The sequence below is a fragment of the Castor canadensis genome, chromosome 16 (assembly GCF_047511655.1).
Source record: "Castor canadensis chromosome 16, mCasCan1.hap1v2, whole genome shotgun sequence".
Classification (NCBI taxonomy): Eukaryota; Metazoa; Chordata; class Mammalia; order Rodentia; family Castoridae; genus Castor; species Castor canadensis.
This window is the reverse complement of record NC_133401.1, coordinates 28,220,430-28,363,374: the sequence shown is the minus strand read 5'-3', so window position 1 is coordinate 28,363,374 and position 142,945 is coordinate 28,220,430. Positions and strand designations below refer to the sequence as shown.

Here is a 142,945-nt window from a genome sequence, read left to right as displayed (position 1 = left end):
TCTCTCTAATGTCTGTTCAGCTTACTGTCGATTAGTACACTAACACTACCTGTTTATACCTTTGAAACTCTCTTGTCTGATACCTTGTTCTGCTTTCTCCCTCTTGTCTGTATATTTGTTTTCCCCTTTTCTTTAACTTCGTGCTTTCCATCTCAGCTCACTCTTCCATTCTAAATATTACCATTGTTATTATTACAAGCTAGAAAATACTTAATTACACACAGTACAGGGACAGTAACAACACCAAGGACAATGACGGGAAGACAGAAAAAACAGGGAAACCAGTTTCCCCACAGCAAAAAATTAGTACAGGAACCAGAGGGGAATGAAGAGAACAGAAACTCAGATCCAGACTCCAACAAAATGAAGATAAACTATGCCAAAGGACCCATTGAAGCCCACAAGAATAATTTAAAAGAAGACATACTACAAGTACTCAATGAGAATTTTATAGAGATGATACTGGATAGGGTCAACCAAAATGTACAGGAGACACTCAAGAAATTCCAAGACAATAAAAATAGAGAATTTGAAAAAGCAAAAGAAGAAATAAAGGAAACCATAGAAGCACTGTATAAACACCAAAGTGAAAGAGAGAACACAATGAATAAATGGATAAATGAACTCAGGACAAAAATAGACAACAATAAAGAAGAAAACTGCCAGGATATGGAAAACCTCAGAAAAAAGAATGAAACAGAACTGCAAAACAAGATGGAAGGCCAATCCAGCAGAATAGAACAAACAGAAGACAGAATCTCAGAACTTGAAGATGAAATGGTAATTAAAGGAAAAACCGAAGAACTATTAATTAAACAACTCAAGACCTGTGAAAAGAAAATGCAAGAACTCACTGACTCCATCAAAAGACCAAACTTGAGAATCATGGGCATCGAAGAAGGAGAATAAGTGCAAGCAAAGGGAATGCATAATATATTCAACAAAATTATAACGGAAAATTTCCCAAATCTAGAGAAAGATATTCCCATGCAAATGCAAGAGGCCTCCAAGACACCAAACAGACCAGATCAAAATAGAACTACTCCACGACATATCATCATTAAAACAACAAGTTCAGAAACTAAGGAAAGAATATTGAAGGCTGCAAGAGAGAAAAAACAAGTAACATACAAAGGTAAACCCATCAAAATCACAGCAGACTTCTCAACAGAAACATTAAAAGCAAGAAGAGCATGGGGTGAGATCTTCCGGGCACTGAATGAAAATAACTTCAACCCCAGGATACTCTACCCAGCAAAAGGGATCCTGCACACAGAAAGTGACACCCAACTTAACCATGAAAAGGCAGGCAGCACCAAACCACAGGATAAGAAAAAACAAGACAGTAGAGAGCAATATCAAGTTAGGTACACACAATCGAACCTTCAAATAACTAAGACAACTAAATGGCAGGAATCACCACATACCTATCAGTACTAACACTTAATGTTAATGGACTTAATTCACCCATCAAAAGACACCGTTTGACAAAATGGATTAAAAAAGAAGATCCAACAATTTGTTGCTTACAGGAGACTCATCTCACCGACAGAAATAAGAATATGCTTAGGATGAAAGGCTGGAAGAAGATTTACCAAGCCAATGGCCCCCGAAAACAAGCAGGAGTAGCAATACTTATCTCTGACAAAGTAGACTTCAAACCTACATTGATCAAACGAGATAAAGAAGGACATTCCATACTAATAAAAGGGGAAATAGACCAAAAGGAAATAATAATCATCAATCTGTACGCACCCAATGTCAACGCACCCAATTTCATCAAACATACCCTGAAAGACCTAAAAGCATATATAAACGCCAACACAGTGGTTGTGGGAGACTTTAACACTCCATTATCATCAATAGATAGGTCATCCAAACAAAAACTCAATAAAGAAATCCAAGGTCTAAAATATGCAATAGATCAAGTGGATCTAGTAGATGTCTACAGAACATTTCATCCAACCTCTACACAATATACATTCTTCTCAGTAGCCCATGGAACCTTCTCCAAAATAGATCATATCCTAGGGCACAAAGCAAGCCTCAGCAAATATAAGAAAATAGAAATTATACCGTGCATACTATCTGACCACAATGCAGTAAAAGTAGAACTCAACAACAAAAGTAAAGACAAAAAACATGCAAACAGCTGGAAACTAAATAACTCATTACTTAATGAAGAGTGGATCATCGATGCAATAAAAGAGGAAATTAAAAAGTTCCTGGAAGTCAATGAAAATGAAAACACAAGCTACCGGAACCTATGGGACACAGCTAAGGCAGTCTTGAGAGGAATATTTATAGCCATGAGTGCATATATTAAAAAGATTGAAAGATCCCAAATCAATGACCTAATGATACATCTCAAACTCCTAGAAAAACAAGAACAAGCAAATCCCAAAACAAATAGAAGGAGAGAAATAATAAAAATAAGAGCTGAAATCAATGAAATAGAAACCAAAAAAACCATACAAAGAATTAATGAAACAAAAAGTTGGTTCTTTGAAAAAATAAACAAGATCGATAGACCCCTGGCAAACCTGACTAAAATGAGGAGAGAAAAAACTCAAATTAGTAGAATTAGGAATTCAAAAGGGGAGATAACAACAAACACCATGGAAGTCCAGGAAATCATCAGAGACTACTTTGAGAACCTATATTCAAATAAATTTGAAAATCTTAAAGAAATGGACAGATTTCTAGATACATATGATCATCCAAAACTGAACCAAGAGGAAATTAATCACCTGAAGAGACCTATAACACAAAATGAAATTGAAGCAGCAATCAAGAGTCTCCCCAAAAAGAAAAGTCCAGGACCTGATGGATTCTCTGCTGAATTCTATCAGACCTTTAAAGAAGAACTGATACCAACCCTCCTTAAACTGTTCCATGAAATAGAAAGGGAAGGAAAACTGCCAAACACATTTTATGAAGCCAGTATTACACTTATCCCAAAACCAGGCAAAGACACCTCCAAAAAGGAGAACTATAGGCCAATCTCCTTAACAAACATTGACGCAAAAATCCTAAACAAAATAATGGCAAACCGAATTCAGCAACACATCAAAAAGATTATTCACCACGACCAAGTAGGCTTCATCCCAGGGATGCAGGGTTGGTTCAACATATGAAAATCAATAAATGTAATAAACCACATTAACAGAAGCAAAGACAAAAACCACTTGATCATCTCAATAGATGCAGAAAAAGCCTTTGATAAGATCCAACATCATTTCATGATAAAAGCTCTAAGAAAACTAGGAATAGAAGGAAAGTTCCTCAACGTTATAAAAGCTATATATGACAAACCTACAGCCAGCATTATACTTAACGGAGAAAAATTAAAACCATTCCCTCTAAAAGCAGGAACCAGACAAGGATGCCCACTATCTCCACTCCTATTCAACATAGTACTGGAATTCCTAGCCAGAGCAATTAGGCAAGAAGAAGGAATAAAAGGAATACAAATAGTTAACAAAACTGTCAAAATATCCCTATTTGCAGACGACATGATCCTATACCTTAAAGACCCAAAAAACTCTACTCAGAAGCTTCTAGACATCATCAATAGCTATAGCAAGGTAGCAGGATATAAAATCAACATAGAAAAATCATTATCATTTCTATACACTAATAATGAACAAACTGAAAAAGAATATATGAAAACAATTCCATTTATAATAGCCTCAAACAAAATCAAATACCTAGGTGTAAACCTAACAAAAGATGTGAAAGACCTCTACAAGGAAAACTATACACTTCTGAAGAAAGAGATTGAGGAAGACTATAGAAAGTGGAGAGATCTCCCATGATCATGGATTGGTAGAATCAACATAGTAAAAATGTCGATACTCCCAAAAGTAATCTACATGTTTAATGCAATTCCCATCAAAATTCCAATGACATTCATTAGAGAGATTGAAAAATCTACCCTTAAATTTATATGGAAACACAAGAGGCCACGAATAGCCAAGGCAATACTCAGTCAAAAGAACAATGCAGGAGGTATCACAATATCTGACTTCAAACTATATTACAAAGCAATAACAATAAAAACAGCATGGTACTGGCACAAAAACAGACATGAAGACCAGTGGAACACAATAGAAGATCCAGATGTGAAGCCACACAACTATAAGCAACTTATCTTTGACAAAGGAGCTAAAAATATATAATGGAGAAAAGACAGCCTCTTCAACAAAAACTGCTGGGAAAACTGGTTAGCAGTCTGCAAAAAACTGAAACTAGATCCATGTATATCACCCTATACCAAGATTAACTCAAAATGGATCAAGGATCTTAATATCAGACCCCAAACTCTTAAGTTGATACAAGAAAGAGTAGGAAATACTCTGGAGTTAGTAGGTATAGGTAAGAACTTTCTCAATGAAACCCCAGCAGCACAGCAACTAAGAGATAGCATAGATAAATGGGACCTCATAAAACTAAAAAGCTTCTGTTCATCAAAAGAAACGGTCTCTAAACTGAGTGGGAATTTAAAAAACTAAATTCCCACTCTAAACTGAGTGGGAATTTAAAAAACTAAATTCTCCCAAAACTAATGAACCAATAAAGAAATGGGCATGTGAACTAAACAGAACTTTCTCAAAAGAAGAAATTCAAATGGCCAGAAAACACATGAAAAAATGCTCACCATCTCTAGCAATAAAGGAAATGCAAATTAAAACCACGCTAAGATTCTACCTCACCCCTGTTAGAATAGCCATCATCAGCAACACCACCAACAACAGGTGTTGGCGAGGATGCGGGGAAAAAGGAACCCTCTTACACTGTTGGTGGGAATGTAGACTAGTACAACCACTCTGGAAAAAAATTTGGAGGCTACTTAAAAAGCTGGACATCGATCTACCATTTGATCCAGCAATACCACTCTTGGGGATATACCCAAAAGACTGTTACTCCAGAGGCACCTGCACACCCATGTTTATTGCGGCACTATTCACAATAGCCAAGTTATGGAAACAGCCAAGATGTCCCACCACTGACGAATGGATTAAGAAAATGTGGTATCTATACACAATGGAATTTTATGCAGCCATGAAGAAGAACGAAATGTTATCATTCGCTGGTAAATGGATGGAATTGGAGAACATCATTCTGAGTGAGGTTAGCCTGGCTCAAAAAACCAAAAATCGTATGTTCTCCCTCATATGTGGACATTAGATCAAGGGCAAACACAACAAGGGGATTGGACTATGAGCACATGATAAAAGCGAGAGCACACAAGGGAGGGATGAGGATAGGTAAGACACCTAAAAAACTAGCTAGCATTTGTTGCCCTTAACGCAGAGAAACTAAAGCAGATACCTTAAAGCAACTGACGCCAATAGGAAAAGGGGAACAGGTACTAGAGAAAAGGTTAAATCAAAAAGAATTAACCTAGAAGGTAACACCCACGCACAGGAAATCAATGTGAGTCAATGCCCTGTATAGCTATCCTTATCTCAACCAGCAAAAACCCTTGTTCCTTCCTATTATTGCTGATATTCTCTCTACAACAAAATTAGAAATAAGGGCAAAATAGTTTCTGCTGGGTATTGAGGAGGGGGAGAGAGGGAGGGGGCGGAGTGGGTGGTAAGGGAGGGGGTGGGGTCAGTGGGGAGAAATGAACCAATCCTTGTATGCACATATGAATAATAAAAGAAAAATGAAACAAAAATTTAAAAAAAAATGGGGACCTGAAAGAACATTCTTCAGTTTGGACCCAGCTGGGGTCCCCTTTGGAGATGACCTGAATGAGAATCTCAATTGTCCAGTGTGTACATGGTAGTAATAAAACAGGGATTTTTATCAGGAACATTAACATTCTATAGAAAATGTGTCACCTATTGAGTGCTAAGTATTCTTTTTTAATATTTTAAAATTAAAGTGAAATTATTTTAACTGATATGTAAAAATTGTACATATTATTAATGGGACAACATGATATCAATGTATCCATGCATTCTTTGTGCACTATTTACTTCAGGGTAAACATAACTTCCATCTCAAACATTTATCAGGTTTTATGGTGATCATTTTCATTATACTTCCAGCTTTTTGAAACATGCTCTTCATTATTGTTATCTTCATGCATCATACCATATAATAACAAATGGAAATTCCTGCTCCTACTGAACTATAAATTAGTACCTATTGATCAATCTTTCCCCATCCCGCCCTTCTCTCCACTCTCCCCAGATTCTGGTAACCACCATTCTATTTTCAACTCCTATGAAATCAATAGTGTTAAATTACATGTATGAGTCATATCATGACATACTTGTCATTTTGTGCCTGGCTTATTTCACTTAACATACAAGGTCCGGTACTCTGTATGTTGTTACAAATGACAGTATTTCATTATTTTAATGGATGAACAGCATTCCATTGTATAGATGTTTTCTTGATCGTCAACTCATAACTTGATGGAGATTTTAACAGTTTCCTAATTTGGCCATTGTGAACAGTCACAGTGAATTTGGTAGTGCAAATGTCTTTTGAACACACTGACTTCGTTTCACTTGGGTATATTCCCAGGAGTGGGGCTCCTGAATCATAAGGTAGTTCTTTTTTAAACTTTTTGAGGGATATCTATTTGTTGTAGAGAGATTTTGTTATGTTGAAGTATAATGCTTCTATTCCTGGTTTCTTCAGGGTGTTTATGACAAAGGGATGTTGAAGTTTGTCAAAGGCTTTTTCTGCATCTCTTTAGATGATCATATGATTTTTCTTTGATTCTATATATGTGCTGTACTACATTTATTAATTTACATGTGTTAAAACATCTGAGGATCCCTGAAAGGAGCCAACTTGATCCTGGCATAGGATCTTCTTTAACGTGTTACTGAACTCGGTTTGCAAATTATTTATTCAAAATATTTTTGTCTGTGCTCATCATGGAACCTGATTTATAGTTTTCTCTGATTGTGTCCTTGACTGCTTTTGGTGTAATAATGCATGTGGAATGAGTTTGGGAGCATTTCTTCACTTTCTGCTTTGTTGAGTAGTTTGAGGAACATTGGTGCTAGTTCTTCTTTATGATCTGGTAGAATTCAGTGGGGAATCCATTCAGTCCTGGCTTTTTTTTCTAGGGAGCTTCTTTTTTTATTTTATTTTATTATTCATATGTGCATACAAGGCTTGGGTCATTTCTCCCCCCTGCCCCCACCCCCTCCCTTACCACCCACTCTGCCCCCACCCCCTCAATACCCAGCAGAAACTATTTGGCCCTTATTTCTAATTTTGTTGTACAGAGAGTATAAGCAGTAATAGGAAGGAACAAGGGTTTTTGCTGGTTGAGATAAGGATAGCTATACAGGGAGTTGACTCACATTAATTTCCTGTGCTTGTGTGTTACCCTCTAGGTTAATTCTTTTTGATCTAACCTTTTCTCTAGTTCCTGGTCCCCTTTTCCTATTGGCCTCAGTTGCTTTTAAGGTATCTGCTTTAGTTTCTCTGCGTTAAGGGCAACAAATGCTAGCTAATTTTTTAGGTGTCTTACCTATCCTAGGGAGCTTCTTTATTGCTGCTTTAATCTCTGCTTGTTATATCTCTTTTTATGTTGTCTATAGCCTCTGAATTCAATTTTGGTAGGTCATATGTATCCAGAAATTTATCCAATTCTTCTACATTTTTCAATTTATTGGAACATATGTCTTTAAAATATTCTGTAATGATCCACTGAATTTTGGTGCTTAGTAATAGCTGATTTTTCTTCACTATTTTACTAGTTTTTTAGCGGGACTGGAGTTTGAACTCAGGACTTCTCACTTGCAATGCAGGTGTGCTAATATTTGAATCATACCTCCAGCTCTTCAGTGTTTTTCTTTTTAGTTTCAGCCTTCTCTCTCTTCTATTGATTAGTTCGACTAAGGGTTTGCAAATATTCTTTATCTTTTCAAAGAACCAATCCTTGTTTCATTAATCCACTTTATTGTTTGTTTAGTCTCTCTGTAATTAATCCTCCCAGATCTTTATTTCTTTCCTTGGACTAATTTGAGTTTGGCTTGTTTTTATTTGTTTAAGACCTTGAGGTAAACATTAGGTAGTTTGAGATTGCTCTGATTTTCAGTGTAGACACTTGTAACTGTAAACTTCCCTCTTTGCGCTGCTTTAATCTATCACGAAGGATATTGTAAGTTACATTTCATTTTCATTTAATTCTAATTCTTAATTTCTCACTGATCTCTTCAACAATTCACTAATGGATCCATGGGTTTGCCTGATTTCTGCACTTTCTCTTGCTATTGATTTCTGATTTTACTCCGTTAATATCTGGTAAGAAACAAGAAATTTTCCCAATGCTTTTGTATTTGTTGAGATATATTTTATGGCCTTAAGTGTGATTTATTTTGGAGAGTATTCCATGGCTGCTGAGAAGAATGTGCATTTTGAAGCTATTAGTTGAAATATTTTGGAAATGACTATGAAATCCATTTGATCTATGGTGCATTTTACCTCTGAAGTCTCTTTCTTGATTTTTTGTCAAAAAGAGACTTGGATGATCTATCTGTCCCTTTATGTCCAGAGGTGTTTGTTTTATAAAATTTGGTCCACCAATAATCCATGCATACATGTTTATAATCATTATATCCTCTTGGTATATTTTCTCATTATTAATATGTAATGACTTTCTTTATATCTTCTAATTTTATGAATTGAGCTACTCCTACTTGTTTTGAATTCCATTTGCTTGAAATATCATTTTCCATCTTTTCACTCTCAATCCGTGTGTGCCTTTGCTAGTGAAGTTTCAAATAGACAGCAAACAGCTGAATCTTGGTTTTTTTAATCAATTCAGCCAGTCTTCATCTTTTAATTGGAGAAGTCAGACCATTTACATTTATGGTTATTACTGAGATGCATCATACTAACTTCTCCCTTCTTCATCTTAGAGGCTTGCTGAGTTAATAATGTTGGATTCTTTTCTACTTCTTATTTGTTCATATGTTCTCCCAGTGAGATTTATTTTTCCTGAGCTTCTGCTGAGAGCCTGTTTGGGCATGTCTTCCTTTCTCTTCTATGTGTAGTACTTCTTTAAGTATCTTGTGCAGTGTTGACATAGTGCTCATGAATTGCTTTACTTTGCGCTTATCATGGTAGGTCTTCATTTCTCCTTAGATTTTAGAAGATAACGTTGCTGGATCTAATAGTTTTAGTTGGCAGTCATTTCATTTCAGGGCATGAAACACATTGGTGCATGTGCTCAGGTCCTTTAGGCTTTCTGCTAGCATACTTGCTATTATTCTGATAGGTCTGCCTTTGCAGCAACCTGACACTTCTCTCTTCCAGCCCCCAGTAATTCTTTCTTTGTTCTCTACTCTGAGAATTTTAACTATAAAATGATGTGGAGAGGGCCTTTTCTGGCCATGTTTATTTGGGATTCTAAATGCCTTGTGTACTTGAACGTCCATTTGCTTCTCCAGATTTAGGGAAAATTCTCCTATAATCTTATAATCTTATTGAATATATCTTCTATGCCTTTAGCCTGAATCTTGCTTGCCTCTTCTACACAACAGATTCACAGATTTGGTCTCTTATTCATGGCTCAGTGGTTGTGGATTCCTTTTTTCATTTATTGCTATCTGAACATAATAATTTTTCAACTTTGTCTTCTATTCCTGATAGTCTTTTTTTCTTCCTGGCCTAGTCTACTGGTAATCCTCTTCACTGAGTTTTTATTTGATTTACTGAGCTTTCCCTTTCTAAGACTCATAGGCATTATTTCAGAATCTTTAGGTATTTTATTAATATCTCACCCAAATTATTGAATTTTTCTGCCAAGTTTTTTACTTTTTCATCCAGGCTTTGAACTGGTTGCTTCATTCGTTTATTTGAATCATCTTTATGGTCATTGATCATTTTTTTATTGTTTTATTATTCATAAGTGCATATAAGGCTTGGGTCATTTCTCCCCCATGCCCCCACACCCTCCCTTACCACCCACTCCGCCCCCTCCCTCTCCCCCCCACCCCCTCAATACCCAGCAGAAACTATTTGGCCCTTACCTCTAATTTTGTTGAAGAGAGAGTATAAGCAATAATAGGAAGGAACAAGGGTTTTTGCTGGTTGAGATAAAGATAGCTATACAGGGAGTTGACTCACATTAATTTCCTGTGCATGTGTGTTACCTTCTAGGTTAATTCTTTTTGATTTAACCTTTTCTCTAGTTCCTGGTCCCCTTTTCCTATTGGCCTCAGTTGCTTTTAAGGTATTGCTTCAGCTTCTCTGCATTAAGGGCAACAAATGCTAGCTAATTTTTTAGGTGTCTTACCTATCCTCACCCCTCCCTTGTGTGCTCTCACTTTTCTCATGTGCTCAAAGTCCAATCCCCTTGTTGTGTTTGCCCTTGATCTAATGTCCACATATGAGGGAGAACATACGATTTTTAGTCTTTTAGGCCAGGCTAACCTCACTCAGAATGATGTTCTCCAATTCCATCCATTTACTGGCGAATGATAACATTTCGTTCTTCTTCATGGCTACATAAAATTCCATTGTGTATAGATACTACATTTTCTTAATCCATTCGTCGGTTGTAGAGCATCTTGGCTGTTTCCATAACTTGGCTATTGTGAATAGTGCCGCAATAAACATGGGTGTGCAGGTGCCTCTGGAGTAACCTGTGTCACATTCTTTTGGGTATATCCCCAAGAGTGGTATTGCTGGATCAAATGGTAGATCAATGTCTAGCTTTTTAAGTAGCCTCCAAATATTTTTTCCAGAGTGGTTGAACTAGTTTACATTCCCACCAACAGTGTAAGAGGGTTCCTTTTTCCCCCGCATCCTCCCCAACACCTGTTGTTCATGGTGTTGCTAATGATGGCTATTCTAACAGGGGTGAGGTGGAATCTTAGTGTGGTTTTAATTTCCATTTCCTTTATTGCTAGAGATGGTAAGCATTTTTTCATGTGATTTTTGGCCATTTGAATTTCTTCTTTTGAGAAAGTTCTGTTTAGTTCACTTGCCCATTTCTTTATTGGTTCATTAGTTTTGGGAGAATTTAGTTTTTTAAGTTCCCTATCTATTCTGGTTATCAGTCCTTTGTCTGATGTGTAGCTGGCAAATATTTTCTCCCACTCTGTGGGTGTTCTCTTCAGTTTAGAGACCGTTTCTTTTGATGAACAGAAGCTTTTTAGTTTTATGAGGTCCCATTTATCTATGCTATCTCTTAGTTGCTGTGCTGCTGGGGTTTCATTGAGAAAGTTCTTACCTATACCTACTAATTCCAGAGTATTTCCTACTCTTTCCTGTATCAACTTTAGAGTTTGTGGTCTGATATTAAGATCCTTGATCCATTTTGAGTTTATCTTGGTATAGGGTGATATACATGGATCTAGTTTCAGTTTTTTGCAGACTGCTAACCAGTTTTCCCAGCAGTTTTTGTTGAAGAGGCTGTCTTTTCTCCATTATATATTTTTAGCTCCTTTGTCAAAGACAAGTTGGTTATAGTTGTGTGGCTTCATATCTGGGTCCTCTATTCTGTTCCACTGGTCTTCGTGTCTGTTTTTGTGCCAGTACCATGCTGTTTTTATTGTTATTGCTTTGTAATATAGTTTGAAGTCAGGTATCGTGATACCTCCAGCATTGTTCTTTTGACTGAGTATTGCCTTGGCTATTCGTGGCCTCTTGTGTTTCCATATAAATTTAAGGGTAGATTTTTCAATCTCTCTAATGAATGTCATTGGAATTTTGATGGGAATTGCATTAAACATGTAGATTACTTTTGGGAGTATCGACATTTTTACTATGTTGATTCTACCAATCCATGATCATGGGAGATCTCTCCACTTTCTATAGTCTTCCTCAATCTCTTTCTTCAGAAGTGTATAGTTTTCCTTGTAGAGGTCTTTCACATCTTTTGTTAGGTTTACACCTAGGTATTTGATTTTGTTTGAGGCTACTGTAAATGGAATTGTTTTCATACATTCTTTTTCACTTTGCTCATTGTTAGTGTGTAGAAATGCTAATGATTTTTCTATGTTGATTTTACATCCTGCTACCTTGTTGTAGCTATTGATGATGTCTAGAAGCTTCTGAGTAGAATTTTTTGGGTCTTTAAGGTATAGGATCATGTCATCTGCAAATAGGGATATTTTGACAGTTTTGTTAACTACTTGTATTCCTTTTATTCCTTCTTCTTGCCTAATTGCTCTGGCTAGGAATTCCAGTACTATGTTGAATAGGAGTGGAGATAGTGGGCATCCTTGTCTGGTTCCTGATTTTAGAGGTTATGGTTTCTGTTTTTCTCCGTTAAGTATAATGCTGGCTGTAGGTTTGTCATATATAGCTTTTATAATGTTGAGGTACTTTCCTTTTATTCCTAGTTTTCTTAGAGCTTTTATCATGAAATGGTGTTGGATCTTATCAAAGGCTTTTTCTGCATCTATTGAGATGATCAAGTGGTTTTTGTCTCATTGATCATTTGAAAAACTAGACTTTTAATTCTTTAGCATTTTTGAGCTTTATTAAGGTTATCTTTTTATTGTGACTCTGGCTCTCTGAATTTGCAAAGCAGAGATTCTAAGGTCTCAAAAGAAAAATATATCTTGATAATGTTCTAGCTGAAGACAATGAAGGGGTAAAGGGGAGGAAAGTTCACTATACTGTATACTTATTTTGCTTTGGTTAACAAAGGATTAGTAGCATACAGTTTTCTAGTGTTCTCCTGCCATTTGCCAGCTAATTGTGTATTTTTTAAAATAACTGGTATTGAGGCATATCACACACACACACAAGTGTGTACACACTGGTTCAAAACCTGAAAGTGATAAACAGTTCCCTTTCTGGTTGTCTTGCTCTTTACATATACAGTGTATCCATTTCTAAATATAATTGAAATGCAGAAACTGGAAATTGCCATGACAATATACAAATAATGCCCAGAGTATTTTTAATTTCATGCCTATTTCTTCTTGCCTTCTTCTTTTCCCTTTCTTGTGTTTTATCATTTTTACATTTATTCACATGTATATACACATTGTTTTGGGTACCTCCCCCCACTCCCACTCCTGGGCAGAACCTCTTCTGCCCTCTTGTTCTCTGATTTTGTTGAGGAGAAAACGTAAGAGATAATGAGAAAGACATAGCATTTTGCTAGTTTGAGATAGAGATAGCATTACAGGGAGATTCCTAGTGTTGCTTCAATGCGCTTGTGTATTGCAACCCAAATGGGTTCACTCTGTCAGACCTCTTCACTACTTCCTGGTCATCTTCCCATACTGGCCTCTGTCAGTTTAAGATTACTTTATTAGCTCCTCTACAGTGAGCACATCAACCACATTCAAGTTTTAGGTTTCCTTCCCTTTCCCTGTTCCTTCCATACGCATTCTCCCCTTAGTGTGTGACACATGTCCAACAATATTACTGCATTTGTTTTAGGTCTATAATCTGCATATGAGGGAGAACATGTGATTTTTGGCCTTATCTTGCATTTTTCACCATTTGTTATAGTTTTTCCTTCAGTAAAAACTGTTGCTTCTACAGAAGCATTATTGACAAACTATCTCCAGGATCATGTATTATGCCTGTGACCTCTAACACAACTAAACTGCTTCATAATCTGAGTCCATAATGACCTAGATGAGCGCACAAAGTGGTAAGGACCAGTCATGTAATGTTATGTGCTTCCTACTGGGACACCCTTATGTGTTGTTTCCTTTCTCTTTCTAGCCTTGAGAATCTTCTCATTATCTTTTACTTTTGAGAGCTTAATTAGAAGATGTAGGATACAAATGAGTAATAAAATCTTACTGGTGAGCTCTGACCTTCCTGTAACTGCACATTTGGGTCTCCCTCTGGGTTTGGAAAGTTTTCTGCTTTTACTTCTTTGAATAAGCTGTATGCCTCTTTGTTATCTTCAAGTCCCTCTTAAATCTCAATAATCTGAATAAGTGCCCTTCAAATACTATCCCAAAGATACAATAAGGTTTGTCTTTACTCTTCACACTTAGTTTTCATCTCCAATGGTGTGCTTTCTAAATGCCTATTTTAAATTCACTATTTTTTCTTTGGATTGATCTGTCCCACTACCATGCCTTTAATTTTTCTGTGTCCATTTTGCAGTTGCTGTCAGATCTTTATTACATTTCTCTATTATGATATTGAATGATTTTGTTTGTTTTTTCAAATTCATTCAGTTTTCTTAAAATAGCTGTTTAAAACTCTCCAGATAACAAGTTCTCCCATACTTAATCAGGTCTACTTAGTTTCTGGCACCTTCTTTTAATTGTTAGCTGCAGCAATGATTTCTCTAACAGTCTTTATGCTTGTTTGCAAGCGTTGTCATCTGGACACAGAAGGATTTAGTGGTTATTCAGGTCTTTATAATCTGGCTTTGTTTCTACCTTTCTTTCTCTCCATCCCCAGAAGCCTCTTCTGGGGCCTAGAATAGGTTCTGACACTTCATCAATAGTCACCAGACTGGAATGGGGATATAACACAGTCATTGAGTGCTTGCCTCTCCTGCACAAGGCTCTGAGTTCGATCCCCAGTACCACAAAAAATAGTCACCAGACTGTGGTCCAGAACTGTGAGATACTTCCTGACTCTCCCAGATATAAGGAACAAATATTGTTTCATTCTGTTTACACAAATGTCCAGAAAATACAAAATTATGGGGACAGAATGTAACTTAGTGGTTGCCTGGGGCTGGGGATATGAAAGGCACTTACTAAAAGTGGTCACAGGGTTCAATTTATCATGTTATAAATGTTCTAACATTACACTGTGGTGATGTCTGCACAGATTTCTATATATAATGAAACACACTGAGCTGTTAGTTCCAATGGCTGGATATTATGGCATAAAATTTTATTTCATTAGCAGTGTTCAAAAGAAAGCGATGGAATGGCTCAAGTGGTAAAGCACCTACCTAGCAATTGTGAGACCCTGAGTTCAAACCCCAGTACTGAAAAATAGAAAGAGAGCATATACTTGTATGAAACAGAACAAAGAAACTCTTGCAATAGATTTCAGTGGGATAGGGAGGGGCTGAGGGGGAGTGGTATGTGGGTGATGTAACAAATGTACAATATAAGCCTAATCAGAATTGTCACTATGAATCCCCCATATAACAAATATATCCTAATAAAAATTATAATAATAAAATAGAAACAGAAACTGTTGAACCTTGAAGGTTGGATCAATGTTACCAAAATCCCCAGTGTGAAAAACAATCATTTAAAAATTGATCCCTGAATGCTTGGTCTTTGGAAATTGATCTTTGAATGCTTGGCAGAATTATGTGAGCAACTAAAGAGAAGTCACTAATAAAAATGTGTAAAACAAGGCAGAAAAAAGAAAGAGAGCTCTAGTACTTGCCTTGAATCCTGTCAAATATAGGACAAATCACTGAGCCTCCCTATATTTCACTCTCTACTTTCATAAAGTTTATGTAACAATTACATTCAAAGTGTTCAATGAATATTAAGTAGTTGTGACATGCAGCCTGTAGAACAGGGCCTCATGCATTTTAAGTGCTAGATAATTGTCAGCTGATGTTATTATTTACTCCCAAAATTAATATCATCATCAGGAGGAGCAAAGCCTACAAGTTAGTAGAATAGGAAGCAGCTGACCTCCCCCCATCACCACAGAGACCCCAAGTCAACAACAGTGCATGAACCACTTCCCTTCTGAGAAATCCAGAAACCAGTTAAAAGGTTCCAATACCATGGGCAAGCACAAAACAAGCCACAACAATGTCAAGTAGGCCTGAATCAAACTAAAAACCTTCCATGAAGCAATGGAAACCACAGAGTCAAAACACAGCCTATAAAAATATTTGGAAAGGATACAAATTATTCTTACCAAGGGGTTATTATACAAAATTTGTAAGCAACTGTTACCCCTCACATCAACAAAGTAACCACAAAAGACTCTATTGAAATAGGAAAGGAGGCCAGGTGTGGTGACATGCTCCAAAATCCCAGCACGTGGGGGACTAAGGCTGGAGGACCATGAGTTTGAGGTCAGCCTGAACTACATAGCAAGACCTTGTATTAAAAGAAAAATGTACATAAGAACAGTCAAAGGCCTTGAAAAGCCAACGTGTGTGTGAAAAGGTGCTCTACATTACTAATCATCATGGAAATTCAAATTGAAATCACCTTGATATGGCACCTGGCACCTGTTAGGATGGCTGTTATAACAGTAATAATGAACACAAGTGTTGACAAGGATGTGGAAAATTGGAGTCCTGTGTCTTGCTAGTGGGAATACAAAGTGGTTCAGCTGCTATGAGAAACAGAATGCAGGTTTCTTTAAAATATAAGAACAACAGAACTATTGTGATGCAAAATCTCAATTCTGAATACTATCCAAAGGAGTAGAAAACAAGCTTTCAAAGAGATATCTGTAGTCCCACTTTCATTGCAGCATATCCACAATAACCAATAGGTGGAAACAACATGAATGCCCATCCACACAGGAACCAGTACAGAGAATGTGCTGTGTACACACAATGCAGTATTCTTTAGCCCTTGAAGAAACAAAGAAATCCTGTCATATGCTACAATGTGAAGAACTTTGAAGTCATGCCAATAAAAATGCCACCACCACATAGAAAATACTGCTTCATTCCACATATAGGAGGTATCTAACCTACTTACACCTGTCTAATACAAAAGTAGAATGGTGCTTCCAGCACTGGAGGGGGAGAGATTGGGTTGTCCTGCACAATGGGTCTTTAGTTTAAGACAAACAACATGAGCTGCAGTGCAACACTGCATATATCTAGGTCACACTGTGACACACACTTGATTCTTTTCATTAGAGTAGAATTCATGCGATGTGTTTTTTACCACAATAAAAAATTTTCACCATCATTACCACCTTCTTGGTTATTCAGCAAGACATTTTCCATGCATGTTTGCTATTAAGAACCTTCAACTTCCATGCAGCATTGGTGCCATAGTGGTGAGCACAGCTGCCTTCCAAGAATGTCCAACCTCAAGAACCACCTCAAGGACCACACATACACACATGTGCACATATATTCACACCTGCACACACATGCACAAGCATGTGCACATAAACACATACATACACATGTACACCCATGCTTGTGTGCACACTCATACACACATACATGCACACACACATACACACACCAAGGCACATAGCTACACACAAGCCCACACTCCTCCCACCTGATCTTGGGTAACCTACTATGATAACATCATCTCTTACCAAAAATTCATCACGACCAAAGGGCAAGGACTCCATGGTGGCAAATAGAGGGTTCATTTGTATCCCCTCAAACAAGATTAAATTAAAGGACATTCTGACAGAGACCTGTTTTTCATTGAGTCCCAGACTGCCAGATCCAGCCAGAGAAGAACGCTAAACAACCCAACTACTAATGCAGAGCAAAATATAATGCTCTAAGGCTCAGGGGGTCAGGTTTTATTTGAAAATGGGAGTTAAGCTGGGTGGAGCTTGGCCTCGAGTCTAGGACATGGACTTAGACTTGGCTAAACTTGGGAAAATTAGAAGAATGTAACATGTAGACCAGTAAACAGAAGTACAGAAAATGAGAACAAGAAGATCAGCTGAGGGAGAAGAGACAGCCACTCTTCCAATGGAATGAAATGAGGGTCCAAGGTGCAGGAGGACTCCCTGGGCACCTATGCAGGTTGTGGCCACTGCAAAGCCTCATTGATTATCTCTCCTTTACCTGTAAGGATCATTACTGCCTTGCTGTAGCCAAGCCCTCATGACAGGATGTTTCTGGTAAAATAAAAGGAAACCTTGTCTAAAATGATAGCCTGGGTCTCTTGCTTCAGCCCTGGGATACAAAGAGTTGAAAGAGAATTTGTTCCATACTTTCAATGAAAATGCCTGGACTAAATTCAAATTCTGATCTTTTAAGGAACCTATCAGAGGGCTAGAGATGTAGAGAAAACAACTGACCTAAAATTTAAGGAGACACAATGACTGCAGGAAAAGAGAGGATGTGAATATCCACTCATCTGGGTCAACTCAACCAGGCACCTATTAGCACAGAATAACTCCTAAAGTGTGAGAGTATATTAAAGGCTGGGGAGACAGTATGAAGTCACTAGAGGCTTCAAAAATCAGTGGTTTTTAGCTAGCATTTGTTGCCCTTAACACAGAGAAACTAAAGCAGATACCTTAAAGCAACTGAGGCCAATAGGAAAAGGGGAACAGGTACTACAGAAAAGGTTAGATCAAAAAGAATTAACCTAGAAGGTAACACCCACGCACAGGAAATCAATGTGAGTCAATGCCCTGTATAGCTATCCTTATCTCAACCAGCAAAAACCCTTGTTCCTTCCTATTATTGCTTATACTCTTTCTACAACAAAATTAGAAATAAGGGCAAAGTAGTTTCTGCTGGGTATTGAGGGGGGGAGAGGGAGGGGGCAGAGTGGGTGGTAAGGGAGGGGGTGGGGGCAGGGGGGAGAAATGAACCAAGCCTTGTATGCACATATGAATAATAAAAGAAAAATGAAAAAAAAATCAGTGGTTTTCACTCTACTTCAGTCTCATTCTAGATGAACTCTAAAGGCCACTCAGAAAATGTTTCACAGAACCCTAAAAGTGCTCACTGGGGCTTATCCTGTGGCAAGGCAAAGAAGCCACGGGGACATGCTCCTGGTTCAAGAGATTTAATCTTGGAAGGCTCAGGGCTGCAGACCCCTTTAGCTAGAGATCTATTCTTGGAAGAGCTCAATACACAGGTGCATTTGGAGAACTCAGAGCTGCTCCTCATTCAGAGTGAAGCACACCATCCCAGTTCCTCCTAAAGGGACAAGACCAACTACCTGAGGTTAATGAGAAGGCACTGGCTTCTGAAAGCATCATCTAAGGAACAGGTTTTCTAATTTTGCTCCCTGATCATGAACTAGTAGTTCCCACATACTGGGAAAAGAAACACAGGATGGAACCAGTGGGACATTTATGTTCTCTAATTGAACTTTGGGCTTTCTGATCAGACCATAAACCTCTCTCTTTTACACAGGGAAAAAATCCACTTCCATTCAGGAATGAGGCCTCCATCTTTAAGGAGAAGGGCAACAGTACTGGTCTTATGCTTTGGGTGACTATTCATTGTCCAGACAAACAAAAACTGAGGAAAATCGCTGCTAACAGAACTACTGTGGGGGAGGTGGGGGGAAGTGGCCCAAACAATGTATACACATGTGAGTAAATGTAAAAATGATAAAATTTAAAAAGGAACTACTGCATGAGGGGTCTTAACACAAATTTTAAAGAGTAAATGTATAATATCAGGCTAAAACATATGTAGTGGTGGCCTAGGATTAGGATTCCCTTAGGAAAATTCCATGCTGGGCATAAGGATGGACCACCCCAAAAAATCCTGTCTCCAGAAGAAAGACAATCTACAAATACATATTTCCTGCCTTTTGTTTAATCTTTTCTGTAAGTTGTGACACTGCTATGAGAGAGGCAGAGACAGATTGAGAAAACCTTTCTCCCAAGTTTTGACCAAAACTGTAAATAAGTTCATTTTTCCATTTCTCTATATATTATGTCATTTTTTTCTTAATGTGGTACTTATGGCCATGGCCTCCCATAACACATGGGTCTTCACAAAAGATGAAGGTCTTTAATAAAAGTAGGTTAACAGGAGATAAAATATTATTTCTAAATGCTCCATTAATACAAAATGGGGCAGAAAACAGCATCAAAGGGTTGATGGAGTGGCTTGAGTGATAGAGCACCTGCCTAGCAAACATGAGGCCCTGAGTTCAAACTCCAGTACCACCAAAGTAAAAGAAAGAAAGAAAACAGCATCAAAGACAATGGAAAGTAGTGAAAAATAGCAAGAATGTAGATTTTAATCCAACTACATCAATAATAAATTTAAATGTGAAAAGTCCAAACAAACTTGTTAAAAGACAGATATTGTTAGGTTTGGTTAAAAAGCAAGATTCAACTATATACAGCCTACAACAAATCCACATTGAAGACACAGATAGATTAAAAATGAAAGGACAGAAAGAGCATGCAACACTAATCAAAATGGACCTGGGAAATGAATTTTGACATTACCAAGATGGAAGAGGAGACCTCAACCTTCATGCCCCCATAAAAATCACCTAATCATCTAGGTGCAGTGGCTCAATCCTATAATCCTAGCTACTTAGGAGGTAGCAATCAGGAGATCCCATTCAGTCAACAAAAATGGGCTGTAGTGGTACACACCTGTCATCTCAGCTACATAGGAAATATAAATAGAAAAATGGCCCAGACATAAATCAAGACCCTATCTCAAAAATAACTAAAAAACAAAAAGAGTGGTGACATGGCTCAGTTGGTAGAGCACCTGCCTAGCAAATATAAGGCCCTGTGTTCAACCCCCAAGACCACAAAAAAATAATCACATATACCCACAAACCAAAATAACACTGGGAGGGCTGATGGAACAATTAAAGAATCAACAGCAGTACAAGAGAAAATAGTAATAACAAGAGTGAAAATAAAAAGAGAATATCCACTTAGAAAGCAGCACTGATGAGATCAGCATACCTGAGACACAGCTAGGAACAAAGAAAAGAGTCAGAAGCTATTGGTGTCCATCTCCTAGCAGGAACCACTGTAGTCTCAAGAGACCTGCTCCACAGAACACATTGGCCTCTTTCCCATTGGAGTAACCAATAGCCATTCTTGGCAGGGAATGCAAGAGAGAGAAATGTGACTGCCAAATATTCACACACACCCAAGAAGAAGGCACTGTGGAGCATCTTCAGGTGTGGAGCATCCATCCTGACTAACTTTGCACATGCCCTGAGTCCTAATCCATTACTGCCCATCCTACAGATGCAGGATCTGTAGCTGTACCTGCTGTAGCCATACAGTTAAGATCTGCAGGGCATAAGAATGGTAGAAGGAATGTCTTCAGTTCTTGATCACAACCTTAAAGGAGAGCAGGTTGCTCTCTGATTGCTCGACCTCACACAAAGATGGAACCTACAGGCTGGACCAGCTTCAGTGAAAACAATAGTGAAGAAACAGCAGCAAGGAACCAGGTACAATGAATGAACGCATACAGCAGAGATCAAGCACCTTCTTTGGAACAATCCACCTTGCTCTGCATTGTGATGTAGGGAAATACAGATGCGTACATTTATTTCATTTTCTATGTTATTTCATGCATTCTTTTCCAGGTCTGTATAGCTTAGATGCTAACTTATACAGTGGGTATTGTTACTTGACCCAATTTTCTGTCATAAAATGGCACAGAGATGAAGGATAGCTCAAGTGGTAGACTGCTTGCCTAGCAAGCACAAAACCTTGAATTCAATCCCCAGTACTGAAAAAAACAAAATGAAGGCATGGATGAATGGATTTGCAAATATCACATTGCCAGGAAATGGCAGAGACAGATTGAAACTAAATAGGCTGTTTAGTTTGTCTTATTGACAACAGGAAATGTGTTGACACCAAGCCCAGTAGACCCAAGTCAACCTCTCATGTGACCCCATTTTCATCATACTCATCATAGGATATGTCATATTGCTCTGTGACTTCCATAAGTACTGTGTCTTTCCTGTTTCCTCCTATATAGTCAGCTATAAATCCTCAACCTGTGGACTATATCAATGGCATCATTGTTTCCTTAAAACACAATGCTGAGGTCATTTGTCTATTTGTGTATATCCTTGTCTACCCTAAACTGTGAGCATTTCAAATACAGGGATCTGATTTTATTAACTTATGTTGTCAGAATCAAGTTCAAAGTCTGACACACAGCAATCTCAGCATATCTTTTCTGATAAACATGCCCATGAAGGTCACACATCACTTGGCCTACACCTCAGCACAGTAAGACCACATAAGATAAACACAAGCAAACATCACATTCAATGGACAAAAGGGTGGGGAAGTGTAGCAAAAGGGGACTATGTTGACTTATGCACAATATACTTACAGGTAAAATGCCAAGGCAAAAATCCCATTGAACAATGAACAGACACTTAAGCAATAAAGGACAAGAATGTAAAACAGGTCACGCTAGGGGGAAGGCATTAATAGAAGAGGGAGGGAATAAATGAAGAAAGTAAAGAGATAAATATGGGTGATGTACTTTCTATTCAACTATGAATATGGAACATTCAAACCTATTGAAATCACTGTAAGAAGGGGACTAATGTACAAAGGAGAATAATGAGATGAACACTTCAGGGTATAATACATATATACATGGAAATTTCACAATAAAATTCCCTGTATAACTATCATTTTAAAATGCCTTTATAAAAAAATTAAAGATAGGAAAGTAAAACAAAGTCATGTCTGAGGGTTGGTACCAGTGGGAGGTGGGAGGACATGAGGAAATGGTGAAGGGGAGAGATTCCAAGATGGCAGCTAGAGGGAGGAAGCAGAAAGCGTGCTTCCTAAAGTAAAATCTTGGAGAGACGCTGGAGATACACATTACAGGAAAAACCACCAAGAAGAGGCAAAATTCTGACACCTCCACACCTCCAGCCTGCACATAGCATCCCCAAACCACGTTAAGTGGAGAAACCAGGAGGGCTCCCATGCCGCTGCCAGACAGCAGTGTCCAGACTGCTTGGGAAGACGTGGACCACAAGGTGAGCGAAGTGGCACGCAGTACTCACACAGACAACCCTGGTCCAGATCAGCATAGCCCCCTGGACACACCAACCTCCACCCAGGGAAAACAGAAAAAAAACTGAATAATAAGCAATAACAACAAAAAGACACATAGCAAAGAGGGCAGGGCACCTTGAGTGCCAAAGGGGGGTGGAGGGGCAATCCCTCACAGAACTGTAAATAAACAAGCCAGCCGGAGAAGGCAGGAGTGGTGGCACCCTCCAGCAACCAGGAGCGGGAAAGCTTGTAAAAATGGCAGTGGGAGGAAAACTCCAATGGAGAGAGGGGAAGGGTCACTTCCCATGTGAACTGTAAATAAACACGCTGGCCTGAGAAAGCGGGTGCAGTGTCACCTCCCCCAGTGTGCTTGGAAAAGGGAAAGCTTGTAGCAGTGGCTCACGCACAGGAGAACTCTAAGTAAACAAAGCCTGAGGGGTCAGGTGAGTGTTAAGCTCACTCCTGAGATCTGCATAAATAAAGCCTCCAGCAACAGCAGGCTGACAGCAGCAGGCAGATGAGCCACAGCCTCAGATAGACATTCACAGAACTGTCTCCAGACTATTTTTTTTCTCCCTTCCTTTGATGAGACAACAACCAAACTACACCTGCATGCTAAAAAACTTACTGAAACTGTATTGCGTTTGAACTTGGGACACTTTGTGGGGTTTTTGTTTGTTTGTTTTGTGCAGTTTTGTTTTATTTTGTTATTTCTAGTTTTTTTCCCCTTTGATGAGAAAATCACAGAACTACTTCTGAGGCACCATCTCCAGGACTGGAGGCTGAGGGACTAACACCAAAATTATTAAGACTGAAACATTTCATTTGAACTTGGAGATTTTTTATTTTTTTATTTTTATTTTTATTTATTTTATTTTTTTCCTCACTCCTCTCTCTGTCTCTCTAATGCCAGTCCAGCTTACTGTTGATTAGTGATTAGTACACTCTCTCTCCCTAATTATATCTTTGGAACTTTTCTTTGTTTCTTTGGTTTGGTTTTTTTACAAATTCATTTGTTTTTCCCTCTTTCTTTAACTTCTTTGCTTTCCCTCTCCTCTCACCCTTCCATTCTAAGTATCACCATTGTTATTATTACAAGCTAGAAAATACTTAATTGCACACAGTACAGGAACAATAACAACACCAAGGGCAATGACGGGAAGACAGAAAAAACGGGGAAAACAGTTTCCCCACAGCAAAAATTAGTACAGGAACCAGAGGGGAATGAAGAAAACAGATACTCAGATCCAGACCCCAACAAAATAAAGATAAACTATGCCAAAGAACCCAATGAAGCCCACAAGAATAATCTAAAAGAAGAAATTCAATGAGAATTTTATAGAGATTATATTGGATATGGTCAACCAAAATGTACAGGAGACACTCAAGAAATTCCAAGACAACAAAAATAGAGATTTTGAGAAAGCACAAGCAGAAATAAAAGAAACCATAGAAGCACTGTATAAACACCAAAGTGAAACAAAGAACACAATTAATAAAGAGATAAATGACCTCAGGACGAAAATAGACAACATTAAAGAGGAAACCACCCAGGATATGGAAAACCTCAGAAAAAAAGAACGAAACAGAATTGCAAAACAAAATGGAAGGCCAATGCAGCAAAATAGAACAAACAGAAGACAGAATCTCAGGACATGAAGATGAAATAGTAATTAAAGGAAAAACCAAAGAACTATTAGTTAAACAACTCAAGACCTGTGAAAAGAGAATGCAAGAACTCACCAACTCCATCAAAAGACCAAACCTGAGAATCATGGGCATTGAAGAAGAAGAAGAGGTGCAAGCAAAGGGAATGCGTGATATATTCAACAAAATAATAACAGAAAATTTCCCAAATCTAGAGAAATCTATTCCCATAAAGATGCAAGAGACCTCCAGAGCACCAAACAGACCAGACCAAAATAGATCTACCCCATGGCATATTATCATTAAAACAACAAGTACAGAGACCCAAGAAAGAATACTGAAGGCTGTAAGAGAGAAAAAACAAGTAACATACAAAGCTGAACCCATCAAATCACAGCATACTTCTAACAGAAATATTAAAAGCAAGAAGAGCTTAGGGTGAGCTCTTCCAGGCACTGAATGAAAATAACTTCAAACTCAGGATACTCTACCCAGCAAAACTATCATTCAAAATAGATGAAGCAATAAAAGTCTTCCATGATAAGCAGAAACTAAAACAATATGTGACCACAAAGCCACCACTACAAAAGATTCTTCAAGGGATTCTGCACACAGAAGGTGAAACCCAACATAACCATGAAAGGACAGGCAGCACCAAACTACAGGAAAAGGAAAAGCAAGAAAGTAGAGAGTAACCTCAACTTAGGTACACACAATCAAACCTTCAAACAACTAAGACAACTAAATGATCACCACATACCTATCAGTACTAACACTTAATGTTAATGGAATTAATTCCCCCATCAAAAGGCACCATTTGATGAAATGGATTAAAAAGGAAGATCCAACAATTTGTTGCTTACAGGAGACCCATCTCACTGACAGAAATAAGCACAAGCTTAAGATGCAAGGCTGGAAGAAGATTTACCAAACCAATGGCCCCCAAAAACAGGCAGGAGTAGCAATACTTATCTCTGACAAAGTAGATTTCAAACCTACATTGATCAAACAATATAAAGTAGGACATTCCATACTAATAAAAGTGGAAATAGACCAAAAGGAAATAACAATTATCAACCTATATTCACCCAATGTCAATGCACACAATTTCATCAAACATACCCTGAAGGACCTAAAAGCATATATTAACACCAACACAGTGGTTGTGGGAGACTTAAACACCCCATTATCATCAATAGACAGGTCATCCAAACAAAAAATCAATAAAGAAGTCCAAGATCTAAAATATACCATAGATCAAATGGACCTAGTTGATGTCTACAGAACATTTCATCCAACTTCTACACAATATACATTCTTCTCAACAGCCCATGGAACCTTCTCTAAAATAGATCATATCCTAGGGCACAAAGCAAGCTTCAGCAAATATAAGAAAATAGAAATTATACCATGCATACTATCTGATCACAATGCAATAAAAGTAGAACTCAACAACAAAAGTAAAAACATGAAAACAGCTGGAAACTGAATAACTCACTATTTAATGAACAATGGGTTATTGATGAAATAGAAGAGGAAATTAAAAAGTTCCTGGAAGTCAATGAAAATGAAAACACAACCTACCAGAACCTATGGGACACAGCAAAGGCAGTCCTGAGAGGAAAGTTTATAGCCATGAGTGCATATATTAAAAAGACTGAAAGGTCCCAAATCAATGACCTAATGATACATCTTAAACTCCTAGAAAAACAAGAACAAGCAAATCCTAAAACAAATAGAAGGAGAAAAATAATAAAAATAAGAGCTGAAATCAACAAAATAGAAACCAAAAAAAAATACAAAGAATTAATGAAACAAAAAGTTTGTTCTTTGAAAAAATAAACAAGATCGACAGACCCCTGGCAAACCTAACTAAAATGAGGAGAGAAAAAACCCAAATTAGTAGAATCAGGAATGCAAAAGGGGAGATAACAACAAACACCTTGGAAGTCTAGGAAATCATCAGACTACTTAGAGAACCTATATTCAAATAAATTTGAAAATCTTAAAAAAATGGACAGATTTCTAGATACATATGACCACCCAAAACTGAACCAAGAGGAAATTAATCACCTGAATAGATCTATACATGCTCTTTAAAATGAAATTGAAGCAGCAATCAAGAGTCTCCCCAAAAAGAAAAGTACAGGACCTGATGGATTCTCTGCTGAATTCTATCAGACTTTTAAAGAAGAACTAATACCAACCCTTTTAAACTGTTCCATGAAATAGAAAGGGAAGGAAAACTACCTAACACATTTTATGAAGCCAGTATTACACTTATCCCAAAACCAAGCAAAGACAACTCCAAAAAGGAGAACTATAGGCCAATCTCCTTAATGAACATATATGCAAAAATCCTCAACAAAATAATGGCAAACCGAATTCAACAACACATCAAAAAGATTATTCACCACGACCAAGTAGCCTTCATCCCAGGAATGCAGGGGTGGTTCAACATATGAAAATCAATAAACGTAATAAACCACATTAACAGAAGCAAAGACAAAACCTCTTGATCATCTCAATAGATGCAGAAAAAGCCTTTGATAAGATCCAACACCATTTCATGATAAAAGCTCTAAGAAAACTAGGAATAGAAGGAAAGTACCTCAACATTATAAAAGCTATAAAAGACAAACCTACAGCCAGCATTATACTTAATGGAGAAAAACTGAAACCATAACCTCTAAAATCAGGAACTAGACAAGGATGCCCACTATCTCCACTCCTATTCAACATAGTACTGGAATTCCTAGCCAGAGCAATTAGGCAAGAAGAAGGAATAAAAGGAATAAAAATAGGTAAAGAAACTGTCAAAATATCTATTTGCAGATGACATGATCCTATACCTTAAAGACCCAAAAAACTCTACTCCGAAGCTCCAAGACACCATCAATAGCTACAGCAAGGTAGCAGGATATAAAATCAACATAGAAAAATCATTACCATTACTATACACTAATAATGAACAAACTGAAAAAGAATATATGAAAACAATTCCATTTACAATAGCCTCAAAAAAATCAAATACCTAGATGTAAACCTAACAAAAGATGTGATGACCTCTACAAGGAAAACTACAAACTTCTGAACAAAGAGATTGAGGAAAACTATAGAAAGTGGAGAGATCTCCCATGATCATGGATTGGTAGAATCAACATAGTAAAAATGACTATACTCCGAAAAGTAATCTACATGTTTAATGCAATTCCCATCAAAATTCCAATGACATTCATTAAAGAGATTGAAAAATCTACCCTTAAATTTATATGGAAACACAAGAGGACACGAATAGTCAAGGCAATACTCAGTCAAAAGAACAATGCTGGAGGTATCACGATACCTGACTTCAAACTATATTACAAAGCAATAACAATAAAACAGCATGGTCTGGCACAAAAACAGACCAGTGGAACAGAATAGAGGACCCAGATATGAAGCCACACAACTATAACCAACTTGTCTTTGACAAAGGAGCTAAAAACATATGATGGAGAAAAAACAGCCTCTTCAACAAAAACTGCTGGGAAAACTGGTTAGCAGTCTGCAAAAAACTGAAACTAGATCCATGTATATCACCCTATACCAAGATTAACTCAAAATGGATCAAGGATCTTAATATCAGACCACAAACTCTAAAGTTGATACAGGAAAGAGTAGGAAATACTCTGGAATTAGTAGGTATAGGTAAGAACTTTCTCAATGGAACCCCAGCAGCACAGCAAATAAGAGATAGCGTAGATTAATGGGACTTCATAAAATTAAAAAGCTTCTGTTCATCAAAAGAAACGGTCTCTAAACTGAAGAGAACACCCACAGAGTGGGAGAAAATATTTGCCAGCTACACATCAGACAAAGGACTGGTAACCAGAATAGATAGGGAACTTAAAAAACTAAATTCTCCCAAAACTAATGAACCAATAAAGAAATGGGCAAGTGAACTAAACAGAACTTTCTCAAAAGAAGAAATTCAAATGGCCAGAAAACACATGAAAAAATGCTCACCATCTCTAGCAATAAAGGAAATGCAAATTAAAACCACACTAAGATTCCACCTCACCCCTGTTAGAATAGCCATTATTAGCAACACCACCAACAATAGGTGTTGGTGAGGATGCAGGGAAAAAGGAACCCTCTTACACTGTTGGTGGGAATGTAAACTCGTACAACCACTCTGGAAAAAAATTTGGAGGCTACTTAAAAAGCTAAACATTGATCTACCATTTGATCCAGCAATACCACTCTTGGGGATATACCCAAAAGACTGTTACTCCAGAGGCACCTGCACACCCATGTTTATTGCGGCACTATTCACAATAGCCAAGTTATGGAAACAGCCAAGATGCCCCACTACTGACGAATGGATCAAGAAAATGTGGTATCTATACACTAAGGAATTTTATGCAGCCATGAAGAAGAACGAAATGTTATCATTCACTGGTAAATGGATGGAATTGGAGAACATCATTCTGAGTGAGGTTAGCCTAAGGGCAAACACAACAAGGTGATTGAACTTTGATCACAAGATAAAAACGAGAGCACACAAAGGAGATATGAGGATAGGTAAGACACCTAAAAAATTAGTTAGCATTTGTTACCCTCAATGCAGAGAAACTAAAGCAGATACCTTAAAAGCAACTGAGGCCAATAGGAGAAGGGGACCAGGAACTAGAGAAAAGGTTAGATCAAGAAGAATTAACCTAGAGGGTGGCACACATGCACGGGAGATTGGTGTGGGTCAGCAACCTGTGTAGCTGTCCTTGTCTCAGCTAGCGGAAACCCTTGTTCCTTCCTATTGTTGCTTGTGCTCTCTCTTCAACAAAGTTAGAGATGGGGGCAGGGTGGTTTCTTCCGGGTATCGAGGGGGTAGAGGGGAGAGTAAGGGGGTGGGGTGGGTTGTAAGGGAGGGGGTGAAGGCAGGGGGGAGAGATGGCCCAGGCATTGTATGCACATAAGAATAATAAAAAAATAAAAAGAATCAACATAAGAAATAAAAATGAGGAAAAAAAGAAAAAGCATAAAAGAAGAAAAGTTGCTGAGTACACTAAAATACTATCAGATCAACAAGAAAATTAGTAGTCACTTTCGTCAGGAGTACACTTCTGATGAATACAGAGCTGGAGTTTTTGTGCTGAGCTCTTTTAAAGACATTATTATTGTAAGTTTCCCCTGACTTACTCCATCAATAAACCAGACTATGAGTTTTTGCGTATGAATTAAAAGGAGATAGATGCAAAATTTTTTTTTAAAAAAGTAGTTGGAATGAGGAGGCTTGAAATAATCAGGAAATGACTCATTGTTAGGTTTGGATACAAAGGGTCCTCAAAAAGTCTCACGTGTTGAAAACTTCATATTTGATATAAGAAGTGTTCAGTGGCAGAGCTTTGGGAAGGCTGTGGATCATGGAGGCTCTGCATCAATGATTAATCCATTGACGACTGATGGATTCAAATTTGAAGACTATTGAGAGGTGGTGGAACTATGGAAGATGTGGCCTGGCTGGAGAAAGTAGGTCATTGGAGCATATCTTTAAAAGGTCTCTTGACCTGGCCCCTTCCTGTAAGTCACTCTTTTTGCTTCCCATTGCAAAGAGGTGAGCAGCCCATTGCCACATGCTCCCACTATGGCATTCTCTTCTGTGACTCAGGACTAAAGCAATGGATACAGCACACCACACAGTTATGGAAAGCTAACTAACATACTCAGTTCAATCAAAAGCCACAGTAGATGGGTTGGAGTCATGACTCAAGTGGTAGAGTGGCTGCCTAGCAAGCACAAGGCCCTGAGTTCAAACTCTAATACCACAAAACGTCATTATAGAATGATTACTGTGAATCTCTCCCCAACCATATGAAAGCGTTATGTTAACTGCTACATAGTGTTTTGTTCTATAAGTGCATTCTAATGGAATTTATTAAAGATGTGCTAGAAATTGAGATACAGCTTATATTGAATGTAATGTGCTCAAGGTTGTAATGAAAATCCTTTAGCATTGTTCCTGAGGATTCCTGATTACTTTCTAAAGGGAATGTATGTCAAATAACTTTCAGTAGTGATCCCATAGATCCACAATCAAAAGCAATAAATCATTGGTATAAATGTATTGTATATCCTCAAAGGCAGGCAAGAAGAACCCATAATAAAATGAAGAGCTGGAGCTCTCTATACTTGATGTCATCATGAGATATTGGCTCTGTTCTTTCATATTGCCTCTGGCAAACTTATGCTAACAAAAAGTTGTGGGAGAGTCTGCTAACATCACCATATGTATTTTTGTCTTTGTTGTTAGATTTCCCTTTAATTATTCCCAACTTAAATTGAATCAATAGCCATAAAATGTAAAATATAGGTTGCTTACCCTTCCTTTCAGCTGGGTGTGCCACTGAGATTAAATCATGTCTCACACTACATCAGCAGAAATGCTGTGTTCAAAGACTGATCTTATCCTTAAAAAGAGGAATGAACACTTCTCTTTCTATGTACTCCTCAGTCCTATGATATAGTGACAGGAGATTCCAACAATGATTGCTGTGCAGGTACCTTCTTCATCCTTAAAGGAGCAGAGTTTCCTGAGTTGTTTGAGGGCACCAGGCAGCCAAGTTAGAAAGGGCATCACGTAATCAAACGTGCTGCTATGTGTACACAAATATCTAAGCTCTGCACAGCATAATGAGAATGGCAGTGACATGTCCAACTCCTTGGTGGCAATCTCACAGGAAAGCTGCTTGATCTCCTTCCTGTCTACCTCACACAGGGCTGGATATAGAACCCATGAGCTTTGCATGGTTCAGTGAAGGAATGGTGGAGTGACAAGGGACATGGAGCCTGGTACCCTGGATGACTGCATGGAGCAGAGTTCAAGCATGCCCTCACGTACAATCCACCTCATTGTGATAGGCTTCTATAGCTTTTCATCTTCCATATTATTTTACCTGTTCTTTTGCCGTTCATTTTAGCTCACATACTTATATACTGGGTATCATTATTATCCTAAAGAGAAAATGAAGGCACAGATGAAGGAAGGGATTTGATTCAGGGCATGCTGCCAGGAACTGGCAGAGATGGATTGAAACCAAGCAGTGCTCAAAGTCTTGTTGACAACAGAAAATATATCAATGCCCACCCAGCCCAGTGCCTCATACTTGGGAAGCCTTGAGTCAACCTACCATGTGATCCCATTGAGGCTAAGAACACTCACTCTTTGAACAGGTACAGAGAGAGAAATTTAAGGGACGTCTGGCACACCTACAGTTCCTGTTTTTTGCTTAAGTCTAGACAACACCTCCATGTTTTAGAATAACAAGACTCATACTGGCCATGTTTTGGCAATAAACCCACCCAGAACCCATTGTCTGTAATGATCAGGTGTTCCTAGGTAATGTGACCAGATATCTAGATAGAAATTCAACATGAAATTCCCCAGACAAATGCCAAGAGATAAGAACCACTATTTGAAGTCTACTTCACTCTTCATTCCCTGCATGTGAAGTACAGGAAGTGGCTCTCCCTCTCTTTTGTATTTCTCCAAATTTATCTTGTCTTACTAAAATAAATCCTTGCCAAATTGCTACACTGTGAGACTCTCCTTTCTGTGAAGCCACTCAAAATGCTTTTTCACATGAATGTCAAGTTCCTGTGAATTATGTGGGAATTGGGAAGGTAGCTGGAAGAATTCTCCCCTTTCTCTCTTACTGGCTTTTTCTCTTCTCTAGTAATATTCAAAGGAATAAAACTCCATCAACATTCTAGCACTGCCTTTTATGAACTTTGGCCTTATGAATTGCAATGAAGTCTATCTACACATGCACAGATGACCCATTGCTTCACCTTTCTTTACCTTCAATTATCTTTCTGAACACCTCTGACCACCTTATTTCTTTCATCTCATAAATATTCCTAAATCCAATCTTTGGGAAAACAGATTTGGATTCAGGCATTTCTCCCTACTCACATTTTATGTATTAAACTGTTTATATTTTGCAAAATTCCATTGCCCCAGAGATAGACTTTCTGTGAAGCAGGCAAAAGTGATCCTGGTTTGATAGCATAAGCATCTGTTGTACCACTGATTGCTTGATATATGGTCGAAAACCCACCCCCACCTGGTGTGCTGTTGAGTGACAGTATAAGAGAAAATAAGTGAAAGTTTGTTTATCCTATATAATTGTTACCAGCAATTTGGGAATTTCTACAACAGCCATCGCTCACTGAAACAGATAGTTTGGGAAGAGAAGAAATGAAAGGATGAGGGGGATGAGGAACCTGTCATTCCAGGTGGTCTCAAATCACTCATGGATGAAGCAGAGTCTGTCCTGAGAGCAGGTAAATGTAACCACAAAGGTAAATGTGACCACAAAAGTAGACATGATTACATTGGTAGACTTAACCACAAAGCTAAACAAAACAAGCAGAATTTAGTGATGCATGCAGACCCCGGGAGATGACTGGATGAATGCACAAGGAAAAGCAAACTAATTAAAAAAAAAAAGGACCACTTCTGGTGTGCCCTACAGCTTGGCCACCACTGCTGCCACTGGGGAGCCCCTGTGCCCCTAACAAATTGCTTCAGAAAGGTGACAGCTAGAAGACTGAGAAGGAGCTGGAAGAGGATGACAACCAGGATGTAAATAAGATCCTGCTGGAGAGACTGTGAGGGTCTGATGGAGATGCTCCTGGAGAGGGTCAGGTCCATAACCAGAGCCACTTTTGATCTCTTTCTCTTCATGACACAAAAAATGCTCATATTTTTCCAGGTCAGCCTGTGGATTGGGACCAATTCCTTTATGATCTTGGTTCTTCCTGTTGTCTTCAATACAGAAAACTTGCAAATGGACAACAATAGCAGAGGCGGATACTTCTAGGGCCTAACACAGGGCTGTCAGAAGGAATGCCAGAAGCTCTGTCTCACATTCTAGAAAGATCTAGACTGGTACTGCTGTATTTGAGCATTTGAGCATCTTGCTGGGAGAACTTTGAAACAGAGGTGCATTTGAACTGCTGATTATTTGAATTCTTTTCTTTTCAACTTTGGCACATTGATCCATCCAAACCTTGTGAAGAAGACTCTCCAGACCTCATTGTCTCAAGGAGACTCCCAACTTGCAACTATGCCCTCCACACAGTCTTCACTTCCTCTTCTGTCCTTACTCTGACACCAGAGTTCAGCCATGCAGATAGTTTTTCCTGCTATAGACACCCTACTCCTTTCAGTAAATTGCTCCTAACCCAAAGGAAGATCTCGCTATCTCATTGTGGAGTCAGTTTCAGGGGCAAAATCCTTGGGATTTTGAATGCTGCAGAGTGGAAGAGACAATTTAGGATCATGAAAGATCCATAGCTCACTATGGAGCAATCACAGAAAGCTATTAATGACCCAGCAGGAGGTCATTCCCTCAGGAAGAGCTAGCTGCCTGTGATAAAGATAGATCTGAAGGCAAGCTCCCTCCTCCAACCAGGCTCCGGTTTCACAGATGTGCTCCCTCCCCCAGCCAGGCCCCGGTTTCACAGATGTGTTTAGTGTGGTATGCTGTAACCTTATGCTAGTGTGATAAGTTGTAACCTTGTGCTAGTATGATATGTTGTAACCTCCCAGCGAGAGGCTAACTGCCACGTCTGCTTTTGTTATCCCGCTTGTTTGCTTCCACATTCTGAGGCATAAAAATCCCTCAGCCCTGAGCTATGGGGCCGGTGCCATTTTTGGAGAGATTACGTTGGCCCACTAGCGTAATAAATCTTCCTTTCCTCCAACTATCTGGTTTTGAGTCTTGTTCTCACTGGTCCAACATTCTTCCCACAATATTTCTGGAGGCCCCAGCGAGATCAGACCACTGAGCCCCATTGGGTAACAGGTCCCTGCTCCCTGGCTCTGCAGCCTACGGGGGTCCCTGGAACCAGGAAGTGTGCACCCCCAGTGTGATTCTGGGGTCTCCATCTCTTCAGATGACTGAAGGAGGCTGCAGAGCCGCAGACTGGGCCCTCAGACTGGTGGAGTGAAACAGAGATCCATGACTGACATCTGGACCAAGTAAGAAGCCCCAGGGTAGTAAGTGTAAGGAGCTGGCATGGATTGATCCTCCACAGGGGACCAGCTGAACCCTGAAGAGTACCAGGGTGATGCATCCCCTTCCTCTGTGACCAATGTGATTCCAGTCAACTGGGACTAGAGCAGGCTAGAATTTTAGGGGAAAATAAATAGGAACTGATTGTTTTAAACTCTGAGTGAATGGTGTGTGAGTGGCTTGACTCGCTTGTGTTTCAAGCTCGAATTTGTGGCTCCATGGCTAGGCACCTCTAAGGTCCCTTAAAGGCTATGGAGTCTGAGTGGGTTCAATCTGTGACTTCACGGTGATTGGCATACAGTGTATGGTGAGATTAGACTAGCATCTGATCGTAAATCACCCTGTCTGGCTTAACCCACTGTGACCAAGCCACACCTAACCCCATTGCCTGGGGTGTGGCTAGATGAGCACCTGTGTGGCCTCTCACTGAGAGGCACCCCCTTCTCTTTGTCCTGTGACACTGATAATCACCAGGCACATACAAAATGGGTTCCTCTGGGTCAAAGTGCCCGATGGTGCTCCAGACCACGCTTGCTAACTTTAGGGATGGCTTCTTGGGTGACTACGGAGTCCAGATGAAGCTGGCAAAGCTCCGAACCTTTTGTGAGGTAGAATGGCCCAGCTTCAATGTAGGATGGCCCATAGAGGGCAAACTGGACCTAGCCACTATTGCTCCTGTGAGAGCCATAGTCGTTGGGGATCCAGGTCATCCAGACCAGTTTCCTTACATTGACTCCTGATACATCCTGGCCACCTGCCCATCTGACTGGCTATGTTTTCATGCACCCTGGAGACACACAGCTGTTCTGGTTAATGGAAAAGTAAAAGAAAAGAAATTTGAGGTCCACCACATCTCGGAACCTGAGATGCCAGACCCACCACCATATGTTCCTCCAGTGCACCCCACTGCCCCAGCCTCCCAGAGCCCTGAGTCTGACTCAGAGGACCCCAATGGAAAGGAGGAGGCATCGGAGCCAAATCCCCACCCATGTCAGCCAATGGCTCCCTCGTTATATCCCCCTTTGCCTTCTATGGCCCCGGAGAAAGATGCGAGTCATTGGGGAAGGTCGCCGAACTCTGGGAGGCTAACAAGCAAGGAGGCAGGAGCCCTGGTTGCAGTGCTATGCCCCCTGCACCAGGCTCTGGGGCCACCATTACCCCAGGCAGATGGGTCATATGCAGCCAGACCCATGCAATATCTGTACCAGCCCTTCACTACCACAGACCTCCTAAACTGGTGGCAGCACACCCCAGCATACTTAGAGGAACCACAGGCTGTAATAGAGCCCTTGACCAACATCATACACAGCCACCAACCCAGTTGGGATCATGTCTACTCTCTTCACTTCTGATGAGTGCTGGTGAGTATACCAAGCAGCCAGAGCATGGTTAGTTACCCAAGCTCCACCATAGACTGCAAATATGGAGAGATGGGCAGATGAGAGGATCCCGGACACCACACCGGAATGAGATCCAAACACTCCCGCTGGGTTCCAATCCATCCAGTGCATGAGACAAGCCATCCTGGAGGGAGCCCACCAGGGGGAATGAGGAGCAACCAACCTCATCAGGGTCAGTGAAGTCACACAGAAGCCTGATGAGCTGCCTAGCCAGTTCTATGACTGGTTATGCCCCATTTGACCCTGAAGCCCCCAAGAACTGGTCTATCATCAACACCGCCTTCGTCCAACAGTCTGCCTCCGATGTTTGCTGAAAGCTACAAAAGATGGACGACTTCATGGGTGCCAATATTGACCAACTCATTAGTATAGAGGCCAAGGTAGTAGCAAACTGAGAGGAGATGGCCAAAAGAGAGAAAGAAAAATATCTGGAAAAAAAGGCAAAGATCTTGGCTATGGCCCTCAAGGAGGGAGACGGGAAGACTGGAGGCCAGAGGGGAGGCCCCAACAGGAGAGAATGGAGAAACCCTCTGGGAAAAAAACAGTGTGCCTACTGTGAGGAGGAGGGACATTGAAAAATGAGTGCCCTAACAAGAAAAAAGGAAAAAGAGAGTGACAGTGGCTGCCGCCAAATCCAGGGAAGCCTGCAACCTAGAGACTCACAGCCTGGGGAGACGAGTCTGACTGAGGGTGATCGGGCTCCCTTTTGATTGGCCCTCAGGAGCCCATGGTCAAGATTGACATTGAGGGCCACCAAATAAGACTTCATTCTGGACACTGGGGCAGCCATTTCTACCGTGACCACACAAACCAGTCAGCTCACCAAGGACTCAATCACAATTATAGGGGCCACAGGAAACACCAAGACATACTGATTCTATAAACCCCGAGAATGCATGGTCAGTGGACACTGGGTCAGGCACTGGTTTCTGTATGTGCCAGAAGCTCTAGGCTCCCTTCTGGGAAGAGACTTACTTTCTAAATTAGGCACCACAGTATCTATGGATCCGGGATCACCTGATGTGACTGCCTTGCCAGTGCTAACCTTGGAGATCAGTCTTCAAGAAGAATGGCGCATACATACCCCCAGGGACAATAAACCCATCAGTCCTCAACCATTCCTAGATACCTCATGAAACAGTTCCCAGGTGTTTGGGACCAGGACATCCCCCAATATTGGTCACTATCAAACCAGGAGCTAACCCAGTGTCAAAGACAATATCCAATACCAAAATAGGCCCAGAAGGGAATTGTGTCATACATTCAATGCCTATGAGACAAGAAAATCCTGAGGGAAGTGCAATTGACCTGGAACACCCCTTTACTCCCTGTCAAAAAGCCAGGGTCCAATGATTATCAACCAATTCAAGACCTGCCCTGGGTAAACAAATCAACAGAGACTATTCATCCTGTCGTCCCCACCCATACACTCTGCTGAATTTCATTCCTCCCATAGCTGGGGTGTTCACATGTCTGGACCTTAAGGATGCCTTCTTCTGCCTGCGACTGGTGGAAGCTATCCAGCCCCTGTTCACATTCAAATGGGAGGACCCTGACACTGGAGCAAAGGGACAATTAACCTGGACTATACTTCCACAGGGCTTAAAAAATTCCCTCACCACTATTCACAATAGCCAAGTTATGGAAACAGCCAAGATGCCCCACCACTGACAAATGGATTAAGAAAATGTGGTATCTATACACAATGGAATTTTATGCAGCCATGAAGAAGAACAAAATGTTATCATTCTCAGGTAAATGGATAGAATTGAAGAACATCATTCTGAGTGAGGTTAGCCTGGCCCAAAAGACCAAAAATCGTATGTTCTCCCTCATATGTGGACATTAGATCAAGGGCAAACACAGCAATGGGATTGGACTTTGAGCACATGATAAAAGCGAGAGCACACAAGGGAGGGGTGAGGATAGGTAAGACACCTAAAAAATTAGCTAGCGTTTGTTGCCCTTAACGCAGAGAAACTAAAGCAGATACCTTTAAAGCAACTGAGGCTAATAGGAAAAGGGGAACAAGTACTAGAGAAAAGGTTAGATCAAAAAGAATTAACCTAGAAGGTAACACACACGCACAGGAAATTAATGTGAGTCAACTCCCTGTATAGCTATCCTTATCTCAAACAGCAAAAACCCTTGTTCCTTCCTATTATTCCTTATACTCTTTCTACAACAAAATTAGAAATAAGGGCAAAATAGTTTCTGCTGGGTATTGAGGGGTTGGGGGGGAGAGGGAGGGGGCAGAGTGGGTGGTAAGGGAGGGGGTGGGGGCAGGGGGGAGAAATGACCCAAGCCTTGTATGCACATATGAATAATAAAAGAAAATAAAATGAAATAAAAATCTCCCTCACTATCTTTGGGGAGGCCTTAGCTAGAGACCTTGAAAACTGCTGACTGAAAGACTGCACTATCCTCCAGTATGTAGATGACATACTCTTAGCGGCCCCCACCCTGGGGACCTGCAAAAATGAAACAGAAGAACTACTGCAATTCCTACGGGAAGCAGGATACAAAGTCTCACAAAAGAAAGCACAAATCTGTCTAGAGGAGGTCATGTACTTGGGATATCACCTGAGCCAAGGGAAAAGAAGGCTGGGAACTGGGAAAAATGAAGTTATCCTCCGGTACCCATGCCCAGAGTCCCGAAGACAGATCCAGGAGTTTCTGGGCACCACAGGCTTCTGCCACCTATGGATCCCTGGATTCTCAGTCACTGCTGGGCCACTCTATGCGGCACTAAAGGGGAACCCCATAGGAACCCCATAGGGCACTGGGGCCCTGACCAAGAGGATGCGTTCCAAAAATTTAAATGACACCTGGGTGAGGCACCGGCTCTGGCTCTCCTGGACATCACTCGCCCTTTCCACCTCTACATCCATGAGAAGGGAAGTGTAGGATTAGGCGTCCTGACCCAGCCACTGGGGCATGGAACCGGCCAGTAGCCTATCCAAGAAATTAGACCCTGGGCCTCAGGTTGGCCCCCATGCCGCTGGGCATTAGCAGCGATGGTCCTCTTAATACAAGAAGCAGATAAACTGACTCTGGAACAACACATCATGCTCCGGTCCCCCACCAAGTAACTTCTCTGCTCAACAGCACTGCCAGTCGATGGATGACCGGGGAATGAGTGGCCAGATATCAGGCTTTTTTGGGTGAGAAACCCAGGTGTGGGTTGAAGCAGTGAGGACTCAATCCCACCACTTATTTGCCAGAAGAGGAGGGAGAACCTCTCCACTTCTGTGAGGAGATTCTAGATGAAGTCTTTTCTTCCTGGCCTGACCTCACAGACACCGCCATTCCCAATGCTGACCTGGAGCTCTTCACTGATGGAAGCCGGAGCCTATCCGAGGGAGGATACCAGACTGGGTATGCAGTGACTACCGGTCACACAAGTATTGGAACATGGAGAGTTGCTAGACCATTGGTCAGCCCAACGGGAAGAGTTATATGCTCTCACCAGGGCCCTCACCCTAACAGATGGAAAGAGAGCCAACATTTACACTGACTCATGTTACACCTTTTCAACCTTGCATATCCATGAGGCCATTTATAAAGAGAGAGGCCTATTGACATCTGGAGGTAAAGAAATCAAAAACAGTCAACAAATCTTACAATTGTTAGAGGCAGTGTGGAAACCCCGAGCCATTGCCATCATCCACTGTCATCATCAACTGACCAGACCAGCCAAGGAAACAGATTGGCAGACAGGATTCAAAAGAAGCGGCTCTCTCAAAAGAAGTACAGAAGGAAAACGCTATTCCAACCAAAGTATGCTTTGCCCTCCCTGTCCTCCCGGACTGATCAGAGTATAGCCCACGAGAGAGAGAACAGGCCTATGAAACAGGACTAAAGAGAACTCAGAAGGCTGGTTCATAACCCTGGAGGGAAGGATCCTAATACCAGAAAAGACATCCCCAGGCCTGGTAAGGTTGGCACATGACATCACCTATTTGGGCAAAACCTCCCTACAAAGACTATTACACAAATACCTGGTCATTCCCTGATTTGCAACTTTAACTCAGTCAGCCAGCAAGGCTTGCCTGTGCTGCACCCAACATAACTCAGGACAGGGACCAAAGCCCCTGCTGCTCTCTCAGAAGAATAGGGTCTACCCATTCCAACACTTAGAGATGAACTTCACTGAGATCCAACCTAGTAAAACTTATCAGTACCTCCTGGTGGTGGTCTGCGCTTTCACAGGCTGGTTATAGGGATATCCTACCCACACAGAAAAGGCCACAGAAGTGTCAGGAGTGCTAGCCAAGGAGATTATTCCTTGGTTTGGGGTACCTAGCAGCATCGGGTCAAACAACGGGTCTGCCTTCATCAGCCAGGTGGTCAAAGGCATATCTCCTGTAGTCAGGCTGACCTGGGATTTGCACACCTGGTATCACCCCCAATCATCAGGCCAAGTGGAAAGGATGAACAGGACTATCAAGACAGCACTGGCAAAACAATGTCAAGAGACAAGGCTACCCTGGCCAGATGTATTACCCTTGGCACTGTTCAAAATTAGGTGTACACCTAGAAAATATGGTCTCTTTCCCTTTGAAGTCCTGTATGGATGGCCACCACCACTAATACCTGGACAGGTTGAAGACCTTTGGGAGTATGGACAGATCAGCCTCCACAAGTTCCTAAAAGGCTTGGTGCATGCTTCCAGGGAGATTGCCTGGCACCCAGGACACCCGGAGCTGGCCCCTGTGGCCCTTGGGCCTTTGCACCCATGGAGCCCAGGGAACTGGGTTTGGGTCAAAACCCAAATTAGAGGGAGTCTAGATCCCCAATGGGAGGGACCTTACAAAGTTATTCTAACCACTCCTTCAGCCCTTAAAGTTGCAGGACTGAAACTATGGATTCACGCATGCCAAGAAAGTGGAGGATCCAGGCCAAGAGCGGAAATCCCAAGCCAACCCGGACCAGCCATTGAAACTGACTTTGACCTGAGGGAGTGCTGATGAGGCCCCAGACAGACCTACTGGTTCTATTGACAGCTGTAATAATAATAAATAACTCACAAACAAACCCTCCAGACCCAGCTGGGATCTCTCATAAACTCATATGGAAGGTCAAACTCTCAGAAGGACAAGAGGGAACTGTATTAATTAACTGCACTATCTATGCTTTGTCAGGCCCTTGTCCTGTCTCCTTTAGGTATTGCCCAGGCCTGGAGGCCAGCAGATGGGCCCAACTAGGGCCCTCTACCCTGACTTGCTCTGGCCCATCCAGAGATCATCTATCCAATGTGTATGGCTGAGTACCATGGAACTGGGACAACTGTAAGGGGCTTTCATGGTCCTTTCTACGATGCTGGTCATGTATAGATTTTTCCTCTTCAGGGGCTTGGAAAGGGCCTCCCTGCAAAGGCCAGGGTGTCAGTATTTAGAGGCTATCTTCAAATCTATTCACCATGAATGAGCAGTCTAAGGCATAGGGAGCAGGAAAGGGAGACCTTCCAGTTAACAATAGATGAACCACAATGATGGGGAACTAGGATCTTTGGGCTGGGAGGATTTCTTGAAAATCATTGGGGAGATCCTGCAGTCTTAAAGATCCTTAGGCTTGAGATAAAAGCAGCAAATGTCTCTCTCCTAGTTAGTAAAGTTAACTCCTTCAACCCCTGGGCACAGGGGCAAATCCTCCCTCCCTCCTTGGATGGGACTGATAGGCCCCCATTACACCCCAACACCCCTCTCATTTAAATGATAGCTTTGGCAAACAACAGCCACCAGCTAGTACAATGAGCAGACCCTGAACTAGGCAGAGACTGTTGGATTTGCCTGAGGGCCAGCCAAGTGTCATATGCCAGGGTGGGCCTGACTAACATATCTGAGATACATGAGCTGGCCCTGGACAACTCAACCCAAAATGACAATACCTGTCTCACAGGCCCAGCTACCCAAATAATTGGAGAAACTAAATGCTTTGGTGACAAAAAGAATTGTACCAATCTGGTAAAAGGTGCCAAAGAACCTAATGGGACTTACTATGCCTGTCAAGACAGGATTCACACCTGTTACCTTGGTGGGGGGGTGCCCTGGTTTTCTTAGTCCCGGACCTGGACATACTTCCAGGGACTGAAGTTGTTCGATCCCTAAACCAACAAGCTGATGGTCAGATCCATTTCCGATGGGACCCCATCCTCCTCCTGGTACTTCTGGGAGTACTCCTGGCACAAACAATGGCCACAGGAGCTACCACTATTGGCCTCCAACAAGTCCAACACAGCCAGTTGTCTGAACAAATCCATAAGGATTTGGGATTAATAGAAAAGAACATCGTCACCCTACAGAATCAGTTGAACTCACTAGCGGCTGTAGTCTTACAGAACCGCAGTGGCTTAGAACTCATTACTTCGGAAAAAGGAGGAATTTGTGTGTTTTTAGGGGAAGAATATTGCTTCATGCAAACCAGTCAGGGACAGTGGGAGAAATGCACACCAATTACTAGAGAGAATTAAGGCAAGGTAAAGAAACAAGGAAACATTTTGGAATACAGAATGGAAGAGCTGGGCCCCATGGGTAGCCCCCCTGGTGGGCCCACTTACTGTGCTCCTTATGCTATTACTCTTAGGGCCTTGTGTGATAAACCTCCTCACCAGGTTCATTTGTAACTGGATGAATGCTGTTAGATTGCAATTAGTGAGGCAATATCAAAGACTGCCTCTAGATGACTCCCCCGAAATGTTCCTAAGGGATTATGAAGAGTAAGAGGGGGGAATGATAAAGAAACCCAGGGAAAAGATCTGAAGGCAAGCTTCCCCCAGCCGGGCCCCAATTTCACAGATGTGCTCCCTCCCCCAGCAAGGCCAGTTTCACAGGTGTGTTAGTATGGTGTGCTAGAAGGATATGTTGTAACCTCCCAGCAAGAGGCTAACTGCCACGTCTGCTTTTGTTATTCCCGCTTGCTTGCTTCCGCATTCTGAGGCATAAAAACCCCACAGCCTTGAGCTATGGGACTGGTGCCATTTTTGGAGAGATCCAGGTGCTGGCCCAATAGTGTAATAAATCTTCCTTTCCTCCAACCATCTGGGTTTGAGTCTTGTTCTCGCTGGTCCAACATTCTTCCTGCAACACCTGGTACACTGGAAAAGGACAGCCTGAGGTCTGTTTATCCAGAAAAGGACAAATACCAAGTGTGAAAACATACCTAAAGCAGCAAATAAGCTTTGTGGTGACCAGAATATTCATCCACAGAACATGCCAATTCCCCCAGGTTATGGTACACGCTGTAATTTGGGGAGCTCCATTACATGGGCACCCCAAGTGACATTGTACCCACATAACATTACAATTGTTCAGGAAGACTTACACACTTGCTTTCTCCACTTTCCCCCAATGGTTTTACAGAGCAAGTAAGAACATTGTGGTAGTTAACAAGAGAATGATGGTGACAGGGAGAGAAGAGAGTCACAGGAGTCATCCCTAAAAAAAAGGTGAATGAAGAAAATAGGAAATGAAAAAAAGAGGTACAAAACTCTTCCCACCACATTAGAAATTTTTAGTTGGTTTTTGGGAAATAGAATGAAAAAATGAAATTGATAAGAGTTAAAACAATGATCTTAATACCATGCTGTCAAGGGTGGTGTGGTCCAATGGAAGCCTCCACTGGTACCCCAAAAGTGAAGGATTCAAAACCAAGGGAATTCATTTACCCCCAATTTCCACTTATTACAAGAGTTTAAAGGCCAAAGTCACATTAAAGAAAGCTGACCTTAACTTGTCTGGGACAATATTCAGGCAGATAATTCAAGATAATGATTGACAAAAAAGTCCAGGTCCCCTTGGTGCAAACCCCAGGTGAGGGCCCAAGGTCATATGTACACAAGCAGTTAAAATGGTCAAGGGTGATGAAGAGACAATCCTCAAATGCCTTTGCAACCATGAAAAGTCAATAGCAGAGTGAAGGAGAAGAAAGAGCTTAGGGTAACAAGCCAGCAAATTGGAAGATGAACAGCTTTCACCATAATACTGCATATTGCTCAAAAGTCACAGGTGCAAAGCTTATGTAAGGATCTGAGGGAAGCATTTTTTAGCCATAGCCAGGTGGGCACCAGGGTAGTCATTGATTCTGCAGCAATCAGTTCCACTGAGGCACAATTTCTGTTATCTTAAAGACACCATATGTCCTTAGTTCATATAAATCTAAAGAAGATGACTGATTAAGAGGTGTTAGGACTAAAGTTTTTCTTGTTCCCCTTTTCCAGACAAAGCTTACCCTTGCAGTTAATTATTTAAAGAGTGAAATACAGAGAAAGCAAAGTGAAAAATACATTTCTAGGAGCAATTTGACCTATTCAGTGGCCTCATGGTAACCCATGCACTGTAGTACTAACCTGCATTTCTGAAGCACTGACACGGGGTACAATCAAACTCAGAGACATAAAAATATAAGGACCCAAAGGATTATGAAACTTGGAATGTTTCAATTTATGTGAAGAGTTTGTGTTTCCTTTACCTAAATTTTTTATGGGAATGGATGTGATCCTGGCCAGGAAACACTTTCCTTACAGTTAAGTCCTATGGAAGGTACAGTGAGGAAAGTGGGGGTTGTTGAAATTAAGGTAAAGGTTTCCATTTCAACATGCTTCATGTGAAGTGCTGGATCTCTTTACCTAAAGTACTGTGGAGATGGGCATCTTATCTGGCTGGAGAATGCTTCCCCTGCCTAATATTGTAAAACAAAAGGAATAACAAATAATGTGCTATACATTTCAGAAAGCCAGAGGATGTTGAATGTTGTCAGTTTAAAGAAATGATAAATATTTGGGGCGACAGATATCTTTTACCTGACTTGTACATTAAACAATGTACACATGGATCAAAACATCACATGGTACCCCAGTAATATGTGCATTCTTTATGTTGTTATGTATCAGTTAAAAATAAATTTAAAGGAGATCCAGGAAGATGGCTGATTGTAGACACCCAGCATGTTTCTGTATCTCCATGAGATTGAAGCAAAACAACCAGTGTGTGGCTCCAGATAGAGGTGAGTAATGTGGGAAGGCCCTGGAGTGTGACAGCAGATAGTCAGTGACTTGGTGACAACCCAGAAATATTGGAATTTAGAATTATAAGAAAGAGAACCCTCACTTCAAGTGCATAGTAGTACAGAAGAGAAGGGAAAATCAGATCATACATAAGAAAAAGAGAGAAAAAAGTCTTAGTGAGCTCCACTGAAACAGAATCTCACAAAAACAAAGCCTAAGAGTAGAACTGAGAATACTTCAGCAAGTTGACACAGGAGAGGGGTCTTCTGCACTTCCCAGCTTAGTCATAGGTACCACAATGAGGAATCATCATGAGAGAGATCCTACCATCTGACTGTTGGGTCTGGGAACCTAAAGGACAGATGAGTGAGTCAGTATCCCATCCCCATGGAGAGCACTATGAGCTCTGTACCCTGAAAAGGAGATACATGGTCTCATAAATCTGCCACAGGGCTGATAGATAGGATGCTCTCAAGGTTGTTTCCACTCATAAGGGGCAAACAGACCAGCTCATTGAAGAGAGCCCACACATGCAAATCCACCACCAACGGAAAGAACTCACCTAATCCTTACCCTAACCCAGACTTAAAGCATCCATAAAAAACCCCAGCCTTCACCTCAGCAGGGAGCCACCAGTTTCCAGGCTCTGCTGCACTGCTCTAGCTGCAGCCTTTTCTTTTTCTAATAAATCTACCTGTGTGTGCTTATTCCTAAGCCTAGCAAATACAAATACCCCTGGAGTGACCCCCCTGTGCCCCACAACATGACAGTAGGGGATTCCAACATATCAGGTCTAGCAACTTACCCCAAAGACAAGTAATGGTAAAAAGGAGAAAAAGATTTTAATCAAAATGGCCATTTGGGTAATTGCCACACTTCATGGAAACCCAACTGCAACCACAATCATTCCTGAGTTCTGAGAAAAACATCAATGCAACAGATCACTACTAGGAAGCATCAGCATTTTGGTTAACTCAGAAAAAGTAGCTCTCAGGTGGGGCCCCAAATACTTGATCTTGCAATCACTTTCTCCAGGTGGCAATCATACTTGAGGCTGTTCTGAGCTATCACAGGACTTAAAGGACCCAAACGACTGTCTCTTCCCCCAACCCCGTGGGTTCCTTATACAGTGAATGGATCCTATACAGTGAATGTAGCAACACACATTTTCCATCTCAACTATACAGGTTTCCCAAGAAAGGACACTCAGCCATGACATCTGCTTGTGTCAGTGTTCATCCTGAATTTCCTGAACTTTCTATGTCGTGTATGGTCAGTTTTGCCCTCTTCAGCAATCTTTATCATTTCAGATGAGCCCAAAGGACCAGGAGACCCTATAGGAAGGCTGATAGTTTACAAGAAAATGTGGAAGAAAGCAGGCTGATGAGTACTAAGTTAAATCGTACTTATTTACTCTCTTCTGTGTACCAGCTGCTCATTGCAGTTCAGTCCACAATCTAGTCACACTGTCAACTTTCATGTAAGGTAGTCTTATTGCGGTGTCCTGAGGAGCACACAAACCTCAGTGAAAATCATCGCTGTGTGTTTCCACATTGTCATGGGGGAAAAGATGGAGACATGACCTGTTATGGGATATCAGGAGAGGTTCCTGTAGGAATAAAGAATCAAGGAGAGCCTTGGATATGGTGGAATTTCTCCAGGTCAGTTGGACTTCATGGGATCCAGGCACAAGGAAGGGCTTGACATTTAACTGAGTTTAAACTGCTGTAATTTTATATAACCTGCTGAGGAGCAGGGAGTCTGGTGCCCTTAGATACCAAGAGTCATAAATGTTTACTGAACTGAGTGGTAACAGGAATGAATCCTGGCTCTTTTGTGGTGTTTCAGAAAACAGAATTGGAGGCTGGAAACCTGAGACAGAGGATCCTCCATGTATGTCAACATAGCACCACCTGGAGGCTCCCGTGAGATGATAAAAACTACAATTCATTACTGTAATACTTCAGTAACCATTTAAGAGACTGAAACCTGTATAAACCTGTGTGGATAAGGGCAAAAACAAATTGGAAAGTATTTAACAAAAAAAGCTGATTTTTTTGTGGGTTCAGTAATACAGATAGCTATTTCAAACATGTACAGTATGTGAAGTCATTATGACCTACTGTAAGAATCACCTAAAGTCAGGTCTTTTCTGCAGAGGAGTTAATGTATAACTCTCATTATTCAGTGCCAGCTAACCTTCCCAAATTCTGCCTGCGTGCTTTGTGAAATGTTGCTTGACCTTGCAAGGTTCTTGTGGTCAAAGAAAGAGCTGTTTATCACCAGATGTCCTAATCTCAAACTGCCTGCTTACCAGCTTACAGTTTCATTCCTTTGAGTAAAATGTCAGCACCCACACACACAGCCCTTTTTTTTTGCAGAGGACCTTGAGAAATCACTCTCTCACTGAGCTGTAAACCATAAGTAATCACTCTCTCATTGAATTGTAAAATGTCACTGAGTCAAAAACCTTACTCTTATCCCAAACAATAGCCAATTCAGGAATATTGTGAACCCAAACCTGTCCATCAGGGTGAGGCGCAGACTTACATGAGGGATTAAAACTGAGCAGACTTCCTGCTCAGGGTGTTCTGCTATCAGGCTATGGTCTGTGGCTGCACCCTTCTGCAGAAGTAAAACTTTTTGTCTTGCTGAACAACTCCAGAGTGTTTCTTTATCACCGTTTGTGAACAGCACTTCTAAATCCTTCCAATTGTGGAATCTCAAAATGTTAAATCTAAGTTCTATGATTCATTTTATATATATATATATATATATATATATATATATATATATATATGTTTTCTTCCATGTTTATGTTCAGAGGAGCAACAACAAGACAACCATACTATTTCCTCTGCTAAAGAAGCATCAGGCTACTTAGTAATTGGTAAAAACAAAAGTTGGTATCTCTCTCAAAGATGGGGACCCATAAATCCAAACTCCATCTGACCTAACTTTAGACCAAGAAACATTATTAATTAGTGAATGTATTGTTCACTTAACAGATAATATCATACATCATGAATTAGTGGAGAATGATAATAACATTGAAAAATTTTAAATCCTAAAGAATTGATCACAGTTAAATAAAAATGAGAGTTTTTACACATCTTTCCATGGATTAAAGCTTAGGCATAATGGTACATGAATATACAAATAAACTAATATTCATGAGATAGAATGTCCAGATTCAATTGGGGAGACAGTACTAGGGGTTGAACTTAGGGTCTTATGCTTGCTAGACCAGAATTTCACTACTTGAGCCTACCTCTATCCTTTTTGCTCTAATTTTGGGGTACGGTCTTGTGTTTATATCCAGACCAGCTTGGACCACAGTCCTCCTATTTATGTTTCCCCTACCCTACGATATAAGAATTCCCCTTCATATATAACATGATTGGTTATATAGATAATGCTAACAACAGTATTTTGTTTCATTAAATATCTGATTTGCTACTGAATTGGTGAGTTTGTTGTTGCTGAGTTATACCTCTAAGCTAGTGATAAAAAAAAGGGGGGGGCATATCAACCATTCCACTAACCAGTACTGCCAGAACATAGAAAATAATTTATGGGAAAGACTTCAGGTGATCAAAACCCCAACCAACTAGTTGACTACAGATGAGAAAATCTCAAAATAAAAGTACAGGAAATGAAAAAAGCAAATGAACATGACACCTTGAAGGCTGATAATCACACAATAAAGGATCTGATTGATAATGAATGGAACAAAAGCTCACTTTTTTGAGACATTAAAAATATGGAATACTTCATAAATTTGTATTTTATCCTTGTGCAGGGGCCATGCTAATCTTCTCTGTATTGTTCCAATTTTAGTGTATGTACTGCTGAAGTGAGCACAAAAATCTCAATTTTTGAGCTCAAAAAAATTGATGTGTAATGTTAACCCTCAATATTAGAAGTCTACTGTAAACAAATGGTTTTCATGAGCTGGGGGAGTGCCTCAAGTGGTAGAGTGCCTACCTACAAGAAAGAGTTCAAACCCCAGTATGACCCAAGAAAAGGTTTTCCTTATTAAGTACTTTTTTTTTTTGCAGCACTGGGTTTTGAACTCGGGGTCTCATGCTGGCTAGGCAGGTACTCTATCACTAGAGCCACTCCACCAGCCTTGTGTGTGTGTGTGTGTGTGTGTGTGTGTGTGTGTGTGTGTGTGTAAGAGAGAGAGTTATTTTCAAGATAGGGTCCTTGCCTATCAAGATAGGGTTGGCCTCAAATTGTGATCATCCTGATCTCTGCCTCCTGAGTGGCTACGATTATAGGCATGAGACACCAGTGCCAAACTGTAGGTTTTTCTTCTTGTTCCTTACCTCTGTTCTTATCAAAGGTTCTTTTGTATCCCCACATGATTCAATGAACCACATTATGACACAGCCATTATCTATTTCCATATTCGGGTTATCCAAGATTTGATCAGTGAATGACCCATAAAGTTCCCATAATTTTAACCAAGAAAGTTTAGGCTCTGCTTACATTGTCCCAAATACAAGACTGGTGTTGGCCATTTCACCAAAGAATGCTGCCATCAGCTATGCTCACAGCTACCAGTATTTATTGCTTTGGCCTCTCTCATTATCCAGAACCTGTGTTAGATTTCTTACATGCATAACACACAAGTGCTTATATCATTTTGTATTTACTATGTATAAACATAAATATATGTGATAAGATATTCATAATCTCTCCAATTCAAGTCAGACTCTAAGATTCATTCCAGACTTTCCCTATTTCATATTAGTACTTCCTCCAACTGTGGGAAACCAAGGTTTACTCACAGCAATATATTTACTTGTTTGCTCAGACCATTTACTTACCTCTGGGGGATCTCACTCCCATAACCACTGCCTCCATTCCACATCTCTTCAATGCACTACACACTGACACTCATAGCCTTCTTGCTACTGTTCCTTCCTATGATTCCCTACCTCCTCACTACCAGCTTCCTTGTGTTCTTGCTAAAACATGGCTAACACACATCTGCTTTACCTATCCCATGCTCTCCTTTCCTGCCCAAAATTCTTGGCACTCAATTCCAGTACCAGCGTGCCTCTGCAGCACCTTGGCCAAGACTGCCAAGGTTGGAGAAAGGGAAGTGAAAAACAAGAAAGGCGGGAAGAAGAGAGAATGAGAGAAGGAGTTACACTAAATAACAGGGTCTTTTTCACTGGATACAAATATAGGAGCTGACCTTTTGTTTCTTTCCTATGATTTCTTCAAGTTCATACAGCCAAGAGGGCAAAGCCAGGTTTCAAAAAAAGAGATAGATCTGATTGCAATTAGTAAATGTGGAAGGACTGATTCTATGAAGGCTGTCAGAATCCAAATTGACTCATATCAAAATGTAAGAAAAAATAAATAAAGCCAGGAGGTTAGGAAGGAGAGGTCTCAGGTACATGTACTCAATAACAAGAATTATCACAGGAGACTATGGAAACCACAACTTTGTACAAAAAAATGACATCAAAGGATATCTGCTTATCCACTGCCAGGTAAAACTTGAGCCAATGCCACCCTTGAAATCGACCCCTGGTGGTGATTCAAGATGGCGACTAGGGTACAGAAGCAGAAAGCCTAACCTCCGTGACTCCAAAACCTCCCTGAGACATTGGAGCCACTCTTGGGTAATTCTGACTGCTTCTAGCCAAAATAACAACTGCTGTCACACTAGGTGCAGGAAAAAATTCAAAGACTAACCCATAAATCAGCCTTTAATTGCACCTAACAGCTGCAAACCCCTAGCCCATGGAAAGCCTCCCCAAGCCACATTACACTGAGAAAATTTGGAGCCATTTCTCGCCACTGCTGCCACTGCCACCACCACTGCTGCCTCTGGCTCCAAACCTGCATGCTCGTTATTTGACAGAACAAACAGGTGAACACCATGCATCATGAAGAACTCCCCCAGCCACCACCCCCCCCCCAGAACACAAGCCAGCACAGCCCCTGGGCAGACTGATCCCCACCCCCAACAAAACTGAATAACAAACAGCAAACTGTATGTAATCTAGCAGGACAGCAGAATGGGTGGATGGAATGCTGAAAGTGGGGGAGGGGCAAGGAGCTAATCTCACCTCAACCTATCAGTAAACAAACACTGGAAAAGCAGTGAAGACTGAAAGTGGGAGGCAATAAGCCACTCCCCCAAAGTAGGGCATGTAGTGGATCACAGAGCTCATCTCTTAAGCCAGTGAGCAGCATCCACAACTGAACTGCCCCCACCTCACTGGGGGAGGAGCTGACCAAACAGTTGCAGCTGAAGGGTAACACAGCTATCAGATGGGGAAATCAATAGCTCTGACCACCCTGCATGATCTGGCAACCTATCTCACCTCACAATTTCAATTAAACTGGTAGACAAAAGAACAAAACACTACTCACAAGCCAATCACCTGATGAGACCACATCAGAGCTTCTGTTTATATGCCAATACCAGGACTGGATGCTGGAAGAGTAACTCCAAAACTTAAACTAAGACTGAAATTCTATTGTTCCTGAACCTGGTGTTTTTCATTTGGTTGTTTGGTGTTTTTTTTTTTTCCTGTTGTTTGTTTGCTTTGTTATTGTGGGTTTTCTACTTTTATTTCTATTCCTATTATCTTTTTTTCTTTCCATACTATCAACTTTACTATAATCTTCTCATCCCTATTCTCACCCCTACTCTCACCCCCTTCACTTTCCCTCCTTCTCCTGTGTTAAAATCCATTGCTCTCCATCCCAACAACTCATTCTGCCCCTTCTCACCCACTCTTTTCCCCTGCCCTCACCATCCCCTCCTATTCTCCCCCATCCTGTCACCAGACTACCCCCTCCCTCCTACACACTCATCACCTGCTGACCAACCTACTATACCAGCTTTACACAACCCCAATCCCCTGCAATCCCTGACATAAGCACCCTACACTACAACAGAAATACACCCAAACACACACAAGGACCACAAAAACCAGCAGCCCCCACACTGCTTCCCACCTCCCCTTTTAGTGCCACCCTATCCAATTTCCCAAACTTCTACAGGTAGCCTAACAAACGTTAACTTCCCCAACTCCTACTGCTTATAGATATTAACACCAAGAGGTCTTCTATATAATATATTAACTACTGGTCAGGTATTGAACCTGTGAATTAGTTATTGCTAAATTACACCCACACCACAGACAGAAATAGCACACCAAGACAGCCACAAAACAAAAATTAAATCAAGGGAAAGAAAACAGGTGACTAAAACCACCAACTAACCTATCAAGAACACAGTTGCATAAGCAACTTATCTTTGACAAAGGAGCTAAAAATATATGATGGAGAAATAGCAGCCTCTTCAAGAAAAACTGGTTAGCAGTCTGCAAAAAACTGAAACTAGATCCATGTATATCACCCTATACCAAGATTAACTCAAAATGGATCAAGGATCTTAATATCAGACCCCAAACTCTTAAGTTGATACAAGAAAGAGTAGGAAATACTCTGGAGTTAGTAGGTATAGGTAAGAACTTTCTCAATGAAACCCCAGCAGCACAGCAACTAAGAGATAGCATAGATAAATGGGACCTCATAAAACTAAAAAGCTTCTGTTCATCAAAAGAAATGGTCTCTAAACTGAAGAGAACACCCACAGAGTGGGAGAAAATATTTTCCAACTATACATCAGACAAAGGACTGATAACCAGAATATACAGGGAACTTAAAAAACTAAATTCTCCCAAAACTAATGAACCAATAAAGAAATGGGCATGTGAACTAAACAGAACTTTCTCAAAAGAAGAAATTCAAATGGCCAGAAAACACATGAAAAAATGCTCACCATCTCTAGCAATAAAGGAAATGCAAATTAAAACCATGCTAAGATTCCACCTCACCCCTGTTAGAATAGCCATCATCAGCAACACCACCACCAACAGGTGTTGGCGAGGATGCGGGGAAAAAGGAACCCTCTTACACTGTTGGTGGGAGTGTAAACTAGTACAACCACTCTGGAAAAAAATTTGGAGGCTACTTAAAAAGCTGGACATCGATCTACCATTTGATCCAGCAATACCACTCTTGGGGATATACCCAAAAGACTGTTACTCCAGAGGCACCTGCACATCCATGTTTATTGCGGCACTATTCACAATAGCCAAGTTATGGAAACAGCCAAGATGCCCCACCACTGACGAATGGATTAAGAAAATGTGGTATCTATACACAATGGAATTTTATGCAACCATGAAGAAGAACGAAATGTTATCATTCGCTGGTAAATGGATGGAATTGGAGAACATCATTCTGAGTGAGGTTAGCCTGGCCCAAAAGACCAAAAATTGTATGTTCTCCCTCATATGTGGACATTAGATCAAGGGCAAACACAACAAGGGGATTGGACTATGAGCACATGATAAAAGCGAGAGCACACAAGGGAGGGATGAGGATAGGTAAGACACCTAAAAAACTAGCTAGCATTTGTTGCCCTTAACGCAGAGAAACTAAAGCAGATACCTTAAAGCAACTGAGGCTAATAGGAAAAGGGGAACAGGTACTAGAGAAAAGGTTAGATCAAAAAGAATTAACCTAGAAGGTAACACCCACGCACAGGAAATCAATGTGAGTCAATGCCCTGTATAGCTATCCTTATCTCAACCAGCAAAAACCCTTGTTCCTTCCTATTATTGCTTATACTCTCTCTACAACAAAATTAGAAATAAGTGCAAAATAGTTTCTGCTGGGTATTGAGGGTGGGGAGAGGGAGGGGGCGGAGTGGGTGGTAAGGGAGGGGGTGGGGGCAGGGGGGAGAAATGAACCAATCCTTGTATGCACATATGAATAATAAAAGAAAAATGAAAAAAAAAAGAACACAGTTGCACAGCACCAACTGAAGTAATGGGAAGAAGGGATGGAACCACTCTCCTCAAAAAAAATTTTTTTAATATAGGATTTGGAGGGAAATGAAGAAAATGAACACCCAGTTCCTGACTCCAACAAAACACATATAAATGACACCAAGGAACCCAGCAATGCCCACAAAAACACTCTCAAAGAAGAAATCTTGCAAATAATCACTGAGAATTTCACGGAGAAGATACTAGACATGATTAACCAAAATGTACAAGATGAACACAAGAAATTTCAAGACACCAAAAATAAGGAATATGAGAAGACACAGGTACAAATAAATGAACTCAGAAGAGTCCTAAATAAACAACAAAGTAAAACAGAGAACACTACAAATAAAGAGATAAATGAATTAAGGATGAAAATAGAAAATATTAAGGAAGAAGTGACCCATGATATGGAAAACCTCAGAAAAAAGAATAAAACAGAAACACAAAACACAGTGGAAGGCTACTCCAGCAGACTAGAACCTGTGGAAGACAGAATCTCAGAACTAAAAGATAACTGTGGGAGAACTGTGGGAGACCAGTAACTAAATAGACTGAGAGAAAACTTTGATAGGACCAAGGCCATGTCAAAGTCCTTTGTGCTGAGAAGGCAAGGACCCAGCACAAAGGAGGTGAGCAAGGTTCAGGAAGGCTGTCTTGCAACAGGGGAGACTGAAGCAGTGGAAGTAGCCTTGGCATGAGCATGGCTCTGTCAAAGGGCCTCTTGGCTGATAGGCACTGACCCAGCCAAGAGGAGGCAAGGTTCAGCAAAGCTGCCTTGCAAGAAAAACAGGACATGCTGACCTAGTTGGATAGTATGTAGTAAATAACAACATACCATAGCTGTGATGTTCCTGCTGCCTACATGACTGAACCCATGAGAACTCAACCTGCATTTCACCCTGCTTTCCCATACATGCTGTATAAATAAATGCACTTGGAGGTGGAGGGTGTCGCCAGCATCTCTCATCAGGGGTGCTGGACCCACCCAGCCCCAGCTTTTCTATATGTCTGTTTTTGTGTCCTTTTTCTCAATCCCCAGTTGCTCCCAGTCAAGGCAAGGGACATGCTCACGCTGGCCATGAGAAAGAACAGTTATTCAAACAACTCAAGACCTGTGAAAGGACTATGTAAGAACTCACTGACTCCATCAAAAGATCAAACCTAAGAATCATGGGCATTGAAGAAGGAGAAGAGGTCCAAGCAAAAGGGACTTGTAATATATTCAATAAAATAATAACAGAAATTTCCCAAATCTTGAGAAAGTTTTGCCCATTCAGGTACAGGAAGCCTCCAGGACACCAAACAGACCTGACCAAAATAGAACATCCCATGACATATTATCATTAAACAACAAGCACAGAGAATAGAGAAAGAATATTGAAGGCTGTAAGAGAGAAAAAAATAACATACAAAGATAAACCCATCAAAATCACAGATTTCTCAACAGAAGCCTTAAAAGCAACCAAGGCATGGAGTGAAGTATTCAGGGCACTGAATGAAAATAGCTTCAACCCTAGGATACTCTATCCAGCAAAACTATCCTTCAAAATAGATGGAGCAATAAAAAATCGTCCACAACAAACAGAAACTAAAACAATATATGACCTCCAAGCCACCACTACAAAAGATTCTGCAAGGAATTCTACACATAGAAGATGAAAGCAAACAAAACCACAAGAGGACACGAAGTATCAAACCACAGGAGAAAAAAAGACAAGGAATCAGAAAGTAGCACTATTCAGCTGCACATAATCAAATCCTTAAACAACAAAAAGAACTAAATAGCAGGAATCACCACATACCTATCAATATTAACACTGAATGTCAACAGACTCAACTCCCCCATCAAAAGACACCGTTTGACAAACTGGATTAAAAAGGAAGATCCAACAATCTGTTGTTTACAGGAACCTATCTCATTAACAGAAACAAACATTGGCTTAGGGTGAAAGGCTGGAAGAAGATTTACCAAGACAATGGCCCCAAAAAACAGGCAACAGTAGAAATACTTATCCCAGACAAAGTAGACTTCAAACTTACATTGATCAAATGAGATAAAGAAGTACACTTCATACTGATAAAAGGGGAAATACACCAAAAGGAAACAACAATTATCAACCTATATGCACCCAATGTCAGTGCACCCAATTTCATCAAACATACACTAAAGGACTTAAAAGCACATATAGACTCCAACACAATTGTAGTGGGAGACTTTAATATCCCCCATCACCAAAAGATAGGTTATCCAAACAAAAAATCAATAAATTCTAGAACTAAACCACACCTTAGATCAAATGGACGTACTGATGACTACAGAATATTTCATCCAACATCCACACAATATACATTCTTCTCAGCAGCCCATGGAACATTCTCCAAAATTGATCATATCTTAGGGGACAAAGCAAGCCTCAGCAAATATAAGAAAATAGAAGTAATCCTCTGCATTCTATCTGATAACAATGCTTTAAAACTAGACTCAATAACAAAACAACAGCAGCAAATATGCAAACATTTGGAAGCTCAATGATCAGTGGATTATTGATGAAGTAAAAGAGGAAATTAAAAGGTTCCTGGAAGTTAATGAAAATGAAAACACAACCTACCAGAATGGGAGGTGAGGCAGTCCTAAGAGGAAAGTTTATAGCCATGAGTGCATATATTAAAAGGACAGAAAGACCTCAAATAGATGACCTAATGCTACATCTCAAACTCCTAGAAAAACAAATAAGCAAATAAGAATAAGCAAAGCCCATATCAAGCAGAAAGAGAGAAATAATAAAAATAAGGGCCAAAATTAATGAAATAGAGACCAAAAAACCATACAAAGAATCAGTGAAACAAAAATGATGGTTCTTTGAAAAAATAAACAAGATGGACAGACCCCTGGCAAATCTGACTAAAATGAGGATGGGAAAAAACTCAAATCAGTAAAATCAGAAACACAAAAGGGGAGAGAAAACAAACACCAAGGAAATCCAGGGACTCATCAGAGACTACTTTGAAAGCCTACATGCTAACAGATTTGAAAATCTTGAAGACACCGACAAATTTCTAGATTCTTAGGACCATCCAAAACTGAACCAAGAGTATATTAACCACTTAAACAGATCAATATCACAAAATGAAATTGAAGCAGCAATAGTCTCCCAAAAAAGAAAAGTCCTGGACCTGACGGATTCTCAGCGGAATTCTATCAGACCTTTAAAGAAGAGCTAATACCAACTCTCCTTAAACTTTTCCATGAAATAGGAAGGAAGGAACACTGCCTAACACATTCTCTGAAGCCAGTATTACACTCATCCCAAAACCAGACAAAGACACATCCAAAAAGTAGAACTACAGGCCAATCTCCTTAATGAACATCGATGCAAAAATTCTCAATAAAATAATGGCAAACTGAATCCAACAACATATCAGAAAGATCATTCACCATGACCAAGTCAGCTTCATCCCAGGGATGCAGGGGTGGTTCAACATATGCAAATCTATAAATGTTATACTGCACATTAATAGAAGCAAATACAAAAACCACTTGATCATCTCAATAGATACAGAAAAAGCCTTTGATAAGATTCAACACAACTTCATGATAAAAGCTCTATGAAAACTAGGAATAAAAGGAATGTACCTCAACATCATAAAGGCTATATATGACAAACCTATAGCCAACATTATAGTTAATGGAGAAAAACTGAAACCATTTCCCCTAAAACCAGGAATGAGACAAGGGTACCCACTCTCCCCACTCCTATTCAATATAGTCCTGGAATTCCTAGCCAGAGCAATAAGACAAGAAGAAGAAATAAAAGGAACACAAATAGGTAAAGAAACTGTCAAAGTATCCCTATTTGCAGACGACATGATTCTATAACTCAGAGATCCAAAAAAAACTCTACCCCAAAACTCCTAGATGCCATAAACAGCTTCAGCAAGGTGGCATGATACAAAATCTATTTACAAAAATCATTAGCTTTTCTATACACCAACAATGAACAAATTGACAAGGAATATATGAAAACAATTCCATTTACAATAGCCTCAAAAAAAATCAAATACCTAGGAGCAAACTTAGCAAACGATGTGAATGACCTCTACAAGGAGAATTACAAACCTCTGAAGAAAGAAATTGAGGAAGACTACAGAAGGTGGCAAGATCTCCCATGCTCATGGATTGGTAGAATCAACATCATAAAAAGGGATATACTACCAAAAGCAATCTACATGTTTAATGCAATTCCCATCAAAATCACAATGACTTTCATCACAGAGATTGAAAAAAAATCTACCTTAAGTTCATTTGGAAACACAAGAGACTGCGAATAGCCAAGGCAATACTCAGCAAAAAGAGCAATGCTGGAGGTATCACAATACCCGACTTCAAACTATATTACAAAGCAATAGCAATAAAAACAGCATGGTACTGGCACAAAAACAGATATGAAGACCAGTGGAACAGAACAGAGAAGCTGGATATGAATCCACACAGCTATGCCCACCTTGTTTTTGACAAAGGCGCCAAAAACATACAATGGAGAAAAGACATCCTCTTCAAATGTTGCTGGGAAAAGTGGTTATCTGTCTGCAGAAAACTGAAACTAGATCCATGTGTATCACCCTGTACTAGTATCAACTCAAAATGGATCAAGGACTTAGTATCAGACCTGAAACTCTGAAGCTAGTACAGAAAAAAGCAGGGAATACTCTGGAAGCAATAGGTATAGGCAAGGACTTCCTCAATAGAACCCCAGCAGCTCAGCAGCTAACAGAAATGATGGACAAATGGGACTACATGAAATTAAAAATCTCCTACACAACAAAAGAAATGGTCTCTAAACTGAGGAGACCACCCACAGAGTGGGAGTAAATATTTGCTAGCTATACATCAAACAAAGGACTGATAACCAGAACATACAGCTCAAAAAACTAAACTCCCCCAAAATCAATGAGCCAACTAAAAAATGGGTACCTGAACTAAATAGAACTTTTTCAAAAGAAGAAATTCAAATGGCCAAAAACCACATGAAAAAATGCTCACCATCTCTAACCATAAAGGAAATGCAAATCAAAACCATACTAAGATTCCACCTCACCCTTGTCAGAATAGCCATAATCAAAAACACCACCAACAAAGGTGTTGGCGAGGATGTGGGGGAAAAGGAACCCTCATACACTGCTGGTGGCAATGCAAGCTAGTGCAACCACTCTGGAAAAACAATATGGAGGCTTCTTAAAAATCTAAACATAGATCTGCCAAGATCCAGCAATCCCACTTCTGGGGATATACCCAGAGGAATGCAACACAGGTTACTCCAGAGGCACCTGCACACCCATGTTTATTGCAGTGCTATTCACAATAGCCAAGTTAAGGAAACAGCCAAGATGCCCCACTACTAATGAATAGATTAAGAAAATGTGGTATTTATACACAATGGAATTTTACTCAGCCATGAGTACTTCTCTTCTTTTACTTTGCTTCTTTTCTCTATTCTTTAAAACCTTACTTCTTTTCTATTCTTTAAAGTTCCAGTCCTCAGACTTGCACTATCCCATGTTTCCTCTAATCTCTAGCATAATTCCTTAGGTGTCAGTCCTCAGACTCCCAGACACACAGCAGCCACTAGCAGCATCAGCAGTAGCTGCAGCAGCGTCATCAGCAGCAGCCAACCTTGCAAGCAGCTTACCAACCTACATACTTCAGCAAGTCTTTTATATACAGTGGCAAACAAGGAGGTGGAGTCACAGTCCTTGGAGAGGGGTATGACATTGTAACAGGAGAAACCTGTGATCACTACTTTCTGAACGTAAACATCTTAGGAAATGCAGCTGTGCTGCATTTTGCCCTTGCCCTCCTCTGTGGCTGGGGCCATGCCAAACTCAGCCTGCAGATTCTTGAGCCTAACTGCGCTTTTGTCAAGTTCTCATAGGCTTCTCATAATCTGCTCCCCACAAAGCACACACTCTACCACTGAACTACTCCCCAGCTTCACAGGATTACTTTGAGGCTATGGACACAGTGTTCAATTTGCAGAAGGGAGGCTTCACAGAACTGAACCTCAATAGAGGCCAAAGAACACAAGGATGAGATTCAGCATAGGAAGGAGAGGCAGGGTTTCCAACTCTGCCAACAGCCTTCAGGTATAGCCACTTTTTGGTACCATTACCCATGACCTGCCATCAAGACCCACTGTTTTGGGAAATTATGAGCTAAGATAGGAGTCTCTGAGGCAGATTAGCAGGAAGCAACATTTATTGTACCAGCACAGACTGAGCAGACTCATGTCCAAATGCTGAGCCCTGAGAACAAAGGGGTCTCTCCTTATATATCTTTGCAAGCAGGTTACAGAAGCAAAAAGCAAAATTCAACCCACATATGGCTGCATGGGACTTCATTGGCTATTTCATTGCCCTAGTGCTATGTGACCTTCATGTTTCAATTCTTTAAGTTTTATCTCTCTGCTTCGCCATCCCCTCCCCCTTGTCTCATTGTCAGAACACCAGCCTGTCTGTTTCTTTTCTGGCCTCCCCTTTCATGCTACATTATTCCCCTCTTTGATGCTTGGACCCACTCAGGGTCAAAGAGCAACACCTTGATCTAGGGGTTTGTATTTCCATAGTATCATTACATGTGTGGCTGTTTTTCTTTCTATAATGGCCTCTATAATAGTCTTGATAGACCACAGCAACAGGGGAGCCAGACAGGGCAATATTAAGCATGCTCCTAGTTAGGCCTATTGCCCTTATCAGAGTTTTGAATCCACCTAAGGCAGAAAAACATCCTCTAAACAGGTCATTGGGATCCCATCCTCTCCAAGTCTGGATGGGACATGGGCAAGCTTTCTCATTTTGTCTGTGATCTCTTTTGTGACTTTTTTTTCAATCATCAATCTGTAAGCAGCAGTTGCTCTGGTTAAATTTTCTACAAACTCCTCCCTCAGAGGTCAACAAATAGTCTAAAGCTAAGCAATTCTGATAGATGGCATTGTGCATCTTAGTGTTTTGTTTTGCCAACAAATTGAGAGCTCTCATAGTTTTATTAGTTATAATTTCAACAACAGCCTATAGCCTGATGATGTGGTTGAGCATATATATAGGGGTGCAATAGCCCCAGGACCTGTCTTCTCCCCAGGTGGCAGAACAATAGTATTGGATAATTCATTCAGGAGGCCATTTGCTACCTTTTTAACTGCCAATTTGTAAAGCACCCCGGTTTTGTCTACTTAATCTTTTTTATATATGGGGACTACCAGTTTTTTTATTTTGTCTGAGGGGAAGCAAGAAGAAAGATGGTCTTATTGAGCCTAGCATACAAGATTTAAGTCAGCTGCTAGGTAGCACCAAATAAGCTTGCTTCCCACAGATCCAATACAGTCCCCTGAGCGCCTGTCAATCTATGTTTGTGGTTAAGATTGTTCCATGCTCTCTGGAGATTAGAAAAGTTGGCCAGTGGTGGAGCTGGGGTTTTGTGTGGTTTGGAGTTCCCCAACATTGGGTCTCTTGGGCAGTGTCATTGTAAAACTTCTGTGACATTTCCTGCCCAAATAGGTCACAGGAGGAGGGCTCTGAGGCCATAAAGGGAAACCACATCAGTAACAATAAACAGCAACTATGCATCATTCCCAAAAGAGATAGAAGAGAACAAATAAAAACCTTTCACTGTGAGTCCAATCAGCAGAGGCGGTTTCTGCCTGACCTATGGCAAAGATTATGGTGAGAATTACAGCAACAGATACAAACAAGGGGTGACAATGCATCACAGTGAGATAACTGGTGTAAAAACAGTCCAGTTGTCCCATTGGAGAGTCAATTCCTCAAGCTTCTGTCATGCGTAGACTATCAACTTCCAAGGTGTGATTAGAGCAGAGCTGTTGTCCTGCCATTCTTGGTCCCATTTTTTCCTGGGAAGTGGAGTCCTGCTGGGGGAGGGTGCTCAAGTTCCAGAGGGTGATCCTACATGGTGAAGCTGGATCAGGAATGCACTCCCATTCAAGAGAAGCTGGTTTGACTCAGCTGTGGTGGATCCAAGGAGCAATCTCTGTTACTTTAACAGAGTAGACAAGATAACAACAAAAGGGCATCTCCAATGGGGTTTTAATGTGTGGACATTTTATATATTTTTTCATCTAGACAATGTCTTTTTTTTTAACTGAGTAGAAGTACCATGGCAACAATGTATTATCAGTATATATGTCCAAGAAAATGCATTGTTTTAAAAAAGTTAAAACCACCATCTTTAAGTATCAAAGAACATGTTTAGAGCCAGTAAAAATAGTTATTTTATCTCTATTTAAGTAGAAGACCCTGTCTAAAAATATGAGTTTGTGTCTAGAAGGGCTTTAATGCCAGATAGCCACACATGCGTAAGAGCCATTTCTGTAATCCTCTCAGTTTTGTTTATTTTTGAGAGGTCTGGCAGCAGTGACTCCATTGGAACTTTGACGGCATTCCCCCCTTGTCTCCAAACTGCTTGTCTCTGAGCAGTCTCTTTTGAAGATCTGCCTTTTATCCAAGTACTAACCAGGCCTGACCCTGCTTAGCTTCCAAGACCAGAGAGATAGGGCACATTCAGGGTGGTAGGGCTGTAGACTGAAGCTCTTTCTTGATTGGTCATTCTTTCCTGGATTTTGGTTGGCTCGTTGTGGGGGGGAATAACAAACAGATTAGGCGGGAGTCAGTACCAGTTAGACCCTTTTGGCCAAATTTAAGTAACAAAGAGGAAGCAGGCTTCTAGATAAGGACAATACAAAACAAAATCTAACAAAAGCAGACATCTGAAAAGCTAACCTGGTTGACACATAAGTAGTTATTAGAGTCATTTTTTATGGACTTCATTGTAAGTGCCCCAGAAGGATCAGAACTGTAATGACAAAAACTTAAAAGTCATGGTTAAAATTTTGATGGACAATTTAGCAACTAACAGAACAGTATATCAGTACCACTAACTTTTTTTTACCATGTTTATCTAAAGTTTGTATTTTAGAAGGCTTGAAAAACATAAATATAGGAACCAGCAACAGCATTACAACTTTATAGAGGTTATATATACATATTAGTTTAGTTGTTTTTGAAGTAAAACCTTCGATTTTTATCAGTTGGGGGAGGAGAACAGGGTCAGTGACCGCAAATAGCCCAGTCACAGACACATATAGGATACCAACTGTATTAGAATCACCCAAGACAACAATTGTTTAACCATGAGGTCATCTAGAAAGTTTTATATAAACTGTTAGAAAATAAGAGGCATGGAAGAGGCAAAGAGACAGCTCAAACACTAGTTCAGGGTTTATTGTTTAGGCAGAAGCCCTATGGAGGGAGACCCCAGTAAGAGAGCTACAGCCCATTGCCATACACAGGCTTGGGCTAGATATAGGGGGCTAGTGGAAAAGTACCAGGAAGGTTACTAAGGGATAATATTGCTGGGCAAGAAAGATAAGTTGTAGTTAGGTCACTGTCTGCCCAACTGTCCTTGGCATCTATCCAGGGAGATAAAGGTAAGCCATCTGCAAGGGGAAGGGGTCTAGTCCTAACATGGTTGTCCTTATTGTTAACATAAACTGACTCTTAAATGAACATGACTCAGTTATCTTTGTAGTTAAAACCCTGACAAAAATCAGGTAAATATTTATGGGGACTAAGTGTGGAGTTAGGAAACATAGTGGCCAAGAATCATTCTCAGATGTTGATAAGGGATCACATCCCAGATTGTTGACATTTACATATGGCTCATGACATACAGCAGGATCCCATCAACCTGTAGTCAGTGGAGCCCCTCTAAAATAATAGGCCCAATCTGGCTATCTCAGGGCAAAAATTTCCTCCATACAACATGTGGAAGGATTAGGACTAACACCTCCATTCTGTTGTGTCCAATAAAAATTGGGAGGTCTTGACTTTCAGTGTAGTGCTCCTTTTTGAGTTTTATTTATTTATTTATTTATTTATTATCCTATCTGGAGGGTGTACTTTGGCTTTGTTTTACATAAGTAAATCTGTCTCAATCTTTATATAAGTGCAGCAGCACTCCCTGTGCTCAGCTGCCTCTTGTCTTTTTTGTGTTTTAATAAAATCTTGTTGTCTTGACAAATTTGTGGACTAACCTCTAGCACCAAAAAATTTTGACAGTTATCTTGACAAAACAAAAACCATTTTTGAGACAATTTTTTTGTAAATGTTATTAACAATACAATATTTTTAAAATAGCCTTGTTGTTATGAGCTTAGAGAATTAAGTTTTAGTTTAACATCAGTACCTTAAATTTTGACCTTATAAAACCTTTAATGTAACTCTTAGATTTTAGTTAACTTAATCACTTACATAAGCACCTATATCTTTGTGACAACTAAATATGTTTCCTCTGGGGGAGCTTGTCATTATCTTTTTTTTATCTAAAAGTATTTTTTTTACTTTTTTTTTAAACCATATCTTTAATACCTTTTATATATTTTTGTTGTTTGTTGAAAATAACTCATAAAACCTTTTAAGTTAGAGCCTTACATTTGCATGAAAAAACAAGAAAGCAACCTTGAAATTATTTTTGTATAAAAGCAATTTATAGAAAGCTCATTTGTTAATAGACCCATGTATTATAAAGGAGAATTTAATTCCAGATTGTATTTATGGCAGAATGAAACATACAAAGGTCATTTCTTTAACTATCCAAATTCCAAGATTTTTTTCTCTCTCTCCTCTGGTCTGAGCTGGAATGTTAACCCCTGAATGCCTGCATCTTAATGAGACCTGACTGAAAGAAGTTTAATAACCTGTTTTCTTAAAAGTAGTAGTAGAACAGAGTAATAATTTTTACGTTGACTGTATAATAGTATAATAAGAACTGTTTTCAAGATGTTTTTATACATACACACACTGTGAGCATACCATTAGATGGATGCATAATCTGACCAGCCATTAGCAAGGGAAACAAGCATCTCATAACTGTCTCAATAACAGACCAAGCTTACTGCACCAACCTTTTGAAACAATCTTTTCTTAACTAGCAACAGTCAAAGTTGCTATTTTTTTAACCCTTTTAGTTAGGTTCTCCCTGTTTATGCTCTGTAGAAGTAAAGGGGTCAGCAAGTTCAGTATTTCTGTCATATTTTAATAATCCTAAATTGTTTTCTACTTGCTTTTTGTTTTTAAGACATAAAAACTCAACTGAAGTTTTTTTTTTTTGCTTCCAAACATTTTATGATATTTCATTTTTTTCCTCTTTCTCTTACTTTATCCATGAAGACCTTATCCCAATTTTGTTTCCATTCCTCCATTTTCCCTTCTCTACATTCACAACCCTTCTGCAACATTCCTTTTCTTTTAAGTCAGACCAGATCTTATGCATCAGTGCAAGTCCATCCTTCATGTGTTAATTTTTGTAAGAGCTCAGTTAGTGCTGAGCCTCAGTCTCCTTCAGGATCCCCATTTTGGGTGAAGATGTACAAACTGGGGCACCAAAGCTATCCATCAAGACTGAAAGACTCTGATTTTTCCCTAGTCTGCCCAATAAATTGGTACCTGAATTTAAATAAACAACAGAGTCTGGTTTTTGAAGACCAGTTTTAGCCTCTTGGCTTTTCTCATTCTCCTGGGTTTTAGGGTTTTGTTTGTTTATTGTTGTTATTAGTATTATTATTATTATGTAAACTTTATTAATCACAGTTTTATCTAGTGACCCTTCCAGGGGCCATCCTACACCAAAAGCAGGCCAATCTACTTTACAAAGGATGTTTAGCTTGTTAGGAGTTAACTTAACTCCATAGTCTCCATTAAATTTCTTTTTAAAGTTATTAATCATACACTCCAAGGGAGGGTTTTTACTCTGATTTCCACCCATCTCCTTCTGTTACCAGATGGCAAGACAGACACAGAGGGGGAGGGGTTTTGAAAAAGCACTTGCTTCTTCTGTCTCCTGCCGCTTCCCTTGCTGGGACTTAAGTGACTCTTTGGCCCTAGTGAGACCAGAGGTCCTGCTGGGGCTCACCCTTGACCTTACGAGTTCACCACGGAACCAAGGACAGGACTCCTCACTCACTTCACAACTGGTCTTCATCTCAGGCTCGCACTTTTATACACTCTCACACAGCACAATATTTCCACCCTGCTCCCTAAACAGAGAGATGCGGTTTCACCCCAACAGGCAGTTACTAGCAGCCTCTGGAAGGTGATCAGACTCCTCTTCTGTCTCTTGAGGCAGGCCTGAATTCGAACCCGGGTTCTTACCAGTATGACGAGCGGTGCTCCTAAATTGGTTCCTGCACCTCAGTGAGTTCCTTTGTGCATCCAAGGCCCTTACCACGATTCAGTGGGAGGATGAATACCCCCTCCAGATCAAGCTGTCCATTGGCGCCTGGTGGGATCTCCTACCAGTCATCCGGGGGATGCACTCTGGTGACAAGGGAGGTGATAACTCACCATCTCCTGTAATCCCAACAAGCCCCTAAATAATGTTGTGGGAAATTATGAGCTGAGATAGGAGTCACTGAGGCAGATAAGCAGGAAGCAACATTTATTGTACCAGCACAGACTGAGCAGACTCATGTCCAAACGCTGAGCCCTGAGAACAAAGGGGTCTCTCCTTATATATCCTTGCAAGCAGGTTACAGAAGCAAAAAGCAAAGTTCAACCCACATATGGCTGCATGGGACTTCATTGACTATTTCATTGCCCTAGTGCTATGTGACCTTCATATTTCAATTCTTTAAGTTTTATCTCTCTGCTTTGCCATCTCTTCCCTCTGTCTTGTTGTCAGAACACCAGCCTGTTTATTTTCTGGCCTCCCCTTTCTTGCTACACCACAACTTACCACACAATCTTATTTAGCAAAAACTTGCCAGCTGGTGAAAAGTGCATAGTGTCTAAAAGATAGCTTGAATCCAGATGAGAGAAAACAATTCTAACAGTGTTTAGAAACAGTTAAGGATATGTGCATACCTCAAAACACATTAGGTATCAGTCAGTGTAGGAGATCATTACTGAGGTGCCATGGATCAAAACAAGTAATGTATGGAGACCAAAAAGGAAAAAATCAGCCAGGACCTGGAGGCACATGTGATAAGACAAGTCAGAAAGTGTCAAGTATGGGGATGAGAAGGCAGAAATGGGGTGTGTCAAGTGGCATTTGCACTGCAAACACTAAGGATACAGGACAGTTTTTCTGATATGATATGAAAAGAGCACAGATGTCATGATCTCTCCCAGATGCCCCTAAATTGAACCAGGCATTTCTAAGATTATCTTGGAATGTCTAAGTAGCAACAGGATTACTCCTATATCCCTGTTGTACATTTTGAAAGGAACGCAAACAAATCCCAAGAGAAAGACAGGGCTGGCAGAGTGGCTCAAGCAGTAAGAGTACCTGCCTAACAACCATGAAGGCCCTGAGTTCAAACCCCAGTGCTTAAAAAAAAAAAAGAATACCAAAAGAAAGACAGGGCAAGTAAGTCCTTAGCAGTGGACCTGAACAACTCAGGTTGTTTCCCTTCCTCTTTTACAGAGGAAAGAAAAATAGTATTACGAAGAAAACTGGAAGAAAAGTCTTCCAAGTACAGCCCCTAGTCCATGTGGATAGCAATCACAACAATGCTTGGAGTTCCCGAAACATGCAGCTATGAGGAAATGTCAGTGAGAAGGGGGCAAAACTGTCATGGATCTAGTCAGTCACCCAGTCAGGAAGCAGGTAAGCACAGAGAGAGTCATTAAGCTGACTTCCAGACATCTTCTTCCCAAATTCCTGCCTGCAATCATTTGAGCGGGAGCCATTAGGGTTGTTGCTAGGGCAGTGCACACAGCTCAGCTTTAGTACCCACAGCACATGTGCCCCCAAAGTGGAAAAGTTAGCAGCACCAAGAGACTAGCAGTGAAAGAGGCAAAGCTGCCTCCTCTGAGGTAAAGTGGGTAAACAGACATGTCACACCCTGTGACATCCTTATCCAGGGAGGTAATAAATGTAAAGTTCTCCAGCATCACATTGAGGTACAGGAGCCTTTGAGCCACATTAAGTAACTCCCACCAGAATGATGCCAGAAGTTCTACTTGGCACCAGCTGTTCAATCATAGAAATTACCCTTTTCTGAACACTCACTGTTGTAGGCACTTTACCACAGGGTCCAAGATACTCTGGGTGCCACAAATCTGATGCATGGCTTGGACAGGAATCCTGGGGCACCAAAAATGGCACCATGACCCTGAAGGAGGGGCTTGGCACTTTTAAAGAGACTACAACAAATTCCTGGAGAATTTTTGTCTACAGCTGAGCACCCAACAGTTTGGCGGCATATCATTCTATACTCTGTAAGACTGGATGCTCTGGGAAGCTGAAGATATCATTTCAGCTGCTCCTAAAGTCTATCAATCCAAACGGACACATCTTTCAGACAGTGTGTGTGTGCCTCCTACCTGGAAGGCAAATGAACACTACCTATTGGTCTTCATGCTCTTGGAGTAAAGAGCTGGAATAACACTGGGGAATTTCAGTGAGTTCTTTTGGGATAGAAGATTCCACGCCAAGTCAAGGTAATGCCCTCCAGGCTGGTCCTAAGGTGTCACAATTGGTTACATTTTCAGGGTCTTCAACAGTCCTAAAGGGACGGGTTCATACAAGCAGCTCCACCCTCCCACTGAGGCTCCTCCACTTCCAAGGAGTGAAAATGTCATCACTGGTGACTAGGGAAGCCATGTAAAGGCACAGGCCTGGTGATGCACAGGGTCTGGGAGCCAAAGGGCTTCTGCTAAATGTTCTGAGTCTCCTCTACTTGTTGGCAGGGCCATGTCATGTCTGCTTTGTCTGACCTAGTCATGGCCACTTGGCAGGGTTGAGTTTATGGACTTTGTGGAGAAAAGTCAAGATCCTACCTCAGATTCAGCATGTGAGGTATCTGTGCAGGGAGGTTCTGGACTTGGTCTCTAGAGTGAAAGAAGGACATCACTTGTGTGTCTGAAATACAGTCACCACAGGACTAAATACATACTCATGCTTTCTTTATTCTTGATACATTGGCACTCTGGCCTCCCTGACTGGGGGCACACTGCCCCTTCCAGGGCCAGCCAATTCTTAGAGATACCAAAGCACTAGCTAACCTAGGAATATATCTTTTATATGCAAAATAATAAAACCCACATCCCCAGCCAACTCCTTATCATCTGTCACACAGGAAACTAAGATCCATCTTATCCTAAAGCACCCTAACACTTCATACTGGGAAACTGGAAAATACCAGGCAAGGCCACAGAAATTATTTAAGCTTTCCACTCCTGACCCTGATCATTGAACCTACCTTGCATTTCCCATTCCTTCTAGTAAAAACCCAAATAACTGCTGTTAGCCATGATCTTCCCTCTATCCTATACTTCCTGACGCACTGACACCATGGCAATTCCCCTTATGGCCTTACCAGGCATGACATGCTTTCTGCATGCACAGCTCATTCCTGCACATGTGTCAAGACAGTGAGGAAGTTAGCAGAGTCTGTGAGATGGCTCTGGAAAGGGCAGAGCAGACTTGTTAAGAGAGAATTACCAAGGGAGGTTACAAGTTCACAGTTCTCCAGCATCACGCTAAAGTACAGCAGCCTCTGAGCCTCATCAAAAAGCCCCAACTTCCCCTGGGAGACATAAATAAACAGGTCCTTAAAAGTCACACAGTGCCAGGCACCAGTGGCTCACAGCTATTAATTCTAGCTACTCAGGAGGTAGAGATCAGGAGGATCATGGTTCAAAGCCAACCTGGGCAAATAATTCACAAGACCCCATCTCTAAAATACTCAACACAAAAAAAGGGCTGGTGGAGTAACTCAAGAAGTAGAGAGCCTACAAAACAAGCATGAGGCCCTAAGATTAAACCCCACTACCACAAAAACAAGTCACACAGCCCTGCCATGATGAGGAAAATTCAATCTAGGACCAGCTTGTCTCCTAGGACCCCAAGTTCACTGCCTTACTCATCCATCTCCTGCTCTCCCTCATTCCCATCTTTCCACATTACAGAGCACAAAAGGCTCCAGAGCCCCTGAACCTCCGGTCTCTACTAATAGTATCACTGATCCCTGTGTGGTTCCCAAGCAACAGGGAGATGAGAAGGATACCAACTAAACTTAGTGCCTGGCATCTAAACAGAGGGGTCTTGCTGGCAGAGTGGCTCAAGGGATAAGAGCACCTGCCTAGTAAGCATGAGGTCCTGAGTTCAAATCCCAGTGTCACAAAAAAAATTGGGTTTAAACAGAGGGGTCTCAGACCTGTTCCTCAGGACCCCGGGGCATATCCTCACACACACACCTCCCTTCATCTTCACATCCTAAGGTTAATAAGCCTTGGGAACATGATTTCATGATTCCACTACATGCCTATCAGTCCTTGTATCAGCCCTCTCTCATACCACCCACATCCACAGCCAGTTTCACCCCTGCTCACCTCATATGTACCTCCCTGATCTTCCTAGACATAATTCAGCAAAAGCATCCAGAGTACATGGAAATTTGAAATATGCTCCTACATAACTCCAGACCACTGCCAGACCCCACTGTCACAGGCATCCCTACCCTGCTCTAGAGGGCTCCCTGCCTGACTCTATCCTTGCTTCCACCTCAGCCTCCAAGAACCACTTATGGATCTCAGACACTTAGCCCAATTCCACATATGGTACACTTGATGACCCCCCACTAGTCACAGACTTTCTGTCTTCTCTAATCCTCATTCCAAGATCAGAATGAGTTGTCCTCTTCCTCAGGTCCATTCATAATCCCTTATGACTACTCAAGCCCTAAACTAATCTACCCACCTTATTGAAAGGCCTCAGATACACCAAGGCTCCCAAAAAAATTAGGCAGTGAAGTGTAGCGAAAAAGCACAAGTCCTAGCATCAGCATCATCTTGCTCAGTTACACCCAGGCAACAGCCTCCATGTTGTGCCTCATCCATTAGTACCAGGGCCACCAACCAGATCATCCACCCCATGATCTGGGTGGATCTTCCCATGGCCACACTTCTACACCATCTTTGTGATGCCCACTACCCACTCTAAGGTACTCAAGCTTTTTAAGACCCAGTTGATCTCATTTTCCTGGGCCTTACCACAGTAACCAGGATTCTTCCTCCTAGCTGTAACTCAACTGTTACCACCATAGTGCACACCCTTGCCACCAGTGTTGCATGTCTACATCTTGAAGTGTCACACAGAGGCTTCACACCTCTGTAGTTAGCTGTCTACTTGATGTCTCTGTTAATTATTCTTTGAGACATCTCAAACTCTTAAGATCTTAAGATGACCAAAAGCAAAATTCCTGACATCTCCAATGACAATTACTGTGAATTTTACCCAGTTAATAGAACTTCCATCCTTCTATTGCTAAGCCCAAAAACCTTGTACTCACATATATTCCAACTTTTGTCTCTCACCCTTAAAATCTAAAACCCAGGCAGCCCTATTTAAAAACTAATTCTGAATACCACCATTTTCCACTTCCAAGGCCACTACAATGGTACACCAACATCAACACTCAACTGAACAACTGCTACAATTCTTCATTGGTCTTCCTATTGCCTCCCCTACACAATCTGGTTTCTGTGCTACAGCCATATGGTGCCTGATGAATTCTGGGCTATATCACCTTATCCTCTCCTCCGAACCCCTCGGTGTTCTCACCACCTCCACAATAGATATCAGCATCTAAGAGACAGTCCATTTCTGACTCCTGCACCTCCGCTCTCAGTTCCCAAAAGGAAGGAAGGCAAACTCTGGTTCACTAAAACAGCTAAGCTTCACACACTTGCCTAATAGTACCTATGCCTGGAACAACCTTTCATATTTCATTCCATTGGCAGCAAGCAATAGAAAACTCTCCAGATAAGCCCAAGCCTTGACTGTCAACTGTGAGACTTTATTTTAGAGTTCTCAGGGGGACTGGTGGAGTGGCTCAAGTTGTAAGAGCGCCTGCCCAGCAAGCGTGAGGCCCTGAGTTCAAACTCCAGTACTTCCAAGAAAAAAGAGAGAGATTTGCTGGGTAGCGGTGACTTATGCCTGTAATCTTAGCTACTCAGGAGGCAGAGAGCAGGAGGATCAGCCTGAGCAAACAGTTTATGAGATCCTATCTCAAAAAATATATATATCACAGTTTAACTCCATCTTCATGGTAGCAGCAGCTAAGCTCTCTGTTCAGTTGCCAACATGCAGCTCTTTGTCCACGCCCAGGAGCTACACACCCTCAAGGTGACCACCCAGGAGATGGTCGCCCAGATCAAGGCTCATGTGGCCTCACTGAAGGGCATCGTCCCAGAAAATCAAGTCATGCTCCTGGCCAGCACACCACTGGAGGATGAGGCCACCCTCGGCCAGTAGGTAGGGTGGAGGCTCTGACCACTCTAGAGGTGGCATGCTTGGAGGCAAAGTCCATGGGCCCTGGCCCATGCTGGAAAAGTGAAAGGTCAGATTCCCAAGGTGGCCAAACAGAGAATGAGGAAGAAGGGAAGGAGGAGGGGGGAGGAAGAAGGAGAAGAAGAAGGAGAAAAGGAGAAGGAGGGAGGGAGAGAAGGAGAGAAGGAAGGAAAGAAAGAGGGAGGGAAGGAGGGAGGGAAGGAGGGAAGGAGGGAGGGAAGGAGGGAGGGAAGAAAAGGAGGAAGAAGATGACGACAACTGGCTGGGCCAAGCAGCACATGCAGTATAACCAATGCTTGGTCCATGCTGTGACAACCTTTGGCAAGAAGAAGGACCCCAATGCCAACTCTGAAGTCCTATGTAATCCTGGCTTTCTCTAATAACGCCACTTCACCCAAGGGTGGGGGAGAACCATCACAAAAAAGGGTTAGTGGAGTGGCTCAAGTTGTAGGCCCTGAGTTCAAACCCCAGTACTGGAAAAAAAAAGAAGAAAGAAAGAGTTCTCAGGCTCAAGAACTGGAAGCAAAGTAGAAGAAGGGTCCTAGAATCTAATCACAGAGTCAAAGGGTGTGGTGACCTAAACTCCAGGAACATCTTCCACTCACTTGTGCAGTGTCTACCAGCACTTCCATCGTCATGGGAATCTGTGGGAAGAGCGAGGTCATGAGAGGTAGGCTCCAGGGGCTCAGGCTTCCCTGTTCCCCTACCCAACGTAGCAGACAGGACACAGAATGAGTACATTGTCTCCAAGCCTCATCCTTGGTACTGATTTACCTGTGCAAACTTGTAAAAGGATACACTTGTACGAGGATGTGTCATCAACTTTCTCTGAAACTAAGCAGCTTTTGGAAACCCTGAAAAGCCAAACTCAGGCCATGTCCCTCTTCCTTTCAGTATCCTCCATGGTTCCTAACACCTGAAAATGAAGATAAAACTTGATTCTACAATGAAAGATGCAAGTGCACCTGGCTCAATGGCCCCTTCAACACTTTATAAAACCAGCACTGGGCCTTTAACACTCCCCCAACCTCATCGTAGTAGCTTAGGAAATTAAGACACCACTCACGACCTCGCCCAATAACCTGGACACAAAGATATAAACTATAGTGGCTTAATCAGGAGCCCAAAGCTGGGTTCTAGCACTCAGGGTGACTAAGGACACTTACCTGAGCCGGCCGCCATTGGAGTCGGTGGGCAGGGTGGGAACCCGGGCATGGAGGGGACCCTGGCATGGCTGCCACCGCCAGGCCTTCAGACCAGCTGGGGTCGACCCAACCTCCATGACGCCTGCGCATTCCCACTCGCATCACTTTCACACTCATTCCCCACTCCTCAAGCGAGAATAGCCGCACAGAGCTAAAGTCAAACAAAAAGAGCGCCCACGGGACAGGGCCAGAAGTCCCACCCTAAACTGTCACGCTAAAGCCGGAAATCACTCTATTCTGAACGCTGATTGGTTTTACGTCTTTCCATTGCAACAGAGCATTCTGGGTAATGTAGCTCCCATAATTCCATAGTGGAACCCAGGTTTGTAGACAAGCATCACTAGGAACAAAAAATAAGTGGCCCCATGTGTTGTACTGGGAAGTGGTCTCTCCACTTTTCACTCCAAGGGTTTGTTCGTGTGTCAACTGGACACCGAAAGCCCCTTTTTCCTCTTCTAAATCCATTCTTAGTCTTAATTTTGGACCACACCAGCATTTTCCATCCTGGAAGGCAACAGGGTCCAGAGACAAGAGATGCCAGGGATGTCGTCCCATGGGAGAAGGACTGGTTGACATCCATGGCCCTACTTGAAGGCATCAGTCATCCCCAGCGCTCTGGTTCTCTCTCTCTCTCTCTCTCTGTCTATCTATCTATCTATCTCTTTCAAGCAGGGTTTCGCTTAGTCGTTAGGTCTGGCCTCAAACTCATTATGTAGCCCACACTGGTCTCAAACTCCTGATCCTCTGCCTCAGCCTCCAAGTAGCTGGCATTATAGCCATGCACAGCCATGCCTGGCCCACAACATTTTATACTTCATTTTTGACACAAAACTTAACCATACTTTAAAAAAAAAAAAGGGACCTTCATTGGCTGACTGTCAGGGAACAGTTTTGGGGTTTCTTTACCAAACTTCTGAAGGAATGTCTTCACATTTTTAAGAGAATATCCTCAGGAAGGAGTGATTATGTGGTCTAGTGAGTGTGAGTTTAGCAAAGATTTTTAAGAAGGTGGAACTAATTTCCTTGATTGAAATGTGACAAGATTTTACATTCATTAACCAAAACTGAAACCAGCACTATTCATTTTAGAAGGATTAACAATGTTGCTGAATTTATAAAAATCACAATCAATCCTAATTCCAAATCTTATCAACAGGTCTAATATTTCAGATTGCTGTGAATTGCAGAGCCACAGATTGGTAAAAGAATTTACCCAGATGGGAGAATAGGAGAAAGCAAAGATTTATTGGGATTCCGTTTAAAAGGAAAGAAAATGGCAGGCAATTAGACAAAGGACCACAGTGCTACAGCTGCATTTTATAGTTTATTTGGGATTGCTCCTGATTGGTTCTTTCTTTTTCCATAGGCAAAGATCAGCCCTTCCTTCCTCATTTCTCTTGGTATTTTATTCCCACTGTGCCTCCATAATGAGGGAGGGAGATGACCTCCACAAGAGTAATCATATGGAAACATGTTGTCCGTATTAATGACAATTGGCAGATAACATCATCTCCTTTGTAGTAAAAACCCTATGCCACAGTAAATAATCTCATTTATGCCAGAATTTATATCAACATTTGATTGGATTAAGGGAGCATGATAGGTGTCAGGTGGGAGGGTGGACCTCTCCAATAAAAGCCTCTTGTAGGAAGATTCACTTCAGAGCTGAGCTGTCTGTGGAAGCAGTTGTATGCCCGGAGACTCTAGTGGATTGGATAAGTGTAGTCTTATGAGATTTATTTTTACTTGTGGAATTCTACAAAGGGCAGATATGAGAGTGAGTTCTGGGAGGTATAATTTCTTCTTTCAGCAAGTGTCTGAGGCCAGCTTCTTGCCACACATGTAATTGGGTCCCTGGGCTCTCTGCTCTGGCCATAGTAAGTAGTGGTAACAGTGGTCTCAGATGACCCTGGTCAAGAATATCTCATATCTTTGCATTTTGGAATAAGTATTGGACACAGATTGCAAGCAGAAAGAAAAAGAAAAGTATAAACAGGACAAGACAGAGTGGTGGGCTCTAGCCAGGGGGCACAGGAGCCCCAATCTTTGTTCAAAGGACAATTTATAGGTTGTAAGGGCAAATGGGGGGGAAATCTGGGCAATCTTTGCAGGAGGGTTTAGGGTGATTGACATGTTTGATTGACAGGAGGATGTTATGTTATTTTTTTACTGTTCATGTCCCTACCCACAATGTGTTCTGTTATAATTACATACATGAGATACAGTCCATATGAATGAAGTTTTAAGTTGGGGGGGGGGTGTCTCAATAGGTCACCTGAGGACAGGTTTCCCAGTCCTCAGTGAATACACTAGCTCCAGGACTTTCCTTTCTACACAAACAACTTCTTTTATCGTAACGTTGTAGCTATTGAATTAAGCACAAAAAGGGGGTTTCAAGGACGTACCCAACCAACTGTCTCCTGAAAGGGGCATATCTTAGACAGAACTTGGGGCATATCCCAGGTGGGACTTTTATGACATTTTTATCTGGTCAGTCTCCATCCCCTCTTAGCCAAACTGTACTTCCTTATTCCTCTGCCTCTGTAGGACTCAAATTTTCAATATCCAGGCTAGTGAAATGACTTTCTTTTTCTTTTTCCTAGGTTTAAATTATTTATTTATAATACATTCTTTCTAGCATATATTAATTGTACAAAATAAGGATTTTCATTATGACATTTCCATACATGCACAAAATGCTCATTGATCACATTCACCCCCTATATTTTTTTTGGTGGTACTGGGGTTTGAACTCAGACACACAGAGATACAGATTGCTGTGAGATTGCTAGGCAGGAGCTCTACTGCTAGAAGAGAATGCTGTTTGTCATGGGATGGGGGAGAAGAGATGGGGATTTGCTGAACAATTGGGAATAGAGTTTCAGCCACGCAAGATCAGAAACTTCTATGAGATCTGCGGTGGAACATTACACATCCTGTGATAAACACTTACAGATTTCCTATTACAGTCAATCCCATGTGATATGATTCTTACCACAATGAACTCTTACCATCATAATTACCACCTTCATAGTTATGCAGAAAGACAGGTTCCATGCAAGCTGGCTATTAATAGTCTCACCTCAGGAACCACCTCATGAATCATGCTTACAAACACACACACACACAACACACTTCTCTTACTTGATCTTAGGTAATTCACTATGATCATATCATCATTTCTTACCAAAAAGTTGTTATGAGCAAAGCACAAAGACTCCATGCTTAAAGGATTCCTTTAAGAAGATATCAGCAGTCATTGCCAATAGGGCTCCCAGTGCTGCCAGATCCATGTTCCGATACCAGATGTAATGGCCCCTTAATTCAGCCAGAGAAAAGGGCTAAATAGCCAAAGTACGGAAGCAGGAGAAAGTAGAGCCCTCTAAAGCTCAGGAAGTGTAGGTCTTACTCAGTCTTGGAAGGTAGGGTGTCTGAGAGTTAAGGACTTGTACTTATATTTTCATAGGTCCTGAAAAACTAGAAGTTGACATCCAGACCAGTAAACAAGAGGATGAAGAATGAGAACAAAGACAAGGAAGAGCAGTTGAGCTGAAGAGACAGTATTTTCCAGTGGGAAGAAAAGGAAGGTCAAGGGTCAGAAGGACTCCATAGCGTACATAATGCAGGTCAGTAGACATGTAACAGCTTCATTAATTCCCTCTCATTTCACAGTATCCTTACTGGCCCCTGTAATAATATGTTTCTCATGCAATAAGAGCAGACCTATATTTAAGTAGCTTACTGTTTTCCCATGTAGATATCCTGGGACTTGTAGCTTCAGTCCTTGGATGCAGACAGCTAAAAAAAAGCATTGCTCTCACTCTTATGAAAACCAGCTAAACTAACTTCAATTTCTGGTATTTTTTTAGAACCCATTAGAGAGTTGGGGTTGCAGGAAAAAACAACTAGAGTAAAATCTAAGGAGAGACATTCCAGGGAAAGTGGGGTGTAAATATCCACACACCTGGGTCAAAACCACCAGGCACCTGTTAGAATTCATCGAAATGAGTTCCCAACTTTAAAGGCAGATTTCAGAATGGCAGAACAATGTTTAAACATGGGGGTCTGCAGAAATTAGTGGTCTTTGCCGTACAACAAGTTCATTCTGCATGAACCTCAACAGACACAGAAAATGTTTTAAAAAGCCCTAAAAATTCTCATGATGAATGACCCTAGGGGCTAGGAACAGCAAGCAAAAAATGCTAAAATTGATTGTTTAGGCAATGGAAATGACACGAACAAAGTCTATCCAGGTGGTGGAGGGGAGGAGGTAGAGGAGAATGGATCCCAACCCTCACAGAACAAACCAAGTAACCCACGTACTGTTACTACTCATCAGGGAAATTCAACTCAAAACCAAAATGACATAGTACCTCATTCAACCCAGAATGACTATTACCAAAAAGAATAAAGACAAGTGCAGCAAGAATGCGGAGTAGTGACAGCCCTTACACACGGTTGATGGGAATGTAAATTAGTAAGGCCATTATGGGAAACAGTAAGGAGATTCCTCAAAAAGTAAAAAATTAGAAGTACCATACAGACTTCTTGGTATATACCCAAACAATATCATATCACTATGTCAAAGAACATCTGCTTTCTTATGTCTCTTGAAGCACTATTCCCTATAGACAAGACATGGAATCATCCTTGTGTGTTCATCAAGGGGTGAATGACTAAAGAAATTGTGATATATCTATATACTGTTCATGCATATATACTATTCATATATATATATATATATATATATATAAACTGTTCATGCATAAAAAGCATTGAAAATCTTATCTGTGACAATATGGATGAACCTGGAGAACATCATGCTATCTGAAATAACCCCAGCACAGACAGACAAATACTGCCCTATCTTACTCATATGTAGAATCTAAGAAAAGATGGTTTTGAGCCAGATGCAGTGGGTCACTCCTATAATCTAGCTCCTCGGAAGGTTGAGATTTGCTGGGGCAAAAAGTTAGTGTATATCCCAGCTGGGGATATAGTTCAGTGGTTAAATGTTCACCTAGCATGTGTAAGGCCCTGAGTTTGATCCCAGTACTGCCAAGAAAAAGTTAGTGAGACCTTATCTCAACAATAAAAGCTGGGTGTGGAAGCATGCACCTGTCATCCCATCCAAGCAGGAAGTATAAATAGGATTGCAGTCCAGGCCAGCCCTAGCAAAGTGCAAGATCCTATCTGGCAAATGATTAAAGTGAAAGAGTACTGGGGGGTGTGGCTCAAGTAGATAAGCACTTGCCTAGCAAGCATGAGGCTGAGATCGAATACCAGTACCCACCCCCAAAAAAAGAAAATCAGATCTCAAATAAATAAATCATGATGAAACTCAAGGTCATAGAAAAACAAAGATAAGGCAAACCCAAACTTAGTACAAGGAAAGAAATAATAAAAATCCAAGCTGAAATTAACAAAATGCAAAGTAAAAAAAAAAAGCATCAATGAAACAAATTGGTTCTTTGAAAGGATAAACAAACTGAAAAACCCTTAGCCAAATGAACCAAAAGAAAGAGAAGATATAAATGAATATAGCTAGAGATGAAAAACTTAACATTACAACAGATACCACTGAGCTCCACAGAGTCACTGGTATTTTTGAAAACTTGTACTCCAATAAATTAGAAAACGTAGTCAAAGTACATAAATTTCTATACACATCTGAACTACTATACTTGAACCAAGAAGGTACAAAAAACCCTAAATAGATCAAAAAGCAATGAGAATGAAACAATTTTGGGAGAGGGGAGAGGGAACCGGACTGGGGTTTAAATTCAGGGCTTTGCACTTACAAAGCAGACACTCTACTGCTTGAGCCACACCTCTAGTCCATTTTGCTCTGGTTGTTTTGGAGATGGGGTCTCTGGAACTATTTTCCTGGTCTGGCTTCAAACTTTGGTCATATCGATCTCAGCCTCCCAAGTAGCTAGGATCACAGGCATTAGCCACTAGTGCCCAGACAGTAATCAACTCATTAATCTAAGCACCTTATACTTCCTCCTCCATTCCCCGCCACATCCCCATTTTGTGTTCTCACCCTCAAACCCTGATGCTCTCAGTCATCTAAAACTGCAAGAAACATTTGAACAGATTTTTTTTGTGATGCTGGGGCTTGAACTCAGGGCCTTCACATTGAGCCATTCCACCAGCCCTTTTTGTGATGGGTTTATTCGAAATAAGGTCTTGGGAACTATTTGCCCAAGGTGGCTTCAAATCACCATCCTCCTGATCAGCTAGGATTATAGACGTGAGTCATCAGCAGCCGGCTACATTTGAACATTTTTAACGTTGCATTTTATAAAAATCCCACTTGTGCCACGGATGGCAACCCACACCTATAATTCCAGCACTCCTGAGGCTGAGGCAGAAAGATGGCAAGTTCAAGGTCAGCCTGGGCTACATAACAAGACCCTGTCTCAAAAGAAAAAAGGAAGTCTCACCTGTGCAGAATTTAATCTATATCTAATTGGATTAAGGAGTGGGCGGGAAGGGCAGCCTCTCCACTTAAAGCTCCTGGAGGTAGCTCTCCTCCAGAACTCAGCAGGCAACAGAAGCAGCTGGAGGCCAAGTGAGAGCCACGTGGAAGAGAGGTGAATGCAGTCTTGCAGACTTTTTTTCCTCTTCCCAGATCTCTACCTAGGGCAGAGCAAGGTCTGGGGAGTGAAGTCATTTGTTATCTATTTAGCAAGTGGGCACTCTTAGGGACACTAAACTCCACTCAGGCAGAGAAAGGACATAAGTTTTTGTTATGGTACTGGGTTTGAACTCGGGGCCCCACACTTGCTAGGCATGTCCTGTACCACTTGATTGGTGCTCTACCCCCCCCACACACACACACCCCAGTCCTTTTTGGCTTTAGTTATTTTTCAGATAGAATCTCAAATTTTTACCTGGGGCTCACCTCAGACCATGACCCTCTTACCTGTACCTTCTGAAGAGCTAGGTTTATAGGTGAGACCCACCACACTTAGGGTTGAGATGGGAGTCTCGATAATGTTTTTGCCCAGGTTAACCTCAAACCTCAATCCCCCTGATCTTAACCTCCCAAGTAGCGGGGTTTGCAGGCATGAACCACTGTGCCCACCAAGACATACATTTTCAAGACTCAGGCTGGGGAAGTGACTTTATTTTCCTGAGTTAAATCAGAGTTTGACCCACTCTACATGGTGGTGGGATATTTCCCCACTGACTTGTTCAACCTCTTGGTTTCTAGTAGGGCTTTCGCTCAGGTTAGCCTGAGGAAGTTGAAAAGTTTCTGCGACTGCAGCAGAAACTGTTTCTATTTTTTCTTCAAAATAGAAATATACAGGCACAACCTACAATTGTAATGACATTCTAGTTTGCTTTGATAAAGAAAGTAAAAGAGGAGCCAGTTACAGTGACTCATACATGTAATCCTAGCTATGTGGGCGGCTGAGATCAGGAGGATGGCAGTTTGAGGACAGCCCAGGCTAACAGATCCAGAGATTTCAGCTCCAAATAAAGAGAGCAAAATGGACTGGAGGTATGGCTCAAGTGATAGAGTGCCTGTTTTGTAAGCATGAAACCCTGAGTTCAAAACCCCAGTCCCACAAATAAAAAAGTAAAAGAAGAATGATTTAAGTTATTTCAGTATTCAAAACACAGTACTCCAACATGTAATCAGTTGGCTTTCTTTTCCTCATCAAGTCTTCCAGAGACTCACAGCATGTCTGTTTAGTTCAGGTGCTCCATAACCTCATATGGCAGATGGCTATCATACTGGACAGCCCAGGTACAGACCCTCAAACCTCCTCAACTTAAACCTCGATGTCTTTCCTTCCAAGTAACATTTCAGGTGTCAGAAGTTCAGGGTCATGGGTCATTTTTGTGTTTTCATTGTGTCTTCATAATCTAGTACTGGTGACTGCAGACAGGCACGTGCTATGTCACTGCATGTGAATATAAAAGTGCCCTATGAAGACTGGTAGTCATTCAACTCATGGAAATTCTAAGATTGTATGCATTTTTCCCCAGACACCGGTCATGGCTAAACACTTTAAAGATGTATGTACCTGTGGTATCTGCTTAAAGTATTTTGAAAACCCCATGTACCTGAAATGTGGCTATGTCTGCTGCCTCCTGTGCATTGGATCACTACAGAAGGATCCCCATGGGGAGGGAATACTGTGCCCCTCTTGCTCTGTGGCCTCTAAGAAGAAAGACATCAAAACTGCTTTCTTGCTGGGGAGGGTGGCTTCCAAGGTCAAGGAACTAGAGCCCCAGCTGCAAGATGTTCTACAGATGAACCCAAGGATGAAGAAGTTCCAAGGTAAACAGCTGTTAAAAATTTCCCAAACCCCGGGCCTCAAGGTCTCACACTTGTAATCCTAGCTCCTTGGAGACTGAGATCCAGAAGATGGCAGTTCCAGGTCAGCCCAGGCAGGTAGTTCTTGAGAGCCCCATCTCAACCAATAGCTGGGTATGATGTAATGGTGTGTACCTGTCACCCCAGCTACAGCCAGAAGTGTAAAATAGGAAGGTGATGATCCTGACTGGCCTGGGTGAAAAAAGAGACCCTATCTCCAAAATAAAGTGAAAAGGACTGGAGGCATGGCTTAAGTGGTAGAGCACCAGCCTTGCAAGTGAAGGCCCTGAGCTCAAACCCCAGTACTGCCCAAAAAAAGGAAGGAGGGAGGAAGAGAAAAGGAAGGAGGAAGAGTTGAAATGGATGATGGGAGCTCAGCTATGTCAGGAAGCTAGTCCAGACACCAGACTCCTGTACCCAGGCTCACTGGAATATGCATGGTCCTCTCCCACTTTCTATTCCTCTTGCCTGGTATAATGAATCTTATTGTCAATGGTGGCTGTTGGGTGTTTGTCCAATTAGTGTGTTTTTCACATATCTCCATCTATGACATGAACTATAAAAAAAATGTTTTCTAATGGTTTACTTCTTCCTCCTTGAAAACTTGAATTTAGGATGCTGAACTCTGTCCCAGAAATGTTTTTCATCCTTGTCAACATCTTCAATTGTTCTAACTTGTTCCACTCAGCCAAATCATTAGGAAGTCAAGTGAGATAATTGGGTTCTGGTCTCAACGGTTCCTTCTGGGGTCTACACTGGCTCATCTTGGGATCTCTTTAGGATAAGCAGGTCTTCTCCTACATCCTAATATTAAGGGCTACTTGGACATGTTGGCAGTATACCATGCAAGACCTTTCCAAGTTTATCTGTCCTCTGAGCCCATCTCTGCTTTCCTTGGTGGACATACTGAAACAACATCCAGACTATGGCACCCCACAAGTCCTGAATCTCAACTGCTATCAGGACCCCAACTAGGGTCCTTGAGAAATCCCTTCCAGGATTTTGACTTGCCCAGAGTTAACCCTTCTCCTCTCAGAGCTCCAAGTGTTATCTGTTCATTGTTTATAATTCCAGAAAAGCAAACACTTCGCATGCAATTGGCTAGTCAACCAGACTAAATGGATACAGTGACTGCAGAGGAAAACTTCAATTTTCTTCCTACTTTTATTAGTACATATTAAGCAAATGCTTAATCTCAAAATTGAAATTTAAACTGGCACAGCAAAGACCGCCTATAAGAAGCATGTCTTTGCTGAGCCACTGGTTTTTCTTTCCACAGTGGATATGACCTTTGACATGGACACAGCTAACAACTACCTCGTCATTTCTAATGACCTGAGGAGTGTCCATTGTGGGCACGTCAAGCAGGATCGGAAGGAGTGTGCTGAGAGATTCAACCAATCAATTTGCATCCTGGGCTCCCCAAGATTCACTTCTGGCCGTCATTACTGGGAGGTGGATGTGGGAAGAAGCAAAGAGTGGGATGTGGGTGTTTGCAGAGAGTCCGCTAACCGACAAGGGGCAATTGTGCTGGCTGCGGACAATGGCTTCTGGACTGTGGGATTGAGAGACGGGGAACTCTTTGCGGCCAGCACCACACCTATGACTCCTCTCTGCGTGAATCCCGGGCTTCGAAGACTGGGGGTCTTTCTGGATGTGGAGGTGGGGAACATTTCCTTCTGTGACATTAGAGATGGGACCCATATCTTCACATTCACTGACATTTCTTCAGAGGAATCACTGCGACCATTCTTTACTCCTGCAAATGCGACCCAGGAGAAACAAGACCCCCTGACCATCTGTCCTGTGATGAATCCAGGCATTTTCCATCCTCCAGCTTCTCCTGGGCCACACAAATAAACCTTCAAACAGAAACACACCTGTAGGAAATTGCCCTGTGCTCACAGCCACAGCTAAGAATGTCTGTCTGCTCAATACACCCGTGGTGCAAAGGCATTACACAAAGATGGAGCATTTCATGAATACTAATTTTATTAGGTAGGGGAAATGTTTTACATATAAAGTGTTGGCACGGTTGTTTCCTTTGGGATTTATGCTTTTATTGCTGTTCCCATTAAGACTCAGAGCTTTTAGATATACTTGCAGATGTCTTATTATTGTCTATAATAACAGCGTATTGGGTGGTGAAGTTTATAAACTAAATAAAAATTTGGTTATGTCCAGTCATTGGTTTTCTAAATGATAAGGAAACAAGATTTATATAAACAGTAAAAACGTACGTGTGTGTATTCAGTTCCACCCAGTAACTTTGCAAACTACAATTTTATCTCAAGTGCACATTGAGTATCCACCAACGGTGGACATATGTACTCATAAGAAAGATCATTAATTTTATTTTGAGGTCCTGGGGTTTGAACTCAGGGCCTACACCTTGAGCCACTCCACCAGCCCTTTTTTGGAACCTCGATTCTCCTGAGTAGCTACGATTACAGGTGTGAACCACCAGCCCAACCCCACAACCCCCCCTGTTAATTTAGATCATTAATTTAAAATTTTTTAATTATATGTGCTCTGTTCCCTAATCCCAACAAATTAGCAATCAGAAACAGGAGAAAGAACCCTGGGAAATCCCTAGAACTATGTGAAAACAAAATAATAAACTTCTAGATAAACTGTAATCAAAAGTGAAATTACCAGCCAGACACCGGTGGCTCACACCTGTAATCCTAGCTACTCAGGAAGCAGAGATCAGGAGAGTTGAGGTTCGAAGCCAGCCAGGAGAAATCGTTCACAAGACCCTATCTGGAAAATACTTAACACAAAAAAGGGCTGGCAAAAGCCCTGAGTTCAAACCCCAGTACAACCGAAAAAAAAAAAAAAAGGACATCACAAAAGACCCTACAAATATTGAAGAGAAAAAACAAGAGAGTAGAGCCCAAAGATGTTGCTGAATATCCTGAAAGGCATAAAAAATATTCCAGGCCAAACTAGGCACCAGTGGCTCATGCCTGTAATCCTAGCTACTCAGGAGGCAGCGATCAGGAGGATCAAGGTTCAAAGCCAGCCCCAGACAAATAGTTTGCAAGACCCTATCTCGAAAAAAAACCTTCACAAAAAAAGGGGGCTGGTGGAGTGGTTCAAGGTGTAGACCCTGAGTTCAAATTCCAGTACTGGAAAAATATTCCAGGACAAAATGTGAATATTATGAGTTGGAAAACTGAACCTTATGACATTTCTGTTGCTACTTTCAAGATTTTCTCTTACCCTTTGGCCTTTATAGTTTGACTCTAATGATATCTGGGTATAATTTTTCATTTAATCTTAGATTTTGTTAAGCTTCTTGGATGAAAAGATTGATGTTTTTCACCCAAATTTGGAAGTTTTCAACACATTTCTTCAATTAATTTCTCTGTTCTTTTTCCTCTCTTTGTTCAACAGCAATTACACGTTTGTTCTGATGATTGATATCGTCCCACAGGCCACTCTTAATTTTTTAGGTTTGGCAGTGTTGGGAGTTGAACCCAGGCAAGCCTTGAGATCATTCTTAACTTTTACTGTCTTTTCAAACTGATTTTCAATTGGACAATACTTTATTTTCTGCCATATAAAGATGAGGGTCTGGGACATGGCTCAAGTGCTAGAGCACCTGTGGAGCAAGCACAAGGTCCTGAGTCCAAACCCTGGAACTGCCAAAAAAATTAAAATCGTGATAACGAGCTGGGGGTATACTTAGTGCAATGCCCAAGGTTCCATCCCACGCACTATTAAAAAAATTATAATAGTCCCACCTACTAAAGTTTTTGGTGGCAGTGATATTTGAACTCAAGGCTTCATGCTTGCTAGGCATGTTATTTTGGAAATTGGGTCTCACTTTTTGTCCAAGATTGCCTGAACTGCAATCTTCCTATTTTATGCTTCCTACTGTCACAGGGATGACCACCACACTCACCAATTGGTTTTGAGACCAATTGGTCTCAAACTTCTTGCCCAAGCTGGCTTCAAACTGTGATCCTCCCAATTTTAGACTCCTATGAAGCTGGGATTACTAGCATAAGCCACTGGTGCCCAGTTCCATCTGCTAAATTTTTCATTCAGTTTTTCTAATTTTTTAGCCCTACAATTTCCACTCAGCTTTTTTATCATTTCCATTTTGCTCTTGAGATTTCCCCATTTGCTCAGTTATTCTTAGTATACTTTCCTTGATTCCTTGAACATGTTTATTTCATCTTTTTTGTATGGATAAGAGCTGCTTTGAAATTTGGGTCTGTTAAACCCACATCTGGGCCCAAGAGGACTCAGTTTCTACTGATCGTTTTGTTGTTTTTGTTGGACAATGATCCTTTTTTTTTCTTCTGTCTAGTGATTAGGAGGGAAATAGGACTTGGTAGGAAATGTGTTATGTAGTAAGTCTACATTTTATTTTCTTCTGAGTGGTCTGGGGTTTGGGTTTTTTTTTCTTTTGTTCTGGTAGGGAAAAAAAACTTGCCAATTAAGTTTTTGGGTTTTGTTTTGTTGTTTATTTTTTGGTTGGGGTTTGGTCTGGGGTTTGGACTCAGGGCCTCACACTTGCTAGGCAGTTTCTCTATCACTTCAGCCACACCTTCAGCTCATTTTTGTTGTGTATTGGGTATTTTTTAAATAGGCTTGCTTTGAACTGCAGTTCTCCTGAATTCTGCCTCCCCAGTAGCTAGGATTACAGGCGTGAGCCATCTGGGCCCAACACCTACCAAGTTTTGTGGACAAGTCCACAAACAGACCTCCCAGTAATAAGTAACTATGTCTATGCTAATTTCTTTGGAAGACTGGTTCCTTAAGTGTTTGCATGCACCTGAGAAGTTCAATATTTGGTCAATGAGGTTACACTCAAGTCAGCAAGGCTTCCAACCACAGCTTCCCACATGCGGCAGTACTGGGGTTAGAACTCAGGGCCTTGCACTTGCTTGGCAGGTGCTCTACTGCTTGAGTCATGCCCCAGCCCTATGCATGTGGCTTGAAGAACACAAAGGGCAACCCATCTGCAAGTCTTCCCATACTTTCCATTGTTTCTGGGTTCCCTAGTCTCCCACATGGACGTGTAGTATCATAGCTAGGCTGTTGCTGGAAAGTTTATTATGCCAGCCCATCTTTGGAGCACCTGTAATGCTTATCTCCCAGGGGCAGAAATGGGAGGCTGGGCCAGGACAAGTCTCCCTGTATGCTATGTTTTAGGAGAAAGGGTTAGCACTGGGACTGGGGGAATTCAGGACCCCCACTGAGGAGAGATAGGTTGATGACATTGCAGGGACTTGAGAGGGACAAATTTGATCTTGTGCAACAGAGGTGGGGGTAGAGCAAGAGTGTTGTGTGTGAGTGTGTGAGTGGATGCATTCCTACACACAGTGGGAACTATTCATTTGCTAGGGCTCCATCACAAAGTCCCACAGATTGGGTGGGTTACATGACATAAATTTATTTTCTCACATTTCTGGAGGCGGAAAATCCAAAATCAAGGAGTTTGCCATATTGGTGTCTCCTGAAGCCTCTCTCTTTAGTGTACAGATAGCCATCTTCTTTTTGGAGGGGAGGGAAAAGGTGGCAATGAGGTTGAACTCAGGCCTTGCACTTGCTAGGCTGTAATGCTTTAACACTTGAGCCATGCCCCCAGCCCTTTTTGCTTTAGTTGTTTTTCGGGTAGGGTCTCACACTTTTTGCCCCAGCAGCCTGGACCATGATCCTTCTCATCTCTACCTACCTAGTAACTGGGATTACAGGTGTGAGTCACTGAAGCCAGCCTGCTGATAGCCATCTTAACCTGTGTTCTCACATGGTCTTCCCTCTGTGCATGTCTGTGTCTTAATCTCTGCCCCCCACACCCCGGGGGGACCTAGAGCCTCACACATGCTAAGCAAGTACTCTACCACTTCGGCTACCCCCACAGTCCCTTTGTTTTTATTTTGGTTTTTAAGACAAACCAAACCTGGGCTACCTTTTTGCCCAGGCTGGCCTCAAAGGCATAATTTTCCTACCTGAACCTCCTCAGTAGCTGGGATTACAGGCATATGACACCTCACCTAGCCCTAAATCTCTTTATTTTTTGGTGGAACTGGGGGTTCTAACTGCTTGAGCCACACCCTCAGTACATTTTGCTCTGGTTGTTTTGGAGATGGCAGGGAGCAGGGGGGTCTCGAGAACTATTTGCCCGGGCTGGCCCTTGAACCTTGATTCTCCCTATCTCATTCTCCCAAGTAGCTAGGATTATAGGCATGAGCCACTGGCACCCAACCCTAACCATTTTTAATAAGGATGCCTGGTGAACTGAATTAGGGTCCACCATAACAGCCTCATCATAATTTAATCACCTCTTTAGAGGCCCTATCTCCAAATACAGTCACATTCTGAAGGACTGGAGGTTAGACCTTCAACATATGTATTTGGGAAGACACAATTCAGCATGTGTATATTAAGAGAATGTTCCAGCTCACCTGTCCATCTGGGATGAGAAAGGGGCCCGGGAGAAGAGTGTATGTGTGAGCACAATGTTGGCACATTGGGCTGCAGGGGCAGAGCAGGCTGAAGGGCTGAGGCCATGAGTGAGTGAGAGTGTAGACACATGGATACTTCTTAAGAGGGTGTGTGGAGAAGTGTGTCTGTGAGGGAAAAGGAGGTTGGAGGCAGAGGATCAGGGTTTCTAGGAAGTGAGTTTCTGTACTCACCAGTCTGCGGGCTACCTAGGAGGAGCACTTGCTCCTAAAGGGATTCCCCACTTGTTTCCCCAAGAACCCTGCACTGCTCGGGCTGCAAGCTCAGGTCAGTCTCTGGTGCCCTCTGCTGGACCAGACTCAAAACTCCACCCAATACTTTACCCAGAAGTAGCAGAATAAAAAAATCTCACTTATGGTCATGCATGGCAGTGCATACCTGTAATTCCAGAGACCTGGGAGGGAACCAGAGATCAGGAGGATTAAGGTACAGGGCAGCCAGGATCCTACCTAAAAAAATAACTAAGGATTCCTGGCTACCTCCTTCTTCCCCCCAAAACGAGCTTGAACACTTCCAGCATGCACTCCAGGGTGAGGTACTTCCCACCTTGCAGCAATGCTGTGCTGGGCAGACACACACAGACCAAGGCACACACATGCTCTCCCTCCTCAGAGTCTGCCTCAGACATGACCACTTCAGCATGTGAGGGGAGAACCACAGGAAATATTTTCTACTGAAACAGTGAAAGAATGGAATAAATATGGCTTGGACATATGAAAAACTGAATACATTCATTCATCCTATGTGAAATCAATGTCTGATTACAAGCCAGGTAGGGCCTTGAAAGCTCAGGTGTTTTGTTGTCGTTCTTTGTTTAGTCATTCTGTTTTTGGTTTTGGTGGTACTGGGGTTTGAACCTAGGGCCTTGTACTTGCTAGGCAAGCTACCACTTAAGCCCATTCATTTCATTTAAGACAGGGTCTCACTGATGCAGCATAAATACCATTTATAGTCCCTTCTTTATGTGGGTTACTATTCCAGGTGGTTTTCTCATATTGTCTCCTTTTTTACAAATGGGGAAAAAAACAGTATCTCTAAGTCACTCCACCAGATTCAAGAGACATTTTATTAATTTCTTCCACTTCTTTCAAAGAAAATGGAGTAAAGCCAGAGATATAAAATGGTTATGTGAGTGAGAGAGAGGAGGGCCTTAGACATAAGTGGCCCAAGTTGGTGGAGTGTCTCAAGTGGTAGCATGCCTGCCTAGCAAGCATGAGGGGCCCTGAGTTCAAACCACAGTACTGCCAAGAAAAAATAAAAATTTTTTAAAAGAGTGTCCCAAAGGACTTACACTCTACAGCACCAACTCCTGTGTTCCAAGTAAGGTAGGAACCCAGGATGTCCCTCTGGACCCCTGTGCCACCCCTCCACTGCAAACCCATAACCTGGACACCTCAAGCTCCCTACCCCACACACACACTGCCCCCATGACACCACTTCCTGTGACAACTGGATTCCTCTTCCCCCAGTCATGGATGGAGCTGATGCCTAATTAGGGATAGGCTAGACATGGAGAAGGGAGAACTGACACAGAGGATTAGAACATTCCCCAAGACAACACAGAGGCCATACTGCAAGTCACTTCACCAGCCTCCTCTCTGCCACTCTTTCTCCTTTGAACACATTGGGTTCACTGAGGCCAGGGGCTTCCCCACGAGTGTGCCATGGCTGTAGCTCTTAATAGTAAGCTCTTTTAAAGAAGAGCTATCTTCTTTAAAAAAAAAAAAAAGTTCCAGGGAGGGTTGGCTCAATATGAATGATGGGAGAAACTGGGGAGTCTATCACTAGGCTTGGGGGGGAGGGGTGTGAAGTATCAAGTATTTGTCTACCTTTGTGCTCCTGCAAACACTCATAGGCCTGTGGATATACTTCAGTTGTAGACTGCTTGCCTAGCATGCACCAGGCCCTGAATTGGATCCCCAGCAGTGCAAAAAATCTATTTAAAAATTTGTATTTAAGGTGACTCATGTCTGCAAGCCCAGCTACTCAGAAGGCAGTAGATTAAAAAATTTTCAAGACCCCATCTCAATCAATAAGCCAGGCATGGTGGTATGCTGATCATCCCAACTAGAAGGAAAGTATTAGTACAGAGATGGCAGTCTGAGGTCAGCCCCTGGCAAAGACCCTATCTGAAAAGCAACTTTAAAATTAAGTGAGCTGGGGATGTGGCTTAAGTGGTAAAGCACCAGGCCCTAAATTCAAACCCCCAGTAAGTTTGTACTTAAGGAAAACCTTTAAATAGTGCTCTTTGAAATTACAAATATCTAAACTAACAGACAAAACAAATAATTATCCCTAAAATTAGAACTGTGAAGACACCTCCAGTCAGAAACAAAAGGAATGACTTCTCCATGTACAGTATATTGGAACTCTATGGGTGTGAAGGGCTGTGATCTTTGGGATGGGAAGGCACAAAGTATAAGTTGTTGCAGGGAGTTGGCTGGGCATCAGGCCACCAGTCTCTTGCACACATGTGCAGAGCCACCTCAGCCAGGTGCCAGCAAAACCATTTGCCAAAACAGACACTCTGAGTGCAGGAAACGTGCATCCTACTGTGTGGGATGTGAGGCAGAAGATAGAGGCTGGTCTGTGGTCTGCGGATATTAGGAAGAAGTTTCTGGGTGAGAAGCTGTGGCAAAGGGAGACCTGCAGCAACTCCCATCCTCCCAGCCCCAGCAATCACCTGTGCCACCCACAGCACCATGCACAGGCCAGGCCAGACCCACCCCTTCCATATCCCAGAAGAGCTCTGAGGAGGTGTCTGTCCACTTGAGCCCCTCTGCACAGATGCCAGATCAGGACACTGCTCTGTCCTCCCCAACACACAGCTCGGGCCCCCGAGCCTGACATATTCTTCACTTGACCAGACTTTGCTCCCACCTTCTCCTAGGCCTCTCTGCACCCTCCACATGAAACTCTGCTGTATAGCAACAACTCACTCCACACATCTTTCAGCATCCAGGTGATGTCTGATCACCCTAGCCTGCTATCAAAGAGAATCCAATGAGTAGAGTCCCCCTCACCCCTGATGCTTCCCTCACTTTCCCTGCACCTTGGCTATAAATCCCCACTTGTCACACTGCATTCAGAGTTGAGCCAAACCTCCACCCTGGAGCAGAACCCTATTGCAGAGGTCCCCCATACCAATGCAATGATCCTGGATAGTCTTCCTTCCTGTCTCCAACAAGCAGCACTAACCTGTTCTTTAACAAGCAGACTTCTCGCATGAGGAGATGCATCAGCCAGAGGCATGAAATCACGAAACACCCTTTTTCAGGAGAGTCTGACTTGAGTAGCTACCCAGCTGAGCTGTGGAAGATGCTCTGCAGAAGAAAGAGCCCCACCTGCCCCACTTGACCCACCCTGGGAACCCCCAGCAGGGGGCTCAGGAAGCCCAGGCATATAACAGAAGTGGCACCTTTCATTTCTTCTTCCTAGGGAGCAACTCATCCCAAACACACAGTGCACTCATGCAAGAAGCAGCTACCATTCACCAGCTGAGCTAAGACATTCAATCTTGAACCCTAGACAGGGTGACAGTGCCCCTGCACCTGTCCTCTATGGGGGGTGAGTGACCACCTCCTCCATCTCTCCCAAGACTTCCAACACCCCCAATCTGCAGGAGGAAGCAGGAACCAGTTTCTGAGCTCTGGGGACCAGAGGGTACCCCCAGTGCCAACAGACAGCAAGCCATAACCCTAACCAGTGTCAGCACACCTTTACTCCACATTGCCAAGGCTCAGGAGTCGCACACGCTCCTTCCTGCAGGCTCCATTATGGAGGTATGCAAGGGAGACCACCAAGGAGCAGGAGTGTGCGGATCTTTCTGGAGTGTGCGGATCTTTCTGGAGGCTCCAGTCTCATCCTCCCTGGGTGGCCTCCTTGGGTGCCCTGGCTTGCCTGTGGCATGTCCTGCCCCTGGACTCCCACACTGTAGCAAGTACCACTGTTATATGCCGCCTGTCCCCTAAACTCAGGCCATTTTTATCAAGAGTCAAGAAGGAAGTCTGATGATCTCCAGGCCTGGCTCCCACCAAGCCTCCAACCAATGGAATTGTTAGGGCCACCAAAATGACGAGCACAACAGTGAGAACCTGGAGACCCCAAGGAGAGCCATGGCAGAGCCCCTTGAGGCCCATGGACCACAGATGGTGGACAACCAAGTGTACATGGAGATGAGATGACAGCAGCATCCACTGGACATTCTTGTCAGATGCAGTCCAGCACACAACAGGGACACTCAGACGGCAACTGGTGGTCCACTTGGCTCAGTCAGTAGAAGGCTGGGATGGATCAGTGATGCCTGGGATGGGCACAGGCAAGGACAATGGTGTGTGGCACGTATGAGCCATTTTAGTAAGAATTCTTAGTATCCCCACCACCACCTCCTCCCTCAACCACCCTCTGACCTCAATCTGGTGTCCAAACACCAGCTACAGCATCTCTCCTGAAGCCTCCCACCCAAGCACTTGAGCAGCTCCTGAGTGGGGCCTCCCGTGAGTGTCTGTGGACTGCCTGGCCCATGGAGAGTGAATGTTACCTACACAGCTGTAGCTCAGCCAGGCCTCAGGTCCTTCCCTCCCTCACCAACCCACCCCAGACCTGGGTCAGGAAAATCAGTGCTTCTGAGAAAGGGTGTGTGATCCAAGCCCTGGGTCCTCCAGGGGAAGGGGCTTCTGAGGGACACGTGAACCATGGATGAGAACTTGGGGGGAGCCACACCCATGAGAATTGCCATTTATTCCCGAAGTTGCCAAAATCATCACTAGGGATTCACCAAGGGGTCCAAAGGGCACAGGGAGGCTCCAACACTGATTTGGGAGAGTGAGGAGTTTGGAGAAAGGGGAAATGGATTGGGGGGGGGACCCCAGCTGTCCCTCCCCCTTCTAATGCCACGGAAAAGGGTCCTCCTCCGGCTGACCCCCTCCCTTCCCATCCCCCATGTCCAGTTTCTCTTGGGGGAGGTGAGCTGGGGACATGGAAAGAGGACGTAGTGTGAGTGGGCCCCAGGAGGGGGAGGCACTGGGGGTAGGGTCCCCATTTCACATGCACTCACAACACTGATCTCCCAGGGAGCAGGAATGGTGGAAGCCAGGGGCCCCAGCCTCCATCCCATCCTGGATTATAGGAGGAAGGGGTTAGTGTTGGGCGCTGGGGGACCTGGGGGCATCATGGGGGGCAAGCCAGGGCCCCCACCAAGGGGAGAGATGTAGGTGGGTGGCGCTCCAGGGACTGGGGGCACAGGGCTGAGACGGAGCTGGTTCAGGGTGAGCGTTGCAGGGGGTGTTGGCTGGAAGGGATTGGTGATGGAGGGGCCAGTGGCTGGAGCTCCTGCAGGGAAAGAAAATGAGAGATATGGGGAAAGATCAGTGCACTGGCTCACCTGGCGTCTGTCTGCCTGCCTTGGATGTGCACACAGCCAGACGCTTGCTTAGGAGGGCTGCAGGGAGAACTGCACCAGAGAACACACTCACCACTTGGAAGGAAGGGGTTGGAGGCCTTGGCTCCTGGCGGTGTGGGGCCCGGCCGGCTCACCAGTGAGTCCAGATCGACAAGGGCTGCATTGGGCCCCAAGAATGACTCTGGCGTCTTCCGTGTGGGAGGTGTGGGGGTAGGGGTGGTGGCAGGTGGGGGGCTCCCCACAGCCTCAGCCAGAGACCCCCCAACTCCACTCATGTCGAATGCACCAGGGCTACGGGCAGGCACCTCTCCTGCAAGCAGCTCCAGCTCCCCTAGAAGGAGCCAGGATGGGGCTCAGAGTGCTTGGCCACTAGAGAGCGCACCCAGAAGCAGCAGGGGTTGAAGGGAGGCAAGCAGACTGAGGCTGGTGCCCAGGTCCTCAGGAAGAAACAGGACATAGACAGGCATTGCCCACCAAAGGCTGACAGTTCAAAGAGAGCCCAGATTCAAAGCTATGTGAGTCTGATTTCAGTGAACAAGCACAGAGCAAATGACAGAACCAGAATGAACCAGAGGGAATGACATAAAACTAGGGCAGTGACAATTTCAGGGAAGTCATCAAAAGAAGGACCAGGTGCTGAAAGCAGGACAGGACTGTGTATGGGATACTTCCAGTCTAAAGGAGCTTCCCCAGAAGAAATCCACTATTTACACATTCCCAGAATTTTTTTTTTTTTTTTTTGTGGTACTGGGGTTTGAACTCAAGGCCTATACCTTGAACCACTCCACCAGCCCCCCTTTTTTTTTAATAGATTTTCTCGAGATAGTGTCTCACAAACTGTTTGCTCAAGCTGTCTTTGAACCAATCCCCAGGAGGAATTTTATGAGAAACCACAGCAGTCACCAGCAATCCTGGTACAGTTGACATTTGTTGACTTGAAGTCTAACTTTTTCTAATAGACCTAAGAATTCTAAAATGTTGAAAAACTTTTCAAGTTTGTATGGAGGAGGAAAAAAGCCAAGAAGAATGAAAATTAGAATCCAATAGTCAATCTAAACTAACCCAAGCATGAGGAAAGAGGGAAATGATGGGAATACTCTCTCCATCCAGAACTATATCAATGGAAACAAGTTAGTGCTTCAATAGTAGTTTGCCTGGCTCAAGAAAATAAAAAGTCAAGCCAGGTGCCGGTGGCTCACGTATGTAGTACTAACTACTCAGGAGGCAGAGATCAGGGGAATCACGACACAAAGTCAGCCTGGATAAATAGTTCACAAGACCCTATCTCAAAAAAAACCATCACAAAAAAAAGGGCTGGTGGAATAGCTCAAGGTGTAGACCCTGAGTTCAAACCCCAGTACCGCCAAAAAAAAAAAAAGAAAGAAAAAAGAAAATGTCTGGGTTCACACCTATAATCCTAGCTACTCAGGGGGCTGAAGCAGGAAAATCACAAGTTCAAGGCCAACCTAAGCAACTTAGTAAGACTTCGTCTCAAGAAATGAAGTTTGCCTGGCGCCAGTAGCTCACACCTGTAATCCTAGCTATTCAGGAAGCAGAAATCAGGAGGATCAGGGTTTGAAGCCAGCACGGGCAACTAGTTCGTGAGATCCTATCTCGAAAATACCCAATACAAATAAGGACAGTGGAGTGGCTCAAGTGGGAGCGCGCCTGTCTAGCAAGCGTGACACCCTGAGTTCAACCCTGGTGAAAGGAAAGGGAAGGGGAAGGGAAAAAGGAAGAGGAAGGGAAAAGGAAGGGAAGGAAAGAAGAAAATTTTTAAAAGTCACCGAAGTTGACATTGGTTCCTATGAGCAAATGTGGCTGCTAAGACACTGATAAGGAGACCCAGGCCCACCCCCTGTTGTGTCCCTGCAAAGAGGCAGAGCAGACCTGGATCCTCTGCTGTCAGGAGACAGGTGTAGGCCGGCTCCAGGCTGACCTGAGTTGGGCAGCCAAACATGGAAGCGAGGAGCAAGCTCAGGGGCAGCGTGCTGATGCTGTTCCCCCAATTCCTGATGTCCATCCCCACCCAGGACACGATCCACAGGCAGAGAGGGGTAGGAGGTAGGCGTATGGGTGAGGATCTCCACAGGAAATTCTTTGTACTATCTTGGCAATTTTTCTGAGTCTGAAATTAGTCTACAACAGTTAACACATCCCTTTGGGAAGAGGGGTGACTGGATCTGGCTCATTCTGTACCACTGCCCTCACCATGAAGCATAGCTAGCCCTGCCTGGAGTGACAGAGAGATAATGGAGAATGGGCTGGGGGTCCTGGTGCACCAAGCAGACTGCCAAGTGGGGGCAACTCACCTGTACTACTGCCAGAGGTTGGCAGGGCCATGCGGAGTCGGTCAAAGTCTGAGAATTCATCAGGCTCCGTATCAAAGCCGCCAACTGTTGTGGGGGCCAGATGTTTTGCTCAGCAGCCACCAAGCCTTGCTGCTCTCCCTCCTCCCCAGGACCCAGGAGATGAGCTGCTCACACTCAGCGTTCATATACCCAGGACACCGCTCCCATCTGCCAGAGATACCCAGTACCTGCAGTGCCATTGGTGCTGGGCTTGGCAGGTGAACCCCCCCAGGGGTCTGAGAAAGCTGGTGCTGGTGCCCAGGGATCAGAAGCTTGAGGTCCACTGACTGGGGCCCCACCTAGGTGAGCAAGGAGGCCTGTGAGGGGCTGGTGGCCTCTCCCACTGGGGCAGCTGGGGGGTGTTGCCTCTAAATCTGTGGTTGTTCACACATCTACCTGCTGGCCCTGTTTCTAGGCCCCCACCTCCACACGCTGAGCTCCAGACAACAGGTGGGGCCCTGCTCCAAGCCCTCTCCCCAGCATACTCTTCCCCATTCCATCTCCTCATAGGCAGCCTCCCCAGATGCCTGACTCCCTCTTGGACTGCCCTGGCCAGCTCATCTGGCCCCACAGTGTCTGGGGCACCAGTTCTAGAGGCACAGCCAGCTGAAGGAGAGTCACAGAGCCAAGAAGGCTGCAGCAGAGTGGGTGGTGGCGCTCACCATCAGAGCTTCCCCATGGGTCAGACGTAGGCCCCTCTCCAGCCGCAGGGGCTGGGGTCCCACCCCAAGGGTCAACTGAGGACCCCGCAGGGGCCGCAGGCCTCCAGGGGTCCCCAGAGGCTGGAGTGGGGGCTGGACCACCCCAGGGATCAGCAGCTGGAGGGACAGAAGGTCCCCCCCAGGGGTCTGAGGCAGGGGCAGCAGCAGTGACAGCAGTGGCCATGGATGCTGGCCCTCCCCAGGGGTCGGAGGCTGGTGGAGGGGCTGGGGCCGTGAAGACATCAGCAAGATCCATAAGGGATGACTGTGGGAGAGAGAGAAGAGAGAAAACTGGAGACAGGGATGGGACAAGAGATGAAGACAGAGGCAGAGCCACCAGGCGCCTGTACCTCCTCTCCCTCAGCCCAGATATCCCCACCTCCCCCACCCCTGGCCCAGGTCACCAAAGGGCTCCACCACAGCCCCACTCCCTCCCAAGCCCTAGTCCATTCCCTGTACAGCAGTCTGGTAGCCCTTCAGAGCCAACTGGCCCAGGTCCTCAGACTAGACTCTGAGCAGGACGGAGGCCAAGCCCTCCTTTGAGCATCAACACCTCAATGCTTCCTCTCACCTACAGTACCCAGCTGGTTTTTCAGCTGACTTTGCCCACCCCTGCCCACTGCCTTGCCCTGGGAAGCCCCTGCCAAGTCATCTTGACCATACCTTTCCTGCTCGTCACATAGCAGGCTTCCCAGCGCTGCGCAAACACATGCACAATGCTCTGGTGTTCTCAGAGTGGGCACACACTCTCATCTCTAAAAGCGGAAGTGCCCTACATACATTCACCTCCCCGCAATGAGGCAGAGTCCCAGGGAGAGAAAAGCAAGGTCTTCCCCAGGCAGTCACTCTCATCTCCCCGGCCCTATGCTAACAGTGGAAGCAGCACAGGTGGGGTGGGCTGCGTCCAGACAAGACACCCTCTGGGCTAAGGCCATCTTGAGCAAGCACTGCTGTCCATCAAGAAAGCCTCCCTGGCCAATCACTCATGGCCACAAGCCGTCTGCTCTCTGTGTCACCACACCTCAAAGCAGTCTGGCCTCAGAACCTGACAGCAAAGTTTACAGAGCCATGAAGACACTTGGAGAGGAGCAGTGATTGGGGAGGCCATAGGTGGAGATGAAGGAAGAGACCAATGTGGCCCTACAGCCCAGTTTAGCTCTGACACAAAGAAGAGAAGGAATGTCCAGTCAAACCCATGCACCACAGAGCCATGAGAAGGAAAGCAGCATGAACTGAAGCCAGGAGGTTCTGGTGATTCCAACCTGTACCTTCAAGTTCCAGGTTTGCAATAACAGCTATGGAGCACAGACTGTGCATGCCCCTCCTCGGCCAGGGAGGAGGCCCAGAGCATGTACCACAGGCCAGTGTCCAGTGTAGGCATGGCCCTTGGAAGGCACCTGAGAAAACCGGACAGATGGAGGAGCTCCATGTCCCCCTGCAGCCTGTCAGGCTCTTGCAACCATCTGGGTCCTTTCCTTTCAGCCGCCATCAACAGAGGGCAGCAGTGCTACTCCAGCCTAGCATTCACTGTGCACAGCAATCACCTCCTACCACAAGTGGCAGGGCAGGAGACGGTGAGCCAGTGAACAAATGGAGCCTGGCCACTCACCTCCTCCTTGCCCCCAGTCTCCCTCTTGCTCTCCTCTATCGCCATCTGCAGCCTCAGGTCGTCCCCTCGACGGATCCGCTCTTCCTACAGGACGCAGAAGCAGCCAGCAGGGTCAGGGTCAGACATAAGCCATAGGCAGACGGTGCCACCCCAACCTGGAAGGCCCTGCTCACCTCTCCCACTCTGACAACAGTGACTGAAAACTTAAGATGGGATGTAGACGATGTATGGAATGGGGAAGGGATACCAGGGGCAAAGGTAGGGTGGGCGGCAGAGAAGCATGTGTGGTCTGGGGAAGGGAGGACGAGGGGGACCCAGGAAGTAAAGCAGCTCCTCATCCTGGCCTTTTGTTGGGGCACATGACTCAGTAGTGCTCTCTGCACTGGAGGTCTGTACCCCCAGAGAGCCCTACCAGGTCTCACACCCCAGGCATCTACCCCATTTGTTTGTCTGAGGTCCTACAACTGAAGGTGCTGAGGGCTGGAAGAACACAAGCCTGTGGCAGAGTAAGCACTTTAGGAAGGACAGCAGGGACAAGGACCTGAGCAGAGGGTGTGGGGAGCCCTGGGAGGGGCAGGGAGGCTGCTCTGACCTTATCGTGCTCCTCTCGGCTCAAACTAAGGGCCAGCTGGAGCTGGACGTCATCCTCGGGGCCGCAGGACGGGGGCTGAGAGAGAGAGAGTGTGAGGGATGGGGCAGGGGCAGCAAGAACCAGAGTCATAGGCAGAGGCAGGCCAAAAAAGGGATGGGGCAGGTGGATGAACAGGTGCACAAAGAGCCAGGGCTGGACAAGGCTAAGAAAGAGAGCAGTACAGGTTCCCCAGTAAGGAACTGGAAAAGAGAGAAACAGAGCACCAGATGGCCAAGAGCAGAGCCACCTCCAGAAAAAAGGGTGGGAACAGGGTCGGAAGACCAGGAAGAGCCAGAAAGAACAGAGAGTGAGTGAGGGCCACAGAGACGAGGAGGGCTGTGGGAGTGAGAAGCAAGTGAGACATGGAGACAGGATGGCAGAACAAAAGTCAATCCCTCTCCCACAGCGTCACCCTATACCTGGTCAGCTTCCTCCTTGCTCATGGCCAGGGCCAGCTGGAGTTGCAGCTCCTCTTCCCCGCTGCTCTGTGGCCAGGCCTGCTCTGCCTCAGGCGGGGGCCCTGAGCCCACTGCTGCTGAGGAGGCTGTCAGGAAGCATGTGAGAAACAGGTGGCCCCGGGGAGCAGATAGGGGCTTCTGCTGCCAGACCCCCAGCATCCCTGCCCCTCCCCTAAGGCCTCCGAAGGCCAACCATAGGGAGGGTAGGGCAGGAAGCCCAGGTAGCAGGGAGGGCAAAGGGTGGCCCCACCCACGGGAGGGGTTAGCACCAGGGAAGCACAGGAAGCACGCATCCTGTGTGCTAAGGACAAGGAGGAGCCAGGGCTGCTGCAAGAGCCTCCGATCCACCCCAGGGCCAGGATGCCAGGTCCATTCCCTAGTCTCCCAGCCCTGCAAGCTCCCAGCACAGCCCAGGAGGGAGGCACGGGCCATAGTCTCCAGGGCTCCTATGGGATCCAAGGTTCAATGAGCAGAAGACCGTGGGTAGACAAACAGTGCTTGTCCAGAAGGAGGAGAGAGCCACATGAAGGCCAGGCTGTCTCCAGGGCTAGCAGAAGGTAGGAGAGGGCCGTGGTGGGCTTCCCAGAAGGGGCTGAGACCCCAGCCTCTGCAGTCAGCATCTTCTCACCCCTCCAACCCAGCACCAGTCTGACTTCTCCAGAACTGAGATACCTCTCCCCACAAAGTGAGAGGGCAGGCTCTGCTCACAGTCCTAGCCTCAGCACCACCCAGAGCACACCCTGCCCCTCACTCCATCCTCTCCACCACATCTGCTCTAGCACAGAGACACCAGACCCTGGATCCAAGGCTCCTTGTTCCCAACCACCAACCTGAGGTCCAGGCCTCTCACCAATGTTAGAGATCTGGCTTTTCCTAGAATCTGTCCCCAGGCCCCAGCTGTACAGTTAAATCAGCCCTGGGCTAGACTCAGTGTGGGGGTCCCCAAGCACGGGGATACTGGGAACCCACCCCATTGTGAAACATCTGCCTGACAAACATCCTATGGCCTCAGTCAAGGTTGGTTGTACAGATCTAAAGGCCCCACCTTGTCCTTCAGAGGTAAAGAAAGACATCAAGCCATCCACCTGGTCAGGTATTGGAGCCTGCTGTGGCCAACAGTCCTTCCCACTTATTCCTCTGGAAGTCTCAGGGACAAACTCTCATGGCTGCCCTCCTCCTCTCTCACCTTACTCCAAGACAGAGTCTAGTCAATTGTCTGTGGCCAAAACCCATGCTTTATTTTTTGGGTTTTTTGTTGTTGTTTTTGTTGGTACTAGGGTTTGAACTCAGGCACTCTACCACTTAAGCCACACCCTCAGCATTTTTCTTTTTTTTTTTTTGCTTTAGTTATTTTTCAGATAGGGCTCCCACTTTTTGCCCAGGTCAGCCTCCTACCTATGCCTCCCATGTAACTGGGACCATCAGCATATCCCACCACACCCAGCCTGTTGGATGACATAGGGTCTCATTAACTTTTTGCCCAGGGCCAGACTGATATCCTCCCAAGTAGCTGGGTTTATAGGCATGAACCACTGCACCTGTCCTCTCTACCCCCCTCTTTACATTTTAAGTGGTTGGAGGAAACACGAAAGAATTTGTCAAGCCACATGAAAACTACACCAAATTCAAATTTCTGACTCCATGACAAGTTTTCAAGCATGTGACCAGGCAAGAACCAGGAAGAAAAGGAGAGCACAAAGAGAGAGGAGTGGGTGGTAGGCAGTGCAGATGAGGTTCAGGTGTGGACCAAGTGACATACATGCCACAGGATCCTGGGTCAACAAAGGGAAGCTCCTTCACAGATGTTTGACCATCTCCAACTGCTAAAAAGTGGTCTAGCTCAGAAGAAGACCACTTGCCTAGCATGCACAAGGCCCTGGGCTTGATCCCCAGCACCAAAAAAAAAAAATATCCACTTAATTCTGTTAGGCATGGTGATGCATGTCTACAATACCAACACTCAGGAGGCCAGCCTGGGCTACATATTGAGACCCTGTATCAAAAAAACAAGAGAGGGCTGCTAGAGTGACTCAAGTGCTAGAGCACTTGCCTAGCAAGCATGAGGCTGAGTTCAAGCCCTAGTGCCACCAAAAAGAGAGAGAAAAGACCTCCATCCTAAAGCCCACCAGGCACCAGCCTAGCTGCAGCCCACAGCCCTCCAGGGCCACCACCCTTTCCACCTCCCATGCTCTCTCAGGTGCCCTTGGCCCCCAGTCACCCTGAGGTCTCCCCACTTCCTTCTCTCCACTGCCCTCCATGGTTTAAACTCTGTCTTCATATGCCCCACTGTCCCCACCTCTACCTGTGGGGGCCAAGAGTGCCAAACATGAAGCACCCAGACAGAAGGCCTCCAATCACAGCAAGCTCACAGCTCTCTCTCCTGTGCCTCCTGCCCTGGCAGGTCCAGCCGACTCACCTACAGGGCAACACTCTGCTCCATCTCCCCGCCCCAACAGCCACTCACTCATTCAGGCACTGCCACCCACACCTCACACCCCCCCTCCCCGCCAAAAGTCTCTCCATCACTCTCCCTGCTTTCCCTGCCCTGGTCCCTGACACTGGCTAATGGCCTTGCCCACAGCACTGGCTCTCCTTCTCCACCTCACTCAGGCCACCTCAGGGCCTTTGCACTACCCTTTGCCTACTAATGACATAACTCATCTAGGCTTGCATAAATGGACAGAACAGCTCCCTCAGGCATTAGCATTCATGTCCCCCTCAGAGGGCCATCCTAACCCACACCTGGGGAGCCCCAACCCCAGCACCAACCTCTCTAACAGGGTCATGGGTACACCTTGTGGATACTCCAGGGCCAAAGCTGCAGCTCTACAAGGTCAGATACTCCACTGGCCACCCTTAGGGTTTGGACACACCTGGTCCTAAGGAGCCTCCAGCAAGTATCAAAGGCAAGCCCAATGAAATTTCTTGACTCTAGTGGTGGGAGGCAGGGAGGGCCAGGGGCCTGTTGCACAGGGCTGCCTGAGAAGAGGAAAGGAAGGCCCTGACAGAAGGCCAGGCAGCTGGCCCAGACCCACAGGTAGGGAGCAGGACCTCACCAGTGGCAGTCTGTGCCAGCTTCTCCTTGGTCTTGAGCGCGTGGGCTCGCTCCTCCCGCAACCGGTCCTCATCACGAAGCAGGGCTACAAGCTGCTTGGCCTTCTCCCGCACATTCACACCCTGGTCCTTGCCGTCACGGTCCACATACTGGAAATCCTTCAGTGTCTGCACAGCATACATGTTCTCCTTACACTGCTGGGACACTCGCTCTGAGCCAGTCTTGATGAGGTACTCCATCAGCGTCATGGCCTGTGGGATGGGGACACACCTGTCACTCATCCTGGGTACCACAGAAGCAGGGCTGGAGAACATGAGGTAGTGCTTGGACCCTGGGGCAGAGGCCAGATTCAAGCCTCACAACTTTCATTACCATCAGAGGGTAGAAACCCACCCATAGTCACTGCAAAGCGCAGCTTGGCAGGGAAAGGGGAGAAGCACTGACAGAGGTTGCAATGAGCTCAGTGAGAGAAGTCAGGCACCAAAGGCCACACATGTGTGGTCCACAGACATGAGATGTCCAGAAAAGGTAAATCCATAGAGACAGGGAAGACACCATGGGTTGTAAGAGGTTGCAGGGAGGGCAAGTGGGAAAGAACTACTCAATGGGTACAATGAAAAAGTCCATCCACCAGAGGGAGGTATGGCTACCCAACACTGAGTGCACACATGCTGCTGCTGTGGTCTGGGGCCACAGGCTACTGAGCAGGGTAAGGGACCATGGCCCCTTTAATGCTTTGAGGAGGCCCTGGCCACTGTCCTCAGACAAAGGCACCCTGTAGGTTTCTGCAGGTGATTTCCCGGGCTTCATGGAAACCATCCAGGATCCCGGATGCAGCTTGGGCAGGGAGGCCCAAGTAAAATGTGTCAGGAAACACTGTTGTGGTAGCTGAATCTAGATTCCAAAAGGTTTTTGTTTTGTTTTGCTTTGGAGACAGGACTGCCTATGTAGCCCAGGCTGGCCTCGAACTCCCCATCCTTCTGTCAGCCTCCTGAGAATTACAAGCTTGCTTGCCACCTCCCTCCCCTACAAGGCTGTCTGAAGGTGTGTTAAGAGTATTTAGGTCTGAAATCAGAGATTAACCTTTAACTGGCCCTGAGGATGTTTACTCTCAGAAGAGAAAGGGAAAATGCACAGACATTTGTATGCAATTACACCTAGGAAGAGAGGCAGAGAGGCTGAGAGGCAATGAGCCAGGCCAGGTCCAGAACTCCTGGGGCCCTTGACTTTGGAATCTAGAATGTTCCTGACTCCACCCAAGAAGACTGCACATGCACACGAAAGGGAACTCCAAGAGGGGGAGTCATGCCAACAGTCACCTCAGTCAGCATCGCACTTTGTGCCAAATGGATTATGAAAAACTTTCCTTTTCAGAGCTCTAGAATTTGGACTTGCAATTAAAGACTGTGAACCTGGAAATACCCCAAATAACCATCCACAGTGATATGCATATATAAATTGTACCAAATTCACAAGTGGGGCTATCATCTAAGCAGCAATAAAAATAAATACATTAACCAACAAATGCCACATGTAACAACACAGAGTCAGAGAGGTCAACCCCTAGACCTGATGGTAAGCCAAGTAAGCCAGACCCAAAAGACCATCCACAGCTGATCCCAGGACAGTCTCAGCAGGCAGGCAGCCACAGTGCTTTTGGGGAAGGATGTCATGTCATGAGAGAACACCCAGGACAGCCTGACATGCTCTCTACCTCCCTTTGGGTGAAGGCTACACAGGTGTACCTGTTTGCAAAAGCTAACCAGGATGTACGCTCATGACTTGTGTGGTGTGCTACATCTCTATGAAAAACTTGGAACCTTATTTTGGAAGTGGTCCACTAGATAGCCCAACAATCACTGTCAGTTTTTAGAACAGCTTTGACAAGAATGTCCTACTACATTGCATGGACATTCAAAGCAGGTCAGCACACTTCCTGTATAGGGTCAAGTGATAATTATTTTGGCTTTTAAGGCCACACAGTCTCTGTACCAACTACAAGTAGCTGTAGATGAACGGGCCTGGCTATATTCAATAAAACTTTTTACAAAAACAGGCAATGCATAAGATCTGGCCGGTGGCCTGTCTTTTGCTAACCTCTGACTTAAAATAAGGAGTGAGATCCTGCATTCCTTGGACAAGTTAGGTGACAGTCCAAAGTCAAGAGGGCCTCCAGGACTCCTTTCACTCTCAGCTCTACCACATGCTAAGTGGGTCTGAGCTACTTCTGTCTTAAGTTTTCTCACTGGGAAAATGAAGAAAAGGGATGAAAATTTCCTTCTTCACTGGGTAGTGCTGTGGACTTAAGAACCTGTGCCATGAATACAAGGTGTGAGATAGACACTGGCCCTTATACCAAGGGGAGGAAATGCAGAAACCAAGCCTGCCAGGCTTGCAAAGCACACATGCTTCCTCTGAACAGGTGATCAGACCCACAAAGTGACACCAGGCAGGGCCACAGGGCAGGAGCACATGGACTGCAGATTGACCAAGCCCCACCTCTCCCGCAACAGGTGGGCAAGATCCATCCTCACTTCACCTAGCCATCAGAGGAAAAGTTGCTCCTACTCGACCCACCGCCACAGTGGTGTGGTGAGGAATGGGAAACAAGAGCTCCTCCTACTGGACCCACCACCTGGGTTATGCCAGTACAGGCTAGCACCAGGGGCTCAGGAAGGCCAGATGGTAACTCAGGCTCACACAGCTCAGGATGCTGGGCCTCAGGATTCTTATCCTGTCACATATACTTCCAGCAGGGGACTATGAAGCCCAAGGAGGTACCAGATATGGACATGGGTCCTCTTGCACCCCCACTTGTGCCCATGCTCAGCTCTCCACATGTGGCAGGACACGACAGTGACACATGGTAACCCCACACAGCAGTGTGCAGATCAGCATATACACGTGACTCCCCCTCAGCATGAGGAACCTCATGTCCACAGCCATGTGGACGGGACTCCCACACACTCAAAGACAAGACCAGACCAGTGGGCTCTGCCCCAGGGAGCACAAAATCAGGAGAGGCTGCAGGGACAGAGAACAGAACAGACACAGCCAGGCCAGGGGATGGCAAAGGAAAGAATTACAATGGACTGTGGGAAAACTTCTTGAGGGTTTTAAACAAAAACACTCTGCCTTGACTCCAATGACAGTTGCAAAACATGTGCATCTGTTGGAATCCGGAACTATACGTAGAAAGGGTTCAACAAGCTATAGTTCAGCAAATTTATCTTCAAACAATTCTTAAAATGAACCAGGCTACAAAAGTCAGGTGAAAAAAGCCTTAAAGCCTAGGAAGCCTTCCCTGAATGCCCAAGGCACAGGGTCCTCTAGTGGTCCCTCCTCCATGGGACTCATGAGCTCCTCCAACTATACCAAGCTAACCCCACCTACCTAAGAGCTGCTTGAGGACTAGGGCAAAGTCTGGGCCTGCCCTGATTAGAGCTAGGTTCCCAGCAACATCTAGCAGGGCAGACCCACAGGAAACCTGGGAACAGAGGCTGTGGAATGAACACAGGAATCAAGATGCAGCCCTCTTCGAACTTCTCACCACCCTCAGGCATCACCAACCCCATCTGGCATCAGAGGCCCATCTCCCTTCCTACCACTCCTCTACCCCAGCCACCAGCACGGTGTGCTCCAGGATTCCCTGGCCCTGCCCCAAAGCCACCCCACTGTTCTCTGCCCCTGACAGCACTACTCCAGCCACTAGTCAGAAAGTATCTGCAATCCAGGGCCCCTCAGGACATGCCTCCCTCTCTGTACCCACCTGTCCACACCCACCCCTCCTCCTCATCCCAGGGTTTGCTTGCATCCCTGGCCTTCCCCCAGTTCCCAGGACAAATGTCATCACCATCTCATCCTAAGTGACGAGTAACTGATTCCATCTGTGATTCAGCCCAATATTGGTGTGTCGAAACAGGCATGAAATGGACCTCAGTTCTCTGCTTCAATCTGTAAGTGGTGTCACCTCTGTGGGCCTCAGTCTCCTCCTTTTGGAGCAGAGGAAACCATCCCTACCTTGGCAGAAGTCTCCAAGATCAGCCAGGACAGAAAGCCCAGACAGAGCAGACCCTCCATAGCAGAGAAGTAGCAGCACTGGGTGCTCCAAGCTTGCCAGGCAGAGTAACAGCAACTTAGACCTTCCTGTGCAGGGCAGTCCTGGGGTCCAAAGGGCCTGAGGTCCTACAGCCAGGAGTGTGACTCAACCATCTGCCCACAGCCCATGCCCTTTCCACTTTTCTAGAACACAAGGAACACAGTGACCAGAGAGGGAATACCAGGCCCCCAGACTCCCAGAGCAATGCCAAATTGGAAACCTACTCACTGAGTCCTGCCCACAGATGCATTCCCTTTGGCCCAATGCATGAGATCTATATGTTTCTGGATTAGGGCAAGCACACTAGACCTAATTCCCAAAATCATACACACTCAAGCTCTCTGACCCAAGAACTCCAGCTTCAGAGAGTGGCAAGCACACAAGGACATTACAGCAGTCTTGCTAAAAAGCAACTCACAGGGCTGGAGGCACGGTGAGCAATAGAGCAATAGAGCACCTGCCTAGCAAGCACAAAGCCCTAAATTCAAAACCCAGTATCGCAAAAATAATAATTTTTTTAAAAAGTATAAAAAGAAATTCACTGCAAAATACTTTGGAACATCAACAGGGAACTAGCTAAATAAATTACAACCAATCCATACAGTGGAATATTCTGCAGTAACAGAAGGAAAATGACATGACAAATTATTTATGTCCTGAGAAGGAACATTCTCTAAGGTAAAGTTTCACTTTTTAAAATTAGGACTTAACTTAGATACAGTCAAATCTGCACTTTTTAATCACCATTCTGAATTCTGACACAGTACTACGGCATTCTACATAACTACTACTACAATCAAGACACACAACCCAGGCACAGAGGCTCACACCTGCAATCCTAGCTACTCATGGATGCTGAGATTAAGTGGATCATGGTTCAAGGCCATCCTGAGCAAAAAGTTTCAACCAATAAAAGCTGAGGATGGTGGCATGTACCTTGTCATCCCTCATCCCAGCTACATGGAAAGCATGCCCGCATAAATGTGAAACACTATTTTAAAAATAAAAACAAAAAGGGCTGGGGGAGTTGTTCAAAAGTGGTAGAGCACCTGCCTAGCAAGCAGAAGGCCCTGAATTTTTTGGCCCAGTACTGCCAAAAAAGAAAAACAAATGATACACAACAGTCCTGTCAACCAAAGGTTCCCCTGTGCTTTTCTTTATCACTTCCCCATCCCAACTCCTGGCAAGAACCAACCTGTCATCTGTCTCTAGGGCTCTACTTTTCCCAGTGGATCAGATAAACGGCAGCAAACACACTTCAGTCTTGCATCTGACCTTTTTTTTTTTTTTGGTGCGGTACTGAGATTTGAACTCAGGGCCTACACCTTGAGCCACTCCACCAGCTCTTTTTTTGTGGTGAGTTTTTTTGAGATAGGGTCGCTGGCTTTGAACCTTGATCCTCCTGATCTTCCCCTTCTAAGTAGCTAGGATTACAGGCATGAGCCACTGTGCCCAGCTTGCATCTGACCTCTTACACCTAGGGCAAAGATGCCTGAGTCACTTGTGCAGTTATGACATGCCCATGCCACAGCCTGAGGCTATCTGTGTAAAGGGGGCACACACCTGCTTGGAGGAACAGAAGCTGTGACTCAGATGCTCCAAGAAAAGGAACTGAGCATCTGGATGCAGTGACGGAAGGGCCCGAGGGACCCCCTTAAGCCTCCGAGCCTGTGAATGAATCTTACCAATGTACCACTCATTCAAAAGTAAATTTGTGAGGCTAGAGGTGTGGCTCAAGTGGTAGAGCACCTGCTTTGCAAGCATTAAGCCCTGAGTGCAAATCCCAGTTCCATTCCCCCCCAAAAAAAGGAAACTTGTATTAGAAGGCTTACAAAATTCCTCAAAGTAACACAACTGCACCTCCTAAGCCACAGTTCCACATTCACAGATTTGACCAACTATGGATCAAAAATATTTGGGGAAAAAACTGTGTCCATACTGAACATACCCAGACTGTTCTTTCTTATTATTACTCCCTAAACAATACAGTACACCAACAATTTACATACTTCATGCATACTGTTATTAGATGATGCAAGTCATCTAGAAATGATTTAAAGTAAACGGGAAAACATATAAGGCCTATGTAAATACTACTCCACTCGACTAAGGGCTTGAGCATCCTCAGATTTAGGCAAATGTGGGAGGGCAAGGGGAGACCTGGATTCAATGTCCCATGAGACTAAGGATGACTGCATTTGTTGCCTCCACCGACAAAAAGATTTTCTGTAAAAGCACAGTCCTTCCGCTCCTCTTGGAAGTGGCAGGCTCCCCTAGGCAGGCATACTCTGCTCTGCCCCAGTTTTCCCACCCCAGGGGACCACACACCCAGGCTGACCTTGTAGACATGCCGCCAGTTCTTGCCGTGGTCATTGAGCCGCTTCCAGATCATGCTCATGATCTCCGAGAAGGCCACAACATTGTAGGTAAGGTCAGCAATCTCTGACATGAGAGAGCTGGATGGGCCCCAGGGGTCATTGCTTGTGGCCTCTCGGACCTTGATCTCTGCCTCTGAGTAGTTGTGGACGATATTCTTCATCTGACGACGTAGCGATGAAGTCGACATGGTGCCCAGTGGTGGTGTGGAGGGGCACAGAGGATGGGGCAACTCACAGAGGGAAGCCACAGCACGTACTGGCAGATCACCACATCTGAGCGAAGAGAGGGTCTTTGGAAACAGAAACCAGACATGGGCTAACCAGAGCCTGAGTCTCACCCCCTCCTGAGGTTCCCAACCACCCTTGGGGACAAAGACAAGATCCTAACTGTGACCCACAAGGCTCTGTCCCTTCTTAACTTCCATCTGAAAGTTACCCCATTTCTCTTTCAGTTCCTCAAACATACCTGGCTCCTTCCTGCTCAAGCGCCCCCACTCAGCAAGGCAGAATATGCGGTGTCAGAGCACAGGCAAGAGTAAGACCGCCTGGGTCCAAACCCCAACTCTGCCACTTCTGAGCAAGGTCAACCTGGGCCGGCCTCAAACTTTTACACCTCAGTTTTCTTCTCTTCAAAATGGGGTTCTGTGTGGTAATCCAGAGAACTGTGAGGAACTGGTAAACAGAAGGCACTCTGTAAAGGCTAGCCAGTTGTGTCATGAAACCCTCTGTCCTGTTCCCAAGCTCTTCTTCCTTCCTCAGGAAGGACTCACCCCCAGGGCTCCACTTAAACTTCCCAGAGCTGTACCCAAACATCAAGGTCACTATTCCCAAGGAGGACAGGAAAATGGTAGAAGCGTCTCAGGGGGGTGGGTGGATGAGAGGAAGATGCCTAGGAACTAAGTGTCCCAAGGGCTGGGAGGGAAGCCCAAGACTTAAGGGAAGAGAGATAAGGAAAACTAACAGCCCTACTGATGGGTCTCTCACTAAGCATGACACATTAATTATCTCACTTAACACTGCATCAGACACTGGACTCACAGACGTTAAATAATTTAGCCAAGGTCACAAGAGGAATATCAAGGCTGAACCTTCGACCTGAAGCCCACTTGAACTATAAAACTTAAACTTTCAAATTAACCCAATAACCTGTGCTGAGACCATCTGATGAAAAAGAAACAGACGAGGGAATAAAGTAAATGCACCTTCTAAGTGCTTTACATACATTAAATAAATTACTCCTTACAACTCTATGATTCACAGACACCTTACACAGAAAGAAACACAGACAGGGACACACATCTCACAAGTCTCTCCCTCTCCAACAAGACATGGAGGGCCATTTACTGAGCCCTGCCATGATCTAAACCTGGTGGAGACATGGGTGAGAGAGGCTGCTCTCTGCCTTGAACTCAGTCCAGAAAACCAGGCACCTGAAGACAGATATAACTAGGTGAAAAAATGACCCAAGACAAGCCTGGCCAGACACACAAGGACTAAAAGATAAAGCCACAAATACAGAGAAAGAAACTGACAAGAAAAGGATCCAGAAAGATACAAGGAAAGAAGTATAGAGAAATTGGGCAGAGGGAGATTCCCAGAGGCATAGTGAGATAAAGACACAACAAGAAACTAATAGAGACACATGGGAAGACAGCAAGGCAGAAGGAAAGAAACAAACAAAAAGAGGCTTAGGACTGAGAAGTAAGAGATAAGAAAAATAACATATACAGGAAAAGAACACAAAATTTAGATTCAAGTCCTGGCCACATCAGCAACCAACAAAGCAAACCTTCTTGAGGTTCAATTTGCTCAACTATGACATGAAGGAAAGAATTCCTACCTGGCAGGCTTGTTGATTAAATAAAATGGGTACATAAAGTGCTTGGCTCTGTGCCCCACAGATAGTAGGCACTCAATACCACTACCTGCTATTATTATCAGAGAAAAACAGAACATTTCCAAAACGATGGCATTGGAAGATCTTATTATACATGTAGTTACTTCAACTGTTACAAAACATATACAACTAGCACATCAAAGCTAAGATTTCAGACAGTCCTTAGACTGAAACTGTTTTTGCAATTAAATTGACTCAAAGAGAATTATTAAACAGAACGCAAATAATATGACAAAATTCTCCAAGGGGAACTCAAACAACAGATATCGCCACTAAGTGAAACACAAATCTCTAGGTGATAATAAAACCAGAGCTCCCAGTGCCAGACACTGTTAGGCACTTTACAAGCACAACGTCAATTAATATGCAGAGTTCACATGATGTAGAAACTAGGAATACTTCTATTTAAAAAACTACGAAACTGAGGTTTGGAGACAGAAGTCACCTGCCAAATATCACAGCAAGAAGAGAGGCTCTGATTCCAAAGCCAGATCTCTTAACACCACACCAGAGAATCGGAAACCTGACTGACTGAGGCAGATCCTAGACCAACCAAGACATTCCTGGAAAGAAACGGGAAATTGGAGTTGATAGGTATGGGAACAAATGAGACATGGAGACAGAAAAAAAACATGCACCGGAGGCAGAGGAATCTGGGGAAATAAAGACACAGAAATCTAGAAAACACAAGAATGAGATTCTGACAGACCAGAAAGAGACCCAGGACACAAACACAGGACATTCCCTTTGTAAAAACACGGAAACAGACCCGGAGGTAGAGCAACACCAGGCGCCCGCAAGCCCGCGGGGCATGAGGACGTTGACAGATGGAGACAGACCCAGAAAAAAAGACACGCGCGCGCGCGGGGGCAGACGGCCCGACCTGGACGCAAAGGCACAAAGGCCACCATAAGCTGAAAAGGGAGAGACCCAGAGTCGAGGCCCGGCTGGAGTTCGCGCGCTCCGTAGCCCAGGTCCGAGCGCCTGGCACCGGACGGGCCGAGTCTGGTCTTGCCGAGGCCCAGTGCTCCGCCCCGCGTCCCTGTCCCGAGCTTACCTCGGCCCGCTCACGCGGGGCTCCGGGGGTTCATGACGGTCAGCCCCCTGCCCCCGCTCGGCCTCGATGTCGCGGGGCTCACGCCGGGCTGCGGAGGCGCGCACCGGCGCACGCGCGGACGCACAGAGGGCCGCACGCTGACGGCCCCGCCGCCCCGGCGCCCGGGAGGGGCGCGGAGAGCGGACGGGGGAGGGGAGCCGCCAAGCGGACGGGAAGCAACCGAAGCAGACGGACCGGAAGCGGAAATGAACGCGCGCTCCTCTTGAAGCACCACGCCCAGCCTCTACTTCCGCGAAGCTCGCCTGGGCACCAGTACTTCCGGCGCACCGAACCTCGTCTCTAGAGGCCCTTTCGTCACTTCCGCACCAGCTCACTGGGTAGCACAGAAGCAGGGAGCTGTGACCAGCACACGCCGCGCCTGCCAGCCCCATTCCCAGGGATAATGAACCTCATTCATTTGCGCAGGGAGGGAACCAACGCGGAACCCTTTCTCTTCAGGGCCGCGCCCTCCACCCAACCCTTAAGGGTGGTTAGGCAGACGGGTGCCCAGAGTTCTGCGCACCACCGGGGTTTGAAACCCTCCCCGCACCCAGAACCGAAGAGACGGGCAGGACACAGTGGACACAGAGCGGCTCCATAAAGTAAAATACAACAAAATGTTTAATGAGCAAATTCGTCTTAGCAAATATGAAACTGCCACAGAGAGGAGGAGAGGGACAGGGGCCACAGGGCTGGGAGCAGATAAGGGAAGACTAAAGAGGAGAGAACCAACTACTTAAGAAACCAAGGCAGAGACCAGGGAGGACCAGAAGCCAGAGGACAGGAGCTGTGGTCCTGCAAAGGGAGAGGGCAGGGCACTGAGGGCCAGACAACAAAATTCAAAATAGTTTGGCCATAAAATATAAACACGCTATGTTCCTACCATAGGGAAGGGGGGGGTAGAAAAGGGGCATAAGGGAGAAGGAGGCTGTTTTGGGAGGGGCCATGGGGGTCCTACCCGCCCTGCTGTGCACCCGGTCCCCATCCCAACCCCTTCCCTCTGTGTCTGTGTGGGTGCATGTGTCTGTGTGGGCCTGTGTGCACTTCCCCAGTCCCCTCCCTGCCCCAACCCCCACCCGCCACCCACCCCCCCCCCTTAATTGCTGCCATTCCAGTTGCTGCCGGCTGTCATTCGGCTGTCACTCCTCTGCCCATCATCTTCAGAGGGGGAAAAGGGGGGGGTGGGGGGGTGGGAGAAGCCCCCAGCCAGCCCTGCCCCCATCCTCCCCCAGCCGCCTCTACCAGAAGTCCCTGCGGTGGTAAGAGTCGGGGTCACAGTATTTCGTGACAACCACTCTGTTGGCGAACTTGCGGCCAGTTAGGCCCTGCATGGCTTTCTGGCAGTCAAACACAGAGGTGAACTCCACAAAGATCTGTGGGAACAAGAGGCAGGTATGTGAACAAGCTGGCTCTGAGCAGCCGGCCAACATCCATCCATTCTAGCCCAGAATCAGTACAAGAAATGAGGGAGGGAAAGAAGGCCTCACCACAGGCTGCAGAAAGGGACCCTCAGTACACCTTGGGGGTGTTCACCCAAGATCCTCCGGGATTAAATAACAAAGGAGCACAGAACAGAGATTCACAAGCATGGAGAGAAAGAACGGAGGCATGCCTCATATGAGTTACCTGAGCCAAACCGAGCAAATGGCAGGACAGAGGCAAGCTCCCAGAGAAGAGGGATCACTTGTACCAGCTGACCCTACCATGCAGGACACTTCCTGAACCACCAAGGCTTATGGTCTCTTCCAATAGATGAAGCAAAGGAAGCTCAGAATTTAGGACTCAAACCCAAGCTGAATTAAAAAACTTGAACCTCACTGAAGACAATGGTACAAGCAGTAGAGCACTTGCCTAGCAAGCACCAATCCCTGAGTTCAAACCCCAGGATCACAAAAAAAAAAAAAAAAAAAATTCCTGAACTTTGATCTAGTGCATGAACCTAGTTTAGAGGAAATGGAGACTACTGCAAAAAAAAAAAAAAAAAAAGACAGCTTACAGAAGAGGCTGGAGCATAACTCAAGTGGTTGTCTCAGTTGGCTAACATGCCAGGCCATGGGTTCAATCCCTAGTAATGCAAAAACTAAAAATAAAAAACCTAACAGAAGAAACCAAACTTCAAGGGGGGAGAATCTAGGATCTTGTTTGTTAGAGTTTGCTTCATTTTTGAAACAGCAACAGATATTTGAGCTTGAATTAGGCAGATGCGAGAAATCAGTGTTGTCAGGCACCAATGGCTCACACCTGTAATCCTACTACTCAGGAGGCAGAGAGCAGGAGGATTGCAGTTCAAAGCCAGCCCAGGCAAATACTTCACAAGACTCTAACTCAAAAAAGCCCATCACAAAAACAGGGCTGGTAAAGTGGCTAAGGTGTAGGGCCTAAGTTCAAACACACACAAAAAAATCACCACCAGAAAAAAAAAAACTGTTATTATTGTAATAATGGTATGATTGTTTTTTGGGTTTTTTTCAGTACTGTGGATTTAACTCATGGCTTATCTCTACCACATGAACCACACCACCCAGTCTTACTGCTTTCAGTTTTTCAGATACAGTATCTGGCTAACTTTCTCCAGGTGATCCCCAAACCCTGAATCCTCCTGCCTCCACCTTAAAACTAGCTGGAAAATTACAGACATAAACCATCTTGCCTGCTACCCCCGAACACCTCCCAAAAAAATTAAGGGCCATCTAGTTAGAGCAGTGGTTCTCAATTTACGGGCAAAACATGTCCCCAGGGGATATTGAGCAATCTCTGCAGGTGCTTTGGGTGGGGGGGAGGGATTTAGCACTGCTGGCATCTACTGAACAGAAGCTGGGGATACAGGTTAACATTCAACGATGCACAGCACAAATCCCCAGAGCAGAGTTATCTGGCCCAAATGTAAGTAGTCAGGAAATATATCTAAGTATCTCAAAGGAAATGTATTTGAGATATGCTCCAAATACTCTAATCTCAGCACTGGGGAGCTGAGGCAGGGGACCAGAAGTTTGAGGCCAGCCTGGGCTACATCACAAGACTCTGGGGTTTTTGTTTTAAAAAAAAAAAAAAAAAATCCAACAAAAATGAGGGGTGGATATAAGTTGAATACAGAAAATGACAAAATAGAACTTGAAGGTAGGTAATGGGGATTACGATTAATGTCTCATCATCAGACTCTTCAGTATGTCTGGAAAGATCGCTAATACAAAGTTTAAGACAAAGGGAGGGTGCCAGGGCTCAAACCCGTAATCCTAGATACTCAGGAGACAGATCAGGAAGATCAAAGTTCAAAGCCCACCTGAGCAATTAGTTCATGTGACCTTATCTCAAAAACACTCAACACAAAAAAATGGGCTGACAGAGCAACTCAAGTGTTACAGTGCTTGCCTAGAAAAAGTATAAGGCCTTGAATTCAAACTCAGTACCACCAAAAGAAAAAAATACATAAAAAAACAGCAACAGAATGCAATAAATTAAAAAAAAAAAAAAAAAGGTGAGGGCCAGGCTTTCTGCATTCCTTCTTTCCACAAATAATTACTCAGTCCCTACTTAAGTCAAGAGAAGAGAAGAGAGGAAATGCTGTGGCCCTCCTAACCCCTCTCTTGCCCCCCTGCTGCTCTCCCGTGAAAGACTGTCCACTTTTATGGCACCCTCCCTTCCCCCTTGCTCTCCATGCTTGGGCAAACTTATCCAGTTCCCCACACACACACATCAGCCCTCACACTGTATACCACCCATCTCTTCAGATCACTGCTTCCTAGCAGTTTCTTCTGGGTGTCACAAGAACCTCAAAGCCAGTAGGCTTTAACTTCCCACTCTACCTGTTATCATCCTTGCTTCTTACCTACCACTCAGCATCCCCTGGCTCTTCTCCCTTCCCCTCCCAGCACACCCAAACCAATCACCAAAGTCTGGGCATTTAACGGCTCAAGTCTTTCTCAAACCCACTAACTTCCCTCCATCCCTAGCTACCATAGGCATGCACTTTAAACTTAAGAACACAGGTATGTTCTGAATGCACTGTTGGGCAACTTCACCACTATGCAAACTCTATACTTAAGCAAGCTAAGATGGCTACCATGTCACTAGATGACATAATCTTAGGGACCATGGTAGTGTATGCAGGCTAAACTTGACGGAAGCACTGCTGTGCAACACGTGACTGTACCTTCAAAGAGGTCACCATTTTTCACCCAGGTTACTACAAGAGACTCTTCATGTATCACAGCTCCTGCTTTGACCCTTTCTAACCTGTTTTCCAAACCATCACCCACATTCCATTAGCCCTTCTCTCTCCTTAGAACCACATCACTCCAGGAAAAGTCCAAGCTTCTTCCCCATGCTCACAAGGCCCTCCCCAATCTGCACTGCAGGACCAGCCTCTTCTCTGACAAATCTTGCTCTTGCTCACTTCAGTCACACCCAACTTACCAGGTCTACAGATGAGTAGCTGCCCTTCTCTGCTCCTCAAAAACTCCTCCCCTGCAAGGATCAGTTCTGCACTACAGGATCCCACTAACTTCCTTCTTTTCTTTTTTTTTTTTTTTTTTTTTTTTTGGTGATACTGGGGTTAAAACAGGTTAAACTCAGGGCCTACACATTGAGCCACTCCACCAGCCCTTTTATGTGATGGGTTTTTCAGATAGTGTCTCAAGAACTATTTACCCAAGCTGGCTTTGAACCACAATCCTCCTGATCTCTGCCTCCTGAGTAGCTAAGATTACAGGCATGAGCCACCAGCACCTGGCTCACCCACTTCCTTTTAAGGTGCAATCTCTACCTGCCCAGCCTCCCAACAGTATCTTTCCCATCTGCCCCAGAACCTCATCTAATGTTCTCACTGGGACCCACTCAGCCACCCACCTGTAAGCTCACCTCCCACTTCTCATCTGCACTGATCACTTTCCTGTTCTCAAACACACCTGGCAGTCCTGCCTGCTAGAGTTCCATGCTTGCTGTGCACTCCGTACAAGACACAGCCTGCCTACAAGATAACCTTACCTCACTGCCTGCTGAAGCGCCACCTTTCAACCTCTATCACCCTGTTGGCCACCGTGCTCCCCCACCCTTCCCTGCTGCCCAATACAGCACATGTCCTACAGCAACAGTGTCCCAAGGACTTTAGCTAGTTAAGAGCAGGACTCTGGTCACAGCTGACTATTTAGTGCTGAAATGACAGTTTGGGACCACAACAGTCCCATAAATAAAAGGGACTGGACACATGGCTCAAATTGAAGAGCACCTGGCCCTGTGCAAACATAAGGCCCTGAGTTCAAACTCTATACTGCCAAAAACAAAGAAAATCCATAAATATGCAGATTAAGTGGTGACTGAATGCCAGTCACATGCTCACACCACCACCTCCCTGCAGTGCTCAGACGAGGCACAGTGCAAAGTAATATGACTTAGCAGGCTCTGAGATCAGACTTCAGGCACCTTAGCCTATTTGTCCTAAGAGGCCCATCACCTCTATCTGACTCCTCCCATGAAGGGACTCAGGAGGACTGGAAGAACTCAAGTAGAGGGCATGACAGGAGAGACAAACACAAGTGGTGGTGTGGTAACATTTGGTAATTCTCTCCCCAGTTCAAAGACATGGCAAAGTCCTGTTCAAAAGGTCACAGGGAAAGGCAGAGCCAGGTCTGGAAACAAAGTTGCTTCAATATAGGGACCAAATTCCTACATGAGGGCCCTGGACCTCCAGAGGACCTGGATCCTCTCTGGAACACCTGCATCTCAGTAGGGGTGCGAGAGGGAGGAGGAGATAAGCCAAGCAGGGTGCCCTAACCTTTCCACAGCCGGGCACCTCAACACCATCCACGGGCCGGGGAATCTCGATGGACTTGACCAGCCCGTACTTGCTGCACTCATCTCGCACGTCCTCCACAATCTCCTCATACTCCTCATCATCCAGCAGCTCCTCAGGCAGCACCATGTTCATGAGGCACAGGACCTCAGTTGGGTGGCCACCCATCTGCACCTGAGAGCTCATCAGGCCTGGCACTTGCAGGGTCACAGGTGTCTGATTGATGGTGCTCTGTGGGACCAGGGGAGTGGACAGGCGTCACAGGGTGGCTCAGATCAGTCTCCCTCCTCTCAAGCCTATACTCCTCATGCCCACCAGGGAAGACTATTCCTGCACTGGAACACCTATCCTTCTCCCCAGTACTGCCTGAGTCTCCCCCAACCCCCCTCCCATGAAAGCTGGGGAGGAGCTTAAAAGAACCTGTTCCCACCAGCCCCTTCCCACCCCCAGGGTCCCTCTAGCCAATGGAAGATGACGTGCCGGGGGGCTCACCAGCGTGGCATTCTTGGCGCCCACACTCGCCCTCTGGACAAGCAGCTTCTTGTCACCCAGCTGCATCCCATTCAGCCCCGCAATAGCCTGTAGTTAAAGGATGAGGGAAGGAAGGGATTCGGGAAAGGTGTAGGTCAGGGCCAAGGAGCCTGGCATTTCCCCCCAAACCGGGATACTGGAAGAGAAGAAGCCAAAGCGGGTTGAAGGAAAAAACCACCAAGGAGAAGGGGATGAAACTCTAGCCCCCACAAGGCCTGGATTCAGACTGCCGCCTCCCCCTGCCAAAGTCCCTGAGGAAGGAAGACCTTGCTTGGAAAGAGAGCAGGTGAAGGGCAGACGCAGCAAACAGCTAGGCCCCAGGGCTTACCTGATCTGTGACGTTGATGTCCACGTACTCACAGAAGGCATAGCCCTTGGAGAGCCCTGTGGCACTGTCCTTGACCAGGTTGAAGGCCTTGAGAGGCCCAAACGATGTCAGCAGTTCTTTTACCTGCAGCAGGCCAAGAATCAATCCATCAGGGCTCAGCTGGGAAGGGTCAGGAAGGAAATGGGGGGAGGGGAAGGATGTTACCTGGTCATCATTCAGGTAGTTGGGTAAGCCTCCAATGAACAGTTTGTGGGCAGAATCAGGGACCACTGTGGACACAACTCCTAAGGGGAGAAGGAAGGAGGACTTCAATTTCAGTACAAGGTCATCTCCCAAAAACCTCGGGGAAATCTACCAGGAGAACCCCTCACTGGCCCTGACCAGGACACCCTGCCTGATAAGGGTTGGAGGGGCCACACCATGCTTTCCTCCCTCTCCACACACCACACCAATCTGTCAAAGACAGATAAGGGAGCACCATGGCTCCCCTCTGAGAAGACACTCATCTCCCAGGTCCTGCAATGCCTCAGAGAAGTCAAGGACCAGCAGTACCCTCCCCCCACGTCCAATGCACTGAGGACACCTAGACCCACATTCATACTATACATGTAATACCCACTACTGTGTGACCCTGACAGGTCACCTTGCCTTCAAACATGCTGCACACTCAACTCCTTCCACTCATCAGACCATAACTCAGAGAATCCTTTACTGACAACTGCCCAGAAATATCCCATTAGCTCACGTAGTCCTTTCCCTTCAGGGACTTATATCCTGGGCCTCAAACCATCTGTGACACTGCAGGGGTAGACAGCATGACAAAGAGCTGAGAGGCACAGGGCATTTCAGAACACCCCTCAGTGGTGATTGCTGGCTGTCTCCAGGACGCTCTATTTGGAGTTCAAGAGAGCTCAGATGTCACAGCATGGTCACATAAGCTGAATGAGTACAACAGCCCCCAATCCTGCCTTCCTCACTGAACTCTTATACTTACATACAAGTGCCTGCCAGATGATTCAACCTGACATCCCACAGGCTTCACAAATTTTATCACTAGTTCTGGGAGTCATCTATCAGTCACAGGCTGTAAGATCCCAGCACCCATCCAGCCTGATTCTCCAGTCCAAATCCTGGCCACATGGCCTCCCTGTCCACAGCCACCCCCAAAGCAATTGGTCTACTCCACTTCCTGATCTTGGGGAGCATCGGGTAAGCAGAGATGGGGAAAAGCCCCCAGAACTGAGCCACTGTGCTGTATTAACCTCCAGGCTCTCAACTGCCCCATGTGCCCTCTTCCTGCCCAGCTTCTCCAGTCCCAGAACTGCAGGCATCACCCAGCCAGCTCTGTGTATCATGTCTAAAGTCACAAGCTGATATCCTTTTATCAAGGTAAGGAAGTTGTCTTCCAGTTTCCAGAATTTCCCCCCAGGCAAGAGGTCCGTTCAATTTTATCAAATCCTTTTTCCTCTTCAGTCTCTTGTAGTAAAATTGATTCTTTTCCTTTGGAGGAGGAAAGAAAGATCAAAATACCTAACAGCTGTGTCATAGGGAAAGCTGCACTGAAGGGCACTTAGCTTACAGGCAGAATGACCCTGCCCACTGCCTCCTCCAGTGTGGCATGCAACTAGTCAGTCACAAGGAGCACTGTCAACCAGGCCTCTCCAGGTGAACACATCCCATAGCAGATTACCAAGCTTCCCACTGCTTGGTAAATAATTACCTGCGGAAAGGTCTGCCACTAAGAAAGCATGATCAAGTCAGGCATGATGGCACCAGCCTGCAATCCCAGTACCAGGGAGGCACAGCTAAGAGAATTACGAGAAAGTGCAAGTCCAACCTGGGCTACATACATAGACCCCTTCTCAAAAATCAAAAAGTTGGGAGCCAGTAGCTCATGCCCATCTTCCTAGCTACTTGAGAGGCTGAGATCCAAAGGATCATGGTTCCAAGTCAGCCAGGGCAAAAAGTTTGCAAGATACCATTTCAGTCAATAGCTGGGTGCAGTGTTATATGCCTAGCGGGAAGCACAAAAGAGGACTGAGGTCCAGGCCAGCCTGGGCAAAAAGCTAGACCCCATCTCCAAAATAACCAAAGTAAAAAGGGCTGGAGGCGTGGCTCAAGCAACAGAGGGCCTACCTAGCAAACATGAAGTCTGAGTTCAAACTCCAATAACCACCCCCCACCACCAAAAAAAAGAATAATCAAAAGCAACTGTCTCTATATCTACATGTCTGTTTTCAGCAGAACAGTAATACACAGGAAGAAGTGCAAGGAAAAGACTGACTTTATGACTGAGCAAGGTACTGATACCCCACGCCTGCTTTCCTCCTCTGAAATGAGACACCTGAATCTACTAGAGCAGGAGTGGAAAAATCTTCTAAGTAAATGACAGATAATAAAAATGTTTGACTGTGGGCCATTCAGCCTGTTTCAACCATTCACTTTGGCTACCACATTACAAAAGAAGTCTACATAACAGATAACAGAGCCAGGCATGGTGGCACACACCTGTAATCCCAGCACTCACTTAGCAGACTGAGGCAGGAGGATCTCCAGTTTGAGGCCAGCCTGAAATACATAGCAAGACGCTGTCTCAAAAATAAATAAATAAAGTGAAATAAAAAATAAAAACGAAACAGAAGAGATTAACACATAATAGGCATGACTATGTACCAATAGTATTTTTAAAAATAGGCACTAGCCAGGTGTCAGTGATTCAACTCCTATAAGCCTAGCTTCTTGGGAGACTGGCATCAGGAGGATTATAGTTGAAAGCCAGCCTGGGCAAATAGTTCCTAAGACCTTATCTTGAAACTATCCAGCACAAAAAAGGGCTGGCAAGAGTAGCTCAAATGATACAGCACTTGCCTGCCTAGCAAACATGAAGCCCCAAGTTAAAAATCTCAGTATTGCCAAAAAAAAAAAGGGGGAAAAGGAGGGACTCCAGGCCAGATTTGACCTCCAAGTATAACTTGCTGACTGCTGTGGTGAATATTAAAAGAAAATCTACATAGTGCAGTAGGACAGTAATCGGTACATGGTAAGTGCCAGTCAGCAGTGAGCTATTTGGGTAATTAAAACTAAATTCACCCTAGTAACTTGGGAGACAGAGATTGGGAGAATCATGGTTTGAGACCAGCAAGAGCAAAAAGTTCACGAGACCCCATCTTAACAAACAGAAGCTGGGCACAGTGGCGTATACCTCCCATTCCAGATACACAGGAAGCATAAATAGAAGGATTGTGGTCCAGGCTGGCCTAAGCAAAAAGCAGGACCCTACTGGGAAAAATATCTAAAGCAAAAAGGGTTAAGGGTGTGGCTCAGGTAGTAGAGTACCTGTCTAGCAAGCGCAAAGCCCTGAGTTCAATACCCAAGCACAGGGAAGATGACAAACAAGATACTCTGTAGCTTCACCTAAAAGATATGCTCATGGATACAATCACCAAGCACTATACTTAAAAGCATGTTAATATGTACTACACTTCAGATTTCTAAAAACTAAAAAGATGCACTGAATTTACCAAAACTTACAGTGAAAGAGCACTGGAAATGGTCAGGCACCAGTACTGAGTCCTGCAACAACATGGATGTGCCTCCCTTTGCGCTCCAGGTACCCATCTCTTTGAAATGAACTGGCTGTTTCCACAGGTATCCTCCAGTGCTGAGCACCAGCGAGCAGAACCCTACTTTCTACAAGTCCCAACCGGCCTGAGACTTGGAGTCACTCACTCAGCTAGAGTTCCAACACCAGAGTGCTTCCTATACACAAACGAGCCTCAAACAAGCCTAAATCCCCACTCACACCCCCCTTGTCAACTACAGGGGTCAGCAAACTACACCTACATGATGAAAGCAACCCACAGCCTATGTCTGCACAGAGTGTAAGCTTTCTCAAAGATTACTGCATGACATGAAAATCACACAAAATCCACATTTCAGTTACTAGCCATGTTGAGGTGTATTGGAACACAGGCACACCCACTTGGGTATTCAGATGTATTAACTGCAGCTGTTTTCACAGATTCAAAGTTTACACCCCTAGTCTGCTATTACCCACCCATCAGAGGTGATAATAAACACAGCTCAGGAAATGGTCCACAACAGACAGGATTTAAGACATACACAGGGAGACAAGAGGGAGGTAAGCACCAAGATGCCAAACCCCCACACCAGAAGCTGGGCTGAGATCTGCTCATGTGCACTTGCACAGACCTGCACAATCAGCAGGGAAACCCTCCCACTTCTGCTCTGGTACTGGCTCTGCCACTTTACAAGCTGTGCATCCCCAAACAAATCACAGCTTACACTAGGAAAGCACCAGGGCCATTCTGCCATGCTGAAAAAACACCCATCCATTTCTAAACATACACAACACTTCCTAAATAACTCTGACTGGGACAACGGCAACTGGGTTGGGGGAGTCCCCACTCACCAGGCACATAGACAGAGGGGTTCTCCGACATGCCAGGCAATGGCTGGTAGTCATGAGGCCGGCGAATCTTCAGTGACTGGCCCTGGAAGATGATGCCATCAAAAGCCATGGCCTGGGTAGTCTCATCCACTGAGCGAAACTAAAGAAAAGAGAAAGTGGTGGTGAGAAGTACAGGTCAGGGACTAGACCAGGCCCCAGCCCACAGAGTTTTGTGACAAAAAGAGTTCCTCTTTTTTGTACTTGTATGAACAAATATCATGAGCCAGGCCCTAGGCTAGGCACTGGAAAAACAGACACAGCACTGCTTCTAAGGTTTCACACTCTAGCAAATGAAGACATCAGCACCCAACAGAGACTCAACCCAGCACACAACCACAAGCTACAATGCTGAAGCAGGATAAAGTGCTGAGACATGATAACACAGAGAAGTTGTCAATCAAAAGGACAACAACGACAGACTTTTCAATCAGGTGACATTTAAGCTGAAATTTGGAACAGTGCACATCAAACTTGGAGTGAAAGAGTGTGCTCAAAAATCTTTTCAGCACCTAGCACCCTTTGCAATGCCTACTGTCTTTTATGAGGATATCAGCCCACCCAGAGTTGCAAACTCAAAGCCAACATCCTTTACAGTTTCACAACTGACAGAAAACGTGACTTAAAAACATTAGCCACAGCGAGCTACCTCGGCCCAAGCCCCAAACAGGCAGGGGTACACTGTGTCCCGGGAAGGCCAGTGTGGCCAAAGCAGAACAGACTGGCCCAGAATGGTCTAGAAAAATCAAGGAGGTCTGCAGAGGCCCAAAAGGCCTCCAAACAGAAACAGCACCAGACTTGCAGACATCTTACAAGCTAAGCTCACTCTGGCAACCAGGTGGAGAACAGACTACAGAGGGACCAGTGGGAACAGGCAGAACAGGAAAGTGCAACACAATGAAGGATGGACACACACACACACACACACACACACACTCACTCACTCACTCCCCTGATCCCATTACTCTCCAGCTCTCCAGCTCACCTCCAAAAAGGCAAAATTCTTGTCTTGGTTAATCTGCACAGCCAAGACCGGATTGCCAGGGGCCTGGGTCAGTCCCCCCAGGCGCATCTGGGCATTGAAGAAATCCATCATGGCCTCCTGCAGAGGGAATAGGAGACAGGGGGGGCGGGGAGGGAGGTGGAGAGAGGAGGGGAAGGGTGAGAGAGGGAGACACAGAGGGGTTTGGGGGTAAGGGGTGAGGGGCGAGGGGAGGGGACAGTGGAATATGGGTCAGGGGTGTAGAGGTCAATAGTAAGAAAAGCAGAAAGAAAATCAGAAAACAAGGAAGAAGTGATAGCAAAAGACAGAATATGGGAACAAATAGGGCAGACAACACAGGTGCAAGGAGAGAGCCACAGGGGCCCCAAACAATCAGGAAAAAGGACAAACGTTATTCAACAAAAAATGGAAGAAAACAACAGGGAAAGGGAGAGATACACAATAGGGAAGGCAAGGAGATGACAAAGGAACACCCAGTGCAGACAAGAAGACAGGAAGATGGAAAAAAAGCAGCAAGCCAGAACAGAAGAGGAAAAAAAGGGACAGAAAGGGAAACCAGGACAGAGACAGAGACAGAGACAGAGATGGGAGCAAAGAGGAGGTTGAGTGCAGGGGCAAAGGGGAGGAAGGAGTGGGGGAAGAAAGGGGCAGGGTGGGAGGGGGGAGAAAAGAGTGATGTGGAGGGATCTGGCCCTGGAGTCCGGGGGCTGGTTTATCAAATGTAGCAAAGTGCAGGTTGAGAAAGTCAGAATGGACCTTACTTGCCTTCGACGATGGTAGCAAACTTTTTGTTGCTACGAGGGATCTCAGCCCCACAATATTTCACTTTAAAGAGAAATGGAAACAACTCTTTGATCTCGGGATTCTCAGGGGGTGCCACGGGAAGGGGTGGGGGGAGGGATGGGGGAGAGGAGCGGTGGGGAAGGTAGGGGGAGGTCAGGGGCGATCAAAAACAAAAGAACAGCAACCATGGGAGGGATGTGGGGAAAAGGATGGGGACAGACGGCAGAAAAGGAGAGCATGTCAGAAAAACTGCAGGGGGTGTGCGTCTGTGTGTGCGTGAGCGTGAGCGTGTGCGTGTGCGTGTGCGTGTGCGTGTCTGTGTCCGAGTCTCCCTCTCTGTCTCTCTCCAACACGTAGGTATGACATGTAGGTACGTTGTGTGTTTGATCCCTGGGTTGCTGGAGGAGGTTTGGGGAGGGGAGACGGGAAAGGGGAAGAGGAGGGAGGGAGGGGCCACCCCCAGCCCGGCCCCTGGCTGGCTCAACTCCATCGGTCCGTCTGGGAGGGGGCCGGGGGGTCTTGCAGGAGCAGAGTCTGACCCGTGCAGGTTGGGGGAAGGGAATGGAGGGGAAGGGAGGAGCAGGACAGGGGAACGGGGGAGAGGGGAGGGCAGGGGGAGGGCAGTACCTCAGTGATGCCAAAAGGGATGTTGCCCACGTAGAGGCGCCGGGCTTGTCTGGTCATCTGGCTCCCAACCACGGGCACCGGCGTTGGGGTCACAGCCAGACCATCAGGGGTCATGGTGGGGAGAAGGGCAGTAGCTGGAATCTGACCCGCAGCTTGGGGGAGGGGAGAGCCATTATTAGGTAACCCTCAAGCCAAGCTTTGGGACCACCCGGCACAGAGACTCCCAACCTCCACTGATAGATCCTCTATCAGCTCACCGACCAGCACCATGGTCTATACCCAGGAACCGCTACTCCCAAGAGGCGTTGCTTCCTAAAGGAGTGGAAGGTGGAAGCCTTACCCTCCCTCAGCTCACCTCTGCCTCCAGCAGGGCTTCAAAAGAATGAAGGCCAGACCCTTAATCTGCTTCCTCAACCCACCCAAGCACACACCAGAAAAACGGCTAACGGGGAATGTAGGGAATCGCCCCCACACCCTGCACTTTATCCTCTAGAGCAGCCAGCTGCTTGCCTACCTTGCATGGCCTTGTACTGCATTGGGGTGATGTGCTCAAAGCCGGGTGGTGGTACGTCCCAGTATTTACGAACCTTCTTCTTCTTCTCATGTCGGGGGGAACGACTGAGGGAGGGGGGAGGGGAGAGTGGGGCAGGGCAACCTCAGTCTGACCAACAGCAGGCATGTGAGTCCCCTCCCAGGAGTCCCTCCCTGGTGTGCCTCCCAGGAGTTCCTCCCACACCCCACTACATAAGCTTCACTCTCTCCAAAGGGGAGAGGATCCAGGCAAGAGCCAGGCCCAGGCCTGAAGAGGGATACTGGTTTCCAGACAGATGGACTCTTCCCCAGTGCTAGGGCAGGATGGACAAGGGCCAGGCAGGGTGCAGGAGTGGACATCGGGGCAGAAGGGGCAGGAAGAGAAGCTCACATCAATCCACCGTGCTCCTCTTTAGCGCCTCTGGTCAAAGGTTTGCTGAGGGGTGGGAGGGAAAGGTATGGGAAGGGGTGACTGGGGACCCTCATCTTCCCCACACACCACACTCCCCAGGGCACTGAACCCCAGGGCTGGGGCAGGGCCGAGGCAAACAAGCAGCAAGCAGGCACCCTCGGCCCTGCCATTTGCCCCAAACAGTCCCACCCCCAGGAAAGAGGAAGTGAAGAGAGGAAAGGAAGGGGACAGCCCACTCTACAGAGGAAAAAAAAGACACTTGACAGGTCCACATACGCTGACCTTTCTCACCTAAGAGGGGCAAAGAGAACAAGAAGGGGACCTAGGGACAGAAGAGGACTCTGAATAACAAAACTGACATCCCTGAGCTGAAAATTAAGCCCAGGCTATAGATACTTCCCCACACTAAGAACTCCTTTTTCCTGGGAGTTGGGAAGAAAGAGACTAGCCCTCTCAAACAGTGTCCCAAAGAGAACCAGAGAAAAAGTAGGGAAGAAGAGCCAGGGCCTCAGGATCAGGGACAGAGACCCCTTAGGACAACAATCAGAACTCATTCCCTACCTCTAAATAAGAGACAACTGCCCCAGCAAGACAGGCCAAGCAGCTGAGTTTTCCCTCCCATATACAAAAAAGAGGAGTCATGCAGGGTCCAGACCCTGACAAACACACCCTCAGCACAGCCCAAGCAGGCAAACAGGTCCTAACTCCCAGGCTAGCCCAGCCAGGGGCCTCTGAGCCCTGGTACCTTCGTCGCCGCCTGTCCCGGGAGGCACTGCGCTGGTCTCGGTTGCGCCGATCCCGGCTCCGACTCCGGCGTTTGCGGTCCCGGCTTCTAGAGCGGCTATGACTGCGTTTCCGGTGCCGGTTCTCCTTGTCCCGCTCTGGGCAACGGTGAAAAAATGAAAGGCAGGATGAGAGGAGGGAAGATGCAGGCCCAGCCCACCCTACGTGCTGCTGGCTATGCCCCAAGTGCCCGGGAGGCCACCCCCAAGGGAAGGGATGCAAGGAGAAAGGGAGATAACAGGCCTCCTGGGTTCACACCGGAGTCCACAAGGACTCTAAGGGAATCAAAGGGGTAGGGCCTGGCAATGCCCCAGGGGTATAAGATACCTGAGGATGCTCAAGAGGAGCTGAGGAGCCAGAGAAGACAGAGGAGGCTGGCTCCTGGTCCCCCTCGAGGGCTGAGGGGCCTGACCCCAGGGTCGTCCCTGAGAGGGGCAGAGCTAGAGGATGGGGAATCAAGAGACCCAATGATGTTTTCCAAAAGGAACTCAGTGACCCCTCAGGAAAGACTCTGCAACCAACTGGCACCCACAGCCCTTCAGGCCCAAGGTCAGATGCCAGGTAGGATCTGGTAACCCCAGGAAGCTGGGAAACTCAATTCCATCCCTTCCCAGCCCAGTGAATAATGCAGGAGCACCTCCCCAAGGGAAGGGGTGTCTTTCCGACTGTGCAGGCCTCTCTCTAGACCTGAACTCCAAACCACCAGATCCTGCCTACCTAACTTCTCATAGCCCCATGCAGGAGGAGCTGGAGCAGGAACCACATCTTCACCAGCGTCCACACTGCTCCCTCATCCTCATCTGCCTCAGAGGCAATGGCAAGGAACAGAGCACAGCTTTGCTAGCAAAACTAGAGAAACCTCCTCTCCTCTCCCTTCCATTGTATCTATTTCCTCAATTCCAGGGTGCCACTGACTTCTTAACTATCCATCAGGAACACACACACACACAAAAGATGAATATATTACCACACTCAAATAGTTTAACATGTGTCTTTTCAGGGTATGATATCTGGAGACAGTAAGATCAAAAGGCAATGAGAAGAGAGTGACAACAAAGACATTAGCCTCACAACATAACTTTCTGACACAGAAACCACAACCACTAGGAATCAGGAAAGCACCAAGAAAAACTTGGCAATAAATAAGGTGGTGCTTCCTATAACCAGAATTTACACTAGATAGTTTTACCTGCACTTAATTCTCACTAGTCCTTTGGTAAAACACTGACGAAGGCTCATGTAACAAATAAGGAAGATGAGGCACAAGGAGATCATGAGTTGTCCAGAAAATGGTGAGCCTGAACTTGAATCAGAAATGTCAGTGACTTTGGCAATCAGGTCATATTGCTGAACAAAGGTCAGGCTGTATGGCAAGAACTACTTATGACAGTAGAATAGTCTCCTTACAGATAAGGGGAAAAAAAAAAATCAAAGACTGGAATCAGGAAGGTAAAGTTGCATACAGGCAAGCAGTGTGCTTGAAGTAAGCAAATAGGCAAAGCCCAAAGCCCAGGAAGCAACTCTGGCTCCACACTTCCAACATGGGCAGGCTGTGAGTGAGTTCCAAGAGCCTTTCCTACTTCTAGGGTTCAAAAACAAACCAGCAAGCAGAGGAAACCAGAGAGGAAGCAGTGACACTGCTGGGTGCCTAGAACTCAAAGAAATTCCCTGTGGACCTACATAGCTGGAGAAGGGGCTAGAGGCGAGAGGTATGTAGGAGGCTGGCCCAAAGACAAAGGCCCACAGGCAGAGTGATAAGTGGGCAGAGCTCAACTCAAAGAAAAGGAACTTTCATTTGTTCAAAATGCAGGCTGGTGGTCACCTTGCGGAAGCAGTTCCACCAACACCATGTTCCAGGTCTCAAGCCCTGGCCTTCCAGCACCAACAGGGATACCCAGGAGAACCAAGAGCAGAGCATATTCAAGCTTCAAGGACCAGCTAAAGCAGGTCCACCTGGCAGTCCAGCATTGCTTTGCAGTCAGCCAGAGAGAGCTCTGCTTAAAACCATAAACTTAACTTTCAACATTTGGTTTTCTCTTCTTTAAATCAGGGTGTTAGGATATGGAGGAATGATGTTTGGAAACCACCTTTCTCTGCCCTTCCCCAATACTGACACCATCTCTATTAACCAAAGACCATCCTACTTCCTAAGTAGATTCCACAATAACAAATATTACTCCTTCAGTCCTTAGCAGACGCCAAGAAATATACCACACTTTACTCGTTATCATTTCATTTCAGCTCCAATCTCTGACCAGTTGAGACTTGGGAAAGTTTTTAAACTTGTTGAGCCTCACTTTTCTCCTCAGTAAAAGAGGAAATTATTTGGTCCTCAGAAGGTTGTTACAATGATTTCCTTAGCAAAAAGTCTGACAAATTGCCTGACCATCGTAAGCTCTCAAAGTTTAACTACAACTATCATTACTACCATTCTTATTAATCTTCCCAGAAACACAGTAACAAAATAGTGATGGTCAATCAGTAGATGGAAATTTTTTTAAAAGGTATTAAAGTAGCATAGCTACTAAGCAACACTGTAGGTATTTGAACCCGGGGACACTCAACTCCAAAAACCTGTGCTCTTAAGCAGTACAACACCTGAATCAGAAACAAAGATGGGCAAGCAGTGAAGTTTATTCCACAGGCACTATTTCCTAATTCAGCCACGCCCCTGTCTAGTCCACGTCCAAGGGCTTGAGTCCCTCATTCAGCCCTCCAAAACTTAAGCTAAAAACAGAGAAGGCATAAGCCCCACGTGTCAAGACTCAAGGCCCCAACCATCCTTACTCCTGAGTTTCGTCACTTTCAAATCAAGATACGTAAGAGATTTATGAATGTCTAATGACTCTGGTAGCTTTCTTGGAGTCCCTAAGCCGATCAGCTTCATGGCCCCAAGCTTCGTTCTGACCCGCCAAGATCGTGGAGCCCACCTAGAGTCGAGCCTTCCCTGCTTGCACCCTACTGGGGCCCCCTCCTTCTTCCCGCTGATCTTTACGCTGAAACTTCTGATGCCGAGTCTAGGGTCCCTGCGAAGGGAGGAGATGGGATTTGGGGCTTGTCTGTAGCTGGGGACTCTCCTGGCGATTGCCGGCCCGTCAAAAGGCCCAGTGCACTAGCGGCTAAGCGAGCGAGAGGCACAAAGAGTGCAGACCGCCCCCTTTGGCGGGGAAACAGGTGTCCCACACGTTCATCTGATGCGCCGCACCGCCGGCTCCGGGACACAGCGCCCCGGCGGGGGAAGCTCCCAAGTGATATAGGAAAAGGAATACGAAAGGGATCGGCGGCCTGCAGGAGCCGGGAGACAGACGGCTGTGCCCCGTCCACGTGAAGGAGGAAAAGAAAAACTGTACTCAACACCGCCATTTTGGAAACAAAGGGGGCGTGGAGACGAAGCCTGGCGCCCGACCGGAAGCGGAAGTGCCAAGGCAGCGGGAGAAAAAGACGGAATTACGGGACATAACTTCATCTCCTTTCCAAAGAAAAGGAAAAAGAAGAAACTTCGTGTGGAGGCCTGGCGCGCGAGGGCCGGGTCCACGGCGCCGCCTCCATCAGGACCACGTGGGCGCGGGCCCGAGCCGCGCGCATGCGCCACACACACCAGCCACCCCTTCCCTCGCCGCGCGCGGCAGAACGCGGCGATCACGTGAGCCAGGCGCGCGCCGCGAACCGGGGGAAGGTGGGACACGGCGCGGCCCTGAAGCGGGGGACGTGAGGAGAAAATGGCGGGGGAGACAGGGAGCGAAGCGAGGAGCCACCCCCGCCGCCTCCAAATGACCCCGGTGCCCTCACCTTGTTTATTCTCGTTGAGCTGCCGCTCGAACTCGTCGAAGTCCGACATGCTGAGGTGGCCGCGTAGGGCCCTGTGCAGCTCTTGCCTCGCCTTGCCGCCCGCCCGCTCCGGCCGCTTCGGCTACTTCCGCCGCTGGCTTCGGCTACTTCCGGCCGCCGCCGGAGCTCCGTCGCCTACCTAATCAAACCCACGGCGGCCCGCCCCGCCCCGGCTCCGCCCCCTCTCCCCACCCGCCCGCCCCCCGCGCAAGCTGCCCTACTCCCCCGAGCCTGGCTCCGAAGCCCGTCGGCTATTCCCGGATGGTAGACCTAGTCGGCAGGCGGATGGTAGTGGGCAGGCGGAAGCTGCCTCCGGAAATACCCGAAGCAGGGGTTTCGCCGGTTTCCCAAGTTTCGGTAACTTTTCAGAGATTAGCGCCTTAACGTTCGGAGATTTCCGTGGGTCCTCGCGTTCCTCTGCGCCCAGCCCCCTGTAAGGGTTCGGCTTCTTCCGATAATTCAAACCGTCCCAGTCTTTGACTTAGAGATCCGCCTCTCTCCTCGCCGGCCTTGTTCAAGCAGTCGGCCAGTTCCGACAACCCTAACCGTCCCAGCCTTCGGCCCTTTCCGAAGGTTTCCAGCGCTTGCCCTCCAGCCCCTCCAGATTAAGCTCTATTCCAAGCTTCGGCTCTTTACGGAGATTCCACTCGCTCACTCCTCCCCTTCCGGACAACTTCGGCTCCTTCCGCCACGGCTTCGGGAAAGCCTCGCACTGCACAACTTCGGTTTTTTCCGTCGCAGCTTCGGCTCCTTCCGGCTTCGAGAACCGAAAGGGAGGGAGGACACAGGCGAAGTGGGTTAGGGGAAGAGATACCGGAAGGGGGGCGGGGTCCCGGCTCTCGACACCTGGCTCTATCGATGCTGAGAGCGGAAGAGAAGAGCCGACCTCGCGGAGGGCCTGAAAAGGTGCGCGGGGAAAAAAAGCAGCCAGACGAGTGTAGGGTGCTCGCGGCCACTGCGGAGGTTGCCAGCGCGGCTTTGTGCGCTTGCGTCCGATGGTAAAGGAGGGGGCGAGATGGGTTTCTGCGCCTGCGTAGAGGTTAGTCTAAGGCGAAGTTTCTCATAGCTCGAAGGGGGGGGGAGAAAGAACGGGTTCCAGGGCCTACAGTACGCATGCGCGAGATTTCCCCTGTCCCAGAGTTGAGGGGTGGGGGTACTGAATTTCCGACAGTTAAGCAAGCTTTCCCTCTCCTGGTGGCCTTGGCAACCGCGTATATGCTCTGGTAACCTCCTTCTGCGTAATCGCAGGCCGAAGCACTTCCGGGAGGAGAGTCACGTTACCGCCCCCTGGAGGGCCGGCGAAAGCGTGCAAAACACACACAGCACACACACACACACACACGCACGCACGCACGCACGCACCGTGCTCCCCCCAGGAGGCCTCGTCCGCTAGAGGTCATTGAGTCTTGCCTCCTGTCCAGATATTCGGGCCGGGTAGTGCCCACGCCTTATTTCTGCAGATCCTCCCCCACCTCTGTCCGGAACAGTGTTGCTCCTCCTCCCACCTCTGCTTCCCGGGGCTAATTACACCCTGTAGTCCTCAGCCTCGCTGCTCCCGCCTGACTGTCCCCATCCCGGACTCCGTGATGACGGCTGCCTCCTCAAGGCGTGTCCCGCTTCAGGAAGAGCTGAGACCCAGTTTATTCCAAATTTTCACGTCTCTTTAATTTAAATTCTCTGAATAATTCTATGTGTCACGTGGAATACGGGGGTGAAGACGGCGGGCACCGGACGGTCAGGGGCAGAGCCCGGGACTCGGAAAGGGCAGCGTCCGGCCCCGGCCGAGCCCCTGGAGCCCAGCCCCGGCGGCTAGCGGTCTGCGGGGGAGGGGCGGCAACATCACCGCTTGAAGCGGTAGGTGATGGGCAGCAGCAGCTTGCTCTTCTTGAGGGCCTGCACCTTCTTGAGCGTCTCGTCGTCCAGCGCCAGGAAGCAGCGGCGCGAGTACTCGAGCAGGCGCTCCTTGGACGGGTCGAACTCTCCCACCTCGGCCAGCTTCTCCGGGGCCACGATGAGCAGCTCCGCGATGGGCGTGGTCAGCGCCACCGTGTTGCGGTCCACACGGTGGTGCTCGAAGGCCCGCGACATGCTCTTCAGCTTCTGAAAGGTGCCCAGGATCTTCTTGTAGCGGCAGAGGACCCCATCGGCGTCCTTCACTGCAGGCCCAAGGCGGCAGGGAGATGGGGAGGGGAGAGAAGTGGGGTGAGGAACACCAGCAAAAGAAGACGAGGCAGAGACAGGTGAGGAGAGAATAAGACAAAAAAACAGGAGGAAAAGGTGGTGAAAGAGCAGAGGGAGAAATGGAGACCTAAGCTGGACCAGTGGTAAATTGAAAAAACCGCTCCCCGGTGCCAGAGAAAATGAAAGGCTTGGTTAAGCCAGCAAGTCCCCTGAGCAATACCCTACACCTCCCGCTCTATGTGAAGCCACTTGTGTAGGCTGCACCCACCCTACGAGGTGGGCCCTAGATCCGGGAAGTAAGGAGGTGCCTAAGATGAGCCTCCTGCTGAAGGTGGATCAAAATTTAAAGTAAACTCAGGACCAACCATCAGGGTTTGGAGATGGAGGCAGGTCTGGTCTTCTTACAGACAGGGAAGCAGAGGCAAAGGAGCCTCTGTACAAGTCACACCATAAGTCCTGGACCCAGAACCCTCAACTCCAAACATATGCACCCACTCACCCCGCTGCCTCTCCCGGGCCTTGGGCTTCCCAAAGCGCCTCCGACCAGCACTTCCCTTCTGCTTCTGCCTCTTCCTCTCATTGGCGCTGCCTTCTTCGGATATCCCGCTGAGCGAGGAGGCTGGTGATTCAGGGTCTGAGGCCTCTCCCCCATCCCCAGCGCGGCTGTCCCCGTCAACCCGCCGGGTCCCAGGTTTCACACGGCAGTGGTCCTCTGAGGAGAGACACATATGAACTGTGGCGCATATCACTGTCCCTAGAGAAGAGTGGGCCTGGGTACCTGAAGGCCTTATCCCTAGGAAGAGGACAAACTGGGTCTTGAAGAGACAGATGGAGGGAGTGCAGTACAGATGCTGGCCACCTTGAGTGGAAATTAGAGGGAGGTGGGCATGGGTGGAAGCATTTTCCCAGGCTCTTAAACTTGACTTGGACAAGACCAGGGACCCCTGTAGGGTTCCAGCGGGGAGGAGAGGTTTTTGGGGCCTCCAGAGAGTGGACTTGAAACTTAAGAATCAGACAGGCCTTAGCTAGGATCGATAGGAGGGTGAGTTATCAGGCCCTTAGAATCCTAACCACCTTTACCTAGACAGGTAGCCTCCTGAGGCCCAGATACTGCATCCTTCAAAGGGTAGAAGGAGAGGTGGGGTCTCCACTCAGACAGTGCAAAATCTCTTGGGCCCAGCCTCCCAGGGGAAAGAGTGGAGTCACCTAGGATGGAACCCTCTACATGGGGAGAAGGGACAAGGTTCAGATCCTCAACTGCAGGGGTCCCCAGTAATGTAGGCCCCAAAGCACCACAGGCCTTTTGAGGGGGTGACAAGCCAGAGGGCTTGTGAGGGGCCCAGCTGCACATGGGGTGGGTTAGGCGTTGGGTTCTCGAAGACATGAGCTAAAGATCTAGGAAAGAGAAACCCTGTGGGATGGGGAGGGGGAGGCAAGAGTAGCTTCAAAACAGATTAACACGCAGAGCACTAGGTCCTGCCCCCTGCCCATCAGAAGTGGCCTTGGGGCAGGGTCTCAGCCTGGATGGGCTGCTCCTAGTCATGAATTAAGCAAGAGTGTGAAGGAGCTGCCTGGAACCCTGAGGTGAGATTTAGGGAACAATGATGTTCAGATCCTCATCCAAGGAGGCCTCCCAGAGAAGGCATAAGGGTTTAATGTCTTTCAAGAATAAGGTGCCACTAATTAGCCAATGTATGGGAAGGAGTCAATGGGAAGACAGGTGCTTGGCCAGTCAGTCTGCATCCTTGAAAAGGCAAAACAGTGCAGAAGCAGGGGCCTCTTGAACTCAAAGGAGCACAGTGAGCCTTCCTGGCAAAATGAATAGAGGTTCCAACTAGGAATGGGAACAAGGAGCCCACACTAGGGTTCCAGGCAACCTGGGACAGGAGGTTGTTGAGACAGAAGGCCTGGGAATCAAGGCTAATCGAATTGAGGCAGCCCACTAGAAGGAAGGAGTCCCAGAAGATTTGTAGGAGGGGATGAGAGGTCTTAGACATTAAGCAGGAAAGAAACTGGGCTTGAAGTCCTCAAAACAGAAGGGGATGGGTAGTGGAGAGGGTCAAGCTGCCAAGTCTCCACCAAGGTTACCCAACACCAGGACTTGGAATCTGCAGGGGCTAGAGGCACTATCAGCGCCCCCCACCTGCATCCAGCCGGGCAGAGGAAATGAATTTGTCCAGCTGACACCGCAGGAAGTCCCTCTCCTCCTCCAGGTCCTCAATCCGCTTCTGTAACCAGGAATTCCTCTCTAGGGCCATGTGCAGCTGGGCTTTCACACCGTTCATCAGGGCCAAGGTGGGGGATGCGGCCTCTGGAGGCTCTAAGGACAGCAAGAAAGGGTGGGAGTTCCGGTTACACCCCAGGATAGGTCTGCACCCGGTGGATACCAGTCCCTACACACTCCCCTCAGCTCACCCTCGAAGTTCCCCTGAGAGGGGCTCAGACTGTAAAAGATCTGTGAGTCTAGGTGGGGCGCCTCGTCGAAGGGGAAGATCTCGAAGGCCTCATCGTCCTTCTTCACTGGAGAGGAGAGGCCGGCGCGGGTCACCCCAGAGGCAGCCCTGGACACAAGCCCCCGTCCCTCTCCTCCCCGCCCCACGGCAGGCCACCCCTACCCACAACTACCCAGGAGAGGAAGGGGCAGGGATGGTGGGTCAAAGAGTGGGGAAGGGAACCCAGCTCCTCACTTGTCCGCCTACGGCTGCTTCGGTCATTCATAACGAGGCTTCCTCCAGGCCCAGCAGGTGAGCGCCTCAGAGGCACTGGACAGAAACAGGGGCCACAAATGGGGTCAATTCCATGGGCGGTGACCCCCCACACACAACTCTTCTTCGGGAGTAAGAGGAGGGAACTCAGTACTGGACTCCAGGATCTGAGGAAGGACAGGGCGCATACTCCCAAGACAGAAGGGAGACACACTGAGGTTACACATTTCTGGACTCCTTACGGGGCAGGGGGCAGACACAAGATCTGGGGAGAAGTTGGCTGGGGCCCTAATTTAATTAGTTTCTCATGGGGTTGACCCAGCAGGGACACTCTGGCCTGAATGGGGAGGGCCCTTATCAGGGCCATTTCCAGGCCAAAAAAGCTGTAGACGCAGAGGGGAAACAGCCCCAATTTCCAAGCATAGAGTGAGGGTCCAGTGCGCGCGTGCAGCCTCCCCCACCCTGGACGTCCCACTACCCTCTCCCGTACTCGCGTGGGCGAGCAGGGCCACCTCCCCCATGGTGGGGGCTGGGCGCGTGCGCAGTGCGGGAAGGTCACGAATGGGGATGCGCCCGCCCCCGCCCTTTGTCCCGCGAGTGGGAGGGGGCGGTCATGGAAAAGGATCCCAGCGGGGGCATTCACCAGGCCAGGGATGCGAACGTGGCGACCATCCCCCGCCCGTGGGTGCCCAGGGTCCGAGGGGCTGGGGGCTCCCCGCGCTCACCCACCCGCGCGCGGAATCCAGCCCAGGGACCGACGGCGGCGGCGGCGCCCATGCCCGGCGCCGGGGAGCGTCTGCAAAGTGTCAAAGTGGAGTGAAGAAAAGTGCCCACCCACCCCCAAGTGGGCGGGGCGGCAGGGGGCACAAGTCTCGGAATTGGGTAGAGAAGCTGGCTGGAACACATGGATTTGCTTCGTCCAGCCTGCCCGGTGCACCTCCTCCTGAAGTCCCCGCGTCCAGGTGAGGCCAGTCGTTTCCGCTGAGGCCAAGGCCGCATTTGCGCGATGGCCCCTTGCAGTACTCCCCCCTCCCTCCCCGAAGCCTAGGCAGGGAACGTCACGAAATTCCCATACTGTAGAAGCTTTCGCCGCTCTTGGGGTTCCCCAGGTGGGTTGCGATGGGCCTAGTGGACCGGGAGAAGTTCAGGAATGTGTGAGACAGTCAAGAAAGTTGTATCCCGTTTTAATGATCCCTCAGGAACTGAGGGACCACTGTACCCACCTCCCTAAGCCAGGTCCCAAGGTTTCCAGAGATGGGGAGTGAGGGCCATGGGGAACGATAATTACTCCTACCCAAAATGTGGGCCAGGAACAGTCGCCACCACTCCCATATTGACTCATGGGAACACAGCTAAACTCCAGTCCCCTGCCTCAGTTTACTCACCCGTTAAGTGGGGAAAATTCCTTGAACACAGTCGAGTGCCTGGCCACACTCAAAGCTCAAGATACAAGTGCTGCGGGTGTTAACTGAGGGCAGGCCATGGGGTTTGGACACATCGTCTAGGACACTTTCCTACTATGGGGAGGAAGAGACATTCTTTCTTCCAAAAAACGAGGTAGAAGTAGGACAGAAGCCCAGCACAGTGCCTGGTGCAAAACAGGCAATGAAAATGACTGAGAAAGCAGGTGTTTATTAGGCTCCTCTCCACCTGCCCCTCCTGGCTCACCAGCAGGACCCACACCCTGGGATCCTGGTGCTCTGGGAGGGAAAGTGTGAGTGTGTAAACCAGCTCTCCCTCCCTCTTCACTTTTACAAATAAAATGCAGCTTGGATCAGACGGCCCAGGGGAACCACATGCCCTAGATCAGTGTTTTTAAAACCACTCTGCTCATGGGCAGAGAATTTAATATAGTAGGATGGGCTCTATATTAAAAAAAAATAGTGGGAAAAATGTCAGGGTCCCTTACGTGCACTAAAGGTAACTTGTTAAAGAAACTTTCACATACATTTGGTATCATTGAATACTGGATTGTCATATAAAAATGTTACAGTGGATTGTGGTTTAAAAAACAAAAAAAGTCCCAAAACACTCTTAGTGGATGACAGGTCTTCAGGAGCTTAGGTAGGCCTAATCTCATAGCAGGCCAGCCTTCTGTTCTCCAGCCAGGCCAGTCAAGGCCCAAAGTGGGCCAGACCGCCCAAGATCCGGTCCCCAAAAATGAAGGTGCAGAGAATGGGGTATCCACTCTCGGGCCCAGATTGGGAGACAGCCCCATGCAGATCTGGGCCCTGCCCTCAATGTCAACATGGAGGGGGACTCCCGATGACCCCCTCAGCCACTTTTCTGAGGCAGGAGAGTTTTCTGCACAGCACCCCCACTTCCACCCCTCAAGGCCTGGTTCCACCGTGCAATACTAGCTCATTGCCATCATGGACAAAGGACTCCTCCAGGCAGGGCTCACCCAAAGAGACCAGTGTGTGTTTGTGTCCAGGGCCCTGAAAGCCTGTAGCTCATGTGGGTGTGTGAGGGCTTCAGGAGTCCCAAGTCCCATGGTTCCTGTGGTGCCGGTCGCAGCTCATGGATGCTTCCACCGGGTGTGCTTCTGCAGCGTGCTCTGATCCATAAAGCGGCGTGGGCAATGTGGGCACTGGAACGGGCGTTCCCCTGAGTGCACCCGGCTGTGCTGGGCCAGCTCCCCAGCATCCCGGAAGCGGCGTGGACAGAGCGGGCAGCCGTGGGGCCGCCCACCACCGGCCCGGTGAATGGAATGGTGCCGCGCCAGGTGGCTGGCCCGCTTGAATGCCTTCCCGCAGGTGTCGCACTCAAAGGGCTTCACCTCCGAGTGGGTGATGCTGTGTCGCTGAAGGTAGGACATGTACTCGAAGACCCTCGAGCACACCGGGCAGCTATAGCACTTTTTCTGGGCTGAAACACCACCATCCCCGGGCTCCCTCTGCGACTCCTCGTCCACCAGCACTGTGTAGGGAACACCCTGGGTGTCAATGAGAAGGTAGTGGTTGGGCCTCGGAAGGGACGAAGTCTGGGGAGATCCGGTGGAGGAAGGTCCAGGTTCTGGGGACCCACCTGTCTGGGGAAGAGGGGCCTCCATGGCCTCAATAGGGGGAGGCGCCAGGGGCTGGGGCAGGGAGACGGCAGCACCAGCATCCGTAGAAGTGGCTGAGGCCTGATGGATGGGAGAGAGGATGAGAAGACTGCGCTGAAGAGGGAGGCACGGAACCAGGGCATCCCCCAGCTTTTGTGTCTTCTCCAGTCCTCTACCCGCTTCAGGACCCTGTGACCCTCTGTAATGTCCCCAGGTTCTCTCTCCTGTCCCCGAGGCTCCACCATCCCCTGTACTCGCAGTATCTCTTTCCACTGTGTGCCCGGAGCTCACTGCGCCCATCTACTCCCCACACTCCACGGGTTTCCAGGTCTGTCCACCGCGCTGCGGCCCCGACCGGGTTTAGGTGCAGGTCCACCCTCTAACTCCAGGCTCGCCCCTAGTCCACGCCCGACCCCCCTGTTCTTTCTAGGTCCTCTCCCCGGCCTCGGGGCCTTGCGGGGCAAGTTCTCGCAAGCGCCCCCTCTTGACGCCGCCCGCGCAGGTGCCCCGACCCCGCCCCCTCAGCGGCCAGCACCGCTAAGCACCCCCTCCCCGTACCCGGTGCAGCAGTCTCTTCGGTCCGTGCCACTCCGGACGCCCACGGGCTACCGTCGCAGCTGCAGACGGCAACTAAGCGGGGACCCCCAGGTGTCCCCAGGAGCTGGCGGCGCCTGAGAAGGGGAGCAACGTCCCAGGGAAACAGAAGAGGGTCCAAGAGAGGACAGTGGGGGCGGGGCGCCTGAGGCTTTGGGAAAAATTGCTCCGGCCGGAAACACTCTCCGAGAGAAAGGTTCCCAGGTATTCCCGGTCCGGTTTCGGCCTCCCTCTTTCCCCAACACCCAACATAAACGCAAGTAGAAGCCTGAAAGTGGAGTGCGGAATGTTTATTGAGCAACAAATCGGGAGAGGGTTGTAGGCAGAAGAGGAAAGTACAGAAATGAACCAGATCGTGCCGGTGCTCTTTTGCCATGCCTTCCACGCGAACAGCCGTTCACCGCTTCAGAAAACCAAGGCTCAGAGAAGTCGCGTCACTCGCAAAGGCTCACGTAGCACAGCTGGACCACAGCCCAGTTCCAACTGGCTTCCAGGCCCAGGGAGGGGCAACAACTTTGGTCTACATCACACAGCTAGACAGGAGGGGAAGGAAGGAATGATGTTTCTCCCGTTGGGTAGATGGGGAAACCGAGGCCCGAGGTAAGGCAGTAACCTCGGCAGAACCGGGGAATGTGTGGGAGTGACGCTGTGTGGGTCAGACGTGGTGGCCCAGAGAGGGCAGGGCAGCGCCAGCCCAGCTAGTGCAGGCGCACGTGCTGCGCCAGCTCCGCGGCGTCCTGGAAGCGGCGCGGGCACAGCGGGCAGGTGTGCGGCGGGCCGGCGCGGGCACGGTGCGTGGCGCGGTGCCGCGACAGGTGGCTGGAGCGCTTGAAAGCCTTGCCGCAGGCGCCGCACGTAAAGGGCTTGAGGTCCGAGTGCGACACACGGTGGCTCTGCAGCCGCAGAGGGCTGGCAAAGACACGGGCGCACTCCGGGCAGCTGTAGCCCTTGCGAGGGCCGGGCTCTCCCGGGGGCGCCTCACGCTGCGGCGGGCCCCGGGGCTCCTCCTCCAGCTGCACCGTGTACGTGTAGGGGACCCCGTTGGCGTCGATGAGCAGGTGGCGCCCCAGCCGCGGGGGCCGGGGCCCCGCCGCCGAGGAAGGAGTGGAAGAAGGACCTTCCGCCTTAGGGAAAGGGGGAGTCTTGGGGGGCGGTGGGTCCATGACCTCCGGAGAGGAGGACCGAGGGTGGGGTGGCCGTGGCGGCAGAAGCAGCATCTGGAGCAGCAGCTGGGGGCGGCGGAGGGGAGAGAAGTTAAGAACGCCCCTTCCTTTCAGGAAAAGCTTCCTAAACGGGAAAGTGTCCCAGTTCTCACTGCCTGTCACCCTCTCCTGCGCCACTGACCCACCTATCTCCAGCCCCCACCCCACCACGTTCCCTTCCCTCGTCCGTCCCCCCCCCCCGTACCAGCTACTGCTCTGAGAGCTCACTCCTGCCCTTCCTCCTGGGTTTCCCGCTTAGTGCTCAGGCCAGATCTGCGGACAACTTGTCACGCTTTCCTCCGCCCACTGCCCACCCGGCAATCAATCTCCAAATCCGTTTCCCTCTTTACACCCGGGCCCTAATGGCCTCTGGGATTTCTCCCATTTGTCCAGGTGTGACTGCACCCGCTCCACCAGGTCCTGCAACAGCCCCAGGCGCCCTAGGTCTCCATCCCAACAGATGTCCCCAGGGCCTCTCGTTTCCTCCCTAGATACTTCCCCAGAGTCCCACTAACCCGATTCCCCACTTTTCACTCAGGGCTCCTCCGGGCTGTTCCCACGCTTCACACTTCCAAGGTCTTGCCATCCTCTCTCTTCCAGGGACCCCATCGTCTCTACTCAATCATTCCTAGGATGCCTCAACTGTCCTCCCCTATCTCCCCTGACTCCTCCCATCTTGCTACCCGCTTCATTGCCCCAGGATCCCGTCCACACCCTCCCCCCGCCCCAGCCCTACAAATGATACTGACATCTTTGTTTCGCCATCCTCGGAGCCTCCTCCCGCTCCCCAGCATGCTCGCGGGACCTCGGGCTTCCCATTCCCAGTTCCCAGCGCCCTCCGCCCCATCTCCCGCTACAGCCTCCAGGGCCTTCCTGCTCCCCTGGCTTCCATAAGAAGCCCTGGTATCCCTGCCCCTCCACTCCTCCCGCCACTCCACCAGCTCTCAGTATCGCCTTTGCAGCAACACCGCCCCATCCCATGGCCCCAGCCCACACCCCAGCTCTGCCGGCCTCGCACCGTCCCGGAGCAAGGCTCCTCCCTCCATCCCGGCCCCCGTACCCGGTGCAGCAGCCTCTCGGGTCCGGGGGAACGGACAGAGGTCCCGGGCGGCCCCGGGCTTGCCCTGGCGAGCGCCGCGGCGGGACCAAGCTTCCGGGCAGCTCCGGGCCGGCGGCGCCGGGGACGCGGGACCGGGGACGCGAGAGGCGGCGGCGTCCCTGGGAAAGGACGCCGGCCGGAAACGCACGCGCCCGGTACGAAGGTTCCGCCACCGGAGCCTGCCTCTCCCGCGGGAGCGCGCCAAAGGGAGGGGTGGGTGACTAGGGCGCGAGACCTGCAAAAGAACGGGTCCCTGAATTCGGTCCCACCTCCTCAAAAGGAGCAGTTCCGTCGCGTTGACCGACACCGGGCCAACGAACTGAGGCTAGGCGAGGTGAAGTCTCACGATGTCCCGTGAGGAATTGGGGTATCCAGTTTGTCCTCTTTCCATCGAACCATCCCCATCTGTTCTGGCAAAGACATTCAACAAGCCAGAGGGCAAGACAAGGGAGCCTTCTGTTGGTTGAGCAAATGGGGAGGCCGAGGTTCGGAGCCAGCCATTTGCTCTGATGTCCCAAAGCCATGAGTCTTTCGTCCTGCAAATGGGGAAATCGAATCCCCCCTCTCCCAAAAATGCCAGTTATAGAGGTGAGGAAGGTGTGTGCTTCCCACTGAACATATGGGGAAACCGAGGCCCGAGAAGACAAGGCGTTGCCAAAAATACAGGTGGGATGATGTAATAATTATAGTGGCCACACGGGGAAACTGAGGCCTAGAGTTTGCTAGACATAGAAGTGGGGAACGTGACACTTGCCAGTGGTCACAGTAGGGAAACTAAAGCCCAGAGGAGGCCGGTCATTGCCAGATCTGCAAGTGAAGAAAGGCAGCCTTCCCCATCAGGAAGGTGGGGTAAGTTGATGTCCCTGATGCCTGGCAAGGAGCCCAGTGCCAGAAGTGCACCTGCTGCCAGCTCCGCGGCTGCTGGACGGGAGCGAGCTGAGCGCTCGGGCGGCAGGAGCGGCGCGGGGTCGCTGGGGCGCGGGAAAGCTGAGGCGCTGGATCGAGTGCGCGCGCTGTGCGTGCCCGCGGCGCCCCAGGCAGTCGTCCACGTGGCCGCGCTCGCCACAGGTGCAGCTCTGGCCCGCGCGCCTGGGCGCGGGTGAGCCAGAGGAGCTGCGCTTCCACCACCTCGCGGGAGGGCGGGAGGAGGAGGTGACAGAAGCGGCAGATGAGGGAGAGAAGGGGGGTTATTGTTGTACCCAGCCTCAAGAAGGATACGGACCCCGGAGTGGGGTGGGAGGGGTAGCCAAGCCCCTTCTAGAGAGCAGTGTTCCGTGACAACGTTCTATAATCTCCGCGCGGCCCAGTAGGGTAGCCACCAGCTAAATGGGGCCGTTGCGCACTCGAAGGGAGGACCTGAAGGGTTGTATTTTGTTTTGC

At 45.8% G+C, this 142,945-nt stretch overlaps 6 protein-coding genes, 1 long non-coding RNA gene, 1 other non-coding gene and 1 pseudogene across 26 annotated transcripts; 3 read left to right on the top strand and 6 right to left on the bottom strand.

Moving 5' to 3' along the window:
• Positions 1-48,480: 48,480 nt before the first annotated feature.
• On the bottom strand, positions 48,481-48,587 carry LOC141418260 (U6 spliceosomal RNA). Its single transcript, XR_012442944.1, has one exon. It is a non-coding gene; the product is annotated as a U6 spliceosomal RNA (small nuclear RNA).
• A 23,166-nt stretch (positions 48,588-71,753) lies between these two features.
• Positions 71,754-72,340, top strand: LOC109693154 (ubiquitin-like protein FUBI pseudogene; annotated as a pseudogene).
• A 10,444-nt stretch (positions 72,341-82,784) lies between these two features.
• On the top strand, positions 82,785-83,360 carry Rfpl4a (ret finger protein like 4A). Its single transcript, XM_020174266.2, has one exon. The coding sequence runs from the start codon at positions 82,785-82,787 to the stop codon at positions 83,358-83,360; it is 576 nt and encodes a 191-aa protein (XP_020029855.2).
• A 9,343-nt stretch (positions 83,361-92,703) lies between these two features.
• On the bottom strand, positions 92,704-111,822 carry Epn1 (epsin 1). 6 transcript variants are annotated; one of them, XM_020174275.2, is made up of 12 exons: positions 111,618-111,757; positions 109,130-109,335; positions 108,624-108,953; positions 102,188-102,437; positions 99,093-99,217; positions 98,635-98,709; positions 98,043-98,126; positions 96,395-96,698; positions 95,921-96,031; positions 95,694-95,777; positions 93,455-93,712; positions 92,704-93,311 (listed from the first exon to the last, which is right to left on the bottom strand). In XM_020174275.2, exons 3-12 carry the CDS (start codon positions 108,849-108,851, stop codon positions 93,103-93,105), a joined length of 1,728 nt encoding a protein of 575 aa, XP_020029864.1. In that variant the 5' UTR covers positions 108,852-108,953; positions 109,130-109,335; positions 111,618-111,757; the 3' UTR covers positions 92,704-93,102. The 6 variants fall into 6 exon arrangements, with proteins under 6 accessions (XP_020029864.1, XP_020029863.1, XP_020029865.1 ...); XM_020174274.2 differs by having other exon boundaries at positions 108,624-108,936; XM_020174276.2 differs by having other exon boundaries at positions 108,624-108,936; positions 109,130-109,305; positions 111,618-111,756.
• A 1,017-nt stretch (positions 111,823-112,839) lies between these two features.
• Positions 112,840-130,911, bottom strand: U2af2 (U2 small nuclear RNA auxiliary factor 2). 4 transcript variants are annotated; one of them, XM_020174277.2, is made up of 12 exons: positions 130,700-130,816; positions 126,873-127,008; positions 126,107-126,151; positions 125,699-125,802; positions 125,185-125,336; positions 123,757-123,873; positions 122,736-122,874; positions 118,508-118,587; positions 118,304-118,426; positions 117,925-118,023; positions 117,427-117,675; positions 112,841-113,029 (listed from the first exon to the last, which is right to left on the bottom strand). In XM_020174277.2, exons 1-12 carry the CDS (start codon positions 130,746-130,748, stop codon positions 112,895-112,897), a joined length of 1,428 nt encoding a protein of 475 aa, XP_020029866.1. In that variant the 5' UTR covers positions 130,749-130,816; the 3' UTR covers positions 112,841-112,894. The 4 variants fall into 4 exon arrangements, with proteins under 4 accessions (XP_073914510.1, XP_020029866.1, XP_073914509.1 ...); XM_020174279.2 differs by having other exon boundaries at positions 112,843-113,029; positions 117,937-118,023; positions 130,700-130,908; XM_074058408.1 differs by having other exon boundaries at positions 117,937-118,023; positions 118,304-118,587; positions 130,700-130,911.
• Positions 130,912-130,952: 41 nt separating this feature from the next.
• On the top strand, positions 130,953-132,424 carry LOC141418123 (uncharacterized). Its single transcript, XR_012442773.1, has 2 exons — positions 130,953-131,644; positions 132,199-132,424. It is a non-coding gene; the product is annotated as an uncharacterized lncRNA (long non-coding RNA).
• On the bottom strand, positions 132,363-136,601 carry Ccdc106 (coiled-coil domain containing 106). Of its 9 annotated transcripts, none has more exons than XM_074058411.1 (6): positions 136,350-136,596; positions 135,607-135,791; positions 135,335-135,439; positions 135,063-135,239; positions 133,419-133,631; positions 132,363-132,894 (listed from the first exon to the last, which is right to left on the bottom strand). In XM_074058411.1, the coding sequence occupies exons 2-6, from the start codon at positions 135,635-135,637 to the stop codon at positions 132,578-132,580; spliced, it is 843 nt and encodes a 280-aa protein (XP_073914512.1). In that variant the 5' UTR covers positions 135,638-135,791; positions 136,350-136,596; the 3' UTR covers positions 132,363-132,577. The 9 variants fall into 9 exon arrangements, with proteins under 9 accessions (XP_073914512.1, XP_020029869.2, XP_020029872.1 ...); XM_020174280.2 differs by having other exon boundaries at positions 135,607-135,681; XM_020174283.2 differs by having other exon boundaries at positions 136,354-136,488.
• A 635-nt stretch (positions 136,602-137,236) lies between these two features.
• Znf581 (zinc finger protein 581) lies at positions 137,237-138,732 on the bottom strand. The gene is given in 2 exon segments (XM_020174286.2): positions 137,237-138,705; positions 138,708-138,732. Coding segments are annotated over 2 exon segments (588 nt in total). The 3' UTR covers positions 137,237-138,142.
• Positions 138,733-139,539: 807 nt separating this feature from the next.
• Positions 139,540-141,687, bottom strand: Znf580 (zinc finger protein 580). 3 transcript variants are annotated; one of them, XM_020174270.2, is made up of 2 exons: positions 141,527-141,687; positions 139,540-140,493 (listed from the first exon to the last, which is right to left on the bottom strand). In XM_020174270.2, exon 2 carries the CDS (start codon positions 140,479-140,481, stop codon positions 139,963-139,965), a length of 519 nt encoding a protein of 172 aa, XP_020029859.1. In that variant the 5' UTR covers positions 140,482-140,493; positions 141,527-141,687; the 3' UTR covers positions 139,540-139,962. The 3 variants fall into 3 exon arrangements, with proteins under 3 accessions (XP_020029859.1, XP_073914516.1, XP_020029860.1); XM_074058415.1 differs by lacking the exon at positions 141,527-141,687 and adding an exon at positions 141,216-141,513; XM_020174271.2 differs by lacking the exon at positions 141,527-141,687 and adding an exon at positions 140,982-141,170.
• Between the last annotated feature and the right edge of the window lie 1,258 nt (positions 141,688-142,945).

Coding starts and splice junctions, on each gene's coding strand:
- Ccdc106 (XM_020174280.2), bottom strand. CDS start 136,530: ATGTGTTCCAGCCAGCTTCTCTACCCAATTCCGAGACTTGTGCCCCCT. Junction 135,440..135,606: donor AAGCAGCCGTAGGCGGACAA/GTGAGGAGCTGG, acceptor TCTCCTCTCCAG/TGAAGAAGGACGATGAGGCC. Junction 133,632..135,062: donor CTCTGCCCGGCTGGATGCAG/GTGGGGGGCGCT, acceptor GTCTCTCCTCAG/AGGACCACTGCCGTGTGAAA.
- Znf580 (XM_074058415.1), bottom strand. CDS start 141,260: ATGCTGGGGAGCGGGAGGAGGCTCCGAGGATGGCGAAACAAAGAT. Junction 140,494..141,215: donor GAGGATGGCGAAACAAAGAT/GTCAGTATCATT, acceptor CGCCGCCCCCAG/CTGCTGCTCCAGATGCTGCT.
- Rfpl4a (XM_020174266.2), top strand. CDS start 82,785: ATGACCTTTGACATGGACACAGCTAACAACTACCTCGTCATTTCTAAT.
- Epn1 (XM_020174273.2), bottom strand. CDS start 108,851: ATGTCGACTTCATCGCTACGTCGTCAGATGAAGAATATCGTCCACAAC. Junction 102,438..108,623: donor ACTGGCGGCATGTCTACAAG/GTCAGCCTGGGT, acceptor CCCATCCCACAG/GCCATGACGCTGATGGAGTA. Junction 96,032..96,394: donor CCCATGGGGAAGCTCTGATG/GTGAGCGCCACC, acceptor TTGCTCACCTAG/GTGGGGCCCCAGTCAGTGGA.
- U2af2 (XM_074058408.1), bottom strand. CDS start 130,748: ATGTCGGACTTCGACGAGTTCGAGCGGCAGCTCAACGAGAATAAACAA. Junction 126,152..126,872: donor CGGGACAGGCGGCGACGAAG/GTACCAGGGCTC, acceptor CCCACCCCTCAG/CAAACCTTTGACCAGAGGCG. Junction 125,803..126,106: donor GAGGAGCACGGTGGATTGAT/GTGAGCTTCTCT, acceptor CCCCTCCCTCAG/TCGTTCCCCCCGACATGAGA.